Here is a 137142-nt window from a genome sequence, read left to right as displayed (position 1 = left end):
AGTGTCCAACGAAGATTCCCGGTTCACTCTGCTGCGTCCCAGTCTATTCCTGGCTCTGTGAGCTAGAAGAGTCCCTGCTCTGTACCCAGTGTCACGGAAGAGACTCGGGTCTGTAACTTACCTTCAAGTGGAGTCTCGGCTGTGTGTCTTGTATCGAAGAACTGTCCCCTATCTGTGTCCTGTGTCCATCGAAGAGTCCTGGCACTGTCTCCTGTTCACAGGAAGAGTTCTGGTTCGGTGTCCTCTGTTCAGGAATATTCTCGTTACTGTGTCCAGTGTCTAATGAAGAGTCCCGGCTCAGACTTCAGTCCCAAGAAGAGCCCTGTCTCTGTGTCCCGTGTGCAGGAAGAGATCCGGCTCAATCTGCTGTCCCAAGAAGCGTCTTTCCTCTGTGTCCTGTGTCCAGGAAGAGTACTTGCTCTGTGTCCCGTATTCAAGAAAGATTCCCGTCTTGGTGTGCTGCATTCAGGAAGATTCCCGGCTCTGTGACCTGTGTAGAAGAACAGTCTCGGCTCTGTGTCCAGTATCCAACGAAGAGTCCCAGCTCTGTGTCCTTGCCCAAGAGGAATCCAGGTTCTGTGCTTTGTGAGCAAGAAGAGTCCCTGCTCTGTGCCCAGTGTCAAGGAAGAGTCTCGGGTCTGTGACTTACCTTCAAGTGGAGTCCCGGCTGTGTGTCCTGTATCAAAGAAGATTCCCAGCTATGTGTCCTGCGTCCAAGGATGAGTCCAGGTTCTGTGTCTAGTATCCAACGAAGAGTCCCGGCTCAATCTGCTGTCCCAGGAAGAGCCCTGTCTCTGTGTCCTGTGCCCAGGAAGAGGACTTGCTCTGTGTCCCATATTCAAGAAATATTCCCGTCTTGGTGTGCTACATCCAGGAAGATTCCCGGCTCTGAGTCCTGAGACCAAGAAGTTTCATGGCTCTGTGACTTGTGTACAAGAAGAGTCCCTGCTCTGTACCCATTGTCAAAGAATAGATCCGGTTCTGTGACTTACCTTCAAGTGGAGTCCCGGCTGTGTGTCCTGTATCAAAAAAGAGTCCCAGCTCTGTCTCCTGTTCCCAAGAACGTCCCTGGTTCGGTGTCCTGTGTCCAGTAAGATTGCGGGTTCTGTGTCCAGTGTCCAACGACGAGTCCCGGCTCAGTCTGCTGTCCCAAGAAGAGTCCTGTCACTGTGTCCTGTGTCCAGGAAGATTCCCGGCTCTGTGTCCAGAGTCCAAGGAAGTGTACTTGCTCCTTGTCCCGTATTCAAGAAATATTCCCGGCTCGGTGCGCTGCATCCAAGAAAATTAGCGGTTCTGTGTCCTGGGTTCAAGAGGAGTCTCGGCTCTGTGTCTTGTGTCCAACAAGAGTCCCTGCTCTGTACCCATTGTCAAAGAAGAGGGTCGGGTCTGTGACTTATCTGCAAGTGGAGTCCCGGCTATGTGTCCTGTGTCGAAGAAGAGTCCCAGCTATGTGACCTGCGTCCAAGGAACAGACCAGGCTCTGTCTCCTGTTCCCAAGAAGCGTCCTGGTTCAGTGTCCTGTGTCCAGGAGGATTCTGGCTCTCTGTCCTGTGTCTATTGAAGAATCCCGGCTCTGACTGCTGTCCCATGAAGAGCCCTGTCTCTGTGAACTGTGCGCAGAAAGTTTCCCGGTTCTGTTTCCAGAGTCCATCGAAGAGTCCTGGCTCAATCTGCTGTCCGAAGAAGCATCCTTCCTCTGTGTTTTGGGTCCAGGAAGATTCCAGGTTCTGTGTCTAGTTTCCAACGAAGAGTCCCAGCTCAATCTGCTGTCCCAAGAGGAGTCCTGACTCTGTGTCCTCTGTTCAGGAAGATTCCCGGTTCTGTGTCCAGAGTCCAACGAAGATTCCCAGTTCGGTCTCCTGCATCCAAGACGATTCCTGGCTCTGTGCCCAGTGTCTAAGAAGAGACCCCGGTCTGTGACTTACCTTCAAGTGGAGTCCCGGCTGTGTGTCCTGTATCGAAGAACTGTCCCAGCTCAGTGTCTTGCGTCCAACGATGAGGCCTGGCACTGTCTCCTGTTCACAAGAAGAGTCCTGGTTCAGTGTGCTGTGTCCGGGAAGATTCTGGCTCTGTGTCTTGTGTCCAACGAAGAGTCCCGACTCTGACTGCTGTCCAAAGAAGAGTCCTGTCTCTGTATCCTCTGTTCAGGAAGATACTCGTTTCTCTGTCCAGTGTCCAACAAAAAGTCCCGGCTCAGTCTGCCGTCCCAAGAAGATTCCTGTCTCTGTGTGCTGTGTCCAGGAAGATTCTAGTTTCTGTGTCCAGTGTCCAACGAAGAGTCCTGGCTCTATCTGCTGTCCCAAGAAGAGTCCTGCCTCTGTGTCCTGTGTGCAAAAAGATTCCCGGTTCTGTTTTCAGTGTCCAATGAAGCGTCCCCGCGCAGTCTGCTTTCCCAAGATGAATCCTGTCTCGGTGTCCTGTGTCCAGGAAGATTCCTGGTTCTGTGTCCAGTGTCCAGTGAAGAATCGCTGCTCAGTTTGCTGTCCCAAGAAGATTCCCGTCGCTGCGTGCTGTGTCCAGGAAGATTCCTGGTTCTGTGTCCAGTCTCCCAGGAAGAGTACTTGCTTTGTGTCCCGTCATCAAAGAAGATTCCCGGCTCAGTGTGCTGCGTCCAAGAAGATTCCGGGCTGTGTGTCCTGTATCGAAGAAGAGTCCCAGCTCTGGGTGCTGCGTCCAAGGAAGAGTCCTGGTTCGGTGTCACGTGTCCACTGTTCAGGAAGATTCTCGGTTCTGTGTCCAGTGTCCAACGACGAGTCCCGGCTCAGTCTGCTGTCCCAAGAAGAGTCCTGTCTCTGTGTCCAATGTCCGGGAAGATTCTCGGTTCTGTGTCCAGTGTCCAACGACGAGTCCCGGCTCAGTTTGCTGTCCCAAGAAGAGTCCTGTCACTGTGTCCTGTGTCCAGAAAGATTCCCGGTTCTGTGTTCAGAGTCCAAGGAAGTGTACTTGCTCTGTGTCCCGTATTAAAGAAAGATTCCCGCCTCGGTGCACTACGTCCAAGAAGATTAGCGGCTCTGTGTCCTGGGTCCAAGAGGAGTCTCGGCTCTGTGTCTTGTGTCCAACAAGAGTCCCTGCTCTGTACCCATTGTCGAAGATGAGGCCCAGCTCTGTGTCCTGTGTCCAAGGAACAGTCCAGGCTCTGTCTCCTGTTCCCAAGAAGCATCCTGGTTCAGTGTCCTGTGTCCAGGAGGATTCTGGCTCTCTGTCCTGTGTCCATCAAAGAGTCCCGGGTCTGACTGCTGTCCCATGAAGAGCCCTGTCTCTGTCAACTGTGCGCAGAAAGTTTCCCGGTTCTGTCTCCAGTGTCCATCGAAGGGTCCTGGCTCAATCTGCTGTCCGAAGAAGTATCCTTCCTCTGTGTCCTGGGTCCAGGAAGATTCCAGGTTCTGTGTCTAGTGTCCAATGAAGAGTCCCGGCTCAATCTGCTGTCCCAAGAAGAGTCCTGACTCTGTGTCCTCTGTTCAGGAAGATTCTCGTTTCTGTGTCCTGTGTCCAGGAAGATTCCCTGCTCTGTGCCCACTGTCAAAGAAGAGACCCGGGTTTGTGACTGACCTTCAAGTGGAGTCCCAGCTGTGTCTCCTGTATCGAAGAAGAGTCCCAGATCTGTGTGCTGCGTCCAAGGAAGAGTCCTGGTTCGGTGTCATGTGTCCACTGTTCAAGAAGATTCTTGGTTCTGTGTCCAGTGTCCAACGATGAGTCCCGGCTCAGTCTGCTGTCCGAAGAAGAGACCTGTCTCTGTGTCCTCTGTTCAGGAAGATACTCGTTTCTCTGTCCAGTGTCCAACGAAAAGTTCCGGCTCAGTCTGCTGTCCCAAGAAGATTTCTGTCTCTGTGTGCTGTGTCCAGGAAGATTCTCATTTCTGTGTCTAGTATCCAATGGAGAGTCCCAGCTCTGTGTCCTGTGCCCAAGAAGAATCCAGGCTCTGGACCTGTGAGCAAGAAGAGTTCCTGCTCTGTGTCCAGTGTCAAAGAAGAGACCTGGGTCTGTGACTTACCTTCAAGTGGAGTCCTGGCTGTGTGTCCTGTATCGAAGAACTGTCCCAGCTCTGTGTCCTGCGTCCAACGAAGACTCCTGGCACTGTCTCCTGTTTATAAGAAGATTCCCTGTTCTGTGTCCAGTGTCCAAGGAAGAGTCCCGGCTCAGTCTGCTGCCCCAAGAAGATTCTTGTCTCTGTGTCCTGTGTCCAGAAAGATTCTCGGTTCTGTGTCCAGTGACCAAGGAAGTGTACTTGCTCTGTGTCCCGTATTCAAGAAAGATTCCCGGCTTTGTGTGCTGAGTCCAAGAAGAGTCACGGCTTTGTTTCCTGGGTCCAAGAGGAGTCTCGGCTCGGTCACCTGAATCCAAGAAGTTTCACGGCTATGTGTCTTGTGTCCAACAAGAGTCTCTGCTCTGTACCCATTGTCAAAGAACAGAGTCGGGTCTGTGACTTACCTTCCAGTGGAGTCCCGGCTGTGTGTCCTGTAACGAAGAAGAGTCCCAGCTATGTGTCCTACGTCCAAGGAAGAGTCCAGGCTCTGTCTCATGTTTACAAGTAGAGTGCGTCTCTGTGTCCTGTGTCCAGGAAGGTTCCTGGTTCTGTGTACAGTGTCCAACGAAGATTCCCTGCTTGGTGTGCTACGTCCAAAAAGATTCCCGGCTCTGTGACCTGTGTACAAGAACAGTCTCGACTCTGTGTCCAGCATCCGACGAAGAGTCCCAGCTCTGCGTCCTGCGTCCAATGAAGACTCCTGGCACTGTCTCCTGTTTACAAGAAGAGCCCTGGCTCTGTATCCTGTGTCCATCGAAGAGTCCCGGCTCAGTCTGCTGTCCCAAGAAGATTACTGTCTCTGTGTGCTGTGTCCAGGAAGATTCCCGGTTCTGTGTCCAGTGTCCAGGAAGATTCCCGGTTCTGTGTCCAGTGTCCAACGTAGATTCCCGGTTCGCTCTGCTGCGTCCAAGACGATTCCCGGCTCTGTGAGCAAGAAGAGTCCCTGCTCTGTACCCAGTGTCAAAGAAGAGACCTCGGACTGTGACATACCTTCAAGTGGAGTCCCGGCTGTGTGTCCTGTATCGAAGAACTGTCCCCGATCTGTGTCCTGTGTCCATCGAAGAGTCCTGGCACTGTCTCCTGTTCACAGGAAGAGTCCTGGTTCGGTGTCCTCTTTTCAGAATGATTCTCGTTACTGTGTCCAGTGTTTAATGAAGAGACCCGGCTCAGACTGCAGTCCCAAGAAGAGCCCTGTCTCTGTGTCCCGTATGCAGGAAGAGAACCAGCACAGTCTGCTGTCCCAAGAAGATTCTTGTCTCTGTGTGCTGTGTCCAGGAAGATTCCCGGTTCTGTGTCCAGTGTCCAACGAAGATTCCCGGTTCACTCTGCTGCGTCCCAGTCTATTCCTGGCTCTGTGAGCTAGAAGAGTCCCTGCTCTGTACCCAGTGTCACGGAAGAGACTCGGGTCTGTAACTTACATTCAAGTGGACACCCGGCTGTGTGACCTCTATCGAAGAACTGTCTCAGCCCTGTGTCCTGCGTCCACCGAAGAGCCCTGGCACTGTCTCCTGTTCACAAGAAAAGTCCAGGTTCGGTGTCCTGTGTCCAGGAAGATTCCTGGTTCTGTGTCCAGTGTCGAACGAAGAGACCCGGCTCAGTCTGCTGTCCCAAGAAGATTCCTGTCTCTGTGTGCTGTGTCCAGGAACATTCCCGGTTCTGTGTCCAGTGTCCAGGAAGATTCCCGGTTCTCTGTCCAGTGTCCAACGAAGATTCCCGGTTCGCTCTGCTGCGTCCAAGACGATTCCTGGCTCTGTGAGCAAGAAGAGTCCCTGCTCTGTACCCAGTGTCAAAGAAGAGACCTCGGTCTGTGACTTACCTTCAAGTGGAGTCTCGGCTGTGTGACCTCTATTGAAGAACTGTCTCAGCGCTGCGTCCTGCGTCCACCGAAGAGTCCTGGCACTGTCTCCTGTTCACAAGAAGAGTCCAGGTTCGGTGTCCTGTGTCCAGGAAGATTCCTGGTTCTGTGTCCAGTGTCCAATGAAGAGACCCGGCTCAGTCTGCTGTCCCAAGAAGATTACTGTCTCTGTGTGCTGTGTCCAGGAAGATTCCCGGTTCTGTGTCCAGTGTACAACGAAGAGTCCCGGCTCAGTCTGCTGTCCCAAGAAGATTCCTGTCTCTGTGTGCTGTGTCCAGGAAGATACCCGGTTCTGTGTCTAGTGTCCAACGAAGATTCCCGGTTCACTCTGCTGCGTCCAAGACGATTCCTGGCTCTGTGAGCAAGAAGAGTCCCTGCTCTGTACCCAGTGTCATAGAAGAGACCTGGGTCTGTGACTTACCTTCAAGTGGAGTCCTGGCTGTGTGTCCTGTATCGAAGAACTGTCCCAGCTCTGTGTCCTGCGTCCAACGAAGACTCCTGGCACTGTCTCCTGTTTATAAGAAGATTCCCTGTTCTGTGTCCAGTGTCCAAGGAAGAGTCCCGGCTCAGTCTGCTGCCCCAAGAAGATTCTTGTCTCTGTGTCCTGTGTCCAGAAAGATTCTCGGTTCTGTGTCCAGTGACCAAGGAAGTGTACTTGCTCTGTGTCCCGTATTCAAGAAAGATTCCCGGCTTTGTGTGCTGAGTCCAAGAAGAGTCACGGCTTTGTTTCCTGGGTCCAAGAGGAGTCTCGGCTCGGTCACCTGAATCCAAGAAGTTTCACGGCTATGTGTCTTGTGTCCAACAAGAGTCTCTGCTCTGTACCCATTGTCAAAGAACAGAGTCGGGTCTGTGACTTACCTTCCAGTGGAGTCCCGGCTGTGTGTCCTGTAACGAAGAAGAGTCCCAGCTATGTGTCCTACGTCCAAGGAAGAGTCCAGGCTCTGTCTCATGTTTACAAGTAGAGTGCGTCTCTGTGTCCTGTGTCCAGGAAGGTTCCTGGTTCTGTGTACAGTGTCCAACGAAGATTCCCTGCTTGGTGTGCTACGTCCAAAAAGATTCCCGGCTCTGTGACCTGTGTACAAGAACAGTCTCGACTCTGTGTCCAGCATCCGACGAAGAGTCCCAGCTCTGCGTCCTGCGTCCAATGAAGACTCCTGGCACTGTCTCCTGTTTACAAGAAGAGCCCTGGCTCTGTATCCTGTGTCCATCGAAGAGTCCCGGCTCAGTCTGCTGTCCCAAGAAGATTACTGTCTCTGTGTGCTGTGTCCAGGAAGATTCCCGGTTCTGTGTCCAGTGTCCAGGAAGATTCCCGGTTCTGTGTCCAGTGTCCAACGTAGATTCCCGGTTCGCTCTGCTGCGTCCAAGACGATTCCCGGCTCTGTGAGCAAGAAGAGTCCCTGCTCTGTACCCAGTGTCAAAGAAGAGACCTCGGACTGTGACATACCTTCAAGTGGAGTCCCGGCTGTGTGTCCTGTATCGAAGAACTGTCCCCGATCTGTGTCCTGTGTCCATCGAAGAGTCCTGGCACTGTCTCCTGTTCACAGGAAGAGTCCTGGTTCGGTGTCCTCTTTTCAGAATGATTCTCGTTACTGTGTCCAGTGTTTAATGAAGAGACCCGGCTCAGACTGCAGTCCCAAGAAGAGCCCTGTCTCTGTGTCCCGTATGCAGGAAGAGAACCAGCACAGTCTGCTGTCCCAAGAAGATTCTTGTCTCTGTGTGCTGTGTCCAGGAAGATTCCCGGTTCTGTGTCCAGTGTCCAACGAAGATTCCCGGTTCACTCTGCTGCGTCCCAGTCTATTCCTGGCTCTGTGAGCTAGAAGAGTCCCTGCTCTGTACCCAGTGTCACGGAAGAGACTCGGGTCTGTAACTTACATTCAAGTGGACACCCGGCTGTGTGACCTCTATCGAAGAACTGTCTCAGCCCTGTGTCCTGCGTCCACCGAAGAGCCCTGGCACTGTCTCCTGTTCACAAGAAAAGTCCAGGTTCGGTGTCCTGTGTCCAGGAAGATTCCTGGTTCTGTGTCCAGTGTCGAACGAAGAGACCCGGCTCAGTCTGCTGTCCCAAGAAGATTCCTGTCTCTGTGTGCTGTGTCCAGGAACATTCCCGGTTCTGTGTCCAGTGTCCAGGAAGATTCCCGGTTCTCTGTCCAGTGTCCAACGAAGATTCCCGGTTCGCTCTGCTGCGTCCAAGACGATTCCTGGCTCTGTGAGCAAGAAGAGTCCCTGCTCTGTACCCAGTGTCAAAGAAGAGACCTCGGTCTGTGACTTACCTTCAAGTGGAGTCTCGGCTGTGTGACCTCTATTGAAGAACTGTCTCAGCGCTGCGTCCTGCGTCCACCGAAGAGTCCTGGCACTGTCTCCTGTTCACAAGAAGAGTCCAGGTTCGGTGTCCTGTGTCCAGGAAGATTCCTGGTTCTGTGTCCAGTGTCCAATGAAGAGACCCGGCTCAGTCTGCTGTCCCAAGAAGATTACTGTCTCTGTGTGCTGTGTCCAGGAAGATTCCCGGTTCTGTGTCCAGTGTACAACGAAGAGTCCCGGCTCAGTCTGCTGTCCCAAGAAGATTCCTGTCTCTGTGTGCTGTGTCCAGGAAGATACCCGGTTCTGTGTCTAGTGTCCAACGAAGATTCCCGGTTCACTCTGCTGCGTCCAAGACGATTCCTGGCTCTGTGAGCAAGAAGAGTCCCTGCTCTGTACCCAGTGTCATAGAAGAGACCTCGGTCTGTGACTTACCTTCAAGTGGAGTCTCGGCTGTGTGTCCTGTATCGAAGAACTGTCCCCTATCGGTGTCCTGTGTCCATCGAAGAGTCCTGGCACTGTCTCCTGTTCACAGGAAGAGTACTGGTTCGGTGTCCTCTGTTCAGGAATATTCTCGTTACTGTGTCCAGTGTCTAATGAAGAGTCCCGGCTCAGACTGCAGTCCCAAGAAGAGCCCTGTCTCTGTGTCCCGTGTGCAGGAAGAGACCCGGCTCAGTCTGCTGTCCCAAGAAGAGCCCTGTGTCGGTGTCCTGTGTGCAGGAACAGTCCCGGCTCAGTCTGCTGTCCCAAGAAGATTCCTGTCTCTGTGTGCTGTGTCCAGGAAGATTCCTGGTTCTGTGTCCAGTGTCCAACGAAGATTCCCGGTTCACTCTGCTGCGTCCAAGTCTATTCCCGGCTCTGTGAGCAAGAAGAGTCCCTGCTCTGTACCCAGTGTCAAAGAAGAGACCTCGGTCTGTGACTTACCTTCAAGTGGAGTCCCGGCTGTGTGTCCTGTATCGAAGAACTGTCCCCGATCTGTGTCCTGTGTCCATCGAAGAGTCCTGGCACTGCCTCCTGTTCACAGGAAGAGTCCTGGTTTGGTGTCCTCTGTTCAGGAAGATTCTCGTTACTGTGTCCAGTGTCTAATGAAGAGTCCCGGCTCAGACTGCAGTCCCATGAAGAGCCCTGTCTCTGTGTCCTGTGTGCAGGAAGATTCCCGGTTCACTCTGCTGCGTCCAAGTCTATTCCCGGCTCTGTGAGCAAGAAGAGTCCCTGCTCTGTACCCAGTGTCACGGTAGAGACCCGGGTCTGTAACTTACCTTCAAGTGGACACCCGGCTGTGTGACCTCTATTGAAGAACTGTCTCAGCGCTGTGTCCTGCGTCCACCGAAGAGCCCTGGCACTGTCTCCTGTTCACAGGAAGAGTCCTGGTTCGGTGTCTTCTGTTCAGGAATATTCTCGTTACTGTGTGCAGTGTCTAATGAAGAGTCCCGGCTCAGACTGCAGTCCCAAGAAGAGCCCTGTCTCTGTGTCCCGTGTGCAGGAAGAGACCCGGCTCAGTCTGCTGTCCCAAGAAGAGCCCTGTGTCGGTGTCCTGTGTGCAGGAAGAGACCCGGCTCAGTCTGCTGTCCCAAGAAGATTCCTGTCTCTGTGTGCTGTGTCCAGGAAGATTCCCGGTTCTGAGTCCAGTGTCCAGGAAGATTCCCGGTTCTGTGTCCAGTGTCCAACGAAGATTCCCGGTTCGCTCTGCTGCGTCCAAGATGATTCCCGGCTCTGTGAGCAAGAAGAGTCCCTGCTCTGTACCCAGTGTCAAAGAAGAGACCTCGGTCTGTGACTTACCTTCAAGTGGAGTCTCGGCTGTGTGTCCTGTATCGAAGAACAGTCCCCTATCTGTGTCCTGTGTCCATCGAAGAGTCCTGGTACTGTCTCCTGTTCACAGGAAGAGTCCTGGTTCGGTGTCCTCTGTTCAGGAATATTCTCGTTACTGTGTCCAGTGTCTAATGAAGAGTCCCGGCTCAGACTGCAGTCCCATGAAGAGCCCTGTGTCTGTGTCCTGTGTGCAGGAGGATTCCCGGTTCTGTGTCCAGTGTCCAACGAAGATTCCCGGTTCACTCTGCTGCGTCCAAGTCTATTCCCGGCTCTGTGAGCAAGAAGAGTCCCTGCTCTGTACCCAGTGTCATGGAAGAGACCCGGGTCTGTAACTTACCTTCAAGTGGACACCCGGCTGTGTGACCTCAATTGAAGAACTGTCTCAGCGCTGTGTCCTGCGTCCACCGAAGAGTCCTGGCACTGTCTCCTGTTCACAAGAAAAGTCCAGGTTCGGTGTCCTGTGTCCAGGAAGATTCCTGGTTCTGTGTCCAGTGTCGAACGAAGAGACCCGGCTCAGTCTGCTGTCCCAAGAAGATTACTGTCTCTGTGTGCTGTGTCCAGGAAGATTCCCGGTTCTGTGTCCAGTGTCCAGGAAGATTCCCGGTTCTGTGTCCAGTGTCCAACGAAGATTCCCGGTTCACTCTGCTGCGTCCAAGTCTATTCCCGGCTCTGTGAGCAAGAAGAGTCCCTGCTCTGTACCCAGTGTCACGGAAGAGACTCAGGTCTGTAACTTACCTTCAAGTGGACACCCGGCTGTGTGACCTCTATCGAAGAACTGTCTCAGCTCTGTGTCCTGCGTCCACCGAAGAGTCCTGGCACTGTCTCCTGTTCACAAGAAGAGTCCAGGTTCGGTGTCCTGTGTCCAGGAAGATTCCTGGTTCTGTGTCCAGTGTCCAACGAAGAGACCTGGCTCAGTCTGCCGTCCCAAGAAGATTACTGTCTCTGTTTGCTGTGTCTAGGAAGATTCCCGGTACTGTGTCCAGTGTCCAACGAAGAGTCCCGGCTCAGTCTGCTGTCCCAAGAAGATTCCTGTCTCTGTGTGCTGTTTCCAGGAAGATTCCCGGTTCTGTGTTTAGTGTCCACCGAAGATTCCCGGAACACTCTGCTGCGTCCAAGTCTATTCCCGGCTCTGTGAGCAAGAAGATTCCCTGCTCTGTACCCAGTGTCACGGAAGAGATTCGGGTCTGTAACTTACCTTCAAGTGGACACCCGGCTGTGTGACCTCTATCGAAGAACTGTCTCAGCTCTGTGTCCTGTATCCACCGAAGAGCCCTGGCACTGTCTCCTGTTCACAAGAAGAGTCCAGGTTCGGTGTCCTGTGTCCAGGAAGATTCCTGGTTCTGTGTCCAGTGTCGAACGAAGAGACCCGGCTCAGTCTGCAGTCCCAAGAAGATTCCTGTCTCTGTGTGCTGTGTCCAGGAAGATTCCCGGTTCTGTGTCCAGTGTCCAGGAAGATTCCCGGTTCTGTGTCCAGTGTCCAACGTAGATTCCCGGTTCACTCTGCTGCGTCCAAGACGATTCCCGGCCCTGTGTGCAAGAAGAGTCCCTGCTCTGTACCCAGTGTCAAAGAAGAGACCTCGGACTGTGACTTACCTTCAAGTGGAGTCCCGGCTGTGTGTCCTGTATCGAAGAACTGTCCCCGATCTGTGTACTGTGTCCGTCGACGAGTCCTGGCACTGTCTCCTGTTCACAGGAAGAGTCCTGGTTCAGTGTCCTGTGTCCAGAATGATTCTCGTTACTGTGTCCAGTGTCTAATGAAGAGACCCGGCTCAGACTGCAGTCCCAAGAAGAGCCCTGTCTCTGTGTCCAGTGTGCAGGAAGAGACCCAGCTCAGTCTGCTGTCCCAAGAAGATTCTTGTCTCTGTGTGCTGTGTCCAGGAAGATTCCCGGTTCTGTGTCCAGTGTCCAACGAAGATTCCCGGTTCACTCTGCTGCGTCCCAGTCTATTCCTGGCTCTGTGAGCTAGAAGAGTCCCTGCTCTGTACCCAGTGTCACGGAAGAGACTCGGGTCTGTAACTTACATTCAAGTGGACACCCGGCTGTGTGACCTCTATCGAAGAACTGTCTCAGCTCTGTGTCATGCGTCCACCGAAGAGTCCTGGCACTGTCTCCTGTTCACAAGAAGAGTCCAGGTTCGGTGTCCTGTGTCCAGGAAGATTCCTGGTTCTGTGTCCAGTGTCCAACGAAGAGACCCGGCTCAGTCTGCTGTCCCAAGAAGATTACTGTCTCTGTGTGCTGTGTCCAGGAAGATTCCCGGTTCTGTGTCCAGTGTCCAGGAAGATTCCCGGTTCTGTGTCCAGTGTCCAACGTAGATTCCCGGTTCGCTCTGCTGCGTCCAAGACGATTCCCGGCTCTGTGAGCAAGAAGAGTCCCTGCTCTGTACCCAGTGTCAAAGAAGAGACCTCGGACTGTGACATACCTTCAAGTGGAGTCCCGGCTGTGTGTCCTGTATCGAAGAACTGTCCCCGATCTGTGTCCTGTGTCCATCGAAGAGTCCTGGCACTGTCTCCTGTTCACAGGAAGAGTCCTGGTTCGGTGTCCTCTTTTCAGAATGATTCTCGTTACTGTGTCCAGTGTCTAATGAAGAGACCCGGCTCAGACTGCAGTCCCAAGAAGAGCCCTGTCTCTGTGTCCCGTATGCAGGAAGAGAACCAGCTCAGTCTGCTGTCCCAAGAAGATTCTTGTCTCTGTGTGCTGTGTCCAGGAAGATTCCCGGTTCTCTGTCCAGTGTCCAACGAAGATTCCCGGTTCACTCTGCTGCGTCCCAGTCTATTCCTGGCTCTGTGAGCTAGAAGAGTCCCTGCTCTGTACCCAGTGTCACGGAAGAGACTCGGGTCTGTAACTTACATTCAAGTGGACACCCGGCTGTGTGACCTCTATCGAAGAACTGTCTCAGCCCTGTGTCCTGCGTCCACCGAAGAGCCCTGGCACTGTCTCCTGTTCACAAGAAAAGTCCAGGTTCGGTGTCCTGTGTCCAGGAAGATTCCTGGTTCTGTGTCCAGTGTCGAACCAAGAGACCCGGCTCAGTCTGCTGTCCCAAGAAGATTACTGTCTCTGTGTGCTGTGTCCAGGAAGATTCCCGGTTCTGTGTCCAGTGTCCAGGAAGATTCCCGGTTCTGTGTCCAGTGTCCAACGTAGATTCCCGGATCGCTCTGCTGCGTCCAAGACGATTCCCGGCTCTGTGAGCAAGAAGAGTCCCTGCTCTGTACCCAGTGTCAAAGAAGAGACCTCGGACTGTGACTTACCTTCGAGTGGAGTCCCGGCTGTGTGTCCTGTATCGAAGAACTGTCCCCGATCTGTGTCCTGTGTCCATCGAAGAGTCCTGGCACTGTCTCCTGTTCACAGGAAGAGTCCTGGTTCGGTGTCCTCTGTTCAGGAATATTCTCGTTACTGTGTCCAGTGTCTAATGAAGAGTCCCGGCTCAGACTGCAGTCCCAAGAAGAGCCCTGTCTCTGTGTCCCGTGTGCAGGAAGAGACCCGGCTCAGTCTGCTGTCCCAAGAAGAGCCCTGTGTCGGTGTCCTGTGTGCAGGAACAGTCCCGGCTCAGTCTGCTGTCCCAAGAAGATTCCTGTCTCTGTGTGCTGTGTCCAGGAAGATTCCTGGTTCTGTGTCCAGTGTCCAACGAAGATTCCCGGTTCACTCTGCTGCGTCCAAGTCTATTCCCGGCTCTGTGAGCAAGAAGAGTCCCTGCTCTGTACCCAGTGTCAAAGAAGAGACCTCGGTCTGTGACTTACCTTCAAGTGGAGTCCCGGCTGGGTGTCCTGTATCGAAGAACTGTCCCCGATCTGTGTCCTGTGTCCATCGAAGAGTCCTGGCACTGCCTCCTGTTCACAGGAAGAGTCCTGGTTTGGTGTCCTCTGTTCAGGAAGATTCTCGTTACTGTGTCCAGTGTCTAATGAAGAGTCCCGGCTCAGACTGCAGTCCCATGAAGAGCCCTGTCTCTGTGTCCTGTGTGCAGGAAGATTCCCGGTTCACTCTGCTGCGTCCAAGTCTATTCCCGGCTCTGTGAGCAAGAAGAGTCCCTGCTCTGTACCCAGTGTCACGGAAGAGACCCGGGTCTGTAACTTACCTTCAAGTGGACACCCGGCTGTGTGACCTCTATTGAAGAACTGTCTCAGCGCTGTGTCCTGCGTCCACCGAAGAGCCCTGGCACTGTCTCCTGTTCACAAGAAGAGTCCAGGTTCGGTGTCCTGTGTCCAGGAAGATTCCTAGTTCTGTGTCCAGTGTCGAACGAAGAGAATCGGCTCAGTCTGCTGTCCCAAGAAGATTCCTGTCTCTGTGTGCTGTGTCCAGGAAGATTCCCGGTTCTGTGTCCAGTGTCCAGGAAGATTCCCGGTTCTGTGTCCAGTGTCCAACGAAGATTCCCGGTTCGCTCTGCTGCGTCCAAGATGATTCCCGGCTCTGTGAGCAAGAAGAGTCCCTGCTCTGTACCCAGTGTCAAAGAAGAGACCTCGGTCTGTGACTTACCTTCAAGTGGAGTCTCGGCTGTGTGTCCTGTATCGAAGAACAGTCCCCTATCTGTGTCCTGTGTCCATCGAAGAGTCCTGGCACTGTCTCCTGTTCACAGTAAGAGTCCTGGTTCGGTGTCCTCTGTTCTGGAATATTCTCGTTACTGTGTGCAGTGTCTAATGAAGAGTCCCGGCTCAGACTGCAGTCCCAAGAAGAGCCCTGTCTCTGTGTCCCGTGTGCAGGAAGAGACCCGGCTCAGTCTGCTGTCCCAAGAAGACCCCTGTGTCGGTGTCCTGTGTGCAGGAAGAGACCCGGCTCAGTCTGCTGTCCCAAGAAGATTCTTGTCTCTGTGTGCTGTGTCCAGGAAGATTCCCGGTTCTGTGTCTAGTGTCCAACGAAGATTCCCGGTTCACTCTGCTGCGTCCAAGTCTATTCCCGGCTCTGTGAGCAAGAAGAGTCCCTGCTCTGTACCCAGTGTCACGGAAGAGACTCTGGTCTGTAACTTACCTTCAAGTGGACACCCGGCTGTGTGACCTCTATCGAAGAACTGTCTCAGCTCTGTGTCCTGCGTCCACCGAAGAGTCCTGGCACTGTCTCCTGTTCACAAGAAGAGTCCAGGTTCGGTGTCCTGTGTCCAGGAAGATTCCTGGTTCTGTGTCCAGTGTCCAACGAAGAGACCTGGCTCAGTCCGCCGTCCCAAGAAGATTACTGTCTCTGTGTTCTGTGTCTAGGAAGATTCCCGGTACTGTGTCCAGTGTCCAACGAAGAGTCCCGGTTCTGTGTCCAGTGTCCAACGTAGATTCCCGGTTCGCTCTGCTGCGTCCAAGACGATTACCGGCTCTGTGAGCAAGAAGAGTCCCTGCTCTGTACCCAGTGTCAAAGAAGAGACCTCGGACTGTGACTTACCTTCAAGTGGAGTCCCGGCTGTGTGTCCTGTATCGAAGAACTGTCCCCGATCTGTGTCCTGTGTCCATCAAAGAGTCCTGGCACTGTCTCCTGTTCACAGGAAGAGTCCTGGTTTGGTGTCCTCTGTTCAGGATGATTCTCGTTACTGTGTCCAGTGTCTAATGAAGAGACCCAGCTCAGACTGCAGTCCCAAGAAGAGCCCTGTCTCTGTGTCCCGTGTGCAGGAAGAGACCCAGCTCAGTCTGCTGTCCGAAGAAGATTCCTGTCTCTGTGTCCAGTGTCCAGGAAGATTCCCGGTTCTGTGTCCAGTGTCCAATGAAGATTCCCGGTTCGCTCTGCTGCGTCCAAGACGATTCAGGGCTCTGTGAGCAAGAAGAGTCCCTGCTCTGTACCCAGTGTCAAAGAAGAGACCTCGGTCTGTGACTTACCTTCAAGTGGAGTCTCGGCTGTGTGTCCTGTATCGAAGAACTGTCCCCTATCTGTGTCCTGTGTCCATCGAAGAGTCCTGGCACTGTCTCCTGTTCACAGGAAGAGTCCTGGTTCGGTGTCCTCTGTTCAGGAATATTCTCGTTACTGTGTCCAGTGTCTAATGAAGAGTCCCGGCTCAGACTGCAGTCCCAAGAAGAGCCCTGTCTCTGTGTCCCGTGTGCAGGAAGAGACCCGGCTCAGTCTGCTGTCCCAAGAAGATTACTGTCTCTGTGTGCTGTGTCCAGGAAGATTCCCGGTTCTGTGTCCAGTGTCCAACAAAGATTCACGGTTCGCTCTGCTGCGTCCCAGTCTATTCCCGGCTCTGTGAGCTAGAAGAGTCCCTGCTCTGTACCCAGTGTCACGGAAGAGACTCGGGTCTGTAACTTACCTTCAAGTGGACACCCGGCTGTGTGACCTCTATCGAAGAACTGTCTCAGCCCTGTGTCCTGCGTCCACCGAAGAGCCCTGGCACTGTCTCCTATTCACAAGAAAAGTCCAGGTTCGGTGTCCTGTGTCCAGGAAGATTCCTGGTTCTGTGTCCAGTGTCGAACCAAGAGACCCGGCTCAGTCTGCTGTCCCAAGAAGATTCCTGTCTCTGTGTGTTGTGTCCAGGAACATTCCCGGTTCTGTGTCCAGTGTCCAGGAAGATTCCTGGTTCTGTGTCCAGTGTCCAACGCAGATTCCCGGTTCGCTCTGCTGCGTCCAAGACGATTCCCGGCTCTGTTAGCAAGAAGAGTCCCTGCTCTGTACCCAGTGTCAAAGAAGAGACTTGGGACTGTGACTTACCTTCAAGTGGAGTCCCGGCTGTGTGTCCTGTATCGAAGAACTGTCCCCGATCTGTGTCCTGTGTCCATCGAAGAGTCCTGGCACTGTCTCCTGTTCACAGGAAGAGTCCTGGTTCGGTGTCCTCTGTTCAGGAATATTCTCGTTACTGTGTCCAGTGTCTAATGAAGAGTCCCGGCTCAGACTGCAGTCCCAAGAAGAGCCCTGTCTCTGTGTCCCGTGTGCAGGAAGAGACCCGGCTCAGTCTGCTGTCCCAAGAAGAGCCCTGTGTCGGTGTCCTGTGTGCAGGAACAGTCCCGGCTCAGTCTGCTGTCCCAAGAAGATTCCTGTCTCTGTGTGCTGTGTCCAGGAAGATTCCTGGTTCTGTGTCCAGTGTCCAACGAAGATTCCCGGTTCACTCTGCTGCGTCCAAGTCTATTCCCGGCTCTGTGAGCAAGAAGAGTACCTGCTCTGTACCCAGTGTCAAAGAAGAGACCTCGGTCTGTGACTTACCTTCAAGTGGAGTCCCGGCTGTGTGTCCTGTATCGAAGAACTGTCCCCGATCTGTGTCCGATGTCCATCGAAAAGTCCTGGCACTGCCTCCTGTTCACAGGAAGAGTCCTGGTTTGGTGTCCTCTGTTCAGGAAGATTCTCGTTACTGTGTCCAGTGTCTAATGAAGAGTCCCGGCTCAGACTGCAGTCCCATGAAGAGCCCTGTCTCTGTGTCCTGTGTGCAGGAAGATTCCCGGTTCACTCTGCTGCGTCCAAGTCTATTCCCGGCTCTGTGAGCAAGAAGAGTCCCTGCTCTGTACCCAGTGTCACGGAAGAGACCCGGGTCTGTAACTTACCTTCAAGTGGACACCCGGCTGTGTGACCTCTATTGAAGAACTGTCCCCGATCTGTGTCCTGTGTCCTTCGAAGAGTCCTGGCACTGTCTCCTGTTCACAGGAAGAGTCCTGGTTCGGTGTCCTCTGTTCAGGAATATTCTCGTTACTGTGTCCAGTGTCTAATGAAGATTCCCGGCTCAGACTGCAGTCCCAAGAAGAGTCCTGTCTCTGTGTCCCGTGTGCAGGAAGAGACCCGGCTCAGTCTGCTGTCCCAAGAAGAGCCCTGTGTCGGTGTCCTGTGTGCAAGAGACCCGGCTCAGTCTGCTGTCCCAAGAAGATTCTTGTCTCTGTGTGCTGTGTCCAGGAAGATTCCCGGTTCTGTGTCTAGTGTCCAACGAAGATTCCCGGTTCACTCTGCTGCGTCCAAGTCTATTCCCGGCTCTGTGAGCAAGAAGAGTCCCTGCTCTATACCCAGTGTCACGGAAGAGACTCAGGTCTGTAACTTACCTTCAAGTGGACACCCGGCTGTGTGACCTCTATCGAAGAACTGTCTCAGCTCTGTGTCCTGCGTCCAACGAAGAGTCCTGGCACTGTCTCCTGTTCACAAGAAGAGTCCAGGTTCGGTGTCCTGTGTCCAGGAAGATTCCTGGTTCTGTGTCCAGTGTCCAACGAAGAGACCTGGCTCAGTCTGCCGTCCCAAGAAGATTACTGTCTCTGTGTGCTGTGTCTAGGAAGATTCCCGGTACTGTGTCCAGTGTCCAACGAAGAGTCCCGGTTCTGTGTCCAGTGTCCAACGTAGATTCCCGGTTCACTCTGCTGCGTCCCAGTCTTTTCCTGGCTCTGTGAGCTAGAAGAGTCCCTGCTCTGTACCCAGTGTCACGGAAGAGACTCGGGTCTGTAACTTACATTCAAGTGGACACCCGGCTGTGTGACCTCTATCGAAGAACTGTCTCAGCTCTGTGTCCTGCGTCCACCGAAGAGCCCTGGCACTGTCTCCTGTTCACAAGAAAAGTCCAGGTTCGGTGTCCTGTGTCCAGGAAGACTCCTGGTTCTGTGTCCAGTGTCGAACGAGGAGACCCGGCTCAGTCTGCTGTCCCAAGAAGATTCCTGTCTCTGTGTCCAGTGTCCAGGAAGATTCCCGGTTCTGTGTCCAGTGTCCAACGAAGATTCCCGGTTCGCTCTGCTGCGTCCAAGACGATTCCTGGCTCTGTGAGCAAGAAGAGTCCCTGCTCTGTACCCAGTGTCAAAGAAGAGACCTCGGTCTGTGACTTACCTTCAAGTGGAGTCTCGGCTGTGTGTCCTGTATCGAAGAACTGTCCCCTATCTGTGTCCTGTGTCCATCGAAGAGTCCTGGCACTGTCTCCTGTTCACAGGAAGAGTCCTGGTTCGGTGTCCTCTGTTCAGGAATATTCTCGTTACTGTGTGCAGTGTCTAATGAAGAGTCCCGGCTCAGACTGCAGTCCCAAGAAGAGCCCTGTCTCTGTGTCCCGTGTGCAGGAATAGACCCGGCTCAGTCTGCTGTCCCAGGAAGAGCCCTGTGTCGGTGTCCTGTGTGCAGGAAGAGACCCGGCTCAGTCTGCTGTCCCAAGAAGATTACTGTCTCTGTGTGCTGTGTCCAGGAAGATTCCCGGTTCTGTGTCCAGTGTCCAACAAAGATTCACGGTTCACTCTGCTGCGTCCCTGTCTATTCCCGGCTCTGTGAGCTAGAAGAGTCCCTGCTCTGTACCCAGTGTCACGGAAGAGACTCGGGTCTGTAACTTACCTTCAAGTGGACACCCGGCTGTGTGACCTCTATCGAAGAACTGTCTCAGCTCTGTGTCCTGCGTCCACCGCAGAGCCCTGGCACTGTCTCCTGTTCACAAGAAGAGTCCAGGTTCGGTGTCCTGTGTCCAGGATGATTCCTGGTTCTGTGTCCAGTGTCCAACGAAGAGACCTGGCTCAGTCTGCTGTCCCAAGAAGATTCCTCTCTCTGTGTGCTGTGTCCAGGAAGATTCCAGGTTCTGTGTGCAGTGTCCAGGAGGATTCCCGGTTTGTGTCCAGTGTCCAATGAAGATTCCCGGTTCCCTCTGCTGCGTCCAAGACGATTCCCGGCTCTGTGAGCAAGAAGAGTCCCTGCTCTGTACCCAGTGTCAAAGAAGAGACCTCGTTCTGTGACTTACCTTCAAGTGGAGTCTCGGCTGTGTATCCTGTATCGAAGAACTGTCCCCTATCTGTGTCCTGTGTCCATCGAAGAGTCCTGGCACTGTCTCCTGTTCACAGGAAGAGTCCTGGTTCGGTGTCCTCTGTTCAGGAATATTCTCGTTACTGTGTGCAGTGTCTAATGAAGAGTCGCGGCTCAGACTGCAGTCCCAAGAAGAGCCCTGTCTCTGTGTCCCGTGTGCAGGAAGAGACCCAGCTCAGTCTGCTGTCCCAAGAAGATTCTTGTCTCTGTGTGTGGTGTCCAGGAAGATTCCCGGTTCTGTGTCCAGTGTCCAACGAAGATTCCCGGTTCACTCTGCTGCGTCCCAGTCTATTCCTGGCTCTGTGAGCTAGAAGAGTCCCTGCTCTGTACCCAGTGTCACGGAAGAGACTCGGGTCTGTAAGTTACATTCAAGTGGACACCCGGCTGTGTGACCTCTATCGAAGAACTGTCTCAGCTCTGTGTCCTGCGTCCACCGAAGAGCCCTGGCACTGTCTCCTGTTCACAAGAAGAGTCCAGGTTCGGTGTCCTGTGTCCAGGATGATTCCTGGTTCTGTGTCCAGTGTCCAACGAAGAGACCTGGCTCAGTCTGCTGTCCCAAGAAGATTACTCTCTCTGTGTGCTGTGTCCAGGAAGATTCCAGGTTCTGTGTGCAGTGTCCAGGAGCATTCCCGGTTTGTGTCCACTGTCCAACAAAGAGACCCGGCTCAGTCTGCCGTCCCAAGAAGATTACTGTCTCTGTGTGCTGTGTCTAGGAAGATTCCTGGTTCTGCGTCCAGTGTCCAACAAAGAGACCCGGCTCAGTCTGCTGTCCCAAGAAGATTCCTGTCTCTGTGTGCTGTGTCCAGGAAGATTCCCGGTTCTGTGTCCAGTGTCCAGTGTCCAGGAACATTCTCGGTTCTGTGTCCAGTGTCCAACGAAGATTCCCGGTTCGCTCTGCTGCGTCCAAGACGATTCCTGGCTCTGTGAGCAAGAAGAGTCCCTGCTCTGTACCCAGTGTCAAAGAAGAGACCTCGGTCTGTGACTTACCTTCAAGTGGAGTCTCGGCTGTGTGTCCTGTATTGAAGAACAGTCCCCTATCTGTGTACTGTGTCCGTCGACGAGTCCTGGCACTGCCTCCTGTTCACAGGAAGAGTCCTGGTTCGGTGTCCTCTGTTCAGGAAGATTCTCGTTACTGTGTCCAGTGTCTAATGAAGTGTCCCGTCTCAGACTGCAGTCCCATGAAGAGCCCTGTCTCTGTGTCCTGTGTGCAGGAAGATTCCCGGTTCTCTGTCCAGTGTCCAACGAATATTCCCGGTTCACTCTGCTGCGTCCAAGTCTATTCCCGGCTCTGTGAGCTAGAAGAGTCCCTGCTCTGTACCCAGTGTCACGGAAGAGACTCGGGTCTGTAACTTACCTTCAAGTGGACCCCCGGCTGTGTGACCTCTATCGAAGAACTGTCTCAGCTCTGTGTCCTGCGTCCACCGAAGAGACCTGGCACTGTCTCCTGTTAACAAGAAGTGTCCAGGTTCGGTGTCCTGTGTCCAGGAAGATTCCTGGTTCTGTGTCCAGTGTCCAACGAAGATTCCCGGTTCACTCTGCTGCGTCCAAGTCTATTCCCGGCTCTGTGAGCAGGAAGAGTCCCTGCTCTGTGCCCAGTTTCACGGAAGAGACTCGGTTCTGTAACTTACCTTCAAGTGGAGTCCCGGCTGTTTGTCCTGTATCGAAGAACTGTCCCGGCTCTGTGACCTGCGTCCAACGAAGACTCCTGGCATTGTCTCCTGTTCACAAGAAGAGTCCAGGTTCGGTGTCCTGTGTCCAGGAAGATTCCTGGTTATGTGTCCAGTGTCGAACAAAGAGACCCGGCTCAGTCTGTTGTCCCAAGAAGATTCCTGTCTCTGTGTGCTGTGTCCAGGAAGATTCCCGGTTCTGTGTCCAGTGTCCAGGAAGATTCCCAGTTCTGTGTCCAATGTCTAACGAAGATTCCCGGTTCGCTCTGCTGCGTCCAAGATGATTCCCGGCTGTGTGAGCAAGAAGAGTCCCTGCTCTGTACCCAGTGTCAAAGAAGAGACCTCGGTCTGTGACTTACCTTCAAGTGGAGTCCCGGCTGTGTGTCCTGTATCGAAGAACTGTCCCCGATCTGTGTCCTGTGTCCGTCGAGGAGTCCTGGCACTGTCTCCTGTTCACAGGAAGAGTCCTGGATCGGTGTCCTCTGTTCAGGATGATTCTCGTTACTGTGTCCAGTGTCTAATGAAGAGTCCCGGCTCAGACTGCAGTCCCAAGAAGATTCTTGTCTCTGTGTGCTGTGTCCAGGAAGATTCCCGGTTCTGTGTCATGTGTCCAACGAAGAGTCCCGGCTCAGTCTGCTGTCCCAAGAAGATTCCTGTCTCTGTGTGCTGTGTCCAGGAAGATTCCTGGTTCTGTATCCAGTGTCCAGGAAGATACCCGGTTCTGTGTCCAGTGTCCAACGAAGATTCCCGGTTCGCTCTGCTGCGTCCAAGATGATTCCCGGCTCTGTGAGCAAGAAGAGTCCCTGCTCTGTACCCAGTGTCAAAGAAGAGACCCGGGTCTGTGACTTACCTTCAAGTGGAGTCCTGGCTGTGTGTCCTGTATCGCAGAACTGTCCCAGCTCTGTGTCCTGCGTCCAATGAAGACTCCTGGCACTGTCTCCTGATTATAAGAAGATTCCCTGTTCTGTGTCCGGTGTCCAAGGAAGAGTCCCGGCTCAGTCTGCTGCCCGAAGAAGATTCCTGTCTTTTATCCTGTGTCCAGGAACATTCCCGATTCTGTGCCTGTGTCCAAGGAAGTGTACTTGCTCTGTGTCCTGTATTCAAGAAAGATTCCCGGCTCGGTGTGCTACGTCCAAGTAGATTCGCGGCTCTGTGTCCTGGGTCGAAGAGTAGTCTCGGCTCTGTCACCTGAGTCCAAGAAGTTTTATGGCTCTGTGTCTTGTGTCCAACAAGAGTCCCTGCTCTGTACCCATTGTCAAAGAAGAGACTTTGTTCTGTGACATACCTTCAGGTGGAGTCCCGGCTGTGTGTCCTGTATCGAAGAAGAGTCCCAGCTATGATTCATGCGTCCAAGGAAGAGTCCATGCTCTGTGTCCTGTTCCCAAGAAGAGTCCTGGTTTGGTGTCCTGTGTCCAGGAAGATTCTGGCTCTGTGTCATGTGTCCAACGAAGAGTCGTGGCTCTGACTGCTGTCCCAAGAAGAGCACTGTCTCTGTGTCGTCTATCCAGGAAGTTTTTCGGTTCTGTGTCCAGTGTCCAACGAAGAGTCCCGTCTCACTCTGCTACACAAGAAGATTCCTGTCTCTGTGTCCCGTGTGCAGGAAGAGACCCGGCTCAGTCTGCTGTCCCAAGAAGATTACTGCCTCTGTGTGCTGTGTCCAGGAAGATTCCCGGTTCTGTGTCCAGTGTCCAACGAAGAGACCCAGCTTTGTCTGCTGTCCCAAGAAGATTCCTGTCTCTGTGTGCTGTGTCCAAGAAGATTCCCGGTTCTGTGTACAGTGTCCAACGAAGAGTCCCGGCTCAGTCTGCTACCCAAGAAGATTCTTGTCTCTGTGTCGTCTATCCAGGAAGTTTTTCGGTTCTGTGTCCAGTGTCCAACGAAGAGTCCCGTCTCACTCTGCTACACAAGAAGATTCCTGTCTCTGTGTCCCGTGTGCAGGAAGAGACCCGGCTCAGTCTGCTGTCCCAAGAAGATTACTGCCTCTGTGTGCTGTGTCCAGGAAGATTCCCGGTTCTGTGTCCAGTGTCCAACGAAGAGACCCAGCTTTGTCTGCTGTCCCAAGAAGATTCCTGTCTCTGTGTGCTGTGTCCAAGAAGATTCCCGGTTCTGTGTACAGTGTCCAACGAAGAGTCCCGGCTCAGTCTGCTACCCAAGAAGATTCTTGTCTCTGTGTCCTGTGTCCAGAAAGATTCCCGGTTCTGTGTCCAGTGACCAAGGAAGTGTACTTGCTCTGTGTCCCGTATTCAAGAAAGATTCCCGGCTTGGTGTGCTGAGTCCAAGAAGAGTCGCGGCTCTGTGTCCTGGGTCCAAGAAGATTCACGGCTCTGTGTCTTGTGTCCAACAACAGTCTCTGCTCTGTACCCATTGTCAAAGAACAGAGTCGGGTCTGTGATTTACTTTCCAGTGGAGTCCCGGCTGTGTGTCCTGTAACGAAGAAGAGTCCCAGATAGGTGTCCTACGTCCAAGGAAGAGTCCAGGCTCTGTCTCATGTTCACAAGTAGAGTGCTGTCTCTGTGTCCTGTGTCCAGGAAGGTTCCTGGTTCTGTGTACAGTGTCCAACGAAGATTCCCTGCTTGGTGTGCTACGTCCAAAAAGATTCCCGGCTCTGTGACCTGTGTACAAGAACAGTCTCGGCTCTGTGTCCAGCATCCGACGAAGAGTCCCAGCTCTGCGTCCTGCGTCCAATGAAGACTGTTTACAAGAAGAGCCCTGTCTCTGTGTCCTGTGTCCAGGAAGATTCCAGCTCTGTGTCCTGTGTCCATCGAAGAATCCCGGCTCTGACTGCTGTCCCAAGAAGAGCCCTGTCTGTGTGTTCTGTGTCCAGGAAGGTTCCTGGTTCTGTGTACAGTGTCAAACGAAGATTCCCGGCTCGGTGTGCTGCATCCAAGAAGATTCCCGGCTCTGTGTCCTGTGAACAAGAAGAGTCCCTGCTCTGTGCCCAGTGTCAAAGAAGAGACCTGGGTCTGTGACTTACCTTCAACTGGAGACCCGGCTGTTTGTCCTGTATCGAAGAACTGTCCTGGTTCTGTGACCTGCGTCCAACGAAGACTCCTGGCACTGTCTCCTGTTCACAAGAAGAGTCCAGGTTCAGTGTCCTGTGTCCAGGAAGATTCCTGGTTCTGTGTCCAGTGTCCAACGAAGAGACCTGGCTCAGTCTGCTGTCCCAAGAAGATTACTCTCTCTGTGTGCTGTGTCCAGGAAGATTCCCGGTTCTGTGTCCAGTGTCCAACGAAGAGTCCCGGCTGAGTCTGCTGTCCCAAGAAGATTCCTGTCTCTGTGTCCCATGTACAGGAAGAGACCCGGCTCAGTCTGCTGTCCCAAGAAAATTCTTGTCTCTGTGTGCTGTGTCCAGGAAGATTCCTGGTTCTGTGTCCAGTGTCCGGGAAGATTCCCGGTTCTGTGTCCAGTGTCCAACGAAGATTCCCGGTTCGCTCTGCTGCGTCCAAGACGATTCCCGGCTCTGTGAGCAAGAAGAGTCCCTGCTCTGTGTCCAGTGTCCAACGAAGAGACCCAGCTTAGTCTGCTGTCCCAAGAAGATTCCTGTCTCTGTGTGCTGTGTCCAAGAAGATTCCCGGTTCTGTGTCCAGTGTCCAGGAAGAGTCCCGGCTCAGACTGCAGTCCCAAGAAGAGCCCTGTCTCTGTGTCCCGTGTGCAGGAAGAGACCCGGCTCAGTCTGCTGTCCCAAGAAGATTACTGTCTCTGTGTGCTGTGTCCAGGAAGATTCCCGGTTCTGTGTCCAGTGTCCAACGAAGATTCCCGGTTCACTCTGCTGCGTCCAAGTCTATTCCCGGCTCTGTGAGCAAGAAGTGTCCCTGCTCTGTACCCAGTGTCAAAGTTGAGACCTCGGTCTGTGACTTACCTTCAAGTGGAGTGCCGGCTGTGTGTCCTGTATCGAAGAACTGTCCCCGATCTGTGTACTGTGTCCATCGAAGAGTCCTGGCACTGTCTCCTGTTCACAGGAAGAGTCCTGGTTCGGTGTCCTCTGTTCAGGAAGATTCTCGTTACTTTGTCCAGTGTCTAATGAAGAGTCCCGGCTCAGACCGCAGTCCCAAGAAGAGCCCTGTCTCTGTGTCCCGTGTGCAGGAAGAGACCCGGCGCAGTCTGCTGTCCCAATAAGATTATTGTCTCTGTGTGCTGTGTCCAGGAAGATTCCCGGTTCTGTGTCCAGTGTCCAGGAAGATTCCCGGTTCTGTGTCCAGTGTCCAACGATGATTCCCGGTTCGCTCTGCTGCGTCCAAGTCTATTCCCGGCTCTGTGTGCAAGAAGAGTCCCTGCTCTATACCCAGTGTCACGAAAGAGACTCGGGTCTGTAACCTACCTTCAAGTGGAGTCCCGGCTGTTTGTCCTGTATCGAAGAACTGTCCCGGCTCTGTGACCTGCGTCCAACGAAGACTCCTGGCACTGTCTCCTGTTCACAAGTAGAGTCGAGGTTCGGTGTCCTGTGTCCAGGAAGATTCCTGGTTATGTGTCCAATGTCCAACGAAGAGACCCGGCTCAGTCTGCTGTCCCAAGAAGATTCCTGTCTCTGTGTGCTGTGTCCAAGAAGATTCCCAGTTCTGTGTCCGGTGTCCAGGAAGACTCCCTGTTCTGTGTCCAGTGTCCAACGAAGATTCCTGGTTCGCTCAGCTGCGTCCAAGACGATTCCCGGCTCTGTGTGCAAGAAGAGTCCCTGCTCCGTTCCCAGTGTCACGGAAGAGACTCGGGTCTGTAACTTACCTTCAAGTGGACTCCCAGCTGTTTGTCCTGTATCAAAGAACTGTCCAGGCTCTGTAACCTGCGTCCAACGAAGACTCCTGGCACTGTCTCCTGTTCACAAGAAGAGTCGAGGTTCGGTGTCCTGTGTCCAGGAAGATTCCTAGTTCTGTGTCCAGTGAATAATGAAGAGACCCGGCTCAGTCTGCTGTCCCAAGAAGATTCTTGTCTCTGTGTGCTGTGTCCAGGAAGATTCCCGGTTCTGTGTCCAGTGTCCGACGAAGAGTCCCGGCTCAGTCTGCTGTCCCAAGAAGATTCCTGTCTCTGTGCGCTATGTCCAGGAAGATTCCCGGATTTGTGTCTAGTGTCCAACGAAGATTCCCGGTTCACTCTGCTGCGTCCAAGTCTATTCCCGGCTCTGTGAGCAAGAAGAGTCCCTGCTCTATACCCAGTGTCACGGAAGAGACTCGGGACTGTAACTTACCTTCAAGTGGAGTCCCGGCTGGTTGACCTGTATCGAAGAACTGTCCCGGCTCTGTGACCTGCATCCAACGAAGACTCCTGGCAGTGTCTCCTGTTCACAAGAAGAGTCCAGGTTCGGTGTTCTGTGTCCAGGAAGATTCCCGGTTCTGTGTCCAGGGTCCAACGAAGAGACCTGGCTCAGTCTGCTGTCCCAAGAAGATTCCTGTCTCTGTCTGCTGTGTCCAGGAAGATTCCCGGTTCTGTGTCCAGTGTCCAACGAAGATTCCCGGTTCACTCTGCTGCGTCCAGATTTATTCCCGGCTCAGTGAGCAAGAAGAGTCCCTGCTCTGCACACAGTGTCACGGAAGAGACTCGGGTCTGTAACTTACCTTCAAGTGGAGTCCCGGCTGTTTGTCCTGTATCGGAGAACTGTCCCGGCTCTGTGACATGCGTCCAGCGAAGACTCCTGGCACTGACTGTTGTTCACAAGAAGAGTCGAGGTTCGGTGTCCTGTGTCCAGGAAGATTCCTGCTTCTGTGTCCAGTGTCCAACGAAGTGATCCGGCTCAGTCTGCTGTCCCAAGAAGATTCCTGTCTCTGTGTGCTGAGTCTAAGAAGATTCCCGGTTCTGTGTCCAGTGTCCAACGAAGAGACCTGGCTCAGTCTGCTGTCCCAAGAAGATTCCTGTCTCTGTGTGTTGTGTCCAGGAAGATTCCCGGTTCTGTGTCCAGTGTCCAAAGAAGATTCCCGGTTCACTCTGCTGCGTGCAAGTCTATTCCCGGCTCTGTGAGCAAGAAGAGTCCCTGCTCTGTACCCAGTGTCACGGAAGAGACTCGGGTCTGTAACTTACCTTCAAATGGACACCCGGCTGTGTGACCTGTATCGAAGAACTGTCCCCTATCTGTGTCCTGTGTCCATCGAAGAGTCCTGGCACTGTCTCCTGTTCACAGGAAGAGTCCTGGTTCGGTGTCCTCTGTTCAGGAATATTCTCGTTACTGTGTCCAGTGTCTAATGAAGAGTCCCGGCTCAGACTGCAGTCCCAAGAAGAGCCCTGTCTCTGTGTCCCGTGTGCAGGAATAGACCCGGCTCAGTCTGCTGTCCCAAGAAGAGCCCTGTGTCGGTATCCTGTGTGCAGGAAGAGACCCGGCTCAGTCTGCTGTCCCAAGAAGATTCTTGTCTCTGTGTGCTGTGTCCAGGAAGATTCCTGGTTCCGTGTCCAGTGTCCAACGAAGATTCCCGGTTCACTCTGCTGCGTCCAAGTCTATTCCCGGCTCTGTGAGCAAGAAGAGTCCCTGCTCTGTGCCCAGTTTCACGGAACAGACTCGGTTCTGTAACTTACCTTCAAGTGGAGTCCCGGCTGTTTGTCCTGTATCGAAGAACTGTCCCGGCTCTGTGACCTGCGTCCAACGAAGACTCCTGGCATTGTCTCCTGTTCACAAGAAGAGTCCAGGTTCGGTGTCCTGTGTCCAGGAAGATTCCTGGTTCTGTGTCCAGTGTCCAACGAAGAGTCCCGGCTCAGTCTGCTATCCCAAGAAGATTCCTGTCTCTGTGTGCTGTGTCCAGGAAGATTCCCTGTTCTGTGTCTAGTGTCCAACGAAGATTCCCGGTTCACTCTGCTGCGTCCAAGTCTGTTCCCGGCTCTGTGAGCAAGAAGAGTCCCTGCTCTGTGCCCAGTTTCACGGAAGAGACTCGGTTCTGTAACTTACCTTCAAGTGGAGTCCCGGCTGTTTGTCCTGTATCGAAGAACTGTCCCGGCTCTGTGACCTGCGTCCAACGAAGACTCCTGGCATTGTCTCCTGTTCACAAGAAGAGTCCAGGTTCGGTGTCCTGTGTCCAGGAAGATTCCTGGTTCTGTGTCCAGTGTCCAACGAAGAGACCCGGCTCAGTCTGCTGTCCCAAGAAGATTCCTGTCTCTGTGTCCAGTGTCCAGGAAGATTCCCGGTTCTGTGTCCAGTGTCCAACGAAGATTCCCGGTTCGCTCTGCTGCGTCCAAGACGATTCCTGGCTCTGTGAGCAAGAAGAGTCCCTGCTCTGTACCCAGTGTCAAAGAAGAGACCTCGGTCTGTGACTTACCTTCAAGTGGAGTCTCGGCTGTGTGTCCTGTATCGAAGAACTGTCCCCTATCTGTGTCCTGTGTCCATCGAAGAGTCCTGGCACTGTCTCCTGTTCACAGGAAGAGTCCTGGTTCGGTGTCCTCTGTTCAGGAATATTCTCGTTACTGTGTCCAGTGTCTAATGAAGAGTCCCGGCTCAGACTGCAGTCCCAAGAAGAGCCCTGTCTCTGTGTCCCGTGTGCAGGAATAGACCCGGCTCAGTCTGCTGTCCCAAGAAGAGCCCTGTGTCGGTGTCCTGTGTGCAGGAAGAGACCCGGCTCAGTCTGCTGTCCCAAGAAGATTCTTGTCTCTGTGTGCTGTGTCCAGGAAGATTCCTGGTTCTGTGTCCAGTGACCAACGAAGATTCCCGGTTCACTCTGCTGCGTCCAAGTCTATTCCCAGCTCTGTGAGCAAGAAGAGTCCCTGCTCCGTACACAGTGTCACGGAAGAGACTCGGGTCTGTAACTTACCTTCAAGTGGAGTCCCGGCTGTTTGTCCTGTATCGAAGAACTGTCCCGGCTCTGTGACCTGCATCCAACGAAGACTCCTGGCACTGTCTCCTGTTCACAAGAAGAGTCCAGGTTCGGTGTTCTGTGTCCAGGAAGATTCCCGGTTCTGTGTCCAGTGTCCAACGAAGAGACCTGGCTCAGTCTGCTGTCCCAAGAAGATTCCTGTCTCTGTGTGCTGTGTCCAGGAAGATTCCCGGTTCTGTGTCCAGTGTCCAACGAAGATTCCCGGTTCACTCTGCTGCGTCCAGATTTATTCCCGGCTCAGTGAGCAAGAAGCGTCCCTGCTCCGTACACAGTGTCACGGAAGAGACTCTGGTCTGTAATTTACCTTCAAGTGGAGTCCCGGCTGTTTGTCCTGTATCGAAGAACTGTCCCGGCTCTGTGACTTGCGTCCAGCGAAGACTCCTGGCACTGACTCCTGTTCACAAGAAGAGTCGAGGTTCGGTGTCCTGTGTCCAGGAAGATTCCCGGTTCTGTGTCCAGTGTCCAACGAAGAGACCCGGCTCAGTCTGCTGTCCCAAGAAGATTCCTGTCTCTGTGTGTTGTGTCCAGGAAGATTCCCTGTTCTGTGTCCAGTGTCCAAAGAAGATTCCCGGTTCACTCTGCTGCGTGCAAGTCTATTCCCGGCTCTGTGAGCAAGAAGAGTCCCTGCTCTGTACCCAGTGTCACGGAAGAGACTCGGGTCTGTAACTTACCTTCAAATGGACACCCGGCTGTGTGACCTGTATCGAAGAACTGTCCCCGATCTTTGTCCTGTGTCCATCGAAGAGACCTGGCACTGTCTCCTGTTGACAGGAAGAGTCCTGGTTCGGTGTCCTCTGTTCAGGAAGATTCTCGTTACTGTGTCCAGTGTCTAATGAAGAGTCCCGGCTACGTCTGCTGTCCCAAGAAGATTCCTGTCTCTGTGTGCTGTGTCCAAGAAGATTCCCGGTTCTGTGTCCTGTGTCCAGGAAGATTCCTGGTTCTCTGTCCAATGTCCAACGAAGAGACCTGGCTCAGTCTGCCGTCCCAAGAAGATTACTGTCTCTGTGTGCTGTGTCTAGGAAGATTCCCGGTACTGTATCCAGTGTCCAACGAAGAGTCCCGGCTCAGTTTGCTGTCTCAAGAAGATTCCTGTCTCTGTGTGCTGTTTCCAGGAAGATTCCCGGTTCTGTGTTTAGTGTCCACCGAAGATTCCCGGAACACTCTGCTGCGTCCAAGTCTATTCCCGGCTCTGTGAGCAAGAAGATTCCCTGCTCTGTACCCAGTGTCACGGAAGATACTCGGGTCTGTAACTTACCTTCAAGTGGACACCCGGCTGTGTGACCTCTATCGAAGAACTGTCTCAGCTCTGTGTCCTGCGTCCACCGAAGAGCCCTGGCACTGTCTCCTGTTCACAAGAAGAGTCCAGGTTCGGTGTCCTGTGTCCAGGAAGATTCCTGGTTCTCTGTCCAGTGTCGAACGAAGAGACCCGGCTCAGTCTGCTGTCCCAAGAAGATTCCTGTCTCTGTGTGCTGTGTCCAGGAAGATTCCCGGTTCTGTGTCCAGTGTCCAGGAAGATTCCCGGTTCTATGTCCAGTGTCCAACGTAGATTCCCGGTTCGCTCTGCTGCGTCCAAGACGATTCCCGGCTCTGTGAGCAAGAAGAGTCCCTGCTCTGTACCCAGTGTCAAAGAAGAGACCTCGGACTGTGACTTACCTTCAAGTGGAGTCCCGGCTGTGTGTCCTGTATCGAAGAACTGTCCCCGATCTGTGTCCTGTGTATATCAAAGAGTCCTGGCACTGTCTCCTGTTCACAGGAAGAGTCCTGGTTTGGTGTCCTCTGTTCAGGATGATTCTCGTTACTGTGTCCAGTGTCTAATGAAGAGACCCGGCTCAGACTGCAGTCCCAAGAAGATTCTTGTCTCTGTGTGTGGTGTCCAGGAAGATTCCCGGTTCTGTGTCCAGTGTCCAACGAAGATTCCCGGTTCACTCTGCTGCGTCCCAGTCTATTCCTGGCTCTGTGAGCTAGAAGAGTCCCTGCTCTGTACCCAGTGTCACGGAAGAGACTCGGGTCTGTAACTTACATTCAAGTGGACACCCGGCTGTGTGACCTCTATCTAAGAACTGTCTCAGCTCTGTGTCCTGCGTCCACCGAAGAGCCCTGGCACTGTCTCCTGTTCACAAGAAAAGTCCAGGTTCGGTGTCCTGTGTCCAGGAAGATTCCTGGTTCTGTGTCCAGTGTCGAACGAGGAGACCCGGCTCAGTCTGCTGTCCCAAGAAGATTCCTGTCTCTGTGTCCAGTGTCCAGGAAGATTCCCGGTTCTGTGTCCAGTGTCCAACGAAGATTCCCGGTTCGCTCTGCTGCGTCCAAGACGATTCCTGGCTCTGTGAGCAAGAAGAGTCCCTGCTCTGTACCCAGTGTCAAAGAAGAGACCTCGGTCTGTGACTTACCTTCAAGTGGAGTCTCGGCTGTGTGTCCTGTATCGAAGAACTGTCCCCTATCTGTGTCCTGTGTCCATCGAAGAGTCCTGGCACTGTCTCCTGTTCACAGGAAGAGTCCTGGTTCGGTGTCCTCTGTTCAGGAATATTCTCGTTACTGTGTCCAGTGTCTAATGAAGAGTCCCGGCTCAGACTGCAGTCCCAAGAAGAGCCCTGTCTCTGTGTCCCGTGTGCAGGAATAGACCCGGCTCAGTCTGCTGTCCCAAGAAGAGCCCTGTGTCGGTGTCCTGTGTGCAGGAAGAGACCCGGCTCAGTCTGCTGTCCCAAGAAGATTCTTGTCTCTGTGTGCTGTGTCCAGGAAGATTCCTGGTTCTGTGTCCAGTGTCCAACGAAGATTCCCGGTTCACTCTGCTGCGTCCAAGTCTATTCCCGGCTCTGTGAGCAAGAAGAGTCCCTGCTCTGTGCCCAGTTTCACGGAAGAGACTCGGTTCTGTAACTTACCTTCAAGTGGAGTCCCGGCTGTTTGTCCTGTATCGAAGAACTGTCCCGGCTCTGTGACCTGCGTCCAACGAAGACTCCTGGCATTGTCTCCTGTTCACAAGAAGAGTCCAGGTTCGGTGTCCTGTGTCCAGGAAGATTCCTGGTTCTGTGTCCAGTGTCCAACGAAGAGTCCCGGCTCAGTCTGCTATCCCAAGAAGATTCCTGTCTCTGTGTGCTGTGTCCAGGAAGATTCCCTGTTCTGTGTCTAGTGTCCAACGAAGATTCCCGGTTCACTCTGCTGCGTCCAAGTCTGTTCCCGGCTCTGTGAGCAAGAAGAGTCCCTGCTCTGTGCCCAGTTTCACGGAAGAGACTCGGTTCTGTAACTTACCTTCAAGTGGAGTCCCGGCTGTTTGTACTGTATCGAAGAACTGTCCCGGCTCTGTGACCTGCGTCCAACGAAGACTCCTGGCATTGTCTCCTGTTCACAAGAAGAGTCCAGGTTCGGTGTCCTGTGTCCAGGAAGATTCCTGGTTCTGTGTCCAGTGTCCAACGAAGAGTCCCGGCTCAGTCTGCTATCCCAAGAAGATTCCTGTCTCTGTGTGCTGTGTCCAGGAAGATTCCCTGTTCTGTGTCTAGTGTCCAACGAAGATTCCCGGTTCGCTCTGCTGCGTCCAAGATGATTCCCGGCTCTGTGAGCAAGAAGAGTCCCTGCTCTGTACCCAGTGTCAAAGAAGAGACCTCGGTCTGTGACTTACCTTCAAGTGGAGTCCCGGCTGTGTGTCCTGTATCGAAGAACTGTCCCCGATCTGTGTCCTGTGTCCATCGAGGAGTCCTGGCACTGTCTCCTGTTCACAGGAAGAGTCCTGGATCGGTGTCCTCTGTTCAGGATGATTCTCGTTACTGTGTCCAGTGTCTAATGAAGAGTCCCGGCTCAGACTGCAGTCCCAAGAAGATCCTTGTCTCTGTGTGCTGTGTCCAGGAAGATTCCCGGTTCTGTGTCTAGTGTCCAACGAAGAGTCCCGGCTCAGTCTGCTGTCCCAAGAAGATTCCTGTCTCTGTGTGCTGTGTCCAGGAAGATTCCCGGTTCTGTGTCCAGTGTCCAGGAAGATTCCCGGTTCTGTGTCCAGTGTCCAACGATGATTCCCGGTTCGCTCTGCTGCGTCCAAGTCTATTCCCGGCTCTGTGTGCAAGAAGAGTCCCTGCTCTATACCCAGTGTCACGGAAGAGACTCGGGTCTGTAACTTACCTTCAAGTGGAGTCCCGGCTGTTTGTCCTGTATCGAAGAACTGTCCCGGCTCTGTGACCTGCGTCCAACGAAGACTCCTGGCACTGTCTCCTGTTCACAAGTAGAGTCGAGGTTCGGTGTCCTGTGTCCAGGAAGATTCCTGGTTCTGTGTCCAGTGTCCAACGAAGAGACCCGGCTCAGTCTGCTGTCCCAAGAAGATTCCTGTCTCTGTGTGCTGTGTCCAAGAAGATTCCCAGTTCTGTGTCCAGTGTCCAGGAAGACGCCCGGTTCTGTGTCCAGTGTCCAACGAAGATTCCTGGTTCGCTCAGCTGCGTCCAAGACGATTCCCGGCTCTGTGTGCAAGAAGAGTCCCTGCTCCGTTCCCAGTGTCACGGAAGAGACTCGGGTCTGTAACTTACCTTCAAGTGGACTCCCAGCTGTTTTTCCTGTATCAAAGAACTGTCCAGGCTCTGTAACCTGCGTCCAACGAAGACTCCTGGTACTGTCTCCTGTTCACAAGAAGAGTCGAGGTTCGGTGTCCTGTGTCCAGGAAGATTCCCGGTTCTGTGTCCAGTGTCCGACGAAGAGTCCCGGCTCAGTCTGCTGTCCCAAGAAGATTCTTGTCTCTGTGCGCTATGTCCAGGAAGATTCCCGGATCTGTGTCTAGTGTCCAACGAAGATTCCCGGTTCACTCTGCTGCGTCCAAGTCTATTCCCGGCTCTGTGAGCAAGAAGAGTCCCTGCTCTATACCCAGTGTCACGGAAGAGACTCGGGTCTGTAACTTACCTTCAAGTGGAATCCCGGCTGTTTGACCTGTATCGAAGAACTGTCCCGGCTCTGTGACCTGCATCCAACGAAGACTCCTGGCAGTGTCTCCTGTTCACAAGAAGAGTCCAGGTTCGGTGTTCTGTGTCCAGGAAGATTCCCGGTTCTGTGTCCAGGGTCCAACGAAGAGACCTGGCTCAGTCTGCTGTCCCAAGAAGATTCCTGTCTCTGTCTGCTGTGTCCAGGAAGATTCCCGGTTCTGTGTCCAGTGTCCAACGAAGATTCCCCGTTCACTCTGCTGCGTCCAGATTTATTCCCGGCTCAGTGAGCAAGAAGAGTCCCTGCTCCGTACACAGTGTCACGGAAGAGACTCGGGTCTGTAACTTACCTTCAAGTGGAGTCCCGGCTGTTTGTCCTGTATCGAAGAACTGTCCCGGATCTGTGACATGCGTCCAGCGAAGACTCCTGGCACTGACTCTTGTTCACAAGAAGAGTCGAGGTTCGGTGTCCTGTGTCCAGGAAGATTCCTGCTTCTGTGTCCAGTGTCCAACGAAGAGACCCGGCTCAGTCTGCTGTCCCAAGAAAATTCCTGTCTCTGTGTGTTGTGTCCAGGAAGATTCCCGGTTCTGTGTCCAGTGTCCAAAGAAGATTCCCGGTTCACTCTGCTGCGTCCAAGTCTATTCCCGGCTCTGTGAGCAAGAAGAGTCCCTGCTCTGTACCCAATGTCACGGAAGAGACTCGGGTCTGTAACTTACCTTCAAATGGACACCCGGCTGTGTGACCTGTATCGAAGAACTGTCCCCGATCTTTGTCCTGTGTCCATCGAAGAGACCTGGCACTGTCTCCTGTTCACAGGAAGAGTCCTGGTTCGGTGTCCTCTGTTCAGGAAGATTCTCGTTACTGTGTCCAGTGTCTAATGACGAGTCCCGGCTAAGTCTGCTGTCCCAAGAAGATTCCTGTCTCTGTGTGCTGTGTCCAAGAAGATTCCCGGTTCTGTTTCCAGTGTCCAGGAAGATTCCCGGTTCTGTGTCCAGTGTCCAACAAAGATTCCCGGTTCGCTCTGCTGCGTCCAAGATGATTCCCGGTTCTGTGAGCAAGAAGAGTCCCTGCTCCATTCCCAGTGTCACGGAAGAGACTCGGGTCTGTAACTTACCTTCAAGTGGAGTCCCAGCTTTTTGTCCTGTATCAAAGAACTGTCCCGGCTCTGTGACCTGCATCCAACGAAGACTCCTGGCACTGTCTAATGTTCACAAGAAGAGTCGAGATTCGGTGTCCTGTGTCCAGGAAGATTCCTAGTACTGTGTCCAGTGCCTAACGAAGATACCCGACTCAGTCTGCTGTCCCAAGAAGATTCCTGTCTCTGTGTGCTGTGTCCAGGAAGATTCCCGGTTCTGTGTACAGTGTCCGACGAAGAGTCCCGGCTCAGTCTGCTGTCCCAAGAAGAATCCTGTCTCTGTGTGCTATGTCCAGGAAGATTCCCGGTTCTGTGTGTAGTGTCCAACGAAGATTCCCGGTTCACTCTGCTGCGTCCAAGTCTATTCCCGGCTCTGTGAGCAAGAAGATTCCCTGCTCTGTACCCAGTGTCACGGAAGAGACTCGGGACTGTAACTTACCTTCAAGTGGACACCCGGCTGTGTGACCTCTATCGAAGAACTGTCTCAGCTCTGTGTCCTGCGTCCACCGAAGAGCCCTGGCACTGTCTCCTGTTCACAAGAAGCATCCAGGTTCGGTGTCCTGTGTCCAGGAAGATTCCTGGTTCTGTGTCCAGTGTCTAATGAAGAGACCCGGCTCAGACTGCAGTCCCAAGAAGAGCCCTGTCTCTGCGTCCCGTGTGCAGGAAGAGACCCAGCTCAGTCTGCTGTCCCAAGAAGATTCTTGTCTCTGTGTGTGGTGTCCAGGAAGATTCCCGGTTCTGTGTCCAGTGTCCAACGAAGATTCCCGGTTCACTCTGCTGCGTCCCAGTCTATTCCTGGCTCTGTGAGCTAGAAGAGTCCCTGCTCTGTACCCAGTGTCACGGAAGAGACTCGGGTCTGTAACTTACCTTCAAGTGGACACCCGGCTGTGTGACCTCTATCGAAGAACTGTCTCAGCACTGTGTCCTGCGTCCACCGAAGAGTCCTGGTACTGTCTCCTGTTCACAAGAAAAGTCCAGGTTCGGTGTCCTGTGTCCAGGAAGATTCCTGGTTCTGTGTCCAGTGTCGAACGAGGAGACTCGGCTCAGTCTGCTGTCCCAAGAAGATTCCTGTCTCTGTGTCCAGTGTCTAGGAAGATTCCTGGTTCTGCGTCCAGTGTCCAACAAAGAGACCTGGCTCAGTCTGCTGTCCCAAGAAGATTCCTGTCTCTGTGTGCTGTGTCCAGGAAGATTCCCGGTTCTGTGTCCAGTGTCCAGTGTCCAGGAACATTCACGGTTCTGTGTCCAGTGTCCAACGAAGATTCCCGGTTCGCTCTGCTGCGTCCAAGACGATTCCCGGCTCTGTGAACAAGAAGAGTCCCTGCTCTGTACCCAGTGTCAAAGAAGAGACCTCGGTCTGTGACTTACCTTCAAGTGGAGTCTCGGCTGTGTGTCCTGTATTGAAGAACTGTCCCCTATCTGTGTACTGTGTCCGTCGACGAGTCCTGGCACTGCCTCCTGTTCACAGGAAGAGTCCTGGTTCGGTGTCCTCTGTTCAGGAAGATTCTCGTTACTGTGTCCAGTGTCTAATGAAGTGTCCCGTCTCAGACTGCAGTCCCATGAAGAGCCCTGTCTCTGTGTCCTGTGTGCAGGAAGATTCCCGGTTCTCTGTCCAGTGTCCAACGAATAATCCCGGTTCACTCTGCTGCGTCCAAGTCTATTCCCGGCTCTGTGAGCTAGAAGAGTCCCTGCTCTGTACCCAGTGTCACGGAAGAGACTCGGGTCTGTAACTTACCTTCAAGTGGACCCCCGGCTGTGTGACCTCTATCGAAGAACTGTCTCAGCTCTGTGTCCTGCGTCCACCGAAGAGCCCTGGCACTGTCTCCTGTTAACAAGAAGTGTCCAGGTTCGGTGTCCTATGTCCAGGAAGATTCCTGGTTCTGTGTCCAGTGTCCAACGAAGAGTCCCGGCTCAGTCTGCTATCCCAAGAAGATTCCTGTCTCTGTGTGCTGTGTCCAGGAAGATTCCCTGCTCTGTGTCTAGTGTCCAACGAAGATTCCCGGTTCACTCTGCTGCGTCCAAGTCTATTCCCGGCTCTGTGAGCAAGAAGAGTCCCTGCTCTGTGCCCAGTTTCACGGAAGAGGCTCGGTTCTGTAACTTACCTTCAAGTGGAGTCCCGGCTGTTTGTCCTGTATCGAAGAACTGTCCCGGCTCTGTGACCTGCGTCCAACGAAGACTCCTGGCATTGTCTCCTGTTCACAAGAAGAGTCCAGGTTCGGTGTCCTGTGTCCAGGAAGATTCCCGGTTCTGTGTCCAGTGTCCAGGAAGATTCCCGGTTCTGTGTCCAATGTCCAACGAAGATTCCCGGTTCGCTCTGCTGCGTCCAAGATGATTCCCGGCTGTGTGAGCAAGAAGAGTCCCTGCTCTGTACCCAGTGTCAAAGAAGAGACCTCGGTCTGTGACTTACCTTCAAGTGGAGTCCCGGCTGTGTGTCCTGTATCGAAGAACCCTCCCCGATCTGTGTCCTGTGTCCATCGAGGAGTCCTGGCACTGTCTCCTGTTCAGAGGAAGAGTCCTGGATCGGTGTCCTCTGTTCAGGATGATTCTCGTTACTGTGTCCAGTGTCTAATGAAGAGTCCCGGCTCAGACTGCAGTCCCAAGAAGATTCTTGTCTCTGTGTGCTGTGTCCAGGAAGATTCCCGGTTCTGTGTCCAGTGTCCAACGAAGAGTCCCGGCTCAGACTGCAGTCCCAAGAAGAGCCCTGTCTCTGTGTCCCGTGTGCAGGAAGAGACCCGGCTCAGTCTGCTGTCCCAAGAAGACCCCTGTGTCGGAGTCCTGTGTGCAGGAAGAGACCCGGCTCAGTCTGCTGTCCCAAGAAGATTACTGTCTCTGTGTGCTGTGTCCAGGAAGATTCCCGGTTCTGTGTCCAGTGTCCAACGAAGAGACCCAGCTTAGTCTGCTGTCCCAAGAAGATTCCTGTCTCTGTGTGCTGTGTCCAAGAAGATTCCCGGTTCTGTGTACAGTGTCCAACGAAGAGTCCCGGCTCAGTCTGCTACCCAAGAAGATTCTTGTCTCTGTGTCCTGTGTCCAGAAAGATTCCCGGTTCTGTGTCCAGTGACCAAGGAAGTGTACTTGCTCTGTGTCCCGTATTCAAGAAAGATTCCCGGCTTGGTGTGCTGAGTCCAAGAAGAGTCGCGGCTCTGTGTCCTGGGTCCAAGAGGAGTCTCGGCTCGGTCACCTGAGTCCAAGAAGATTCACGGCTCTGTGTCTTGTGTCCAACAAGAGTCTCTGCTCTGTACCCATTGTCAAAGAACAGAGTCGGGTCTGTGATTTACTTTCCAGTGGAGTCCCGGCTGTGTGTCCTGTAACGAAGAAGAGTCCCAGCTAGGTGTCCTACATCCAAGGAAGAGTCCAGGCTCTGTCTTCTGTTCACAAGTAGAGTGCTGTCTCTGTGTCCTGTGTCCAGGAAGGTTCCTGGTTCTGTGTACAGTGTCCAACGAAGATTCCCTGCTTGGTGTGCTACGTCCAAAAAGATTCCCGGCTCTGTGACCTGTGTACAAGAACAGTCTCGGCTCTGTGTCCAGCATCCGACGAAGAGTCCCAGCTCTGCGTCCTGCGTCCAATGAAGACTGTTTACAAGAAGAGCCCTGTCTCTGTGTCCTGTGTCCTGTGTCCAGGAAGATTCCAGCTCTGTGTCCTGTGTCCATCGAAGAATCCCGGCTCTGACTGCTGTCCCAAGAAGAGCCCTGTCTGTGTGTTCTGTGTGCAGGAAGGTTCCTGGTTCTGTGTACAGTGTCAAACGAAGATTCCCGGCTCGGTGTGCTGCGTCCAAGAAGATTCCCGGCTCTGTGTCCTGTGAACAAGAAGAGTCCCTGCTCTGTGCCCAGTGTCAAAGAAGAGACCTGGGTCTGTGACTTACCTTCAACTGGAGTCCCGGCTGTTTGTCCTGTATCGAAGAACTGTCCTGGTTCTGTGACCTGCGTCCAACGAAGACTCCTGGCACTGTTTCCTGTTCACAAGAAGAGTCCAGGTTCAGTGTCCTGTGTCCAGGAAGATTCCTGGTTCTGTGTCCAGTGTCCAACGAAGAGACCTGGCTCAGTCTGCTGTCCCAAGGAGATTACTCTCTCTGTGTGCTGTGTCCAGGAAGATTCCCGGTTCTGTGTCCAGTGTCCAACGAAGAGTCCCGGCTGAGTCTGCTGTCCCAAGAAGATTCCTGTCTCTGTGTCCCATGTACAGGAAGAGACCCGGCTCAGTCTGCTGTCCCAAGAAGATTCTTGTCTCTGTGTGCTGTGTCCAGGAAGATTCCTGGTTCTGTGTCCAGTGTCCGGGAAGATTCCCGGTTCTGTGTCCTGTGTCCAACGAAGATTCCCGGTTCGCTCTGCTGCGTCCAAGACGATTCCCGGCTCTGTGAGCAAGAAGAGTCCCTGCTCTGTACCCAGTGTCAAAGAAGAGACCCGGGTCTGTGACTTACCTTCAAGTGGAGTCCCGTCTGTGTGTCCTCTATCGAAGAACTGTCTCAGCTCAGTGTCGTGTGTCCAACAAAGAGTCCTCGCACTGTCTCCTGATCACAAGAAGAGTCCAGGTTCGGTGTGCTGTGTCCAGGAAAATTCTGGCTCTGTGTCCTGTGAGCAAGAAGAGTCCCTGCTCTGTTCCCAGTGTCAAAGAAGAGACCTGGGTCTGTGACTTACCTTCAAGTGGAGTCCTGGCTGTGTGTCCTGTATCGCAGAACTGTCCCAGCTCTGTGTCCTGCGTCCAATGAAGACTCCTGGCACTGTCTCCTGATTATAAGAAGATTCCCTGTTCTGTGTCCGGTGTCCAAGGAAGAGTCCCGGCTCAGTCTGCTGCCCGAAGAAGATTCCTGTCTTTTATCCTGTGTCCAGGAAAATTCCCGATTCTGTGCCTGTGTCCAAGGAAGTGTACTTGCTCTGTGTCCTGTATTCAAGAAAGATTCCCGGCTCGGTGTGCTACGTCTAAGTAGATTCGCGGCTCTGTGTCCTGGGTCGAAGAGTAGTCTCGGCTCTGTCACCTGAGACCAAGAAGTTTTATGGCTCTGTGTCTTGTGTCCAACAAGAGTCCCTGCTCTGTACCCATTGTCAAAGAAGAGACTTTGTTCTGTGACATACCTTCAGGTGGAGTCCCGGCTGTGTGTCCTGTATCGAAGAAGAGTCCCAGCTATGTTTCATGCGTCCAAGGATAAGTCCATGCTCTGTGTCCTGTTCCCAAGAAGAGTCCTGGTTTGGTGTCCTGTGTCCAGGAAGATTCTGGCTCTGTGTCATGTGTCCAACGAAGAGTCGTGGCTCTGACTGCTGTCCCAAGAAGAGCACTGTCTCTGTGTCGTCTATCCAGGAAGTTTTTCGGTTCTGTGTCCAGTGTCCAACGAAGAGACCTGGCTCAGTCTGCTGACCCAAGAAGATTCCTGACTCTGTGTGCTGTGTACAGGAAGATTCCCTGTTCTGTGTCCAGTGTCCAACGAAGATTCCCTGTTCACTCTGCTGCGTCCAGGTTTATTCCCGGCTCTGTGAGCAAGAAGAGTCCCTGTTCCGTACACTGTGTCACGGAAGAGACTCGGGTCTGTAACTTACCTTCAAGTGGAGTCCCGGCTGTTTGTCCTGTATCGAAGAACTGTAACGGCTCTGTGTCCTGCGTCCAACGAAGACTCCTGGCACTGTCTCCTGTTCACAAGAAGAGTCCAGGTTCGGTGTCCTGTGTCCAGGAAGATTCCTGGTTCTGTGTCCAGTGTCCAACGAAGAGACCCGGCTCAGTCTGCTGTCCCAAGAAGATTCCTGTCTCTGTGTGCTGTGTCCAAGAAGATTCCCGGTTCTGTGTCCAGTGTCCAGGAAGATTCCCGGTTCTGTGTCCAGTGTCTAACGAAGATTCCCGGTTCGCTCTGCTGCGTCCAAGACGATTCCTGGCTCTGTGAGCAAGAAGTGTCCCTGCTCCGTTCCCAGTGTCACGGAAGAGACTCGGGTCTGTAACTTACCTTCAAGTGGAGTCCCAGCTGTTTGTCCTGTATCAAAGAACTATCCCGGCTCTGTGACCTGCATCCAACGAAGACTCCTGGCACTGTCTCCTGTTCACAAGAAGAGTCGAGATTCGGTGTCCTGTGTCCAGGAAGATTCCTAGTACTGTGTCCAGTGACTAACGAAGAGACCCGACTCAGTCTCCTGTCCCAAGAAGATTCCTGTCTCTGTGTGCTGTGTCCAGGAAGATTCCCGGTTCTGTGTACAGTGTCCGACGAAGAGTCCCGGCTCAGTCTGCTGTCCCAAGAAGATTCCTGTCTCTGTGTGCTATGTCCAGGAAGATTCCCGGTTCTGTGTGTAGTGTGCAACGAAGATTCCCGGTTCACTCTGCTGCGTCCAAGTCTATTCCCGGCTCTGTGAGCAAGAAGAGTCCCTGCTTTATACCCAGTGTCACGGAAGAGACTCGGGTCTGTAACTTACCTTCAAGTGGAGTCCCGGCTGTTTGTCCTGTATCGATGAACTGTCCCGGCTCTGTGACGTGCGTCCAACGAAGACTCCAGGCACTGTCTCCTGTTCACAAGAAGAGTCGAGGTTCGGTGTCCTGTGTCCAGGAAGATTCCTGCTTCTGTGTCCAGTGTCCAACGAAGAGACCCGGCTCAGTCTGCTGTCCCAAGAAGATTCCTGTCTCTGTGTGCTGAGTCTAAGAAGATTCCCGGTTCTGTGTCCAGTGTCCAACGAAGAGTCCCGACTCAGTCTGCTGTCCCAGGAAGATTCCTGTCTCTGTGTGCTGTGTCCAGGAAGATTCCCGGTTCTGTGTCCAGTGTCCAACGAAGAGACCTGGCTCAGTCTGCTGTCCCAAGAAGATTCCTGTCTCTGTGTGATGTGTCCAGGAAGATTCCAGGTTCTGTGTCCAGTGTCCAAAGAAGATTCCCGGTTCACTCTGCTGCGTCCAAGTCTATTCCCGGCTCAGTGAGCAAGAAGAGTCCCTGCTCTTTACCCAGTGTCACGGAAGAGACTCGGGTCTGTAACTTACCTTCAAATGGACACCCGGCTGTGTGACCTGTATCGAAGAACTGTCCCCGATCTTTGTCCTGTGTCCATCGAAGAGACCTGGCACTGTCTCCTGTTCACAGGAAGAGTCCTGGTTCGGTGTCCTCTGTTCAGGAAGATACTCGTTACTGTGTCCAGTGTCTAATGAAGAGTCCCGGCTAAGTCTGCTGTCCGAAGAAGATTCCTGTCTCTGTGTGCTATGTCCAGGAAGATTCCCGGTTCTGTGTGTAGTGTGCAACGAAGATTCCCGGTTCACTCTGCTGCGTCCAAGTCTATTCCCGGCTCTGTGAGCAAGAAGAGTCCCTGCTTTATACCCAGTGTCACGGAAGAGACTCGGGTCTGTAACTTACCTTCAAGTGGAGTCCCGGCTGTTTGTCCTGTATCGATGAACTGTCCCGGCTCTGTGACGTGCGTCCAACGAAGACTCCAGGCACTGTCTCCTGTTCACAAGAAGAGTCGAGGTTCGGTGTCCTGTGTCCAGGAAGATTCCTGCTTCTGTGTCCAGTGTCCAACGAAGAGACCCGGCTCAGTCTGCTGTCCCAAGAAGATTCCTGTCTCTGTGTGCTGAGTCTAAGAAGATTTTCGGTTCTGTGTCCAGTGTCCAACGAAGATTCCCGGTTCCCTCTGCTGCGTCCAAGACGATTCCCAGCTCTGTGTGCAAGAAGAGTCCCTGCTTTATACCCAGTGTCACGGAAGAGACTCGGGTCTGTAACTTACCTTCAAGTGGAGTCCCAGCTGTTTGTCCTGTATCAAAAAACTGTCCCGGCTCTGTGTCCTGCGTCCAACGAAGACTCCTGGCACTGTATCCTGTTCACAAGAAGAGTCCAGGTTCGGTGTTCTGTGTCCAGGAAGAATCCTGGTTCTGTGTCCAGTGTCCAACGAAGAGACCCGGCTCAGTCTGCTGTCCCAAGAAGATTCCTGTGTCTGTGTGCTGTGTCCAAGAAGATTCCTAGTTCTGTGTCCAGTGTCCAGGAAGATTCCTAGTTCTGTGTCCAGTGTCCGACGAAGAGTCCCGGCTCAGTCTGCTGTCCCAAGAAGATTCCTGTCTCTGTGCGCTATGTCCAGTAACATTCCCGGTTCTGTGTCTAGTGTCCAACGAAGATTCCCGGTTCACTCTGCTGCGTCCAAGTCTATTCCTGGCTCTGTGAGCAAGAAGAGTCCCTGCTCTATACCCAGTGTCACGGAAGAGACTCGGGTCTGTAACTTACCTTCAAATGGACACCCGGCTGTGTGACCTGTATCGAAGAACTGTCCCCGATCTTTGTCCTGTGTCCATCGAAGAGACCTGGCACTGTCTCCTGTTCACAGGAAGAGTCCTGGTTCGGTGTCCTCTGTTCAGGAAGATTCTCGTTACTGTGTCCAGCGTCCAATGAAGAGTCCCGGCTAAGTCTGCTGTCCCAAGAAGATTCCTGTCTCTGTGTGCTGTGTCCAAGAAGATTCCCGGTTCTGTGTCCAGTGTCCAGGAAGATTCCCGGTTCTGTGTCCAGTGTCCAACGAAGATTCCCGGTTCGCTCTGCTGCGTCCAAGATGTTTCCCAGCTCTGTGTGCAAGAAGAGTCCCTGCTCCGTTCCCAGTGTCACGGAAGAGACTCGGGTCTGTAACTTACCTTCAAGTGGAGTCCCAGCTGTTCGTCCTGTATCAAAAAACTGTCCCGGCTCTGTGTCCTGCGTCCAACAAAGACTCCTGGCACTGTATCCTGTTCACAAGAAGAGTCCAGGTTCGGTGTCCTGTGTCCAGGAAGAATCCTGGTTCTGTGTACAGTGGCCGACGAAGAGTCCCGGCTCAGTCTGCTGTCCCTAAAAATTCCTGTCTCTGTGTGCTATGTCCAGGAAGATTCCCGGTTCTGTGTGTAGTGTCCAACGAAGATTCCCGGTTCACTCTGCTGCGTCCAAGTCTATTCCCGGCACTATGAGCAAGAAGAGTCCCTGCTTTATACCCAGTGTCACGGAAGAGACTCGGGTCTGTAACTTACCTTCAAGTGGAGTCCCGGCTGTTTGTCCCGTATCGATGAACTGTCCCGGCTCTGTGACGTGCATCCAACGAAGACTCCTGGCACTGTCTCCTGTTCACAAGAAGAGTCGAGTTTCAGTGTCCTGTGTCCAGGAAGATTCCTGGTTTTGTGTCCAGTGTCCTACGAAGAGACCCGGCTCAGTCTGCTGTCCCAAGAAGATTACTGTCTCTGTGTGCTGTGTCCAGGAAGATTCCCGGTTCTGTGTCCAGTGTCCAACGAAGAGACCTGGCTCAGTCCGCTGACCCAAGGAGATTCCTGTCTCTATGTGCTGTGTACAGGAAGATTCCCTGTTCTGTGTCCGGTGTCCAACGAAGATTCCCGGTTCACTCTGCTGCGTCCAGGTTTATTCCCGGCTCTGTGAGCAAGAAGAGTCCCTGCTCCGTACACAGTGTCACGGAAGAGACTCGGGTCTCTAACTTACCTTCAAGTGGAGTCCCGGCTGTTTGTCTTGTATCGAAGAACTGTAACGGCTCTGTGACCTGCGTCCAGCGAAGACTCCTGGCACTGACTCCTGTTCACAAGAAGAGTCGAGGTTCGGTGTCCTGTGTCCAGGAAGATTCCTGCTTCTGTGTCCAGTGTCCAACGAAGAGAACCGGCTCAGTCTGCTGTCCCAAGAAGATTCCTGTCTCTGTGTGCTGAGTCTAAGAAGATTCCCGGTTCTCTGTCCAGTGTCCAACGAAGAGACCTGTCTCAGTCTGCTGTCCCAAGATTACTGTCTCTGTGTCCTCTGTTCAGGAAGATTCTCGTTACTGTGTCCAGTGTCTAATGAAGAGTCCCGGCTAAGTCTGCTGTCCCAAGAAGATTCCTGTCTCTGTGTGCTGTGTCCAAGAAGATTCCCGGTTCTGTGTCCAGTGTCCAGGAAGATTCCCGGTTCTGTGTCCAGTGTCCAACGAAGATTCCCGGTTCGCTCTGCTGCGTCCAAGATGATTCCCAGCTCTGTGTGCAAGAAGAGTCCCTGCTCCGTTCCCAGTGTCAAAGGAGAGACCTCGGTCTGTGACTTACCTTCAAGTGGAGTCCCGACTGTGTGTCCTGTATCGAAGAACTGTCCCCGATCTGTGTACTGTGTCCATCGAATAGTCCTGGCACTGTCTCCTGTTCACAGGAAAAGTCCTGGTTCGGTGTCCTCTGTTCAGGAAGATTCCCGGTTCTGTGTCCAGTGTCCAACGAAGAGTCCCGGCTCAGTCTGCTGTCCCAAGAAGATTCCTGTCTCTGTGTGCTGTGTCCAAGAAGATTCCCGGTTCTGTGTCCAGTGTCCAGGAAGATTCCCGGTTCTGTGTCCAGTGTCCAACGAAGATTCCCAGTTCGCTCTGCTGCGTCCAAGACGATTCCCGGCTCCGTGAGCAAGAAGAGTCCCTGCTCCGTTCCCAGTGTCACGGAAGAGACTCGGGTCTGTAACTTACCTTCAAGTGGAGTCCCAGCTGTTTGTCCTGTATCGATGAACTGTCCCGGCTCTGTGACATGCGTCCAACAAAGACTCCTGGCACTGTCTCCTGTTCACAAGAAGAGTCGAGATTCGGTGTCCTGTGTCCAGGAAGATTCCTAGTACTGTGTCCAGTGCCTAACGAAGAGACCCGACTCAGTCTGCTGTCCCAAGAAGATTCCTGTCTCTGTGTGCTATGTCCAGGAAGATTCCCGGTTCTGTGTGTAGTGTCCAACGGAGATTCCCGGTTCACTCTGCTGCGTCCAAGTCTATTCCCGGCTCTATGAGCAAGAAGAGTCCCTGCTTTATACCCAGTGTCACGGAAGAGACTCGGGTCTGTAACTTACCTTCAAGTGGAGTCCCGGCTGTTTGTCCCGTATCGATGAACTGTCCCGGCTCTGTGACGTGTATCCAACGAAGACTCCTGGCACTGTCTCCTGTTCACAAGAAGAGTCGAGGTTCGGTGTCCTGTATCCAGGAAGATTCCTGGTTTTGTGTCCAGTGTCCAATGAAGAGACCCGGCTCAGTCTGCTGTCCCAAGAAGATTACTGTCTCTGTGTGCTGTGTCCAGGAAGATTCCCTGTTCTGTGTCCAGTGTCCAACGAAGATTCCCGGTTCACTCTGCTGCGTCCAGGTTTATTCCCGGCTCTGTGAGCAAGAAGAGTCCCTGCTCCGTACACAGTGTCACGGAAGAGACTCGGGTCTCTAACTTACCTTCAAATGGAGTCCCGGCTGTTTGTTCTGTATCGAAGAACTGTAACGGCTCTGTGACCTGCGTCCAGCGAAGACTCTTGGCACTGTCTCCTGTTCACAAGAAGAGTCGAGGTTCGGAGTCCTGTGTCCAGGAAGATTCCTGTTTCTGTGTCCAGTGTCCAACGAAGAGACCCGGCTCAGTCTGCTGTCCCAAGAAGATTCCTTTCTCTGTGTGCTGTGTCCAGGAAGATTCCCGGTTCTGTGACAAGTGTCCAACGAAGATTCCCGGTTCACTCTGCTGCGTCCAAGTCTATTCCCGGTTCTGTGAGCAAGAGGAGTCCCTGCTCTGTACCCAGTGTCAAAGGAGAGACCTCGGTCTGTGACTTACCTTCAAGTGGAGTCCCGACTGTGTGTCCTGTATCGAAGAACTGTCCCCGATCTGTGTACTGTGTCCATCGAATAGTCCTGGCACTGTCTCCTATTCACAGGAAAAGTCCTGGTTCGGTGTCCTCTGTTCAGGAAGATTCCCGGTTCTGTGTCCAGTGTCCAACGAAGAGTCCCGGCTCAGTCTGCTGTCCCAAGAAGATTCCTGTCTCTGTGTGCTGTGTTCAAGAAGATTCCCGGTTCTGTGTCCAGTGTCCAGGAAGATTCCCGGTTCTGTGTCCAGTGTCCAACGAAGATTCCCAGTTCGCTCTGCTGCGTCCAAGACGATTCCCGGCTCCGTGAGCAAGAAGAGTCCCTGCTCCGTTCCCAGTGTCACGGAAGAGACTGGGGTCTGTAACTTACCTTCAAGTGGAGTCCCAGCTGTTTGTCCTGTATCAAAGAACTGTCCCGGCTCTGTGACCTGCATCCAACGAAGACTCCTGGCACTGTCTCCTGTTCACAAGAAGAGTCGAGATTCGGTGTCCTGTGTCCAGGAAGATTCCTCGTACTGTGTCCAGTGCCTAACGAAGAGACCCGACTCAGTCTGCTGTCCCAAGAAGATTCCTGTCTCTGTGTACTATGTCCAGGAAGATTCCTGGTTCTGTTGTAGTGTCCAACGAAGATTCCTGGTTCACTGTGCTGCGTCCAAGTCTATTCCCGGCTCTGTGAGCAAGAAGAGTCCCTGCTTTATACCCAGTGTCACGGAAGAGACTCGGGTCTGTAACTTACCTTCAAGTGGAGTCCCGGCTGTTTGTCCTGTATCGATGAACTGTCCCGGCTCTGTGACATGCGTCCAACAAAGACTCCTGGCACTGTCTCCTGTTCACAAGAAGAGTCGAGGTTCGGTGTCCTGTGTCCAGGAAGATTCCTGGTTTTGTGTCCAGTGTCCAACGAAGAGACCCGGCTCAGTCTGCTGTCGCAATAAGATTACTGTCTCTGTGTGCTGTGTCCAGGAAGATTCCCGGTTCTGTGTACAGTGTCCGACGAAGAGTCCCGGCTCAGTTTGCTGTCCCAAGAAGATTCCTGTCTCTGTGTGCTATGTCCAGGAAGATTCCTGGTTCTGTGTGTAGTGTCCAACGAAGATTCCTGGTTCACTCTGCTGCGTCCAAGTCTATTCCCGGCTCTGTGAGTAAGAAGAGTCCCTGCTCCGTACACAGTGTCACGGAAGAGACTCGGGTCTCTAACTTACCTTCAAGTGGAGTCCCGGCTGTTTGTCCTGTATCGAAGAACTGTAACGGCTCTGTGACCTGCGTCCAGTGAAGACTCTTGGCACTGTCTCCTGTTCACAAGAAGAGTCGAGGTTTGGAGTCCTGTGTCCAGGAAGATTCCTGTTTCTGTGTCCAGTGTCCAACGAAGAGACCCGGCTCAGTCTGCTGTCCCGAAAAGATTCCTGTCTCTGTGTGCTGTGTCCAAGAAGCTTCCCGGTTATGTGTCCAGTGTCCAGGAAGATTCCCGGTTCTGTGTCCAGTGTACAACGAAGATTCCCGGTTCGCTCTGCTGCGTCCAAGACGATTCCCGGCTCTGTGAGCAAGAAGAGACCCTGCTCCGTTCCCAGTGTCACAGAAGAGACTCGGGTCTGTAACTTACCTTCAAGTGGAGTCCCGGCTGTTTGTCCCGTATCGATGAACTGTCCCGGCTCTGTGACGTGTATCCAACGAAGACTCCTGGCACTGTCTCCTGTTCACAAGAAGAGTCGAGGTTCGGTGTCCTGTATCCAGGAAGATTCCTGGTTTTGTGTCCAGTGTCCAACGAAGAGACCCGGCTCAGTCTGCTGTCCCAAGAAGATTACTATCTCTGTGTGCTGTGTCGAGGAAGATTCCCGGTTCTGTGTCCAGTGTCCAACGAAGAGACCTGGCTCAGTCCGCTGACCCAAGAAGATTCCTGTCTCTGTGCGCTGTGTACAGGAAGATTCCCTGTTCTGTGTCCAGTGTCCAACGAAGATTCCCGGTTCACTCTGCTGCGTCCAGGTTTATTCCCGGCTCTGTGAGCAAGAAGAGTCCCTGCTCCGTACACAGTGTCACGGAAGAGACTCGGGTCTCTAACTTACCTTCAAGTGGAGTCCCGGCTGTTTGTTCTGTATCGAAGAACTGTAACGGCTCTGTGACCTGCGTCCAGCGAAGACTCTTGGCACTGTCTCCTGTTCACAAGAAGAGTCGAGGTTCGGAGTCCTGTGTCCAGGAAGATTCCTGTTTCTGTGTCCAGTGTCCAACGAAGAGACCCGGCTCAGTCTGCTGTCCCAAGAAGATTCCTTTCTCTGTGTGCTGTGTCCAGGAAGATTCCCGGTTCTGTGTCAAGTGTCCAACGAAGATTCCCGGTTCACTCTGCTGCGTCCAAGTCTATTCCCGGCTCTGTGAGCAAGAAGTGTCCCTGCTCCGTTCCCAGTGTCACGGAAGGGACTCGGGTCTGTAACTTACCTTCAAGTGGAGTCCCAGCTGTTTGTCCTGTATCAAAGAACTGTCCCGGCTCTGTGACCTGCATCCAACGAAGACTCCTGGCTCTGTCTCCTGTTCACAAGAAGAGTCGAGGTTCGGTGTCCTGTGTCCAGGAAGATTCCTAGTACTGTGTCCAGTGCCTAACGAAGAGACCTGGCTCAGTCTGCTGTCCCAAGAAGATTCCTGTCTCTGTGTGTTGTGTCCAGGAAGATTCCCGGTTCTGTGTCCAGTGTCCAAAGAAGATTCCCGGTTCACTCTGCTGCATCCAAGTCTATTCCCGGCTCTGTGAGCAAGAAGAGTCCCTGCTCTGTACCCAGTGTCACGGAAGAGACTCAGGTCTGTAACTTACCTTCAAATGGACACCCGGCTGTGTGACCTGTATCGAAGAACTGTCCCCGATCTTTGTCCTGTGTCCATCGAAGAGACCTGGCACTGTCTCCTGTTCACAGGAAGAGTCCTGGTTCGGTGTCCTCTGTTCAGGAAGATTCTCGTTACTGTGTCCAGTGTCTAATGAAGAGTCCCGGCTAAGTCTGCTGTCCCAAGAAGATTCCTGTCTCTGTGTGCTGTGTCCAAGAAGATTCCTGGTTCTGTGTCCAGTGTCCAGGAAGATTCCCGGTTCTGTGTCCAGTGTCCAACGAAGATTCCCGGTTCGCTCTGCTGCGTCCAAGATGATTCCCAACTCTGTGTGCAAGAAGAGTCCCTGCTCCGTTCCCAGTGTCACGGAAGAGACTCGGGTCTGTAACTTACCTTCAAGTGGAGTCCCACCTGTTTGTCCTGTATCAAAAAACTGTCCCGGCTCTGTGTCCTGCGTCCAACAAAGACTCCTGGCACTGTATCCTGTTCACAAGAAGTGTCCAGGTTCGGTGTCCTGTGTCCAGGAAGAATCCTGGTTCTGTGTCCAGTGTCCAACGAAGAGACTCGGCTCAGTCTGCTGTCCCAAGAAGATTCCTGTCTCTGTGTGCTGTGTACAGGAAGATTCCCTGTTCTGTGTCCAGTGTCCAACGAAGATTCCCGGTTCACTCTGCTGCGTCCAGGTTTATTCCCGGCTCTGTGAGCAAGAAGAGTCCCTGCTCCGTACACAGTGTCACGGAAGAGACTCGGGTCTCTAACTTACCTTCAAGTGGAGTCCCGGCTGTTTGTCCTGTATCGAAGAACTGTAACGGCTCTGTGACCTGCGTCCAGCGAAGACTCCTGGCACTGACTCCTGTTCACAAGAAGAGTCGAGGTTCGGTGTCCTGTGTCCAGGAAGATTCCTGCTTCTGTGTCCAGGAAGATTCCTGCTTCTGTGTCCAGTGTCCAACGAAGAGACCCGACTCAGTCTGCTGTCCCAAGAAGATTCCTGTCTCTGTGTGCTGAGTCTAAGAAGATTCCCGGTTCTCTGTCCAGTGTCCAACGAAGAGACCTGGCTCAGTCTGCTGTCCCAAGAAGATTACTGTCTCTGTGTGCTGTGTCCAGGAAGATTCCCAGTTCTGTGTCCAGTGTCCAACGAAGAGACCTGGCTCAGTCTGCTGTCCCAAGAAGATTCCTGTCTCTGTGTGTTGTGTCCAGGAAGATTCCCGGTTCTGTGTCCAGTGTCCAACGAAGATTCCCGGTTCGCTCTGCTGCGTCCAAGATGATTCCCAGCTCTGTGTGCAAGAAGAGTCCCTGCTCCGTTCCCAGTGTCACGGAAGAGACTCGGGTCTGTAACTTAACTTCAAGTGGAGTCCCAGCTGTTTGTCCTGTATCAAAAAACTGTCCCGGCTCTGTGTCCTGCGTCCAACAAAGACTCCTGGCACTGTCTCCTGTTCACAAGAAGAGTCCAGGTTCGGTGTCCTGTGTCCAGGAAGATTCCTGGTTCTGTGTCCAGTGTCCAACGAAGAGACCCGGCTCAGTCTGCTGTCCCAAGAAGATTCCTGTCTCTGTGTGCTGTGTCCAAGAAGATTCCCGGTTCTGTGTCCAGTGTCCAGGAAGATTCCCGGTTCTGTGTCCAGTGTACAACGAAGATTCCCGGTTCGCTCTGCTGCGTCCAAGACGATTCCCGGCTCTGTGAGCAAGAAGAGTCCCTGCTCCGTTCCCAGTGTCACGGAAGAGACTCGGGTCTGTAACTTACCTTCAAGTGGAGTCCCAGCTGTTTGTCCTGTATCAAAGAACTGTCCCGGCTCTGTGACCTGCATCCAACGAAGACTCCTGGCACTGTCTCCTGTTCACAAGAAGAGTCGAGATTCGGTGTCCTGTGTCCAGGAAGATTCCTAGTACTGTGTCCAGTGCCTAACGAAGAGACCTTGCTCAGTCTGCTCTCCCAAGAAGATTCCTGTCTCTGTGTGTTGTGTCCAGGAAGATTCCCGGTTCTGTGTCCAGTGTCCAAAGAAGATTCCCGGTTCACTCTGCTGCGTCCAAGTCTATTCCCGGCTCTGTGAGCAAGAAGAGTCCCTGCTCTGTACCCAGTGTCACGGAAGAGACTCGGGTCTGTAACTTACCTTCAAATGGACACCCGGCTGTGTGACCTGTATCGAAGAACTGTCCCCGATCTTTGTCCTGTGTCCATCGAAGAGACCTGGCACTGTCTCCTGTTCACAGGAAGAGTCCTGGTTCGGTGTCCTCTGTTCAGGAAGATTCTCGTTACTGTGTCCAGTGTCTAATGAAGAGTCCCGGCTAAGTCTGCTGTCCCAAGAAGATTCCTGTCTCTGTGTGCTGTGTCCAAGAAGATTCCCGGTTCTGTGTCCAGTGTCCAGGAAGATTCCCGGTTCTGTGTCCAGTGTCCAACGAAGATTCCCGGTTCGCTCTGCTGCGTCCAAGATGATTCCCAGCTCTGTGTGCAAGAAGAGTCCCTGCTCCGTTCCCAGTGTCACGGAAGAGACTCGGGTCTGTAACTTTCCTTCAAGTGGAGTCCCACCTGTTTGTCCTGTATCAAAAAACTGTCCCGGCTCTGTGTCCTGCGTCCAACAAAGACTCCTGGCACTGTATCCTGTTCACAAGAAGAGTCCAGGTTCGGTGTCCTGTGTCCAGGAAGAATCCTGGTTCTGTGTCCAGTGTCCAACTAAGAGACTCGGCTCAGTCTGCTGTCCCAAGAAGATTCCTGTCTCTGTGTGCTGTGTCCAGGAAGATTCCCGGTTCTGTGTACAGTGTCCGACGAAGAGTCCCGGCTCAGTCTGCTGTCCCTAATAATTCCTGTCTCTGTGTGCTATGTCCAGGAAGATTCCCGGCTCTGTGTCCTGCGTCCAACGAAGACTCCTGGCACTGTATCCTGTTCACAAGAAGAGTCCAGGTTCGGTGTCCTGTGTCCAGGAAGAATCCTGGTTCTGTGTCCAGTGTCCAACGAAGAGACCCGGCTCAGTCTGCTGTCCCAAGAAGATTCCTGTCTCTGTGTGCTGTGTCCAAGAAGATTCCCGGTTCTGTGTCCAGTGTCCAGGAAGATTCCCGGTTCTGTGTCCAGTGTCCAACGAAGATTCCCGGTTCGCTCTGCTGCGTCCAAGACGATTCCCGGCTCTGTGAGCAAGAAGTGTCCCTGCTCCGTTCCCAGTGTCACGGAAGAGACTCGGGTCTGTAACTTACCTTCAAGTGGAGTCCCAGCTGTTTGTCCTGTATCAAAGAACTGTCCCGGCTCTGTGACCTGCATCCAACGAAGACTCCTGGCACTGTCTCCTGTTCACAAGAAGAGTCGAGATTCGGTGTCCTGTGTCCAGGAAGATTCCTAGTACTGTGTCCAGTGCCTAACGAAGAGACCCGACTCAGTCTGCTGTCCCAAGAAGAATCCTGTCTCTGTGTGCTGTGTCCAGGAAGATTCCCTGTTCTGTGTACAGTGTCCGACGAAGAGTCCCGGCTCAGTCTGCTGTCCCAAGAAGATTCCTGTCTCTGTGTGCTATGTCCAGGAAGATTCCCGGTTCTGTGTGTAGTGTCCAACGAAGATTCCCGGTTCACTCTGCTGCGTCCAAGTCTATTCCCGGCTCTGTGAGCAAGAAGAGTCCCTGCTTTATACCCAGTGTCACGGAAGAGTCTCGGGTCTGTAACTTACCTTCAAGTGGAGTCCCGGCTGTTTGTCCTGTATCGATGAACTGTCCCGGCTCTGTGACGTGCGTCCAACGAAGACTCCTGGCACTGTCTCCTGTTCACAAGAAGAGTCGAGGTTCGGTGTCCTGTGTCCAGGAAGATTCCTGCTTCTGTGTCCAGTGTCCAACGAAGAGACCCGGCTCAGTCTGCTGTCCCAAGAAGATTCCTGTCTCTGTGTGCTGAGTCTAAGAAGATTCCCGGTTCTCTGTCCAGTGTCCAACGAAGAGACCTGGCTCAGTCTGCTGTCCCAAGAAGATTACTGTCTCTGTGTGCTGTGTCCAGGAAGATTCCCAGTTCTGTGTCCAGTGTCCAACGAAGAGACCTGGCTCAGTCTGCTGTCCCAAGAAGATTCGTGTCTCTGTGTGTTGTGTCCAGGAAGATTCCCGGTTCTGTGTCCAGTGTCCAAAGAAGATTCCCGGTTCACTCTGCTGCGTCCAAGTCTATTCCCGGCTCTGTGAGCAAGAAGAGTCCCTGCTCTGTACCCAGTGTCACGGAAGAGACTCGGTTCTGTAACTTACCTTCAAATGGACACCCGGCTGTGTGACCTGTATCGAAGAACTGTCCCCGATCTTTGTCCTGTGTCCATCGAAGAGACCTGGCACTGTCTCCTTTTCACAGGAAGAGTCCTGGTTCGGTGTCCTCTGTTCAGGAAGATTCTCGTTACTGTGTCCAGTGTCTAATGAAGAGTCCCGGCTAAGTCTGCTGTCCCAAGAAGATTCCTGTCTCTGTGTGCTGTGTCCAAGAAGATTCCCGGTTCTGTGTCCAGTGTCCAGGAAGATTCCCGGTTCTGTGTCCAGTGTCCAACGAAGATTCCCGGTTCGCTCTGCTGCGTCCAAGATGATTCCCAGCTCTGTGTGCAAGAAGAGTCCCTGCTCCGTTCCCAGTGTCACGGAAGAGACTCGGGTCTGTAACTTACCTTCAAGTGGAGTCCCAGCTGTTTGTCCTGTATCAAAAAACTGTCCCGGCTCTGTGTCCTGCGTCCAACGAAGACTCCTGGCACTGTCTCCTGTTCACAAGAAGAGTCCAGGTTCGGTGTCCTGTGTCCAGGAAGATTCCTGGTTCTGTGTCCAGTGTCCAACGAAGATTCCCGGTTCACTCTGCTGCGTCCAGGTTTATTCCCGGCTCTGTAAGCAAGAAGAGTCCCTGCTCCGTACACAGTGTCACGGAAGAGACTCGGGTCTCTAACTTACCTTCAAGTGGAGTCCCGGCTGTTTGTCCTGTATCGAAGAACTGTAACGGCTCTGTGACCTGCGTCCAGCGAAGACTCTTGGCACTGTCTCCTGTTCACAAGAAGAGTCGAGGTTCGGAGTCCTGTGTCCAGGAAGATTCCTGTTTCTGTGTCCAGTGTCCAACGAAGAGACCCGGCTCAGTCTGCTGTCCCAAGAAGATTCCTGTCTCTGTGTGCTGTGTCCAAGAAGATTCCCGGTTCTGTGTCCAGTGTCCAGGAAGATTCCCGGTTCTGTGTCCAGTGTGCAACGAAGATTCCCGGTTCGCTCTGCTGCGTCCAAGTCTATTCCCGGCTCTATGAGCAAGAAGAGTCCCTGCTTTATACCCAGTGTCACGGAAGAGACTCGGGTCTGTAACTTACCTTCAAGTGGAGTCCCGGCTGTTTGTCCCGTATCGATGAACTGTCCCGGCTCTGTGACGTGCATCCAACGAAGACTCCTGGCACTGTCTCCTGTTCACAAGAAGAGTCGAGGTTCGGTGTCCTGTATCCAGGAAGATTCCTGGTTTTGTGTCCAGTGTCCAACGAAGAGACCCGGCTCAGTCTGCTGTCCCAAGAAGATTACTGTCTCTGTGTGCTGTGTCCAGGAAGATTCCCGGTTCTGTGTCCAGTGTCCAACGAAGAGACCTGGCTCAGTCCGCTGACCCAAGAAGATTCCTGTCTCTGTGCGCTGTGTACAGGAAGATTCCCTGTTCTGTGTCCAGTGTCCAACGAAGATTCCCGGTTCACTCTGCTGCGTCCAGGTTTATTCCCGGCTCTGTGAGCAAGAAGAGTCCCTGCTCCGTACACAGTGTCACGGAAGAGACTCTGGTCTCTAACTTACCTTCAAGTGGAGTCCCGGCTGTTTGTCCTGTATCGAAGAACTGTAACGGCTCTGTGACCTGCGTCCAGCGAAGTCTCTTGGCACTGTCTCCTGTTCACAAGTAGAGTCGAGGTTCGGAGTCCTGTGTCCAGGAAGATTCCTGTTTCTGTGTCCAGTGTCCAACGAAGAGACCCGGCTCAGTCTGCTGTCCCAAGAAGATTCCTTTCTCTGTGTGCTGTGTCCAGAAAGATTCCCGGTTCTGTGACAAGTGTCCAACGAAGATTCCCGGTTCACTCTGCTGCGTCCAAGTCTATTCCCGGTTCTGTGAGCAAGAGGAGTCCCTGCTCTGTACCCAGTGTCAAAGGAGAGACCTCGGTCTGTGACTTACCTTCAAGTAGAGTCCCGACTGTGTGTCCTGTATCGTAGAACTGTCCCCGATCTGTGTACTGTGTCCATCGAATAGTCCTGGCACTGTCTCCTGTTCACAGGAAAAGTCCTGGTTCGGTGTCCTCTGTTCAGGAAGATTCCCGGTTCTGTGTCCAGTGTCCAACGAAGAGTCCTGGCTCAGTCTGCTGTCCCAAGAAGATTCCTGTCTCTGTGTGCTGTGTCCAAGAAGATTCCCGGTTCTGTGTCCAGTGTCCAGGAAGATTCCCGGTTCTGTGTCCAGTGTCCAACGAAGATTCCCAGTTCGCTCTGCTGCGTCCAAGACGATTCCCGGCTCCGTGAGCAAGAAGAGTCCCTGCTCCGTTCCCAGTGTCACGGAAGAGACTCGGGTCTGTAACTTACCTTCAAGTGGAGTCCCAGCTGTTTGTCCTGTATCAAAGAACTGTCCCGGCTCTGTGACCTGCATCCATTGAAGACTCCTGGCACTGTCTCCTGTTCACAAGAAGAGTCGAGATTTGGTGTCCTGTGTCCAGGAAGATTCCTAGTACTGTGTCCAGTGCCTAACGAAGAGACCCGACTCAGTCTGCTGTCCCAAGAGGATTCCTGTCTCTGTGTGCTATGTCCAGGAAGATTCCTGGTTCTGTGTGTAGTGTCCAACGAAGATTCCTGGTTCACTCTGCTGCGTCCAAGTCTATTCCCGGCTCTGTGAGCAAGAAGAGTCCCTGCTTTATACCCATTGTCACGGAAGAGACTCGGGTCTGTAACTTACCTTCAAGTGGAGTCCCGGCTGTTTGTCCTGTATCGATGAACTGTCCCGGCTCTGTGACATGCGTCCAACAAAGACTCCTGGCACTGTCTCCTGTTCACAAGAAGAGTCGAGGTTCGGTGTCCTGTGTCCAGGAAGATTCCTGGTTTTGTGTCCAGTGTCCAACGAAGAGACCCGGCTCAGTCTGCTGTCGCAATAAGATTACTGTCTCTGTGTGCTGTGTCCAGGAAGATTCCCGGTTCTGTGTACAGTGTCCGACGAAGAGTCCCGGCTCAGTCTGCTGTCCCAAGAAGATTCCTGTCTCTGTGTGCTATGTCCAGGAAGATTCCTGGTTCTGTGTGTAGTGTCCAATGAAGATTCCTGGTTCACTCTGCTGCGTCCAAGTCTATTCCCGGCTCTGTGAGCAAGAAGAGTCCCTGCTTTATACCCAGTGTCACGGAAGAGACTCGGGTCTGTAACTTACCTTCAAGTGGAGTCCCGGCTGTTTGTCCTGTATCGATGAACTGTCCCGGCTCTGTGACATGCGTCCAACAAAGACTCCTGGCACTGTCTCCTGTTCACAAGAAGAGTCGAGGTTCGGTGTCCTGTGTCCAGGAAGATTCCTGGTTTTGTGTCCAGTGTCCAACGAAGAGACCCGGCTCAGTCAGCTGTCCCAAGAAGATTACTGTCTCTGTGTGCTGTGTCCAGGAAGATTCCCGGTACTGTGTCCAGTGTCCAACGAAGAGACCTGGCTCAGTCTGCTGACCCAAGAAGATTCCTGTCTCTGTGTGCTGTGTACAGGAAAATTCCCTGTTCTGTGTCCAGTGTCCAACGAAGATTCCCGGTTCACTCTGCTGCGTCCAGGTTTATTCCCGGCTCTGTGAGCAAGAAGAGTCCCTGCTCCGTACACTGTGTCACGGAAGAGACTCGGGTCTGTAACTTACCTTCAAGTGGAGTCCCGGCTGTTTGTCCTGTATCGAAGAACTGTAACGGCTCTGTGTCCTGCATCCAACGAAGACTCCTGGCACTGTCTCCTGTTCACAAGAAGAGTCCAGGTTCGGTGTCCTGTGTCCAGGAAGATTCCTGGTTCTGTGTCCAGTGTCCAACGAAGAGACCCGGCTCAGTCTGCTGTCCCAAGAAGATTCCTGTCTCTGTGTGCTGTGTCCAGGAAGATTCCCGGTTCTGTGTACAGTGTCCGACGAAGAGTCCCGGCTCAGTCTGCTGTCCCAAGAAGATTCCTGTCTCTGTGTGCTATGTCCAGGAAGATTCCCGGTTCTGTGTTTAGTGTCCAACGAAGATTCCCGGTTCACTCTGCTGCGTCCAAGTCTATTCCCGGCTCTGTGAGCAAGAAGAGTCCCTGCTTTATACCCATTGTCACGGAAGAGACTCGGGTCTGTAACTTACCTTCAAGTGGAGTCCCGGCTGTTTGTCCTGTATCGATGAACTGTCCCGGCTCTGTGACATGCGTCCAACAAAGACTCCTGGCACTGTCTCCTGTTCACAAGAAGAGTCGAGGTTCGGTGTCCTGTGTCCAGGAAGATTCCTGGTTTTGTGTCCAGTGTCCAACGAAGAGACCCGGCTCAGTCTGCTGTCGCAATAAGATTACTGTCTCTGTGTGCTGTGTCCAGGAAGATTCCCGGTTCTGTGTACAGTGTCCGACGAAGAGTCCCGGCTCAGTCTGCTGTCCCAAGAAGATTCCTGTCTCTGTGTGCTGTGTACAGGAAAATTCCCTGTTCTGTGTCCAGTGTCCAACGAAGATTCCCGGTTCACTCTGCTGCGTCCAGGTTTATTCCCGGCTCTGTGAGCAAGAAGAGTCCCTGCTCCGTTCACTGTGTCACGGAAGAGACTCGGGTCTGTAACTTACCTTCAAGTGGAGTCCCGGCTGTTTGTCCTGTATCGAAGAACTGTAACGGCTCTGTGTCCTGCGTCCAACGAAGACTCCTGGCACTGTCTCCTGTTCACAAGAAGAGTCCAGGTTCGGTGTCCTGTGTCCAGGAAGATTCCTGGTTCTGTGTCCAGTGTCCAACGAAGAGACCCGGCTCAGTCTGCTGTCCCAAGAAGATTCCTGTCTCTGTGTGCTGTGTCCAAGAAGATTCCCGGTTCTGTGTCCAGTGTCCAGGAAGATTCCCGGTTCTGTGTCCAGTGTCCAACGAAGAGACCTGGCTCAGTCTGCTGTCCCAAGAAGATTCCTGTCTCTGTGTGTTGTGTCCAGGAAGATTCCCGGTTCTGTGTCCAGTGTCCAAAGAAGATTCCCGGTTCACTCTGCTGCGTCCAAGTCTATTCCCGGCTCTGTGAGCAAGAAGCGTCCCTGCTCTGTACACAGTGTCACGGAAGAGACTCGGGTCTGTAACTTACCTTCAAATGGACACCCGGCTGTGTGACCTGTATCGAAGAACTGTCCCCGATCTTTGTCCTGTGTCCATAGAAGAGACCTGGCACTGTCTCCTGTTCACAGGAAGAGTCCTGGTTCGGTGTCCTCTGTTCAGGAAGATTCTCGTTACTGTGTCCAGTGTCTAATGAAGAGTCCCGGCTAAGTCTGCTGTCCCAAGAAGATTCCTGTCTCTGTGTGCTGTGTCCAAGAAGATTCCTGGTTCTGTGTCCAGTGTCCAGGAAGATTCCCGGTTCTGTGTCCAGTGTCCAACGAAGATTCCCGGTTCGCTCTGCTGCGTCCAAGATGATTCCCAGCTCTGTGTGCAAGAAGAGTCCCTGCTCCGTTCCCAGAGTCACGGAAGAGACTCGGGTCTGTAACTTACCTTCAAGTGGAGTCCCACCTGTTTGTCCTGTATCAAAAAACTGTCCCGGCTCTGTGTCCTGCGTCCAACGAAGACTCCTGGCACTGTCTCCTGTTCACAAGAAGAGTCCAGGTTCGGTGTCCTGTGTCCAGGAAGAATCCTGGTTCTGTGTCCAGTGTCCAACGAAGAGACCCGGCTCAGTCTGCTGTCCCAAGAAGATTCCTGTCTCTGTGTGCTGTGTCCAGGAAGATTCCCGGTTCTGTGTCCAGTGTCCAACGAAGAGACCTTGCTCAGTCCGCTGACCCAAGAAGATTCCTGTCTCTGTGTGCTGTGTACAGGAAGATTCCCTGTTCTGTGTCCAGTGTCCAACGAAGATTCCCAGTTCACTCTGCTGCGTCCAGGTTTATTCCCGGCTCTGTGAGCAAGAAGAGTCCCTGCTCCGTACACAGTGTCAAAGGAGAGACCTCGGTCTGTGACTTACCTTCAAGTGGAGTCCCGACTGTGTGTCCTGTATTTAAGAACTGTAACGGCTCTGTGACCTGCGTCCAGCGAAGACTCTTGGCACTGTCTCCTGTTCACAAGAAGAGTCGAGGTTCGGAGTCCTGTGTCCAGGAAGATTCCTGTTTCTGTGTCCAGTGTCCAACGAAGAGACCCGGCTCAGTCTGCTGTCCCAAGAAGATTCCTTTCTCTGTGTGCTGTGTCCAGGAAGATTCCCGGTTCTGTGACAAGTGTCCAACGAAGATTCCCGGTTCACTCTGCTGCGTCCAAGTCTATTCCCGGTTCTGTGAGCAAGAGGAGTCCCTGCTCTGTACCCAGTGTCAAAGGAGAGACCTCGGTCTGTGACTTACCTTCAAGTGGAGTCCCGACTGTGTGTCCTGTATCGAAGAACTGTCCCCGATCTGTGTACTGTGTCCATCGAATAGTCCTGGCACTGTCTCCTGTTCACAGGAAAAGTCCTGGTTCGGTGTCCTCTGTTCAGGAAGATTCCCGGTTCTGTGTCCAGTGTCCAACGAAGAGACCCGGCTCAGTCTGCTGTCCCAAGAAGATTCCTGTCTCTGTGTGCTGTGTCCAAGAAGATTCCCGGTTCTGTGTCCAGTGTCCAGGAAGATTCCCGGTTCTGTGTCCAGTGTACAACGAAGATTCCCGGTTCGCTCTGCTGCGTCCAAGACGATTCCCGGCTCTGTGAGCAAGAAGAGTCCCTGCTCCGTTCCCAGTGTCACGGAAGAGACTCGGGTCTGTAACTTACCTTCAAGTGGAGTCCCAGCTGTTTGTCCTGTATCAAAGAACTGTCCCGGCTCTGTGACCTGCATCCAACGAAGACTCCTGGCACTGTCTCCTGTTCACAAGAAGAGTCGAGATTCGGTGTCCTGTGTCCAGGAAGATTCCTAGTACTGTGTCCAGTGCCTAACGAAGAGACCTTGCTCAGTCTGCTCTCCCAAGAAGATTCCTGTCTCTGTGTGTTGTGTCCAGGAAGATTCCCGGTTCTGTGTCCAGTGTCCAAAGAAGATTCCCGGTTCACTCTGCTGCGTCCAAGTCTATTCCCGGCTCTGTGAGCAAGAAGAGTCCCTGCTCTGTACCCAGTGTCACGGAAGAGACTCGGGTCTGTAACTTACCTTCAAATGGACACCCGGCTGTGTGACCTGTATCGAAGAACTGTCCCCGATCTTTGTCCTGTGTCCATCGAAGAGACCTGGCACTGTCTCCTGTTCACAGGAAGAGTCCTGGTTCGGTGTCCTCTGTTCAGGAAGATTCTCGTTACTGTGTCCAGTGTCTAATGAAGAGTCCCGGCTAAGTCTGCTGTCCCAAGAAGATTCCTGTCTCTGTGTGCTGTGTCCAAGAAGATTCCCGGTTCTGTGTCCAGTGTCCAGGAAGATTCCCGGTTCTGTGTCCAGTGTCCAACGAAGATTCCCGGTTCGCTCTGCTGCGTCCAAGATGATTCCCAGCTCTGTGTGCAAGAAGAGTCCCTGCTCCGTTCCCAGTGTCACGGAAGAGACTCGGGTCTGTAACTTTCCTTCAAGTGGAGTCCCACCTGTTTGTCCTGTATCAAAAAACTGTCCCGGCTCTGTGTCCTGCGTCCAACAAAGACTCCTGGCACTGTATCCTGTTCACAAGAAGAGTCCAGGTTCGGTGTCCTGTGTCCAGGAAGAATCCTGGTTCTGTGTCCAGTGTCCAACTAAGAGACTCGGCTCAGTCTGCTGTCCCAAGAAGATTCCTGTCTCTGTGTGCTGTGTCCAGGAAGATTCCCGGTTCTGTGTACAGTGTCCGACGAAGAGTCCCGGCTCAGTCTGCTGTCCCTAATAATTCCTGTCTCTGTGTGCTATGTCCAGGAAGATTCCCGGCTCTGTGTCCTGCGTCCAACGAAGACTCCTGGCACTGTATCCTGTTCACAAGAAGAGTCCAGGTTCGGTGTCCTGTGTCCAGGAAGAATCCTGGTTCTGTGTCCAGTGTCCAACGAAGAGACCCGGCTCAGTCTGCTGTCCCAAGAAGATTCCTGTCTCTGTGTGCTGTGTCCAAGAAGATTCCCGGTTCTGTGTCCAGTGTCCAGGAAGATTCCCGGTTCTGTGTCCAGTGTCCAACGAAGATTCCCGGTTCGCTCTGCTGCGTCCAAGACGATTCCCGGCTCTGTGAGCAAGAAGTGTCCCTGCTCCGTTCCCAGTGTCACGGAAGAGACTCGGGTCTGTAACTTACCTTCAAGTGGAGTCCCAGCTGTTTGTCCTGTATCAAAGAACTGTCCCGGCTCTGTGACCTGCATCCAACGAAGACTCCTGGCACTGTCTCCTGTTCACAAGAAGAGTCGAGATTCGGTGTCCTGTGTCCAGGAAGATTCCTAGTACTGTGTCCAGTGCCTAACGAAGAGACCCGACTCAGTCTGCTGTCCCAAGAAGAATCCTGTCTCTGTGTGCTGTGTCCAGGAAGATTCCCTGTTCTGTGTACAGTGTCCGACGAAGAGTCCCGGCTCAGTCTGCTGTCCCAAGAAGATTCCTGTCTCTGTGTGCTATGTCCAGGAAGATTCCCGGTTCTGTGTGTAGTGTCCAACGAAGATTCCCGGTTCACTCTGCTGCGTCCAAGTCTATTCCCGGCTCTGTGAGCAAGAAGAGTCCCTGCTTTATACCCAGTGTCACGGAAGAGTCTCGGGTCTGTAACTTACCTTCAAGTGGAGTCCCGGCTGTTTGTCCTGTATCGATGAACTGTCCCGGCTCTGTGACGTGCGTCCAACGAAGACTCCTGGCACTGTCTCCTGTTCACAAGAAGAGTCGAGGTTCGGTGTCCTGTGTCCAGGAAGATTCCTGCTTCTGTGTCCAGTGTCCAACGAAGAGACCCGGCTCAGTCTGCTGTCCCAAGAAGATTCCTGTCTCTGTGTGCTGAGTCTAAGAAGATTCCCGGTTCTCTGTCCAGTGTCCAACGAAGAGACCTGGCTCAGTCTGCTGTCCCAAGAAGATTACTGTCTCTGTGTGCTGTGTCCAGGAAGATTCCCAGTTCTGTGTCCAGTGTCCAACGAAGAGACCTGGCTCAGTCTGCTGTCCCAAGAAGATTCGTGTCTCTGTGTGTTGTGTCCAGGAAGATTCCCGGTTCTGTGTCCAGTGTCCAAAGAAGATTCCCGGTTCACTCTGCTGCGTCCAAGTCTATTCCCGGCTCTGTGAGCAAGAAGAGTCCCTGCTCTGTACCCAGTGTCACGGAAGAGACTCGGTTCTGTAACTTACCTTCAAATGGACACCCGGCTGTGTGACCTGTATCGAAGAACTGTCCCCGATCTTTGTCCTGTGTCCATCGAAGAGACCTGGCACTGTCTCCTTTTCACAGGAAGAGTCCTGGTTCGGTGTCCTCTGTTCAGGAAGATTCTCGTTACTGTGTCCAGTGTCTAATGAAGAGTCCCGGCTAAGTCTGCTGTCCCAAGAAGATTCCTGTCTCTGTGTGCTGTGTCCAAGAAGATTCCCGGTTCTGTGTCCAGTGTCCAGGAAGATTCCCGGTTCTGTGTCCAGTGTCCAACGAAGATTCCCGGTTCGCTCTGCTGCGTCCAAGATGATTCCCAGCTCTGTGTGCAAGAAGAGTCCCTGCTCCGTTCCCAGTGTCACGGAAGAGACTCGGGTCTGTAACTTACCTTCAAGTGGAGTCCCAGCTGTTTGTCCTGTATCAAAAAACTGTCCCGGCTCTGTGTCCTGCGTCCAACGAAGACTCCTGGCACTGTCTCCTGTTCACAAGAAGAGTCCAGGTTCGGTGTCCTGTGTCCAGGAAGATTCCTGGTTCTGTGTCCAGTGTCCAACGAAGATTCCCGGTTCACTCTGCTGCGTCCAGGTTTATTCCCGGCTCTGTGAGCAAGAAGAGTCCCTGCTCCGTACACAGTGTCACGGAAGAGACTCGGGTCTCTAACTTACCTTCAAGTGGAGTCCCGGCTGTTTGTCCTGTATCGAAGAACTGTAACGGCTCTGTGACCTGCGTCCAGCGAAGACTCTTGGCACTGTCTCCTGTTCACAAGAAGAGTCGAGGTTCGGAGTCCTGTGTCCAGGAAGATTCCTGTTTCTGTGTCCAGTGTCCAATGAAGAGACCCGGCTCAGTCTGCTGTCCCAAGAAGATTCCTGTCTCTGTGTGCTGTGTCCAAGAAGATTCCCGGTTCTGTGTCCAGTGTCCAGGAAGATTCCCGGTTCTGTGTCCAGTGTGCAACGAAGATTCCCGGTTCGCTCTGCTGCGTCCAAGTCTATTCCCGGCTCTATGAGCAAGAAGAGTCCCTGCTTTATACCCAGTGTCACGGAAGAGACTCGGGTCTGTAACTTACCTTCAAGTGGAGTCCCGGCTGTTTGTCCCGTATCGATGAACTGTCCCGGCTCTGTGACGTGCATCCAACGAAGACTCCTGGCACTGTCTCCTGTTCACAAGAAGAGTCGAGGTTCGGTGTCCTGTATCCAGGAAGATTCCTGGTTTTGTGTCCAGTGTCCAACGAAGAGACCCGGCTCAGTCTGCTGTCCCAAGAAGATTCCTGTCTCTGTGCGCTGTGTACAGGAAGATTCCCTGTTCTGTGTCCAGTGTCCAACGAAGATTCCCGGTTCACTCTGCTGCGTCCAGGTTTATTCCCGGCTCTGTGAGCAAGAAGAGTCCCTGCTCCGTACACAGTGTCACGGAAGAGACTCTGGTCTCTAACTTACCTTCAAGTGGAGTCCCGGCTGTTTGTCCTGTATCGAAGAACTGTAACGGCTCTGTGACCTGCGTCCAGCGAAGTCTCTTGGCACTGTCTCCTGTTCACAAGTAGAGTCGAGGTTCGGAGTCCTGTGTCCAGGAAGATTCCTGTTTCTGTGTCCAGTGTCCAACGAAGAGACCCGGCTCAGTCTGCTGTCCCAAGAAGATTCCTTTCTCTGTGTGCTGTGTCCAGAAAGATTCCCGGTTCTGTGACAAGTGTCCAACGAAGATTCCCGGTTCACTCTGCTGCGTCCAAGTCTATTCCCGGTTCTGTGAGCAAGAGGAGTCCCTGCTCTGTACCCAGTGTCAAAGGAGAGACCTCGGTCTGTGACTTACCTTCAAGTAGAGTCCCGACTGTGTGTCCTGTATCGTAGAACTGTCCCCGATCTGTGTACTGTGTCCATCGAATAGTCCTGGCACTGTCTCCTGTTCACAGGAAAAGTCCTGGTTCGGTGTCCTCTGTTCAGGAAGATTCCCGGTTCTGTGTCCAGTGTCCAACGAAGAGTCCTGGCTCAGTCTGCTGTCCCAAGAAGATTCCTGTCTCTGTGTGCTGTGTCCAAGAAGATTCCCGGTTCTGTGTCCAGTGTCCAGGAAGATTCCCGGTTCTGTGTCCAGTGTCCAACGAAGATTCCCAGTTCGCTCTGCTGCGTCCAAGACGATTCCCGGCTCCGTGAGCAAGAAGAGTCCCTGCTCCGTTCCCAGTGTCACGGAAGAGACTCGGGTCTGTAACTTACCTTCAAGTGGAGTCCCAGCTGTTTGTCCTGTATCAAAGAACTGTCCCGGCTCTGTGACCTGCATCCAATGAAGACTCCTGGCACTGTCTCCTGTTCACAAGAAGAGTCGAGATTTGGTGTCCTGTGTCCAGGAAGATTCCTAGTACTGTGTCCAGTGCCTAACGAAGAGACCCGACTCAGTCTGCTGTCCCAAGAGGATTCCTGTCTCTGTGTGCTATGTCCAGGAAGATTCCTGGTTCTGTGTGTAGTGTCTAACGAAGATTCCTGGTTCACTCTGCTGCGTCCAAGTCTATTCCCGGCTCTGTGAGCAAGAAGAGTCCCTGCTTTATACCCATTGTCACGGAAGAGACTCGGGTCTGTAACTTACCTTCAAGTGGAGTCCCGGCTGTTTGTCCTGTATCGATGAACTGTCCCGGCTCTGTGACATGCGTCCAACAAAGACTCCTGGCACTGTCTCCTGTTCACAAGAAGAGTCGAGGTTCGGTGTCCTGTGTCCAGGAAGATTCCTGGTTTTGTGTCCAGTGTCCAACGAAGAGACCCGGCTCAGTCTGCTGTCGCAATAAGATTACTGTCTCTGTGTGCTGTGTCCAGGAAGATTCCCGGTTCTGTGTACAGTGTCCGACGAAGAGTCCCGGCTCAGTCTGCTGTCCCAAGAAGATTCCTGTCTCTGTGTGCTATGTCCAGGAAGATTCCTGGTTCTGTGTGTAGTGTCCAATGAAGATTCCTGGTTCACTCTGCTGCGTCCAAGTCTATTCCCGGCTCTGTGAGCAAGAAGAGTCCCTGCTTTATACCCAGTGTCACGGAAGAGACTCGGGTCTGTAACTTACCTTCAAGTGGAGTCCCGGCTGTTTGTCCTGTATCGATGAACTGTCCCGGCTCTGTGACATGCGTCCAACAAAGACTCCTGGCACTGTCTCCTGTTCACAAGAAGAGTCGAGGTTCGGTGTCCTGTGTCCAGGAAGATTCCTGGTTTTGTGTCCAGTGTCCAACGAAGAGACCCGGCTCAGTCAGCTGTCCCAAGAAGATTACTGTCTCTGTGTGCTGTGTCCAGGAAGATTCCCGGTACTGTGTCCAGTGTCCAACGAAGAGACCTGGCTCAGTCTGCTGACCCAAGAAGATTCCTGTCTCTGTGTGCTGTGTACAGGAAAATTCCCTGTTCTGTGTCCAGTGTCCAACGAAGATTCCCGGTTCACTCTGCTGCGACCAGGTTTATTCCCGGCTCTGTGAGCAAGAAGAGTCCCTGCTCCGTACACTGTGTCACGGAAGAGACTCGGGTCTGTAACTTACCTTCAAATGGACACCCGGCTGTGTGACCTGTATCGAAGAACTGTCCCCGATCTTTGTCCTGTGTCCATAGAAGAGACCTGGCACTGTCTCCTGTTCACAGGAAGAGTCCTGGTTCGGTGTCCTCTGTTCAGGAAGATTCTCGTTACTGTGTCCAGTGTCTAATGAAGAGTCCCGGCTAAGTCGGCTGTCCCAAGAAGATTCCTGTCTCTGTGTGCTGTGTACAGGAAGATTCCCTGTTCTGTGTCCAGTGTCCAACGAAGATTCCCAGTTCACTCTGCTGCGTCCAGGTTTATTCCCGGCTCTGTGAGCAAGAAGAGTCCCTGCTCCGTACACAGTGTCAAAGGAGAGACCTCGGTCTGTGACTTACCTTCAAGTGGAGTCCCGACTGTGTGTCCTGTATTTAAGAACTGTAACGGCTCTGTGACCTGCGTCCAGCGAAGACTCTTGGCACTGTCTCCTGTTCACAAGAAGAGTCGAGGTTCGGAGTCCTGTGTCCAGGAAGATTCCTGTTTCTGTGTCCAGTGTCCAACGAAGAGACCCGGCTCAGTCTGCTGTCCCAAGAAGATTCCTTTCTCTGTGTGCTGTGTCCAGGAAGATTCCCGGTTCTGTGACAAGTGTCCAACGAAGATTCCCGGTTCACTCTGCTGCGTCCAAGTCTATTCCCGGTTCTGTGAGCAAGAGGAGTCCCTGCTCTGTACCCAGTGTCAAAGGAGAGACCTCGGTCTGTGACTTACCTTCAAGTGGATTCCCGACTGTGTGTCCTGTATCGAAGAACTGTCCCCGATCTGTGTACTGTGTCCATCGAATAGTCCTGGCACTGTCTCCTGTTCACAGGAAAAGTCCTGGTTCGGTGTCCTCTGTTCAGGAAGATTCCCGGTTCTGTGTCCAGTGTCCAACGAAGAGTCCCGGCTCAGTCTGCTGTCCCAAGAAGATTCCTGTCTCTGTGTGCTGTGTCCAGGAAGATTCCCGGTTCTGTGTCCACTGTCCAGGAAGATTCCCGGTTCAGTGTCCAGTGTCCAACGAAGATTCCCGGTTCACTCTGCTGCGTCCAAGTCTATTCCCGGCTCTGTGTGCAAGAAGAGTCCCTGCTCTATACCCAGTGTCACGGAAGAGACTCGGGTCTGTAACTTACCTTCAAGTGGAGTCCCGGCTGTTTGTCCTGTATCGACGAACTGTCCCGGCTCTGTGACCTGCGTCCAGCGAAGACTCCTGGCACTGTCTCCTGTTCACAAGAAGAGTCGAGGTTCGGTGTCCTGTGTTCAGGAAGATTCCTGGTTCTGTGTCCAGTGTCCAACGAAGAGACCCGGCTCAGTCTGCTGTCCCAAGAAGATTCCTGTCTCTGTGTGCTGTGTCCAAGAAGATTCCCAGTTCTGTGTCCAGTGTCCAGGAAGATTCCCGGTTCTGTGTCCAGTGTCCAATGAAGATTCCCGGTTCACTCTGCAGCGTCCAGATTTATTCCCGGCTCAGTGAGCAAGAAGAGTCCCTGCTCCGTACACAGTGTCACGGAAGAGACTCGGGACTGTAACTTACCTTCAAGGGGAGTCCCGACTGTTTGTCCTGTATCGAAGAACTGTCCCGGCTCTGTGACTTGCGTCCAGCGAAGACTCCTGGCACTGACTCCTGTTCACAAGAAGAGTCGAGGTTAGGTGTCCTGTGTCCAGGAAGATTCCTGCTTCTGTGTCCAGTGTCCAACGAAGAGACCCGGCTCAGTCTGCTGTCCCAAGAAGATTCCTGTCTCTGTGTGCTGAGTCTAAGAAGATTCCCGGTTCTCTGTCCAGTGTCCAACGAAGAGACCTGGCTCAGTCTGCTGTCCCAAGAAGATTACTGTCTCTGTGTGCTGTGTCCAGGAAGATTCCCGGTTCTGTGTCCAGTGTCCAACGAAGAGACCTGGCTCAGTCTGCTGTCCCAAGAAGATTCCTGTCTCTGTGTGTTGTGTCCAGGAAGATTCCCGGTTCTGTGTCCAGTGTCCAAAGAAGATTCCCGGTTCACTCTGCTGCGTCCAAGTCTATTCCCGGCTCTGTGAGCAAGAAGAGTCCCTGCTCTGTACCCAGTGTCACGGAAGAGACTCGGGTCTGTAACTTACCTTCAAATGGACACCCGGCTGTGTGACCTGTATCGAAGAACTGTCCCCGATCTTTGTCCTGTGTCCATCGAAGAGACCTGGCACTGTCTCCTGTTCACAGGAAGAGTCCTGGTTCGGAGTCCTCTGTTCAGGAAGATTCTCGTTACTGTGTCCAGTGTCTAATGAAGAGTCCCGGCTAAGTCTGCTGTCCCAAGAAGATTCCTGTCTCTGTGTGCTGTGTCCAAGAAGATTCCCGGTTCTGTGTCCAGTGTCCAGGAAGATTCCCGGTTCTGTGTCCAGTGTCCAACGACGATTCCCAGTTCGCTCTGCTGTCCCAAGAAGATTCCTGTCTCTGTGTGCTGTGTCCAAGAAGAGTCCCGGTTCTGTGTCCACTGTCCAACGAAGAGACCTGGCTCAGTCTGCTGTCCCAAGAAGATTCCTTTCTCTGTGTGCTGTGTCCAGGAAGATTCCCGGTTCTGTGTCCAGTGTCCAACGAAGATTCCCGGTTCACTCTGCTGCGTCCAAGTCTATTCCCGGTTCTGTGAGCAAGAGGAGTCCCTGCTCTGTACCCAGTGTCAAAGAAGAGACCTCGGTCTGTGACTTACCTTCAAGTGGAGTCCCGACTGTGTGTCCTGTATCGAAGAACTGTCCCCGATCTGTGTACTGTGTCCATCGAATAGTCCTGGCACTGTCTCCTGTTCACAGGAAGAGTCCTGGTTCGGTGTCCTCTGTTCAGGAAGATTCCCTGTTCTGTGTCCAGTGTCCAACGAAGATTCCCGGTTCACTCTGCTGCGTCCAGGTTTATTCCCGGCTCTGTGAGCAAGAAGAGTCCCTGCTCCGTACACAGTGTCACGGAAGAGACTCGGGTCTCTAACTTACCTTCAAGTGGAGTCCCGGCTGTTTGTCTTGTATCTAAGAACTGTAACGGCTCTGTGACCTGCGTCCAGCGAAGACTCCTGGCACTGACTCCTGTTCACAAGAAGAGTCGAGGTTCGGTGTCCTGTGTCCAGGAAGATTCCTGCTTCTGTGTCCAGTGTCCAACGAAGAGACCCAGCTCAGTCTGCTGTCCCAAGAAGATTCCTGTCTCTGTGTGCTGAGTCTAAGAAGATTCCCGGTTCTCTGTCCAGGTTCCAACGAAGAGACCTGGCTCAGTCTGCTGTCCCAAGAAGATTACTGTCTCTGTGTGCTGTGTCCAGGAAGATTCCCAGTTCTGTGTCCAGTGTCCAACGAAGAGACCTGGCTCAGTCTGCTGTCCCAAGAAGATTCCTGTCTCTGTGTGTTGTGTCCAGGAAGATTCCCGGTTCTGTGTCCAGTGTCCAAAGAAGATTCCTGGTTCACTCTTCTGCGTCCAAGTCTATTCCCGGCTCTGTGAGCAAGAAGAGTCCGTGCTCTGTACCCAGTGTCACGGAAGAGACTCGGTTCTGTAACTTACCTTCAAATGGACACCCGGCTGTGTGACCTGTATCGAAGAACTGTCCCAGATCTTTGTCCTGTGTCCATCGAAGAGACCTGGCACTGTCTCCTGTTCACAGGAAGAGTCCTGGTTCGGTGAACTCTGTTCAGGAAGATTCTCGTTACTGTGTCCACTGTCTAATGAAGAGTCCCGGCTAAGTCTGCTGTCCCAAGAAGATTCCTGTCTCTGTGTGCTGTGTCCAAGAAGATTCCCGGTTCTGGTTCCAGTGTCCAGGAAGATTCCCGGTTCTGTGTCCAGTGTCCAACCAAGATTCCCGGTTCGCTCTGCTGCGTCCAAGATGATTCCCAGCTCTGTGTGCAAGAAGAGTCCCTGCTCCGTTCCCAGTGTCACGGAAGAGACTCGGGTCTGTAACCTACCTTCAAGTGGAGTCCCAGCTGTTTGTCCTGTATCAAAAAACTGTCCCGGCTCTGTGTCCTGCGTCCAACGAAGACTCCTGGCACTGTCTCCTGTTCACAAGAAGAGTCCAGGTTCGGTGTCCTGTGTCCAGGAAGATTCCTGGTTCTGTGTTCAGTGTCCAACGAAGAGACCCGGCTCAGTCTGCTGTCCCAAGAAGATTCCTGTCTCTGTGTGCTGTGTCCAAGAAGATTCCCGGTTCTGTGTCCAGTGTCCAGGAAGATTCCCGGTGCTGTGTCCAGTGTACAACGAAGATTCCCGGTTCCCTCTGCTGCGTCCAAGACGATTCCCGGCTCTGTGAGCAAGAAGAGTCCCTGCTCCGTTCCCAGTGTCACGGAAGAGACTCGGGTCTGTAACTTACCTTCAGTTGGAGTCCCAGCTGTTTGTCCTGTATCAAAAAACTGTCCCGGCTCTGTGTCCTGCGTCCAACGAAGACTCCTGGCACTGTCTCCTGTTCACAAGAAGAGTCCAGGTTCGGTGTCCTGTGTCCAGGAAGATTCCTGGTTCTGTGTCCAGTGTCCAACGAAGAGACCCGGCTCAGTCTGCTGTCCCAAGAAGATTCCTGTCTCTGTGTGCTATGTCCAGGAAGATTCCCGGTTCTGTGTGTAGTGTCCAACGAAGATTCCCGGTACACTCTGCTGCGTCCAAGTCTATTCCCGGCTCTATGAGCAAGAAGAGTCCCTGCTTTATACCCAGTGTCAAAGGAGAGACCTCGGTCTGTGACTTACCTTCAAGTGGAGTCCCGACTGTGTGTCCTGTATTTAAGAACTGTAACGGCTCTGTGACCTGCGTCCAGCGAAGACTCTTGGCACTGTCTCCTGTTCACAAGAAGAGTCGAGGTTCGGAGTCCTGTGTCCAGGAAGATTCCTGTTTCTGTGTCCAGTGTCCAACGAAGAGACCCGGCTCAGTCTGCTGTCCCAAGAAGATTCCTTTCTCTGTGTGCTGTGTCCAGGAAGATTCCCGGTTCTGTGACAAGTGTCCAACGAAGATTCCCGGTTCACTCTGCTGCGTCCAAGTCTATTCCCGGTTCTGTGAGCAAGAGGAGTCCCTGCTCTGTACCCAGTGTCAAAGGAGAGACCTCGGTCTGTGACTTACCTTCAAGTGGAGTCCCGACTGTGTGTCCTGTATCGAAGAACTGTCCCCGATCTGTGTACTGTGTCCATCGAATAGTCCTGGCACTGTCTCCTGTTCACAGGAAAAGTCCTGGTTCGGTGTCCTCTGTTCAGGAAGATTCCCGGTTCTGTGTCCAGTGTCCAACGAAGAGTCCCGGCTCAGTCTGCTGTCCCAAGAAGATTCCTGTCTCTGTGTGCTGTGTCCAGGAAGATTCCCGGTTCTGTGTCCACTGTCCAGGAAGATTCCCGGTTCAGTGTCCAGTGTCCAACGAAGATTCCCGGTTCACTCTGCTGCGTCCAAGTCTATTCCCGGCTCTGTGTGCAAGAAGAGTCCCTGCTCTATACCCAGTGTCACGGAAGAGACTCGGGTCTGTAACTTACCTTCAAGTGGAGTCCCGGCTGTTTGTCCTGTATCGACGAACTGTCCCGGCTCTGTGACCTGCGTCCAGCGAAGACTCCTGGCACTGTCTCCTGTTCACAAGAAGAGTCGAGGTTCGGTGTCCTGTGTTCAGGAAGATTCCTGGTTCTGTGTCCAGTGTCCAACGAAGAGACCCGGCTCAGTCTGCTGTCCCAAGAAGATTCCTGTCTCTGTGTGCTGTGTCCAAGAAGATTCCCAGTTCTGTGTCCAGTGTCCAGGAAGATTCCCGGTTCTGTGTCCAGTGTCCAATGAAGATTCCCGGTTCACTCTGCAGCGTCCAGATTTATTCCCGGCTCAGTGAGCAAGAAGAGTCCCTGCTCCGTACACAGTGTCACGGAAGAGACTCGGGACTGTAACTTACCTTCAAGGGGAGTCCCGGCTGTTTGTCCTGTATCGAAGAACTGTCCCGGCTCTGTGAGTTGCGTCCAGCGAAGACTCCTGGCACTGACTCCTGTTCACAAGAAGAGTCGAGGTTCGGTGTCCTGTGTCCAGGAAGATTCCTGCTTCTGTGTCCAGTGTCCAACGAAGAGACCCGGCTCAGTCTGCTGTCCCAAGAAGATTCCTGTCTCTGTGTGCTGAGTCTAAGAAGATTCCCGGTTCTGTGTCCAGTGTCCAACGAAGAGACCTGGCTCAGTCTGCTGTCCCAAGAAGATTACTGTCTCTGTGTGCTGTGTCCAGGAAGATTCCCGGTTCTGTGTCCAGTGTCCAACGAAGAGACCTGGCTCAGTCTGCTGTCCCAAGAAGATTCCTGTCTCTGTGTCTTGTGTCCAGGAAGATTCCCGGTTCTGTGTCCAGTGTCCAAAGAAGATTCCCGGTTCACTCTGCTGCGTCCAAGTCTATTCCCGGCTCTGTGAGCAAGAAGAGTCCCTGCTCTGTACCCAGTGTCACGGAAGAGACTCGGGTCTGTAACTTACCTTCAAATGGACACCCGGCTGTGTGACCTGTATCGAAGAACTGTCCCCGATCTTTGTCCTGTGTCCATCGAAGAGACCTGGCACTGTCTCCTGTTCACAGGAAGAGTCCTGGTTCGGAGTCCTCTGTTCAGGAAGATTCTCGTTACTGTGTCCAGTGTCTAATGAAGAGTCCCGGCTAAGTCTGCTGTCCCAAGAAGATTCCTGTCTCTGTGTGCTGTGTCCAAGAAGATTCCCGGTTCTGTGTCCAGTGTCCAGGAAGATTCCCGGTTCTGTGTCCAGTGTCCAACGAAGAGTCCCGGTTCGCTCTGCTGTCCCAAGAAGATTCCTGTCTCTGTGTGCTGTGTCCAGGAAGAATCCCGGTTCTGTGTCCAGTGTCCAACGAAGAGACCTGGCTCAGTCTGCTGTCCCAAGAAGATTCCTGTCTCTGTGTCTTGTGTCCAGGAAGATTCCCGGTTCTGTGTCCAGTGTCCAGGAAGATTCCCGGTTCTGTGTCCAGTGTCCAATGAAGATTCCCGGTTCACTCTGCTGCGTCCAAGTCTATTCCCGGCTCTATGAGCAAGAAGAGTCCCTGCTTTATACCCAGTGTCACGGAAGAGACTCGGGTCTCTAACTTACCTACAAGTGGAGTCCCGGCTGTTTGTCCCGTATCGATGAACTGTCCCGGCTCTGTGACGTGCATCCAACGAAGACTCCTGGCACTGTCTCCTGTTCACAAGAAGAGTCCAGGTTCGGTGTCCTGTGTCCAGGAAGATTCCTGGTTCTGTGTCCAGTGTCCAACGAAGAGACCCGGCTCAGTCTGCTGTCCCAAGAAGATTCCTGTCTCTGTGTGCTGTGTCCAGGAAGATTCCCGGTTCTGTGTACAGTGTCCGACGAAGAGTCCCGGCTCAGTCCGCTGACCCAAGAAGATTCCTGTCTCTGTGTGCTGTGTACAGGAAGATTCCCTGTTCTGTGTCCAGTGTCCAACGAAGATTCCCGGTTCACTCTGCTGCGTCCAGGTTTATTCCCGGCTCTGTGAGCAAGAAGCGTCCCTGCTCCATACACAGTGTCACTGAAGAGACTCGGGTCTCTAACTTACCTTCAAGTGGAGTCCCGGCTGTTTGTCTTGTATCGAAGAACTGTAACGGCTCTGTGACCTGCGTCCAGCGAAGACTCCTGGCACTGACTCCTGTTCACAAGAAGAGTCGAGGTTCGGTGTCCTGTGTCCAGGAAGATTCCTGGTTCTGTGTCCAGTGTCCAACGAAGAGACCCGGCTCAGTCTGCTGTCCCAAGAAGATTCCTGTCTCTGTGTGCTGTGTCCAAGAAGATTCCCGGTTCTGTGTCCAGTGTCCAGGAAGATTCCCGGTTCTGTGTCCAGTGTCCAACGAAGAGACCCAGCTCAGTCTGCTGTCCCAAGAAGATTCCTTTCTCTGTGTGCTGTGTCCAGGAAGATTCCCGGTTCTGTGTCCAGTGTCCAACGAAGATTCCCGGTTCACTCTGCTGCGTCCAAGTCTACTCCCGGTTCTGTGAGCAAGAGGAGTCCCTGCTCTGTACCCAGTGTCAAAGAAGAGACCTCGGTCTGTGAGTTACCTTCAAGTGGAGTCCCGACTGTGTGTCCTGTATCGAAGAACTGTCCCCGATCTGTGTACTGTGTCCATCGAAGAGACCTGGCACTGTCTCCTGTTCACAGGAAGAGTCCTCGTTCGGTGTCCTCTGTTCAGGAAGATTCTCGTTACTGTGTCCAGTGTCTAATGAAGAGTCCCGGCTAAGTCTGCTGTCCCAAGAAGATTCCTGTCTCTGTGTGCTGTGTCCAAGAAGATTCCCGGTTCTGTGTCCAGTGTCCAGGAAGATTCCCGGTTCTGTGTCCAGTGTCCAACGAAGATTCCCGGTTCGCTCTGCTGCGTCCAAGATGATTCCCAGCTCTGTGTGCAAGAAGAGTCCCTGCTCCGTTCCCAGTGTCACGGAATAGACTCGGGTCTGTAACTTACCTTCAAGTGGAGTCCCAGCTGTTTGTCCTGTATCAAAAAACTGTCCCGGCTCTGTGTCCTGCGTCCAACGAAGACTCCTGGCACTGTCTCCTGTTCACAAGAAGAGACCAGGTTCGGTGTCCTGTGTCCAGGAAGATTCCTGGTTCTGTGTCCAGTGTCCAACGAAGAGACCCGGCTCAGTCTGCTGTCCCAAGAAGATTCCTGTCTCTGTGTGCTGTGTCCAAGAAGATTCCCGGTTCTGTGTCCAGTGTCCAGGAAGATTCCCGGTTCTGTGTCCAGTGTACAACGAAGATTCCCGGTTCCCTCTGCTGCGTCCAAGACGATTCCCGGCTCTGTGAGCAAGAAGAGTCCCTGCTCCGTTCCCAGTGTCACGGAAGAGACTCGGGTCTGTAACTTACCTTCAAGTAGAGTCCCAGCTGTTTGTCCTGTATCAAAAAACTGTCCCGGCTCTTGGTCCTGCGTCCAACGAAGACTCCTGGCACTGTCTCCTGTTCACAAGAAGAGTCCAGGTTCGGTGTCCTGTGTCCAGGAAGATTCCTGGTTCTGTGTCCAGTGTCCAACGAAGAGACCCGGCTCAGTCTGCTGTCCCAAGAAGATTCCTGTCTCTGTGTGCTGTGTCCAGGAAGATTCCCGGTTCTGTGTACAGTGTCCGACGAAGAGTCCCGGCTCAGTCTGCTGTCCCAAGAAGATTCCTGTCTCTGTGTGCTATGTCCAGGAAGATTCCCGGTTCTGTGTCCAGTATCCAAACAAGATTCCTGGTTCGCTCAGCTGCGTCCAAGACGATTCACGGCTCTGTGTGCAAGAAGAGTCCCTGCTCCGTTCCCAGTGTCACGGAAGAGACTCGGGTCTGTAACTTACCTTCAAGTGAACTCCCAGCTGTTTGTCCTGTATCAAAGAACTGTCCCGGCTCTGTAACCTGCGTCCAACGAAGACTCCTGGCACTGTCTCCTGTTCACAAGAAGAGTCGAGGGTCGGTGTCCTGTGTCCAGGAAGATTCCTAGTTCTGTGTCCAGTGTCTAATGAAGAGACCCGGCTCAGTCTGCTGTCCCAAGAAGATTCCTGTCTCTGTGTGTTGTGTCCAAGAAGATTCCCGGTTCTGTGTCCAGTGTCCAAAGAAGATTCTCGGTTCACTCTGCTGCGTCCAAGTCTATTCCCAGCTCTGTGAGCAAGAAGAGTCCCTGCTCTGTACCCAGTGTCACGGAAGAGACTCGGGTCTGTAACTGACCTTCAAATGGACACCCGGCTGTGTGACCTGTATCGAAGAACTGTCCCCGATCTTTGACCTGTGTCCATCGAAGAGACCTGGCACTGTCTCCTGTTCACAGGAAGAGTCCTCGTTCGGTGTCCTCTGTTCAGGAAGATTCTCGTTACTGTGTCCAGTGTCTAATGAAGAGTCCCGGCTAAGTCTGCTGTCCCAAGAAGATTCCTGTCTCTGTGTGCTGTGTCCAAGAAGATTCCCGGTTCTGTGTCCAGTGTCCAGGAAGATTCCCGGTTCTGTGTCCAGTGTCCAACGAAGATTCCCGGTTCGCTCTGCTGCGTCCAAGATGATTCCCAGCTCTGTGTGCAAGAAGAGTCCCTGCTCCGTTCCCAGTGTCACGGAAGAGACTCGGGTCTGTAACTTACCTTCAAGTGGAGTCCCAGCTGTTTGTCCTGTATCAAAAAACTGTCCCGGCTCTGTGTCCTGCGTCCAACGAAGACTCCTGGCACTGTCTCCTGTTCACAAGAAGGGACCAGGTTCGGTGTCCTGTGTCCAGGAAGATTCCTGGTTCTGTGTCCAGTGTCCAACGAAGAGACCCGGCTCAGTCTGCTGTCCCAAGAAGATTCCTGTCTCTGTGTGCTGTGTCCAAGAATATTCCCGGTTCTGTGTCCAGTGTCCAGGAAGATTCCCGGTTCTGTGTCCAGTGTACAATGAAGATTCCCCGTTCGCTCTGCTGCGTCCAAGACGATTCCCGGCTCTGTGAGCAAAAAGAGTCCCTGCTCCGTTCCCAGTGTCACGGAAGAGACTCGGGTCTGTAACTTACCTTCAAGTGGAGTCCCAGCTGTTTGTCCTGTATCAAAAAACTGTCCCGGCTCTGTGTCCTGCGTCCAACGAAGACTCCTGGCACTGTCTCCTGTTCACAAGAAGAGTCCAGGTTCGGTGTCCTGTGTCCAGGAAGATTCCTGGTTCTGTGTCCAGTGTCCAACGAAGAGACCCGGCTCAGTCTGCTGTCCCAAGAAGATTCCTGTCTCTGTGTGCTGTGTCCAGGAAGCTTCCCGGTTCTGTGTACAGTGTCCAACGAAGAGTCCCGGCTCAGTCTGCTGTCCCAAGAAGATTCCTGTCTCTGTGTGCTATGTCCAGGAAGATTCCCGGTTCTGTGTGTAGTGTCCAACGAAGATTCCCGGTTCACTCTGCTGCGTCCAAGTCTATTCCCGGCTCTATGAGCAAGAAGAGTCCCTGCTTTATACCCAGTGTCTCGGAAGAGACTCGGGTCTGTAACTTACCTTCAAGTGGAGTCCCGGCTGTTTGTCCCATATCGATGAACTGTCCCGGCTCTGTGACGTGCATCCAACGAAGACTCCTGGCACTGTCTCCAGTTCACAAGAAGAGTCGAGGTTCGGTGTCCTGTGTCCAGGAAGATTCCTGGTTTTGTGTCCAGTGTCCTACGAAGAGACCCGGCTCAGTCTGCTGTCCCAAGAAGATTACTGTCTCTGTGTGCTGTGTCCAGGAAGATTCCCGGTTCTGTGTCCAGTGTCCAACGAAGAGACCTGGCTCAGTCCGCTGACCCAAGAAGATTCCTGTCTCTGTGTGCTGTGTACAGGAAGATTCCCTGTTCTGTGTCCAGTGTCCATCGAAGATTCCCGGTTCACTCTGCTGCGTCCAGGTTTATTCCCGGCTCTGTGAGCAAGAAGCGTCCCTGCTCCGTACACAGTGTCACGGAAGAGACTCGGGTCTCTAACTTACCTTCAAGTGGAGTCCCGGCTGTTTGTCTTGTATCGAAGAACTGTAACGGCTCTGTGACCTGCGTCCAGCGAAGACTCCTGGCACTGACTCCTGTTCACAAGAAGAGTCGAGGTTCGGTGTCCTGTGTCCAGGAAGATTCCTGCTTCTGTGTCCAGTGTCCAACCAAGAGACCCGGCTCAGTCTGCTGTCCCAAGAAGATTCCTGTCTCTGTGTGCTGTGTCCAGGAAGATTCCCAGTTCTGTGTCCAGTGTCCAACGAAGAGACCTGGCTCAGTCTGCTGTCCCAAGAAGATTCCTGTCTCTGTGTGCTGTGTCCAGGAAGATTCCCAGTTCTGTGTCCAGTGTCCAACGAAGAGACCTGGCTCAGTCTGCTGTCCCAAGAAGATTCCTGTCTCTGTGTTTTGTGTCCAGGAAGATTCCCGGTTCTGTGTCCAGTGTCCAAAGAAGATTCCCGGTTCACTCTGCTGCGTCCAAGTCTATTCCCGGCTCTGTGAGCAAGAGGAGTCCCTGCTCTGTACCCAGTGTCAAAGAAGAGACCTCGGTCTGTGAGTTACCTTCAAGTGGAGTCCCGACTGTGTGTCCTGTATCGAAGAACTGTCCCCGATCTGTGTACTGTGTCCATCGAATAGTCCTGGCACTGTCTCCTGTTCACAGGAAGAGTCCTGGTTCGGTGTCCTCTGTTCAGGAAGATTCTCATTACTGTGTCCAGTGTCTAAGGAAGAGTCCCGGCTCAGACTGCAGTCCCAAGAAGATTCTTGTCTCTGTGTGCTGTGTCCAGGAAGATTCCCGGTTCTGTGTCCAGTGTCCAACGAAGAGTCCCGGCTCAGTCTGCTGTCCCAAGAAGATTCCTGTCTCTGTGTGCTGTGTCCAGGAAGATTCCCGGTTCTGTGTCCAGTGTCCAACGAAGATTCCCGGTTCACTCTGCTGCGTCCAAGTCTATTCCCGTCTCTGTGTGCAAGAAGAGTCCCTGCTCTATACCCAGTGTCACCGAAGAGACTCGGGTCTGTAACTTACCTTCAAGTGGAGTCCCGGCTGTTTGTCCTGTATCGAAGAACTGTCCCGGCTCTGTGACCTGCGTCCAGCGAAGACTCCTGGCACTGACTCCTGTTCACAAGAAGAGTCGAGGTTCGGTGTCCTGTGTCCTGGAAGATTCCTGGTTCTGTGTCCAGTATCCAACGAAGAGACCCGGCTCAGTCTGCTGTCCCAAGAAGATTCCTGTCTCTGTGTGCTGTGTCCAAGAAGATTCCCAGTTCTGTGTCCAGTGTCCAGGATGATTCCTGGTTCTGTGTCCAGTGTCCAAACAAGATTCCTGGTTCGCTCATCTGCGTCCAAGATGATTCCCGGCTCTGTGTGCAAGAAGAGTCCCTGCTCCGTTCCCAGTGTCACGGAAGAGACTCGGGTCTGTAACTTACCTTCAAGTGAACTCCCAGCTGTTTGTCCTGTATCAAAAAACTGTCCCGGCTCTGTAACCTGCGTCCAACGAAGACTCCTGGCACTGTCTCCTGTTCACAAGAAGAGTCGAGGGTCGGTGTCCTGTGTCCAGGAAGATTCCTAGTTCTGTGTCCAGTGTCTAATGAAGAGACCCGGCTCAGTCTGCTGTCCCAAGAAGATTCCTGTCTCTGTGTGTTGTGTCCAGGAAGATTCCCGGTTCTGTGTCCAGTGTCCAAAGAAGATTCCCGGTTCACTCTGCTGCGTCCAAGTCTATTCCCGGCTCTGTGAGCAAGAAGAGTCCCTGCTCTGTACCCAGTGTCACGGAAGAGACTCGGGTCTGTAACTGACCTTCAAATGGACACCCGGCTGTGTGACCTGTATCGAAGAACTGTCCCCGATCTTTGACCTGTGTCCATCGAAGAGACCTGGCACTGTCTCCTGTTCACAGGAAGAGTCCTCGTTCGGTGTCCTCTGTTCAGGAAGATTCTCGTTACTGTGTCCAGTGTCTAATGAAGAGACCCGGCTCAGTCTGCTGCGTCCAAGTCTATTCCCGGCTCTGTGTGCAAGAAGAGTCCCTGCTCTATACCGAGTGTCACCGAAGAGACTCGGGTCTGTAACTTACCTTCAAGTGGAGTCCCGGCTGTTTGTCCTGTATCGAAGAACTGTCCCGGCTCTGTGACCTGCGTCCAGCGAAGACTCCTGGCACTGACTCCTGTTCACAAGAAGAGACCAGGTTCGGTGTCCTGTGTCCAGGAAGATTCCTGGTTCTGTGTCCAGTGTCCAACGAAGAGACCCGGCTCAGTCTGCTGTCCCAAGAAGATTCCTGTCTCTGTGTGCTGTGTCCAAGAAGATTCCCGGTTCTGTGTCCAGTGTCCAGGAAGATTCCCGGTTCTATGTCCAGTGTACAACGAAGATTCCCGGTTCGCTCTGCTGCGTCCAAGACGATTCCCGGCTCTGTGAGCAAGAAGAGTCCCTGCTCCGTTCCCAGTGTCACGGAAGAGACTCGGGTCTGTAACTTACCTTCAAGTGGAGTCCCAGCTGTTTGTCCTGTATCAAAAAACTGTCCCGGCTCTGTGTCCTGAGTCCAACGAAGACTCCTGGCACTGTCTCCTGTTCACAAGAAGAGTCCAGGTTCGGTGTCCTGTGTCCAGGAAGATTCCTGGTTCTGTGTCCAGTGTCCAACGAAGAGACCCGGCTCAGTCTGCTGTCCCAAGAAGATTCCTGTCTCTGTGTGCTGTGTCCAGGAAGATTCCCGGTTCTGTGTACAGTGTCCGACGAAGAGTCCCGGCTCAGTCTGCTGTCCCAAGAAGATTCCTCTCTCTGTGTGCTATGTCCAGGAAGATTCCCGGTTCTGTGTGTAGTGTCCAACGAAGATTCCCGGTTCACTCTGCTGCGTCCAAGTCTATTCCCGGCTCTATGAGCAAGAAGAGTCCCTGCTTTATACCCAGTGTCTCGGAAGAGACTCGGGTCTGTAACTTACCTTCAAGTGGAGTCCCGGCTGTTTGTCCCATATCGATGAACTGTCCCGGCTCTGTGACGTGCATCCAACGAAGACTCCTGGCACTGTCTCCTGTTCACAAGAAGAGTCGAGGTTCGGTGTCCTGTGTCCAGGAAGATTCCTGGTTTTGTGTCCAGTGTCCTACGAAGAGACCCGGCTCAGTCTGCTGTCCCAAGAAGATTACTGTCTCTGTGTGCTGTGTCCAGGAAGATTCCCGGTTCTGTGTCCAGTGTCCAACGAAGAGACCTGGCTCAGTCCGCTGACCCAAGAAGATTCCTGTCTCTGTGTGCTGTGTACAGGAAGATTCCCTGTTCTGTGTCCAGTGTCCAACGAAGATTCCCGGTTCACTCTGCTGCGTCCAGGTTTATTCCCGGCTCTGTGAGCAAGAAGCGTCCCTGCTCCGTACACAGTGTCACGGAAGAGACTCGGGTCTCTAACTTACCTTCAAGTGGAGTCCCGGCTGTTTGTCTTGTATCGAAGAACTGTAACGGCTCTGTGACCTGCGTCCAGCGAAGACTCCTGGCACTGACTCCTGTTCACAAGAGGAGTCGAGGTTCGGTGTCCTGTGTCCAGGAAGATTCCTGGTTTTGTGTCCAGTGTCCAACGAAGAGACCCGGCTCAGTCTGCTGTCCCAAGAAGATTCCTGTCTCTGTATGCTGAGTCTAAGAAGATTCCCTGTTCTGTGTCCAGTGTCCAACGAAGAGACCTGGCTCAGTCTGCTGTCCCAAGAAGATTACTGTCTCTGTGTGCTGTGTCCAGGAAGATTGCCAGTTCTGTGTCCAGTGTCCAACGAAGAGACCTGGCTCAGTCTGCTGTCCCAAGAAGATTCCTGTCTCTGTGTGTTGTGTCCAGGAAGATTCCCGGTTCTGTGTCCAGTGTCCAAAGAAGATTCCCGGTTCACTCTGCTGCGTCCAAGTCTATTCCCGGCTCTGTGAGCAAGAGGAGTCCCTGCTCTGTACCCAGTGTCAAAGAAGAGACCTCGGTCTGTGAGTTACCTTCAAGTGGAGTCCCGACTGTGTGTCCTGTATCGAAGAACTGTCCCCGATCTGTGTACTGTGTCCATCGAATAGTCCTGGCACTGTCTCCTGTTCACAGGAAGAGTCCTGGTTCGGTGTCCTCTGTTCAGGAAGATTCTCATTACTGTGTCCAGTGTCTAAGGAAGAGTCCCGGCTCAGACTGCAGTCCCAAGAAGATTCTTGTCTCTGTGTGCTGTGTCCAGGAAGATTCCCGGTTCAGTGTCCAGTGTCCAACGAAGAGTCCCGGCTCAGTCTGCTGTCCCAAGAAGATTCCTGTCTCTGTGTGCTGTGTCCAAGAAGATTCCCAGTTCTGTGTCCAGTGTCCAGGAAGATTCTTGTTTCTGTGTCCAGTGTCCAAACAAGATTCCTGGTTCTGTGTCCAGTGTCCAAACAAGATTCCTGGTTTGCTCAGCTGCGTCCAAGACGATTCCCGGCTCTGTGTGCAAGAAGAGTCCCTGCTCCGTTCCCAGTGTCACGGAAGAGACTCGTGTCTGTAACTTACCTTCAAGTGAAATCCCAGCTGTTTGTCCTGTATCAAAGAACTGTCCCGGCTCTGTAACCTGCGTCCAACGAAGACTCCTGGCACTGTCTCCTGTTCACAAGAAGAGTCGAGGGTCGGTGTCCTGTGTCCAGGAAGATTCCTAGTTCTGTGTCCAGTGTCTAATGAAGAGACCCGGCTCAGTCTGCTGTCCCAAGAAGATTCTTGTCTCTGTGTGCTGTGTCCAGGAAGATTCCCGGTTCTGTGTCCAGTGTCCGACGAAGAGTCCCGGCTCAGTCTGCTGTCCCAAGAAGATTCCTGTCTCTGTGCGCTATGTCCATAAAGATTCCCGGTTCTGTGTCTAGTGTCCAACGAAGATTCCCGGTTCACTCTGCTGCGTCCAAGTCTATTCCTGGCTCTGTGAGCAAGAAGAGTCCCTGCTCTATACCCAGTGTCACGGAAGAGACTCGGGTCTGTAACTTAACTTCAAGTGGAGTCCCGGCTGTTTGTCCTGTATCGAAGAACTGTCCCGGCTCTGTGACCTGCATCCAACGAAGACTCCTGGCACTGTCTCCTGTTCACAAGAAGAGTCCAGGTTCGGTGTTCTGTATCCAGGAAGATTCCCGGTTCTGTGTCCAGTGTCCAACGAAGAGACCTGGCTCAGTCTGCTGTCCCAAGAAGTTTCCTGTCTCTGTGTGTTGTGTCCAGGAAGATTCCCGGTTCTGTGTCCAGTGTCCAAAGAAGATTCCCGGTTCACTCTGCTGCATCCAAGTCTATTCCCGGCTCTGTGAGCAAGAAGAGTCCCTGCTCTGTACCCAGTGTCACGGAAGAGACTCGGGTCTGTAACTTACCTTCAAATGGACACCCGGCTGTGTGACCTGTATAGAAGAACTGTCCCCCATCTTTGTCCTGTGTCCATCGAAGAGACCTGGCACTGTCTCCTGTTCACAGGAAGAGTCCTGGTTCGGTGTCCAGTATCCAACGAAGAGACCCGGCTCAGTCTGCTGTCCCAAGAAGATTCCTGTCTCTGTGTGCTGTGTCCAAGAAGATTCCCAGTTCTGTGTCCAGTGTCCAGGAAGATTCTTGTTTCTGTGTCCAGTGTCCAAACAAGATTCCTGGTTCTGTGTCCAGTGTCCAAACAAGATTCCTGGTTTGCTCAGCTGCGTCCAAGACGATTCCCGGCTCTGTGTGCAAGAAGAGTCCCTGCTCCGTTCCCAGTGTCACGGAAGAGACTCGGGTCTGTAACTTACCTTCAAGTGAAATCCCAGCTGTTTGTCCTGTATCAAAGAACTGTCCCGGCTCTGTAACCTGCGTCTAACGAAGACTCCTGGCACTGTCTCCTGTTCACAAGAAGAGTCGAGGGTCGGTGTCCTGTGTCCAGGAAGATTCCTAGTTCTGTGTCCAGTGTCTAATGAAGAGACCCGGCTCAGTCTGCTGTCCCAAGAAGATTCTTGTCTCTGTGTGCTGTGTCCAGGAAGATTCCCGGTTCTGTGTCCAGTGTCCGACGAAGAGTCCCGGCTCAGTCTGCTGTCCCAAGAAGATTCCTGTCTCTGTGCGCTATGTCCAGAAAGATTCCCGGTTCTGTGTCTAGTGTCCAACGAAGATTCCCGGTTCACTCTGCTGCGTCCAAGTCTATTCCTGGCTCTGTGAGCAAGAAGAGTCCCTGCTCTATACCCAGTGTCACGGAAGAGACTCGGGTCTGTAACTTAACTTCAAGTGGAGTCCCGGCTGTTTGTCCTGTATCGAAGAACTGTCCCGGCTCTGTGACCTGCATCCAACGAAGACTCCTGGCACTGTCTCCTGTTCACAAGAAGAGTCCAGGTTCGGTGTTCTGTATCCAGGAAGATTCCCGGTTCTGTGTCCAGTGTCCAACGAAGAGACCTGGCTCAGTCTGCTGTCCCAAGAAGTTTCCTGTCTCTGTGTGTTGTGTCCAGGAAGATTCCCGGTTCTGTGTCCAGTGTCCAAAGAAGATTCCCGGTTCACTCTGCTGCATCCAAGTCTATTCCCGGCTCTGTGAGCAAGAAGAGTCCCTGCTCTGTACCCAGTGTCACGGAAGAGACTCGGGTCTGTAACTTACCTTCAAATGGACACCCGGCTGTGTGACCTGTATAGAAGAACTGTCCCCGATCTTTGTCCTGTGTCCATCGAAGAGACCTGGCACTGTCTCCTGTTCACAGGAAGAGTCCTGGTTCGGTGTCCTCTGTTCAGGAAGATTCTCGTTACTGTGTCCAGTGTCTAATGAAGAGTCCCGGCTAAGTCTGCTGTCCCAAGAAGATTCCTGTCTCTGTGTGCTGTGTCCAAGAAGATTCCCGGTTCTGTGTCCAGTGTCCAGGAAGATTCCCGGTTCTGTGTCCAGTGTCCAACGAAGATTCCCGGTTCGCTCTGCTGCGTCCAAGATGATTCCCAGCTCTGTGTGCAAGAAGAGTCCCTGCTCCGTTACCAGTGTCACGGAAGAGACTCGGGTCTGTAACTTACCTTCAAATGGACACCCGGCTGTGTGACCTGTATAGAAGAACTGTCCCCCATCTTTGTCCTGTGTCCATCGAAGAGACCTGGCACTGTCTCCTGTTCACAGGAAGAGTCCTGGTTCGGTGTCCAGTATCCAACGAAGAGACCCGGCTCAGTCTGCTGTCCCAAGAAGATTCCTGTCTCTGTGTGCTGTGTCCAAGAAGATTCCCAGTTCTGTGTCCAGTGTCCAGGAAGATTCTTGTTTCTGTGTCCAGTGTCCAAACAAGATTCCTGGTTCTGTGTCCAGTGTCCAAACAAGATTCCTGGTTTGCTCAGCTGCGTCCAAGACGATTCCCGGCTCTGTGTGCAAGAAGAGTCCCTGCTCCGTTCCCAGTGTCACGGAAGAGACTCGGGTCTGTAACTTACCTTCAAGTGAAATCCCAGCTGTTTGTCCTGTATCAAAGAACTGTCCCGGCTCTGTAACCTGCGTCTAACGAAGACTCCTGGCACTGTCTCCTGTTCACAAGAAGAGTCGAGGGTCGGTGTCCTGTGTCCAGGAAGATTCCTAGTTCTGTGTCCAGTGTCTAATGAAGAGACCCGGCTCAGTCTGCTGTCCCAAGAAGATTCTTGTCTCTGTGTGCTGTGTCCAGGAAGATTCCCGGTTCTGTGTCCAGTGTCCGACGAAGAGTCCCGGCTCAGTCTGCTGTCCCAAGAAGATTCCTGTCTCTGTGCGCTATGTCCAGAAAGATTCCCGGTTCTGTGTCTAGTGTCCAACGAAGATTCCCGGTTCACTCTGCTGCGTCCAAGTCTATTCCTGGCTCTGTGAGCAAGAAGAGTCCCTGCTCTATACCCAGTGTCACGGAAGAGACTCGGGTCTGTAACTTAACTTCAAGTGGAGTCCCGGCTGTTTGTCCTGTATCGAAGAACTGTCCCGGCTCTGTGACCTGCATCCAACGAAGACTCCTGGCACTGTCTCCTGTTCACAAGAAGAGTCCAGGTTCGGTGTTCTGTATCCAGGAAGATTCCCGGTTCTGTGTCCAGTGTCCAACGAAGAGACCTGGCTCAGTCTGCTGTCCCAAGAAGTTTCCTGTCTCTGTGTGTTGTGTCCAGGAAGATTCCCGGTTCTGTGTCCAGTGTCCAAAGAAGATTCCCGGTTCACTCTGCTGCATCCAAGTCTATTCCCGGCTCTGTGAGCAAGAAGAGTCCCTGCTCTGTACCCAGTGTCACGGAAGAGACTCGGGTCTGTAACTTACCTTCAAATGGACACCCGGCTGTGTGACCTGTATAGAAGAACTGTCCCCGATCTTTGTCCTGTGTCCATCGAAGAGACCTGGCACTGTCTCCTGTTCACAGGAAGAGTCCTGGTTCGGTGTCCTCTGTTCAGGAAGATTCTCGTTACTGTGTCCAGTGTCTAATGAAGAGTCCCGGCTAAGTCTGCTGTCCCAAGAAGATTCCTGTCTCTGTGTGCTGTGTCCAAGAAGATTCCCGGTTCTGTGTCCAGTGTCCAGGAAGATTCCCGGTTCTGTGTCCAGTGTCCAACGAAGATTCCCGGTTCGCTCTGCTGCGTCCAAGATGATTCCCAGCTCTGTGTGCAAGAAGAGTCCCTGCTCCGTTACCAGTGTCACGGAAGAGACTCGGGTCTGTAACTTACCTTCAAGTGAAATCCCAGCTGTTTGTCCTGTATCAAAGAACTGTCCCGGCTCTGTAACCTGCGTCCAACGAAGACTCCTGGCACTGTCTCCTGTTCACAAGAAGAGTCGAGGGTCGGTGTCCTGTGTCCAGGAAGATTCCTAGTTCTGTGTCCAGTGTCTAATGAAGAGACCCGGCTCAGTCTGCTGTCCCAAGAAGATTCTTGTCTCTGTGTGCTGTGTCCAGGAAGATTCCCGGTTCTGTGTCCAGTGTCCGACGAAGAGTCCCGGCTCAGTCTGCTGTCCCAAGAAGATTCCTGTCTCTGTGCGCTATGTCCAGAAAGATTCCCGGTTCTGTGTCTAGTGTCCAACGAAGATTCCCGGTTCACTCTGCTGCGTCCAAGTCTATTCCTGGCTCTGTGAGCAAGAAGAGTCCCTGCTCTATACCCAGTGTCACGGAAGAGACTCGGGTCTGTAACTTAACTTCAAGTGGAGTCCCGGCTGTTTGTCCTGTATCGAAGAACTGTCCCGGCTCTGTGACCTGCATCCAACGAAGACTCCTGGCACTGTCTCCTGTTCACAAGAAGAGTCCAGGTTCGGTGTTCTGTATCCAGGAAGATTCCCGGTTCTGTGTCCAGTGTCCAACGAAGAGACCTGGCTCAGTCTGCTGTCCCAAGAAGTTTCCTGTCTCTGTGTGTTGTGTCCAGGAAGATTCCCTGTTCTGTGTCCAGTGTCCAATGAAGAGACCCGGCTCAGTCTGCTGTCCCAAGAAGATTCCTGTCTCTGTGTGCTGAGTCTAAGAAGATTCCCTGTTCTGTTTCCAGTGTCCAACGAAGAGACCTGGCTCAGTCTGCTGTCCCAAGAAGATTACTGTCTCTGTGTGCTGTGTCCAGGAAGATTGCCAGTTCTGTGTCCAGTGTCCAACGAAGAGACCTGGCTCAGTCTGCTGTCCCAAGAAGATTCCTGTCTCTGTGTGTTGTGTCCAGGAAGATTCCCGGTTCTGTGTCCAGTGTCCAAAGAAGATTCCCGGTTCACTCTGCTGCGTCCAAGTCTATTCCCGGCTCTGTGAGCAAGAGGAGTCCCTGCTCTGTACCCAGTGTCAAAGAAGAGACCTCGGTCTGTGAGTTACCTTCAAGTGGAGTCCCGACTGTGTGTCCTGTATCGAAGAACTGTCCCCGATCTGTGTACTGTGTCCATCGAATAGTCCTGGCACTGTCTCCTGTTCACAGGAAGAGTCCTGGTTCGGTGTCCTCTGTTCAGGAAGATTCTCATTACTGTGTCCAGTGTCTAAGGAAGAGTCCCGGCTCAGTCTGCCGTCCCAAGAAGATTCCTGTCTCTGTGTGCTGTGTCCAGGAAGATTCCCGGTTCTGTGTCCAGTGTCCAGGAAGATTCCCGGTTCTGTGTCCAGTGTCCAACGAAGATTCCCGGTTCACTCTGCTGCGTCCAAGTCTATTCCCGGCTCTGTGTGCAAGAAGAGTCCCTGCTCTATACCCAGTGTCACGGAAGAGACTCGGGTCTGTAACTTACCTTCAAGTGGAGTCCCGGCTGTTTGTCCTGTATCGAAAAACTGTCCCGGCTCTGTGACCTGCGTCCAGCGAAGACTCCTGGCACTGACTCCTGTTCACAAGAAGAGTCGAGGTTCGGTGTCCTGTGTCCTGGAAGATTCCTGGTTCTGTGTCCAGTATCCAACGAAGAGACCCGGCTCAGTCTGCTGTCCCAAGAAGATTCCTGTCTCTCTGTGCTGTGTCCAAGAAGATTCCCAGTTCTGTGTCCAGTGTCCAGGAAGATTCTTGTTTCTGTGTCCAGTGTCCAAACAAGATTCCTGGTTCTGTGTCCAGTGTCCAAACAAGATTCCTGGTTTGCTCAGCTGCGTCCAAGACGATTCCCGGCTCTGTGTGCAAGAAGAGTCCCTGCTCCGTTCCCAGTGTCACGGAAGAGACTCGGGTCTGTAACTTACCTTCAAGTGAAATCCCAGCTGTTTGTCCTATATCAAAGAACTGTCCCGGCTCTGTGTCCTGCGTCCAACGAAGACTCCTGGCACTGTCTCCTGTTCACAAGAAGAGACGAGGTTCGGTGTCCTGTGTCCAGGAAGATTCCTGGTTCTGTGTCCAGTGTCCAACGAAGAGACCCGGCTCAGTCTGCTGTCCCAAGAAGATTCCTGTCTCTGTGTGCTGTGTCCAAGAAGATTCCCGGTTCTGTGTCCAGTGTCCAGGAAGATTCCCGGTTCTGTGTCCAGTGTCCAACGAAGATTCCCGGTTCGCTCTGCTGCGTCCAAGATGATTCCCAGCTCTGTGTGCAAGAAGAGTCCCTGCTCCGTTACCAGTGTCACGGAAGAGACTCGGGTCTGTAACTTACCTTCAAGTGGAGTCCCAGCTATTTGTCCTGTATCAAAAAACTGTCCCGGCTCTGTGTCCTGCGTACAACGAAGACTCCTGGCACTGTCTCCTGTTCACAAGAAGAGATGAGGTTCGGTGTCCTGTGTCCAGGAAGATTCCTGGTTCTGTGTCCAGTGTCCAACGAAGAGACCCGGCTCAGTCTGCTGTCTCAAGAAGATTCCTGTCTCTGTGTGCTGTGTCCAAGAAGATTCCCGGTTCTGTGTCCAGTGTCCAGGAAGATTCCCGGTTCTGTGTCCAGTGTCCAACGAAGATTCCCGGTTCGCTCTGCTGCGTCCAAGATGATTCCCAGCTCTGTGTGCATGAAGAGTCCCTGCTCCGTTACCAGTGTCACGGAAGAGACTCGGGTCTGTAACTTACCTTCAAGTGGAGTCCCAGCTGTTTGTCCTGTATCAAAAAACTGTCCCGGCTCTGTGTCCTGCGTCCAACGAAGACTCCTGGCACTGTCTCCTGTTCACAAGAAGAGTCGAGGGTCGGTGTCCTGTGTCCAGGAAGATTCCTAGTTCTGTGTCCAGTGTCTAATGAAGAGACCCGGCTCAGTCTGCTGTCCCAAGAAGATTCCTGTCTCTGTGTGTTGTGTCCAGGAAGATTCCCGGTTCTGTGTCCAGTGTCCAAAGAAGATTCCCGGTTCACTCTGCTGCGTCCAAGTCTATTCCCGGCTCTGTGAGCAAGAAGAGTCCCTGCTCTGTACCCAGTGTCACGGAAGAGACTCGGGTCAGTAACTGACCTTCAAATGGACACCCGGCTGTGTGACCTGTATCGAAGAACTGTCCCCGATCTTTGACCTGTGTCCATCGAAGAGACCTGGCACTGTCTCCTGTTCACAGGAAGAGTCCACGTTCGGTGTCCTCTGTTCAGGAAGATTCTCGTTACTGTGTCCAGTGTCTAATGAAGAGACCCGGCTCAGTCTGCTGCGTCCAAGTCTATTCCCGGCTCTGTGTGCAAGAAGAGTCCCTGCTCTATACCCAGTGTCACCAAAGAGACTCGGGTCTGTAACTTACCTTCAAGTGGAGTCCCGGCTGTTTGTCCTGTATCGAAGAACTGTCCCGGCTCTGTGACCTGCGTCCAGCGAAGACTCCTGGCACTGACTCCTGTTCACAAGAAGAGACCAGGTTCGGTGTCCTGTGTCCAGGAAGATTCCTGGTTCTGTGTCCAGTGTCCAACGAAGAGACCCGGCTCAGTCTGCTGTCCCAAGAAGATTCCTGTCTCTGTGTGCTGTGTCCAAGAAGATTCCCGGTTCTGTGTCCAGTGTCCAGGAAGATTCCCGGTTCTGTGTCCAGTGTACAACGAATATTCCCGGTTCGCTCTGCTGCGTCCAAGACGATTCCCGGCTCTGTGAGCAAGAAGAGTCCCTACTCCGTTCCCAGTGTCACGGAAGAGACTCGGGTCTGTAACTTACCTTCAAGTGGAGTCCCAGCTGTTTGTCCTGTATCAAAAAACTGTCCCGGCTCTGTGTCCTGAGTCCAACGAAGACTCCTGGCACTGTCTCCTGTTCACAAGAAGAGTCCAGGTTCGGTGTTCTGTATCCAGGAAGATTCCCGGTTCTGTGTCCAGTGTCCAACGAAGAGACCTGGCTCAGTCTGCTGTCCCAAGAAGTTTCCTGTCTCTGTGTGTTGTGTCCAGGAAGATTCCCTGTTCTGTGTCCAGTGTCCAATGAAGAGACCCGGCTCAGTCTGCTGTCCCAAGAAGATTCCTGTCTCTGTGTGCTGAGTCTAAGAAGATTCCCTGTTCTGTTTCCAGTGTCCAACGAAGAGACCTGGCTCAGTCTGCTGTCCCAAGAAGATTACTGTCTCTGTGTGCTGTGTCCAGGAAGATTGCCAGTTCTGTGTCCAGTGTCCAACGAAGAGACCTGGCTCAGTCTGCTGTCCCAAGAAGATTCCTGTCTCTGTGTGTTGTGTCCAGGAAGATTCCCGGTTCTGTGTCCAGTGTCCAAAGAAGATTCCCGGTTCACTCTGCTGCGTCCAAGTCTATTCCCGGCTCTGTGAGCAAGAGGAGTCCCTGCTCTGTACCCAGTGTCAAAGAAGAGACCTCGGTCTGTGAGTTACCTTCAAGTGGAGTCCCGACTGTGTGTCCTGTATCGAAGAACTGTCCCCGATCTGTGTACTGTGTCCATCGAATAGTCCTGGCACTGTCTCCTGTTCACAGGAAGAGTCCTGGTTCGGTGTCCTCTGTTCAGGAAGATTCTCATTACTGTGTCCAGTGTCTAAGGAAGAGTCCCGGCTCAGTCTGCCGTCCCAAGAAGATTCCTGTCTCTGTGTGCTGTGTCCAGGAAGATTCCCGGTTCTGTGTCCAGTGTCCAGGAAGATTCCCGGTTCTGTGTCCAGTGTCCAACGAAGATTCCCGGTTCACTCTGCTGCGTCCAAGTCTATTCCCGGCTCTGTGTGCAAGAAGAGTCCCTGCTCTATACCCAGTGTCACGGAAGAGACTCGGGTCTGTAACTTACCTTCAAGTGGAGTCCCGGCTGTTTGTCCTGTATCGAAAAACTGTCCCGGCTCTGTGACCTGCGTCCAGCGAAGACTCCTGGCACTGACTCCTGTTCACAAGAAGAGTCGAGGTTCGGTGTCCTGTGTCCTGGAAGATTCCTGGTTCTGTGTCCAGTATCCAACGAAGAGACCCGGCTCAGTCTGCTGTCCCAAGAAGATTCCTGTCTCTCTGTGCTGTGTCCAAGAAGATTCCCAGTTCTGTGTCCAGTGTCCAGGAAGATTCTTGTTTCTGTGTCCAGTGTCCAAACAAGATTCCTGGTTCTGTGTCCAGTGTCCAAACAAGATTCCTGGTTTGCTCAGCTGCGTCCAAGACGATTCCCGGCTCTGTGTGCAAGAAGAGTCCCTGCTCCGTTCCCAGTGTCACGGAAGAGACTCGGGTCTGTAACTTACCTTCAAGTGAAATCCCAGCTGTTTGTCCTATATCAAAGAACTGTCCCGGCTCTGTGTCCTGCGTCCAACGAAGACTCCTGGCACTGTCTCCTGTTCACAAGAAGAGACGAGGTTCGGTGTCCTGTGTCCAGGAAGATTCCTGGTTCTGTGTCCAGTGTCCAACGAAGAGACCCGGCTCAGTCTGCTGTCCCAAGAAGATTCCTGTCTCTGTGTGCTGTGTCCAAGAAGATTCCCGGTTCTGTGTCCAGTGTCCAGGAAGATTCCCGGTTCTGTGTCCAGTGTCCAACGAAGATTCCCGGTTCGCTCTGCTGCGTCCAAGATGATTCCCAGCTCTGTGTGCAAGAAGAGTCCCTGCTCCGTTACCAGTGTCACGGAAGAGACTCGGGTCTGTAACTTACCTTCAAGTGGAGTCCCAGCTATTTGTCCTGTATCAAAAAACTGTCCCGGCTCTGTGTCCTGCGTACAACGAAGACTCCTGGCACTGTCTCCTGTTCACAAGAAGAGATGAGGTTCGGTGTCCTGTGTCCAGGAAGATTCCTGGTTCTGTGTCCAGTGTCCAACGAAGAGACCCGGCTCAGTCTGCTGTCTCAAGAAGATTCCTGTCTCTGTGTACTGTGTCCAAGAAGATTCCCGGTTCTGTGTCCAGTGTCCAGGAAGATTCCCGGTTCTGTGTCCAGTGTCCAACGAAGATTCCCGGTTCGCTCTGCTGCGTCCAAGATGATTCCCAGCTCTGTGTGCATGAAGAGTCCCTGCTCCGTTACCAGTGTCACGGAAGAGACTCGGGTCTGTAACTTACCTTCAAGTGGAGTCCCAGCTGTTTGTCCTGTATCAAAAAACTGTCCCGGCTCTGTGTCCTGCGTCCAACGAAGACTCCTGGCACTGTCTCCTGTTCACAAGAAGAGTCGAGGGTCGGTGTCCTGTGTCCAGGAAGATTCCTAGTTCTGTGTCCAGTGTCTAATGAAGAGACCCGGCTCAGTCTGCTGTCCCAAGAAGATTCCTGTCTCTGTGTGTTGTGTCCAGGAAGATTCCCGGTTCTGTGTCCAGTGTCCAAAGAAGATTCCCGGTTCACTCTGCTGCGTCCAAGTCTATTCCCGGCTCTGTGAGCAAGAAGAGTCCCTGCTCTGTACCCAGTGTCACGGAAGAGACTCGGGTCAGTAACTGACCTTCAAATGGACACCCGGCTGTGTGACCTGTATCGAAGAACTGTCCCCGATCTTTGACCTGTGTCCATCGAAGAGACCTGGCACTGTCTCCTGTTCACAGGAAGAGTCCACGTTCGGTGTCCTCTGTTCAGGAAGATTCTCGTTACTGTGTCCAGTGTCTAATGAAGAGACCCGGCTCAGTCTGCTGCGTCCAAGTCTATTCCCGGCTCTGTGTGCAAGAAGAGTCCCTGCTCTATACCCAGTGTCACCAAAGAGACTCGGGTCTGTAACTTACCTTCAAGTGGAGTCCCGGCTGTTTGTCCTGTATCGAAGAACTGTCCCGGCTCTGTGACCTGCGTCCAGCGAAGACTCCTGGCACTGACTCCTGTTCACAAGAAGAGACCAGGTTCGGTGTCCTGTGTCCAGGAAGATTCCTGGTTCTGTGTCCAGTGTCCAACGAAGAGACCCGGCTCAGTCTGCTGTCCCAAGAAGATTCCTGTCTCTGTGTGCTGTGTCCAAGAAGATTCCCGGTTCTGTGTCCAGTGTCCAGGAAGATTCCCGGTTCTGTGTCCAGTGTACAACGAATATTCCCGGTTCGCTCTGCTGCGTCCAAGACGATTCCCGGCTCTGTGAGCAAGAAGAGTCCCTACTCCGTTCCCAGTGTCACGGAAGAGACTCGGGTCTGTAACTTACCTTCAAGTGGAGTCCCAGCTGTTTGTCCTGTATCAAAAAACTGTCCCGGCTCTGTGTCCTGAGTCCAACGAAGACTCCTGGCACTGTCTCCTGTTCACAAGAAGAGTCCAGGTTCGGTGTCCTGTGTCCAGGAAGATTCCTGGTTCTGTGTCCAGTGTCCAACGAAGAGACCCGGCTCAGTCTGCTGTCCCAAGAAGATTGCTGTCTCTGTGTGCTGTGTCCAGGAAGATTCCCGGTTCTGAGTACAGTGTCCGACGAAGAGTCCCGGCTCAGTCTGCTGTCCCAAGAAGATTCCTGTCTCTGTGTGCTATGTCCAGGAAGATTCCAGGTTCTGTGTGTAGTGTCCAACGAAGATTCCCGGTTCACTCTGCTGCGTCCAAGTCTATTCCCGGCTCTATGAGCAAGAAGAGTCCCTGCTTTATACCCAGTGTCTCGGAAGAGACTCGGGTCTGTAACTTACCTTCAAGTGGAGTCCCGGCTGTTTGTCCCATATCGATGAACTGTCCCGGCTCTGTGACGTGCATCCAACGAAGACTCCTGGCACTGTCTCCTGTTCACAAGAAGAGTCGAGGTTCGGTGTCCTGTGTCCAGGAAGATTCCTGGTTTTGTGTCCAGTGTCCTACGAAGAGACCCGGCTCAGTCTGCTGTCCCAAGAAGATTACTGTCTCTGTGTGCTGTGTCCAGGAAGATTCCCGGTTCTGTGTCCAGTGTCCAAACAAGATTCCTGGTTTGCTCAGCTGCGTCCAAGACGATTCCCGGCTCTGTGTGCAGGAAGAGTCCCTGCTCCGTTCCCAGTGTCACGGAAGAGACTCGGGTCTGTAACTTACCTTCAAGTGAAATCCCAGCTGTTTGTCCTGTATCAAAGAACTGTCCCGGCTCTGTAACCTGCGTCCAACGAAGACTCCTGGCACTGTCTCCTGTTCACAAGAAGAGTCGAGGGTCGGTGTCCTGTGTCCAGGAAGATTCCTAGTTCTGTGTCCAGTGTCTAATGAAGAGACCCGGCTCAGTCTGCTGTCCCAAGAAGATTCTTGTCTCTGTGTGCTGTGTCCAGGAAGATTCCCGGTTCTGTTTCCAGTGTCCGACGAAGAGTCCCGGCTCAGTCTGCTGTCCCAAGAAGATTCCTGTCTCTGTGCGCTATGTCCAGAAAGATTCCCGGTTCTGTGTCTAGTGTCCAACGAAGATTCCCGGTTCACTCTGCTGCGTCCAAGTCTATTCCTGGCTCTGTGAGCAAGAAGAGTCCCTGCTCTATACCCAGTGTCACGGAAGAGACTCGGGTCTGTAACTTAACTTCAAGTGGAGTCCCGGCTGTTTGTCCTGTATCGAAGAACTGTCCCGGCTCTGTGACCTGCATCCAACGAAGACTCCTGGCACTGTCTCCTGTTCACAAGAAGAGTCCAGTTTCTGTGTCCAGTGTCCAGGAAGATTCCCGGTTCTGTGTCCAGTGTACAACGAAGATTCCCGGTTCGCTCTGCTGCGTCCAAGATGATTCACGGATCTGTGAGCAAGAAGAGTCCCTGCTCCGTTCCCAGTGTCACGGAAGAGACTCGGGTCTGTAACTTACCTTCAAGTGGAGTCCCAGCTGTTTGTCCTGTATCAAAAAACTGTCCCGGCTCTGTGTCCTGCGTCCAACGAAGACTCCTGGCACTGTCTCCTGTTCACAAGAAGAGTCCAGGTTCGGTGTCCTGTGTCCAGGAAGATTCCTGGTTCTGTGTCCAGTGTCCAACGAAGAGACCCGGCTCAGTCTGCTGTCCCAAGAAGATTCCTGTCTCTGTGTGCTGTGTCCAGGAAGATTCCCAGTTCTGTGTACAGTGTCCGACGAAGAGTCCCGGCTCAGTCTGCTGTCCCAAGAAGATTCCTGTCTCTGTGTGCTATGTCCAGGAAGATTCCCGGTTCTGTGTGTAGTGTCCAACGAAGATTCCCGGTTCTCTCTGCTGCGTCCAAGTCTATTCCCGGCTCTATGAGCAAGAAGAGTCCCTGCTTTATACCCAGTGTCTCGGAAGAGACTCGGGTCTGTAACTTACCTTCAAGTGGAGTCCCGGCTGTTTGTCCCATATCGATGAACTGTCCCGGCTCTGTGACGTGCATCCAACGAAGACTCCTGGCACTGTCTCCTGTTCACAAGAAGAGTCGAGGTTCGGTGTCCTGTGTCCAGGAAGATTCCTGGTTTTGTGTCCAGTGTCCTACGAAGAGACCCGGCTCAGTCTGCTGTCCCAAGAAGATTACTGTCTCTGTGTGCTGTGTCCAGGAAGATTCCCGGTTCTGTGTCCAGTGTCCAACGAAGAGACCTGGCTCAGTCCGCTGACCCAAGAAGATTCCTGTCTCTGTGTGCTGTGTACAGGAAGATTCCCTGTTCTGTGTCCAGTGTCCAATGAAGATTCCCGGTTCACTCTGCTGCGTCCAGGTTTATTCCCGGCTCTGTGAGCAAGAAGCGTCCCTGCTCCGTACACAGTGTCACGGAAGAGACTCGGGTCTCTAACTTACCTTCAAGTGGAGTCCCGGCTGTTTGTCTTGTATCGAAGAACTGTAACGGCTCTGTGACCTGCGTCCAGCGAAGACTCCTGGCACTGACTCCTGTTCACAAGAAGAGTCGAGGTTCGGTGTCCTGTGTCCAGGAAGATTCCTGCTTCTGTGTCCAGTGTCCAACCAAGAGACCCGGCTCAGTCTGCTGTCCCAAGAAGATTCCTGTCTCTGTGTGCTGTGTCCAGGAAGATTCCCAGTTCTGTGTCCAGTGTCCAACGAAGAGACCTGGCTCAGTCTGCTGTCCCAAGAAGATTCCTGTCTCTGTGTGCTGTGTCCAGGAAGATTCGCAGTTCTGTGTCCAGTGTCCAACGAAGAGACCTGGCTCAGTCTGCTGTCCCAAGAAGATTCCTGTCTCTGTGTGTTGTGTCCAGGAAGATTCCCGGTTCTGTGTCCAGTGTCCAAAGAAGATTCCCGGTTCACTCTGCTGCGTCCAAGTCTATTCCCGGCTCTGTGAGCAAGAGGAGTCCCTGCTCTGTACCCAGTGTCAAAGAAGAGACCTCGGTCTGTGAGTTACCTTCAAGTGGAGTCCCGACTGTGTGTCCTGTATCGAAGAACTGTCCCCGATCTGTGTACTGTGTCCATCGAATAGTCCTGGCACTGTCTCCTGTTCACAGGAAGAGTCCTGGTTCGGTGTCCTCTGTTCAGGAAGATTCTCATTACTGTGTCCAGTGTCTAAGGAAGAGTCCCGGCTCAGACTGCAGTCCCAAGAAGATTCTTGTCTCTGTGTGCTGTGTCCAGGAAGATTCCCGGTTCAGTGTACAGTGTCCAACGAAGAGTCCCGGCTCAGTCTGCTGTCCCAAGAAGATTCCTGTCTCTGTGTGCTGTGTCCAGGAAGATTCCCGGTTCTGTGTCCAGTGTCCAACGAAGATTCCCGGTTCACTCTGCTGCGTCCAAGTCTATTCCCGGCTCTGTGTGCAAGAAGAGTCCCTGCTCTATACCCAGTGTCACCAAAGAGACTCGGGTCTCTAACTTACCTTCAAGTGGAGTCCCGGCTGTTTGTCTTGTATCGAAGAACTGTAACGGCTCTGTGACCTGCGTCCAGCGAAGACTCCTGGCACTGACTCCTGTTTACAAGAAGAGTCGAGGTTCGGTGTCCTGTGTCCAGGAAGATTCCTGCTTCTGTGTCCAGTGTCCAACCAAGAGACCCGGCTCAGTCTGCTGTCCCAAGAAGATTCCTGTCTCTGTGTGCTGTGTCCAGGAAGATTCCCAGTTCTGTGTCCAGTGTCCAACGAAGAGACCTGGCTCAGTCTGCTGTCCCAAGAAGATTCCTGTCTCTGTGTGCTGTGTCCAGGAAGATTCGCAGTTCTGTGTCCAGTGTCCAACGAAGAGACCTGGCTCAGTCTGCTGTCCCAAGAAGATTCCTGTCTCTGTGTGTTGTGTCCAGGAAGATTCCCGGTTCTGTGTCCAGTGTCCAAAGAAGATTCCCGGTTCACTCTGCTGCGTCCAAGTCTATTCCCGGCTCTGTGAGCAAGAGGAGTCCCTGCTCTGTACCCAGTGTCAAAGAAGAGACCTCGGTCTGTGAGTTACCTTCAAGTGGAGTCCCGACTGTGTGTCCTGTATCGAAGAACTGTCCCCGATCTGTGTACTGTGCCCATCGAATAGTCCTGGCACTGTCTCCTGTTCACAGGAAGAGTCCTGGTTCGGTGTCCTCTGTTCAGGAAGATTCTCATTACTGTGTCCAGTGTCTAAGGAAGAGTCCCGGCTCAGACTGCAGTCCCAAGAAGATTCCTGTCTCTGTGTGCAGTGTCCAAGAAGATTCCCAGTTCTGTGTCCAGTGTCCAGGAAGATTCCTGGTTCTTTGTCCAGTGTCCAAACAAGATTCCTGGTTCGCTCATCTGCGTCCAAGACGATTCCCGGCTCTTTGTGCAAGAAGAGTCCCTGCTCCGTTCCCAGTGTCACGGAAGAGACTCGGGTCTGTAACTTACCTTCAAGTGAACTCCCAGCTGTTTGTCCTGTATCAAAAAACTGTCCCGGCTCTGTAACCTGCGTCCAACGAAGACTCCTGGCACTGTCTCCTGTTCACAAGAAGAGTCGAGGGTCGGTGTCCTGTGTCCAGGAAGATTCCTAGTTCTGTGTCCAGTGTCTAATGAAGAGACCCGGCTCAGTCTGCTGTCCCAAGAAGATTCCTGTCTCTGTGTGTTGTGTCCAGGAAGATTCCCGGTTCTGTGTCCAGTGTCCAAAGAAGATTCCCGGTTCACTCTGCTGCGTCCAAGTCTATTCCCGGTTCTGTGAGCAAGAAGAGTCCCTGCTCTGTACCCAGTGTCACGGAAGAGACTCGGGTCTGTAACTGACCTTCAAATGGACACCCGGCTGTGTGACCTGTATCGAAGAACTGTTCCCGATCTTTGACCTCTGTCCATCGAAGAGACCTGGCACTGTCTCCTGTTCACAGGAAGAGTCCTCGTTCGGTGTCCTCTGTTCAGGAAGATTTTCGTTACTGTGTCCAGTGTCTAATGAAGAGACCCGGCTCAGTCTGCTGCGTCCAAGTCTATTCCCGGCTCTGTGTGCAAGAAGAGTCCCTGCTCTATACCCAGTGTCACGGAAGAGACTCGGGTCTGTAACTTACCTTCAAGTGGAGTCCCAGCTGTTTGTCCTGTATCAAAAAACTGTCCCGGCTCTGTGTCCTGAGTCCAACGAAGACTCCTGGCACTGTCTCCTGTTCACAAGAAGAGTCCAGGTTCGGTGTCCTGTGTCCAGGAAGATTCCTGGTTCTGTGTCCAGTGTCCAACGAAGAGACCCGGCTCAGTCTGCTGTCCCAAGAAGATTCCTGTCTCTGTGTGCTGTGTCCAGGAAGATTCCCGGTTCTGTGTAAAGTGTCCGACGAAGAGTCCCGGCTCAGTCTGCTGTCCCAAGAAGATTCCTGTCTCTGTGTGCTATGTCCAGGAAGATTCCCGGTTCTGTGTGTAGTGTCCAACGAAGATTCCCGGTTCACTCTGCTGCGTCCAAGTCTATTCCCGGCTCTATGAGCAAGAAGAGTCCCTGCTTTATACCCAGTGTCTCGGAAGAGACTCTGGTCTGTAACTTACCTTCAAGTGGAGTCCCGGCTGTTTGTCCCATATCGATGAACTGTCCCGGCTCTGTGACGTGCATCCAACGAAGACTCCTGGCACTGTCTCCTGTTCACAAGAAGAGTCGAGGTTCGGTGTCCTGTGTCCAGGAAGATTCCTGGTTTTGTGTCCAGTGTCCTACGAAGAGACCCGGCTCAGTCTGCTGTCCCAAGAAGATTACTGTCTCTGTGTGCTGTGTCCAGGAAGATTCCCGGTTCTGTGTCCAGTGTCCAACGAAGAGACCTGGCTCAGTCCGCTGACCCAAGAAGATTCCTGTCTCTGTGTGCTGTGTACAGGAAGATTCCCTGTTCTGTGTCCAGTGTCCAACGAAGATTCCCGGTTCACTCTGCTGCGTCCAGGTTTATTCCCGGCTCTGTGAGCAGAAGCGTCCCTGCTCCGTACACAGTGTCACGGAAGAGACTCGGGTCTCTAACTTACCTGCAAGTGGAGTCCCGGCTGTTTGTCTTGTATCGAATAACTGTAACGGCTCTGTGACCTGCGTCCAGCGAAGACTCCTGGCACTGACTCCTGTTCACAAGAAGAGTCGAGGTTCGGTGTCCTGTGTCCAGGAAGATTCCTGCTTCTGTGTCCAGTGTCCAACGAAGAGACCCGGCTCAGTCTGCTGTCCCAAGAAGATTCCTGTCTCTGTGTGCTGAGTCTAAGAAGATTCCCTGTTCTGTGTCCAGTGTCCAACGAAGAGACCTGGCTCAGTCTGCTGTCCCAAGAAGATTCGTGTCTCTGTGTGTTGTGTCCAGGAAGATTCCCGGTTCTGTGTCCAGTGTCCAAAGAAGATTCCCGGTTCACTCTGCTGCGTCCAAGTCTATTCCCGGCTCTGTGAGCAAGAAGAGTCCCTGCTCTGTACCCAGTGTCACGGAAGAGACTCGGGTCTGTAACTTACCTTCAAATGGACACCCGGCTGTGTGACCTGTATCGAAGAACTGTCCCCGATCTTTGTCCTGTGTCCATCGAAGAGACCTGGCACTGTCTCCTGTTCACAGGAAGAGTCCTGGTTCGGTGTCCTCTGTTCAGGAAGATTCTCGTTACTGTGTCCAGTGTCCAACGAAGAGACCCGGCTCAGTCTGCTGTCCCAAGAAGATTCCTGTCTCTGTGTGCTGTGTCCAAGAAGATTCCCGGTTCTGTGTCCAGTGTCCAGGAAGATTCCCGGTTCTGTGTCCAGTGTACAACGAAGATTCCCGGTTCGCTCTGCTGCGTCCAAGACGATTCCCGGCTCTGTGAGCAAGAAGAGTCCCTGCTCCGTTCCCAGTGTCACGGAAGAGACTCGGGTCTGTAACTTACCTTCAAGTGGAGTCCCAGCTGTTTGTCCTGTATCAAAAAACTGTCCTGGCTCTGTGTCCTGAGTCCAACGAAGACTCCTGGCACTGTCTCCTGTTCACAAGAAGAGTCCAGGTTCGGTGTCCTGTGTCCAGGAAGATTCCTGGTTCTGTGTCCAGTGTCCAACGAAGAGACCCGGCTCAGTCTGCTGTCCCAAGAAGATTCCTGTCTCTGTGTGCTGTGTCCAGGAAGATTCCCGGTTCTGTGTAAAGTGTCCGACGAAGAGTCCCGGCTCAGTCTGCTGTCCCAAGAAGATTCCTGTCTCTGTGTGCTATGTCCAGGAAGATTCCCGGTTCTGTGTGTAGTGTCCAACGAAGATTCCCGGTTCACTCTGCTGCGTCCAAGTCTATTCCCGGCTCTATGAGCAAGAAGAGTCCCTGCTTTATACCCAGTGTCTCGGAAGAGACTCGGGTCTGTAACTTACCTTCAAGTGGAGTCCCGGCTGTTTGTCCCATATCGATGAACTGTCCCGGCTCTGTGTCCTGTGTCCAACGAAGACTCCTGGCACTGTCTCCTGTTCACAAGAAGAGTCGAGGTTCGGTGTCCTGTGTCCTGGAAGTTTCCTGGTTCTGTGTCCAGTGTCCAACGAAGAGACCCGGCTCAGTCTGCTGTCCCAAGAAGATTCCTGTCTCTGTGTGCTGAGTCTAAGAAGATTCCCTGTTCTGTGTCCAGTGTCCAACGAAGAGACCTGGCTCAGTCTGCTGTCCCAAGAAGATTACTGTCTCTGTGTGCTGTGTCCAGGAAGATTCCCAGTTCTGTGTCCAGTGTCCAACGAAGAGACCTGGCTCAGTCTGCTGTCCCAAGAAGATTCCTGTCTCTGTGTGTTGTGTCCAGGAAGATTCCCAGTTCTGTGTCCAGTGTCCAAAGAAGATTCCCGGTTCACTCTGCTGCGTCCAAGTCTATTCCCGGCTCTGTGAGCAAGAGGAGTCCCTGCTCTGTACCCAGTGTCAAAGAAGAGACCTCGGTCTGTGAGTTACCTTCAAGTGGAGTCCCGACTGTGTGTCCTGTATCGAAGAACTGTCCCCGATCTGTGTACTGTGTCCATCGAATAGTCCTGGCACTGTCTCCTGTTCACAGGAAGAGTCCTGGTTCGGTGTCCTCTGTTCAGGAAGATTCTCATTACTGTGTCCAGTGTCTAAGGAAGAGTCCCGGCTCAGACTGCAGTCCCAAGAAGATTCTTGTCTCTGTGTGCTGTGTCCAGGAAGATTCCCGGTTCTGTGTCCAGTGTCCAACGAAGAGTCCCGGCTCAGTCTGCTGTCCCAAGAAGATTCCTGTCTCTGTGTGCTGTGTCCAGGAAGATTCCCGGTTCTGTGTCCAGTGTCCAGGAAGATTCCCGGTTCTGTGTCCAGTGTCCAACGAAGATTCCCGGTTCACTCTGCTGCGTCCAAGTCTATTCCCGGCTCTGTGTGCATGAAGAGTCCCTGCTCTATACCCAGTGTCACCGAAGAGACTCGGGTCTGTAACTTACCTTCAAGTGGAGTCCCGGCTGTTTGTCCTGTATCGAAGAACTGTCCCGGCTCTGTGACCTGCGTCCAGCGAAGACTCCTGGCACTGACTCCTGTTCACAAGAAGAGTCGAGGTTCGGTGTCCTGTGTCCTGGAAGTTTCCTGGTTCTGTGTCCAGTATCCAACGAAGAGACCCGGCTCAGTCTGCTGTCCCAAGAAGATTCCTGTCTCTGTGTGCTGTGTCCAAGAAGATTCCCAGTTCTGTGTCCAGTGTCCAAACAAGATTCCTGATTCGCTCATGTGCGTCCAAGACGATTCCCGGCTCTGTGTGCAAGAAGAGTCCCTGCTCCGTTCCCAGTGTCACGGAAGAAACTCGGTTCTGTAACTTACCTTCAAGTGAACTCCCAGCTGTTTGTCCTGTATCAAAAAACTGTCCCGGCTCTGTAACCTGCGTCCAACGAAGACTCCTGGCACTGTCTCCTGTTCACAAGAAGAGTCGAGGGTCGGTGTCCTGTGTCCAGGAAGATTCCTAGTTCTGTGTCCAGTGTCTAATGAAGAGACCCGGCTCAGTCTGCTGTCCCAAGAAGATTCCTGTCTCTGTGTGTTGTGTCCAGGAAGATTCCCGGTTCTGTGTCCAGTGTCCAAAGAAGATTCCCGGTTCTGTGTCCAGTGTCCGACGAAGAGTCCCGGCTCAGTCTGCTGTCCCAAGAAGTTTCCTGTCTCTGTGTGCTATGTCCAGGAAGATTCCCGGTTTTGTGTGTAGTGTCCAACGAAGATTCCTGGTTCACTCTGCTGCGTCCAAGTCTATTCCCGGCTCTATGAGCAAGAAGAGTCCCTGCTTTATACCCAGTGTCTCGGAAGAGACTCGGGTCTGTAACTTACCTTCAAGTGGAGTCCCGGCTGTTTGTCCCATATCGATGAACTGTCCCGGCTCTGTGACGTGCATCCAACGAAGACTCCTGGCACTGTCTCCTGTTCACAAGAAGAGTCGAGGTTCGTTGTCCTGTGTCCAGGAAGATTCCTGGTTTTGTGTCCAGTGTCCTACGAAGAGACCCGGCTCAGTCTGCTGTCCCAAGAAGATTACTGTCTCTGTGTGCTGTGTCCAGGAAGATTCCCGGTTCTGTGTCCAGTGTCCAACGAAGAGACCTGGCTCAGTCTGCTGACCCAAGATGATTCCTGTCTCTGTGTGCTGTGTACAGGAAGATTCCCTGTTCTGTGTCCAGTGTCCAACGAAGATTCCCGGTTCACTCTGCTGCGTCCAGGTTTATTCCCGGCTCTGTGAGCAAGAAGCGTCCCTGCTCCGTACACAGTGTCACGGAAGAGACTCGGGTCTCTAACTTACCTTCAAGTGGAGTCCCGGCTGTTTGTCTTGTATCGAAGAACTGTAACGGCTCTGTGACCTGCGTCCAGCGAAGACTCCTGGCACTGACTCCTGTTCACAAGAAGAGTCGAGGTTCGGTGTCCTGTGTCCAGGAAGATTCCTGCTTCTGTGTCCAGTGTCCAACGAAGAGACCCGGCTCAGTCTGCTGTCCCAAGAAGATTCCTGTCTCTGTGTGCTGAGTCTAAGAAGATTCCCTGTTCTGTGTCCAGTGTCCAACGAAGAGACCTGGCTCAGTCTGCTGTCCCAAGAAGATTACTGTCTCTGTGTGCTGTGTCCAGGAAGATTCCCAGTTCTGTGTCCAGTGTCCAACGAAGAGACCTGGCTCAGTCTGCTGTCCCAAGAAGATTCCTGTCTCTGTGTGTTGTGTCCAGGAAGATTCCCGGTTCTGGGTCCAGTGTACAACGAAGATTCCCGGTTCGCTCTGCTGCGTCCAAGACGATTCCCGGCTCTGTGAGCAAGAAGAGTCCCTCCTCCGTTCCCAGTGTCACGGAAGAGACTCGGGTCTGTAACTTACCTTCAAGTGGAGTCCCAGCTGTTTGTCCTGTATCGAAGAACTGTCCCGGCTCTGTGACCTGCGTCCAGCGAAGACTCCTGGCACTGACTCCTGTTCACAAGAAGAGTCGAGGTTCGGTGTCCTGTGTCCTGGAAGTTTCCTGGTTCTGTGTCCAGTATCCAACGAAGAGACCCGGCTCAGTCTGCTGTCCCAAGAAGATTCCTGTCTCTGTGTGCTGTGTCCAAGAAGATTCCCAGTTCTGTGTCCAGTGTCCAAACAAGATTCCTGATTCGCTCATGTGCGTCCAAGACGATTCCCGGCTCTGTGTGCAAGAAGAGTCCCTGCTCCGTTCCCAGTGTCACGGAAGAGACTCGGTTCTGTAACTTACCTTCAAGTGAACTCCCAGCTGTTTGTCCTGTATCAAAAAACTGTCCCGGCTCTGTAACCTGCGTCCAACGAAGACTCCTGGCACTGTCTCCTGTTCACAAGAAGAGTCGAGGGTCGGTGTCCTGTGTCCAGGAAGATTCCTAGTTCTGTGTCCAGTGTCTAATGAAGAGACCCGGCTCAGTCTGCTGTCCCAAGAAGATTCCTGTCTCTGTGTGTTGTGTCCAGGAAGATTCCCGGTTCTGTGTCCAGTGTCCAAAGAAGATTCCCGGTTCTGTGTCCAGTGTCCGACGAAGAGTCCCGGCTCAGTCTGCTGTCCCAAGAAGTTTCCTGTCTCTGTGTGCTATGTCCAGGAAGATTCCCGGTTTTGTGTGTAGTGTCCAACGAAGATTCCTGGTTCACTCTGCTGCGTCCAAGTCTATTCCCGGCTCTATGAGCAAGAAGAGTCCCTGCTTTATACCCAGTGTCTCGGAAGAGACTCGGGTCTGTAACTTACCTTCAAGTGGAGTCCCGGCTGTTTGTCCCATATCGATGAACTGTCCCGGCTCTGTGACGTGCATCCAACGAAGACTCCTGGCACTGTCTCCTGTTCACAAGAAGAGTCGAGGTTCGTTGTCCTGTGTCCAGGAAGATTCCTGGTTTTGTGTCCAGTGTCCTACGAAGAGACCCGGCTCAGTCTGCTGTCCCAAGAAGATTACTGTCTCTGTGTGCTGTGTCCAGGAAGATTCCCGGTTCTGTGTCCAGTGTCCAACGAAGAGACCTGGCTCAGTCTGCTGACCCAAGATGATTCCTGTCTCTGTGTGCTGTGTACAGGAAGATTCCCTGTTCTGTGTCCAGTGTCCAACGAAGATTCCCGGTTCACTCTGCTGCGTCCAGGTTTATTCCCGGCTCTGTGAGCAAGAAGCGTCCCTGCTCCGTACACAGTGTCACGGAAGAGACTCGGGTCTCTAACTTACCTTCAAGTGGAGTCCCGGCTGTTTGTCTTGTATCGAAGAACTGTAACGGCTCTGTGACCTGCGTCCAGCGAAGACTCCTGGCACTGACTCCTGTTCACAAGAAGAGTCGAGGTTCGGTGTCCTGTGTCCAGGAAGATTCCTGCTTCTGTGTCCAGTGTCCAACGAAGAGACCCGGCTCAGTCTGCTGTCCCAAGAAGATTCCTGTCTCTGTGTGCTGAGTCTAAGAAGATTCCCTGTTCTGTGTCCAGTGTCCAACGAAGAGACCTGGCTCAGTCTGCTGTCCCAAGAAGATTACTGTCTCTGTGTGCTGTGTCCAGGAAGATTCCCAGTTCTGTGTCCAGTGTCCAACGAAGAGACCTGGCTCAGTCTGCTGTCCCAAGAAGATTCCTGTCTCTGTGTGTTGTGTCCAGGAAGATTCCCGGTTCTGGGTCCAGTGTACAACGAAGATTCCCGGTTCGCTCTGCTGCGTCCAAGACGATTCCCGGCTCTGTGAGCAAGAAGAGTCCCTCCTCCGTTCCCAGTGTCACGGAAGAGACTCGGGTCTGTAACTTACCTTCAAGTGGAGTCCCAGCTGTTTGTCCTGTATCAAAAAACTGTCCCGGCTCTGTGTCCTGCGTCCAACGAAGACTCCTGGCACTGTCTCCTGTTCACAAGAAGAGACCAGATTCGGTGTCCTGTGTCCAGGAAGATTCCTGGTTCTGTGTCCAGTGTCCAACGAAGATACCCGGCTCAGTCTGCTGTCCCAAGAAGATTCCTGTCTCTGTGTGCTGTGTCCAAGAAGATTCCCGGTTCTGTGTCCAGTGTCCAGGAAGATTCCCGGTTCTGTGTCCAGTGTACAACGAAGATTCCTGGTTCGCTCTGCTGTGTCCAAGACGATTCCCGGCTCTGTGAGCAAGAAGAGTCCCTGCTCCGTTCCCAGTGTCACGGAAGAGACTCGGGTCTGTAACTTACCTTCAAGTGGAGTCCCAGCTGTTTGTCCTGTATCAAAAAACTGTCCCGGCTCTGTGTCCTGTGTCCAACGAAGACTCCTGGCACTGTCTCCTGTTCACAAGAAGAGTCCAGGTTCGGTGTCCTGTGTCCAGGAAGATTCCTGGTTCTGTGTCCAGTGTCCAACGAAGAGACCCGGCTCAGTCTGCTGTCCCAAGAAGATTCCTGTCTCTGTGTGCTGTGTCCAGGAAGATTCCCGGTTCTGTGTACAGTGTCCGACGAAGAGTCCCGGCTCAGTCTGCTGTCCCAAGAAGATTCCTGTCTCTGTGTGCTATGACCAGGAAGATTCCCGGTTCTGTGTGTAGTGTCCAACGAAGATTCCCGGTACACTCTGCTGCGTCCAAGTCTATTCCCGGCTCTGTGAGCAAGAAGAGTCCCTGCTCCGTACACAGTGTCACGGAAGAGACTCGGGTCTCTAACTTACCTTCAAGTGGAGTCCCGGCTGTTTGTCCTGTATCGAAGAACTGTAACGGCTCTGTGACCTGCGTCCAGCGAAGACTCTTGGCACTGTCTCCTGTTCACAAGAAGAGTCGAGGTTCGGAGTCCTGTGTCCAGGAAGATTCCTGTTTCTGTGTCCAGTGTCCAACGAAGAGACCAGGCTCAGTCTGCTGTCCCAAGAAGATTCCTGTCTCTGTGTGCTGTGTCCAAGAAGATTCCCGGTTCTGTGTCCAGTGTCCAGGAAGATTTCCGGTTCTGTGTCCAGTGTACAACGAAGATTCCCGGTTCGCTCTGCTGCGTCCAAGACGATTCCCGGCTCTGTGAGCAAGAAGAGTCCCTGCTCCGTTCCCAGTGTCACGGAAGAGACTCGGGTCTGTAACTTACCTTCAAGTGGAGTCCCAGCTGTTTGTCCTGTATCAAAGAACTGTCCCGGCTCTGTGACCTGCATCAAACGAAGACTCCTGGCACTGTCTCCTGTTCACAAGAAGAGTCGAGATTCGGTGTCCTGTGTCCAGGAAGATTCCTAGTACTGTGTCCAGTGCCTAACGAAGAGACACGACTCAGTCTGCTGTCCCAAGAAGATTCCTGTCTCTGTGTGCTGTGTCCAGGAAGATTCCCGGTTCTGTGTACAGAGTCCGACGAAGGGTCCCGGCTCAGTCTGCTGTCCCAAGAAGATTCCTGTCTCTGTGTGCTATGTCCAGGAAGATTCCCGGTTCTGTGTGTAGTGTCCAACGAAGATTCCCGGTTCACTCTGCTGCGTTCAAGTCTATTCCCGGCTCTATTAGCAAGAAGAGTCCCAGCTTTATACCCAGTGTCACGGAAGAGACTCGGGTCTGTAACTTACCTTCAAGTGGAGTCCCGGCTGTTTGTCCCGTATCGATGAACTGTCGCGGCTCTGTGACGTGCATCCAACGAAGACTCCTGGCACTGTCTCCTGTTCACAAGAAGAGTCGAGGTTCGGTGTCCTGTGTCCAGGAAGATTCCTGGTTTTGTGTCCAGTGTCCAACGAAGAGACCCGGCTCAGTCTGCTGTCCCAAGAAGATTACTGTCTCTGTGTGCTGTGTCCAGGAAGATTCCCGGTTCTGTGTCCAGTGTCCAACGAAGAGACCTGGCTCAGTCCGCTGACCCAAGAAGATTCCTGTCTCTGTGTGCTGTGTACAGGAAGATTCCCTGTTCTGTGTCCAGTGTCCAACGAAGATTCCCGGTTCACTCTGCTGCGTCCAGGTTTATTCCCGGCTCTGTGAGCAAGAAGAGTCCCTGCTCGGTACACAGTGTCACGGAAGAGACTCGGGTCTCTAACTTACCTTCAAGTGGAGTCCCGGCTGTTTGTCCTGTATCGAAGAACTGTAACGGCTCTGTGATCTGCGTCCAGCGAAGACTCTTGGCACTGTCTCCTGTTCACAAGAAGAGTCGAGGTTCGGAGTCCTGTGTCCAGGAAGATTCCTGTTTCTGTGTCCAGTGTCCAACGAAGAGACCCGGCTCAGTCTGCTGTCCCAAGAAGATTCCTTTCTCTGTGTGCTGTGTCCAGGAAGATTCCCGGTTCTGTGACAAGTGTCCAACGAAGATTCCCGGTTCACTCTGCTGCGTCCAAGTCTATTCCCGGTTCTGTGAGCAAGAGGAGTCCCTGCTCTGTACCCAGTGTCAAAGAAGAGACCTCGGTCTGTGACTTACCTTCAAGTGGAGTCCCGACTGTGTGTCCTGTATCGAAGAACTGTCCCCGATCTGTGTACTGTGTCCATCGAATAGTCCAGGCACTGTCTCCTGTTCACAGGAAAAGTCCTGGTTCAGTGTCCTCTGTTCAGGAAGATTCCTGGTTCTGTGTCCAGTGTCCAACGAAGAGTCCCGGCTCAGTCTGCTGTCCCAAGAAGATTCCTGTCTCTGTGTGCTGTGTCCAGGAAGATTCCCGGTTCTGTGTCCACTGTCCAGGAAGATTCCCGGTTCTGTGTCCAGTGTCCAACGAAGATTCCCGGTTCACTCTGCTGCGTCCAAGTCTATTCCCGGCTCTGTGTGCAAGAAGAGTCCCTGCTCTATACCCAGTGTCACGGAAGAGACTCGGGTCTGTAACTTACCTTCAAGTGGAGTCCCGGCTGTTTGTCCTGTATCGACGAACTGTCCCGGCTTGTGACCTGCGTCCAGCGAAGACTCCTGGCACTGTCTCCTGTTCACAAGAAGAGTCGAGGTTCGGTGTCCTGTGTTCAGGAAGATTCCTGGTTCTGTGTCCAGTGTCCAACGAAGAGACCCGGCTCAGTCTGCTGTCCCAAGAAGATTACTGTCTCTGTGTGCTGTGTCCAGGAAGATTCCCGGTTCTGTGTCCAGTGTCCAGGAAGAGTCCCGGCTCAGACTGCAGTCCCAAGAAGAGCCCTGTCTCTGTGTCCCGTGTGCAGGAAGAGACCCGGCTCAGTCTGCTGTCCCAAGAAGATTCCTGTCTCTGTGTGCTGTGTCCAGGAAGATTCCCGGTTCTGTGTCCAGTGTCCAGGAAGATTCCCGGTTCTGTGTCCAGTGTCCAACGAAGATTCCCGGTTCGCTCTGCCCCGTCCAAGTCGATTCCCGGCTCTGTGAGCAAGAAGAGTCCCTGCTCTGTACCCAGTGTCAAAGAAGAGACCCGGGTCTGTGACTTACCTTCAAGTGGAGTCCCGTCTGTGTGTCCTCTATCGAAGAACTGTCTCAGCTCAGTGTCCTGTGTCCAACAAAGAGTCCTGGCACTGTCTCCTGATCACAAGAAGAGTCCAGGATTGGTGTGCTGTGTCCAGGAAAATTCTGGCTCTGTGTCCTGTGAGCAAGAAGAGTCCCTGCTCTGTTCCCAGTGTCAAAGAAGAGACCTGGGTCTGTGACTTACCTTCAAGTGGAGTCCTGGCTGTGTGTCCTGTATCGCAGAACTGTCCCAGCTCTGTGTCCTGCGTCCAATGAAGACTCGTGGCACTGTCTCCTGATTATAAGAAGATTCCCTGTTCTGTGTCCGGTGTCCAAGGAAGAGTCCCGGCTCAGTCTGCTGCCCGAAGAAGATTCCTGTCTTTTATCCTGTGTCTAGGAAGATTCCCGATTCTCTGCCTGTGTCCAAGGAAGTGTACTTGCTCTGTGTCCTGTATTCAAGAAAGATTCCCGGCTCGGTGTGCTACGTCCAAGTAGATTCGCGGCTCTGTGTCCTGGGTCGAAGAGTAGTCTCGGCTCTGTCACCTGAGTCCAAGAAGTTTTATGGCTCTGTGTCTTGTGTCCAACAAGAGTCCCTGCTCTGTACCCATTGTTAAAGAAGAGACTTTGTTCTGTGACATACCTTCAGGTGGAGTCCCGGCTGTGTGTCCTGTATCGAAGAAGAGTCCCAGCTATGTTTCATGCGTCCAAGGAAGAGTCCATGCTCTGTGTCCTGTTCCCAAGAAGAGTCCTGGTTTGGTGTCCTGTGTCCAGGAAGATTCTGGCTCTGTGTCATGTGTCCAACGAAGAGTCGTGGCTCTGACTGCTGTCCCAAGAAGAGCACTGTCTCTGTGTCGTCTATCCAGGAAGTTTTTCGTTTCTGTGTCCAGTGTCCAACGAAGAGTCCCGGCTCACTCTGCTACCCAAGAAGATTCCTGTCTCTGTGTCCCGTGTGCAGGAAGAGACCCGGCTCAGTATGCTGTCCCAAGAAGATTACTGTCTCTGTGTGCTGTGTCCAGGAAGATTCCCGGTTCTGTGTCCAGTGTCCAACGAAGAGTCCCGGCTCAGTCTGCTACCCAAGAAGATTCTTGTCTCTGTGTCCTGTGTCCAGAAAGATTCCCGGTTCTGTGTCCAGTGACCAAGGAAGTGTACTTGCTCTGTGTCCCGTATTCAAGAAAGATTCCCGGCTTGGTGTGCTGAGTCCAAGAAGAGTCGCGGCTCTGTGTCCTGGGTCCAAGAGGAGTCTCGGCTCGGTCACCTGAGTCCAAGAAGATTCACGGCTCTGTGTCTTGTGTCCAACAAGAGTCTCTGCTCTGTACCCATTGTCAAAGAACAGAGTCGGGTCTGTGATTTACCTTCCAGTGGAGTCCCGACTGTGTGTCCTGTAACGAAGAAGAGTCCCAGCTAGGTGTCCTACGTCCAAGGAAGAGTCCAGGCTCTGTCTTCTGTTCACAAGTAGAGTGCTGTCTCTGTGTCCTGTGTCCAGGAAGGTTCCTGGTTCTGTGTACAGTGTCCAACGAAGATTCCCTGCTTGGTGTGCTACGTCCAAAAAGATTCCCGGCTCTGTGACCTGTGTACAAGAACAGTCTCGGCTCTGTGTCCAGCATCCGACGAAAAGTCCCAGCTCTGCGTCCTGCGTCCAATGAAGACTGTTTACAAGAAGAGCCCTGTCTCTGTGTGTCCTGTGTCCAAGAAGATTCCCTGCTCTGTGTCCTGTGAACAAGAAGAGTCCCTGCTCTGTGCCCAGTGTCAAAGAAGAGACCTGGGTCTGTGACTTACCTTCAACTGGAGACCCGGCTGTTTGTCCTGTATCGAAGAACTGTCCTGGTTCTGTGACCTGCGTCCAACGAAGACTCCTGGCACTGTCTCCTGTTCACAAGAAGAGTCCAGGTTCAGTGTCCTGTGTCCAGGAAGATTCCTGGTTCTGTGTCCAGTGTCCAACGAAGAGACCTGGCTCAGTATGCTGTCCCAAGAAGATTACTCTCTCTGTGTGCTGTGTCCAGGAAGATTCCCGGTTCTGTGTCCAGTGTCCAACAAAGAGACCCGGCTCAGTCTGCTGTCCCAAGAAGATTTTTGTCTCTGTGTGCTGTGTCCAGGAAGATTCCCGGTTCTGTGTCCAGTGTCCAACGAAGATTCCAGGTTCACTCTGCTGCGTCCAAGTCTATTCCCGGCTCTGTGAGCAAGAAGAGTCCCTGCTCTATACCCAGTGTCACGGAAGAGACTCGGGTCTGTAACTTACCTTCAAGTGGACACCCGGCTGTGTGACCTCTATCGAAGAACTGTCTCAGCTCTGTGTTCTGCGTCCACAGAAGAGTCCTGGCACTGTCTCCTGTTCACAAGAAGAGTCCAGCTTCGGTGTCCTGTGTCCAGGAAGATTCCTGCTTCTGTGTCCAGTGTCCAACAAAGAGACCCGGCTCAGTCTGCTGTCCCAAGAAGATTCCTGTCTCTGTGTGCTGTGTCCAGGAAGATTCCCGGTTCTGAGTCCACTGTCCAACGAAGATTCCCGGTTCACTCTGCTGCGTCCAAGTCTATTCCCAGCTCTGTGAGCAAGAAGAGTCCCTGCTCTGTACCCAGTGTCAAAGAAGAGACCTCGGTCTGTGACTTACCTTCAAGTGGAGTCCCGGCTGTGTGTCCTGTATCGAAGAACTGTCCCCGATCTGTGTCCTGTGTCCATCGAAGAGTCCTGGCACTGTCTCCTGTTCACAGGAAGTGTCCTGGTTCGGTGTCCTCTCTTCAGGAAGATTCTCGTTACTGTGTCCAGTGTCTAATGAAGAGTCCCGGCTCAGACTGCAGTCCCAAGAAGAGCCCTGTCTCTGTGTCCCGTGTGCAGGAAGAGACCCGGCTCAGTCTGCTGTCCCAAGAAGATTTTTGTCTCTGTGTGCTGTGTCCAGGAAGATTCCCGGTTCTGTGTCCAGTGTCCAACGAAGATTCCCGGTTCACTCTGCTGCGTCCAAGGCTATTCCCGGCTCTGTGAGCTAGAAGAGTCCCAGCTCTGTACCCAGTGTTACGGAAGAGACTCGGGTCTGTAACTTACCTTCAAGTGGACAGCCGGCTGTGTGACCTCTATCGAAGAACTGTCTCAGCTCTGTGTCCTGCGTCCACCGAAGAGCCCTGGCACTGTCTCCTGTTCACAAGAAGAGTCCAGGTTCGGTGTCCTGTGTCCAGGAAGATTCCTGGTTCTGTGTCCAGTGTCCAACGAAGAGACCCGGCTCAGTCTGCTGTCCCAAGAAGATTCCTGTCTCTGTGTGCTGTGTCCAGGAAGATTCCCGGTTCTGTGTACAGTGTCCGACGAAGAGTCCCGGCTCAATCTGCTGTCCCAAGAAGATTCCTGTCTCTGTGTGCTATGTCCAGGAAGATTCCCGGTTCTGTGTGTAGTGTCCAACGAAGATTCCCGGTACACTCTGCTGCGTCCAAGTCTATTCCCGGCTCTATGAGCAAGAAGAGTCCCTGCTTTATACCCAGTGTCACGGAAGAGACTCGGGTCTGTAACTTACCTTCAAGTGGAGTCCTGGCTGTTTGTCCCGTATCGATGAACTGTCCCGGCTCTGTGACGTGCATCCAACGAAGACTCCTGGCAATGTCTCCTGTTCACAAGAAGAGTCGAGGTTCGGTGTCCTGTGTCCAGGAAGACTCCCGGTTCTGTGTCCAGTGTCCAACGAAGAGACCTGGGTCAGTCCGCTGACCCAAGAAGATTCCTGTCTCTGTGTGCTGTGTACAGGAAGATTCCCTGTTCTGTGTCCAGTGTCCAACGAAGATTCCCGGTTCACTCTGCTGCGTCCAGGTTTATTCCCGGCTCTGTGAGCAAGAAGAGTCCCTGCTCCGTACACAGTGTCACGGAAGAGACTCGGGTCTCTAACTTACCTTCAAGTGGAGTCCCGGCTGTTTGTCCTGTATCGAAGAACTGTAACGGCTCTGTGACCTGCGTCCAGCGAAGACTCTTGGCACTGTCTCCTGTTCACAAGAAGAGTCGAGGTTCGGAGTCCTGTGTCCAGGAAGATTCCTGTTTCTGTGTCCAGTGTCCAACGAAGAGACCAGGCTCAGTCTGCTGTCCCAAGAAGATTCCTGTCTCTGTGTGCTGTGTCCAAGAAGATTCCCGGTTCTGTGTCCAGTGTCCAGGAAGATTTCCGGTTCTGTGTCCAGTGTACAACGAAGATTCCCGGTTCGCTCTGCTGCGTCCAAGACGATTCCCGGCTCTGTGAGCAAGAAGAGTCCCTGCTCCGTTCCCAGTGTCACGGAAGAGACTCGGGTCTGTAACTTACCTTCAAGTGGAGTCCCAGCTGTTTGTCCTGTATCAAAGAACTGTCCCGGCTCTGTGACCTGCATCAAACGAAGACTCCTGGCACTGTCTCCTGTTCACAAGAAGAGTCGAGATTCGGTGTCCTGTGTCCAGGAAGATTCCTAGTACTGTGTCCAGTGCCTAACGAAGAGACCCGACTCAGTCTGCTGTCCCAAGAAGATTCCTGTCTCTGTGTGCTGTGTCCAGGAAGATTCCCGGTTCTGTGTACAGAGTCCGACGAAGGGTCCCGGCTCAGTCTGCTGTCCCAAGAAGATTCCTGTCTCTGTGTGCTATGTCCAGGAAGATTCCCGGTTCTGTGTGTAGTGTCCAACGAAGATTCCCGGTTCACTCTGCTGCGTCCAAGTCTATTCCCGGCTCTATTAGCAAGAAGAGTCCCAGCTTTATACCCAGTGTCACGGAAGAGACTCGGGTCTGTAACTTACCTTCAAGTGGAGTCCCGGCTGTTTGTCCCGTATCGATGAACTGTCCCGGCTCTGTGACGTGCATCCAACGAAGACTCCTGGCACTGTCTCCTGTTCACAAGAAGAGTCGAGGTTCGGTGTCCTGTGTCCAGGAAGATTCCTGGTTCAGTCTGCTGTCCCAAGAAGATTACTGTCTCTGTGTGCTGTGTCCAGGAAGATTCCCGGTTCTGTGTCCAGTGTCCAACGAAGAGACCTGGCTCAGTCCGCTGACCCAAGAAGATTCCTGTCTCTGTGTGCTGTGTACAGGAAGATTCCCTGTTCTGTGTCCAGTGTCCAACGAAGATTCCCGGTTCACTCTGCTGCGTCCAGGTTTATACCCGGCTCTGTGAGCAAGAAGAGTCCCTGCTCCGTACACAGTGTCACGGAAGAGACTCGGGTCTCTAACTTACCTTCAAGTGGAGTCCCGGCTGTTTGTCCTGTATCGAAGAACTGTAACGGCTCTGTGACCTGCGTCCAGCGAAGACTCTTGGCACTGTCTCCTGTTCACAAGAAGAGTCGAGGTTCGGAGTCCTGTGTCCAGGAAGATTCCTGTTTCTGTGTCCAGTGTCCAACGAAGAGACCCGGCTCAGTCTGCTGTCCCAAGAAGATTCCTTTCTCTGTGTGCTGTGTCCAGGAAGATTCCCGGTTCTGTGTCCAGTGTCTAATGAAGAGTCCCGGCTCAGTCTGCTGTCCCAAGAAGATTCTTGTCTCTGTGTGCTGTGTCCAGGAAGATTCCCGGTTCTATGTCCAGTGTCCGACGAAGAGTCCCGGCTCAGTCTGCTGTCCCAAGAAGATTCCTGTCTCTGTGCGCTATGTCCAGGAAAATTCCCGGTTCTGTGTCCAGTGTCCAACGAAGAGACCTGGCTCAGTCTGCTGTCCCAAGAAGATTCCTGTCTCTGTGTGCTGTGTCCAGGAAGATTCCCGGTTCTGTGTCCAGTGTCCAAAGAAGATTCCCGGTTCACTCTGCTGCGTCCAAGTCTATTCCCGGCTCTGTGAGCAAGAAGAGTCCCTGCTCTGTACCCAGTGTCACGGAAGAGGCTCGGGTCTGTAACTTACCTTCAAATGGACACCCGGCTGTATGACCTGTATCGAAGAACTGTCCCCGATCTTTGTCCTGTGTCCATCGAAGAGACCTGGCACTGTCTCCTGTTCACAGGAAGAGTCCTGGTTCGGTGTCCTCTGTTCAGGAAGATTCTCGTTACTGTGTCCAGTGTCTAATGAAGAGTCCCGGCTAAGTCTGCTGTCCCAAGAAGATTCCTGTCTCTGTGTGCTGTGTCCAGGAAGATTCCCGGTTCTGTGTCCAGTGTCCAACGACGATTCCCGGTTCGCTCTGCTGTGTCAAAGACGATTGCCAGCTCTGTGTGCAAGAAGAGTCCCTGCTCCGTTCCCAGTGTCACGGAAGAGACTCGGGTCTGTAACTTACCTTCAAGTGGAGTCCCAGCTGTTTGTCCTGTATCAAAGAACTGTCCCGGCTCTGTGACCTGCATCCAACGAAGACTCCTGGCACTGTCTCCTGTTCACAAGAAGAGTCGAGATTCGGTGTCCTGTGTCCAGGAAGATTCCTAGTACTGTGTCCAGTGCCTAACGAAGAGACCCGACTCAGTCTGCTGTCCCAAGAAGATTACTGTCTCTGTGTGCTGTGTCCAGGAAGATTCCCGGTTCTGTGTACAGTGTCCGACGAAGAGTCCCGGCTCAGTCTGCTGTCCCAAGAAGATTCCTGTCTCTGTGTGCTATGTCCAGGAAGATTCCCGGTTCTGTGTGTAGTGTCCAACGAAGATTCCCGGTTCACTCTGCTGCGTCCAAGTCTATTCCCGGCTCTATTAGCAAGAAGAGTCCCAGCTTTATACCCAGTGTCACGGAAGAGACTCGGGTCTGTAACTTACCTTCAAGTGGAGTCCCGGCTGTTTGTCCCGTATCGATGAACTGTCCCGGCTCTGTGACGTGCATCCAACGAAGACTCCTGGCACTGTCTCCTGTTCACAAGAAGAGTCGAGGTTCGGTGTCCTGTGTCCAGGAAGATTCCTGGTTCAGTCTGCTGTCCCAAGAAGATTACTGTCTCTGTGTGCTGTGTCCAGGAAGATTCCCGGTTCTGTGTCCAGTGTCCAACGAAGAGACCTGGCTCAGTCCGCTGACCCAAGAAGATTCCTGTCTCTGTGTGCTGTGTACAGGAAGATTCCCTGTTCTGTGTCCAGTGTCCAACGAAGATTCCCGGTTCACTCTGCTGCGTCCAGGTTTATACCCGGCTCTGTGAGCAAGAAGAGTCCCTGCTCCGTACACAGTGTCACGGAAGAGACTCGGGTCTCTAACTTACCTTCAAGTGGAGTCCCGGCTGTTTGTCCTGTATCGAAGAACTGTAACGGCTCTGTGACCTGCGTCCAGCGAAGACTCTTGGCACTGTCTCCTGTTCACAAGAAGAGTCGAGGTTCGGAGTCCTGTGTCCAGGAAGATTCCTGTTTCTGTGTCCAGTGTCCAACGAAGAGACCCGGCTCAGTCTGCTGTCCCAAGAAGATTCCTTTCTCTGTGTGCTGTGTCCAGGAAGATTCCCGGTTCTGTGACAAGTGTCCAACGAAGATTCCCGGTTCACTCTGCTGCATCCAAGTCTATTCCCGGTTCTGTGAGCAAGAGGAGTCCCTGCTCTGTACCCAGTGTCAAAGAAGAGACCTCGGTCTGTGACTTACCTTCAAGTGGAGCCCCGACTGTGTGTCCTGTATCGAAGAACTGTCCCCGATCTGTGTACTGTGTCCATCGAATAGTCCAGGCACTGTCTCCTGTTCACAGGAAAAGTCCTGGTTCAGTGTCCTCTGTTCAGGAAGATTCCTGGTTCTGTGTCCAGTGTCCAACGAAGAGTCCCGGCTCAGTCTGCTGTCCCAAGAAGATTCTTGTCTCTGTGTGCTGTGTCCAGGAAGATTCCCGGTTCTGTGTCCACTGTCCAGGAAGATTCCCGGTTCTATGTCCAGTGTCCAACGAAGATTCCCGGTTCACTCTGCTGCGTCCAAGTCTATTCCCGGCTCTGTGTGCAAGAAGAGTCCCTGCTCTATACCCAGTGTCAAGGAAGAGACTCGGGTCTGTAACTTACCTTCAAGTGGAGTCCCGGCTGTTTGTCCTGTATCGACGAACTGTCCCGGCTCTGTGACCTGCGTCCAGCGAAGACTCCTGGCACTGTCTCCTGTTCACAAGAAGAGTCGAGGTTCGGTGTCCTGTGTTCAGGAAGATTCCTGGTTCTGTGTCCAGTGTCCAATGAAGAGACCCGGCTCAGTCTGCTGTCCCAAGAAGATTCCTGTCTCTGTGTGCTGTGTCCAAGAAGATTCCCAGTTCTGTGTCCAGTTTCCAGGAAGATTCCCGGTTCTGTGTCCAGTGTCCAACGAAGATTCCTGGTTCGCTCAGCTGCGTCCAAGACGATTCCCGGCTCTGTGTGCAAGAAGAGTCCCTGCTCCGTTCCCAGTGTCACGGAAGAGACTCGGGTCTGTAACTTACCTTCAAGTGGATTCCCAGCTGTTTGTCCTGTATCAAAAAACTGTCCCGGCTCTGTAACCTGCGTCCAACGAAGACTCCTGGCACTGTCTCCTGTTCACAAGAAGAGTCGAGGTTCGGTGTCCTGTGTCCAGGAAGATTCCTAGTTCTGTGTCCAGTGTCTAATGAAGAGTCCCGGCTCAGTCTGCTGTCCCAAGAAGATTCTTGTCTCTGTGTGCTGTGTCCAGGAAGATTCCCGGTTCTATGTCCAGTGTCCGACGAAGAGTCCCGGCTCAGTCTGCTGTCCCAAGAAGATTCCTGTCTCTGTGCGCTATGTCCAGGAAAATTCCCGGTTCTGTGTCCAGTGTCCAACGAAGAGACCTGGCTCAGTCTGCTGTCCCAAGAAGATTCCTGTCTCTGTGTGCTGTGTCCAGGAAGATTCCCGGTTCTGTGTCCAGTGTCCAAAGAAGATTCCCGGTTCACTCTGCTGCGTCCAAGTCTATTCCCGGCTCTGTGAGCAAGAAGAGTCCCTGCTCTGTACCCAGTGTCACGGAAGAGGCTCGGGTCTGTAACTTACCTTCAAATGGACACCCGGCTGTATGACCTGTATCGAAGAACTGTCCCCGATCTTTGTCCTGTGTCCATCGAAGAGACCTGGCACTGTCTCCTGTTCACAGGAAGAGTCCTGGTTCGGTGTCCTCTGTTCAGGAAGATTCTCGTTACTGTGTCCAGTGTCTAATGAAGAGTCCCGGCTAAGTCTGCTGTCCCAAGAAGATTCCTGTCTCTGTGTGCTGTGTCCCGGAAGATTCCCGGTTCTGTGTCCAGTGTCCAACGACGATTCCCGGTTCGCTCTGCTGTGTCAAAGACGATTGCCAGCTCTGTGTGCAAGAAGAGTCCCTGCTCCGTTCCCAGTGTCACGGAAGAGACTCGGGTCTGTAACTTACCTTCAAGTGGAGTCCCAGCTGTTTGTCCTGTATCAAAGAACTGTCCCGGCTCTGTGACCTGCATCCAACGAAGACTCCTGGCACTGTCTCCTGTTCACAAGAAGAGTCGAGATTCGGTGTCCTGTGTCCAGGAAGATTCCTAGTACTGTGTCCAGTGCCTAACGAAGAGACCCGACTCAGTCTGCGGTCCCAAGAAGATTCCTGTCTCTGTGTGCTGTGTCCAGGAAGATTCCCGGTTCTGTGTACAGTGTCCGACGAAGAGTCCCGGCTCAGTCTGCTGTCCCAAGAAGATTCCTGTCTCTGTGTGCTATGTCCAGGAAGATTCCCGGTTCTGTGTGTAGTGTCCAACGAAGATTCCCGGTTCACTCTGCTGCGTCCAAGTCTATTCCCGGCTCTGTGAGCAAGAAGAGTCCCTGCTTTATACCCAGTGTCACGGAAGAGACCCGGGTCTGTAACTTACCTTCAAGTGGAGTCCCGGCTGTTTGTCCCGTATCGATGAACTGTCCCGGCTCTGTGACGTGCATCCAACGAAGACTCCTGGCACTGTCTCCTGTTCACAAGAAGAGTCGAGGTTCGGTGTCCTGTGTCCAGGAAGATTCCTGGTTTTGTGTCCAGTGTCCAACGAAGAGACCCGGCTCAGTCTGCTGTTCCAAGAAGATTACTGTCTCTGTGTGCTGTGTCCAGGAAGATTCCCGGTTCTGTGTCCACTGTCCAACGAAGAGACCTGGCTCAGTCTGCTGTCCCAAGAAGATTCCTTTCTCTGTGTGCTGTGTCCAGGAAGATTCCCGGTTCTGTGTCCAGTGTCCAACGAAGATTCCCGGTTCACTCTGCTGCGTCCAAGTCTATTCCCGGTTCTGTGAGCAAGAGCAGTCCCTGCTCTGTACCCAGTGTCAAAGAAGAGACCTCGGTCTGTGATTTACCTTCAAGTGTAGTCCCGACTGTGTGTCCTGTATCGAAGAACTGTCCCCGATCTGTGTACTGTGTCCATCGAATAGTCCTGGCACTGTCTCCTGTTCACAGGAAGAGTCCTGGTTCGGTGTCCTCTGTTCAGGAAGATTCTCGTTACTGTGTCCAGTGTCTAATGAAGACTCCCGGCTCAGACTGCAGTCCCAAGAAGATTCTTGTCTCTGTGTGCTGTGTCCAGGAAGATTCCCGGTTCTGTGTCTAGTGTCCAACGAAGAGTCCCGGCTCAGTCTGCTGTCCCAAGAAGATTCCTGTCTCTGTGTGCTGTGTCCAGGAAGATTCCCGGTTCTGTGTCCAGTGTCCAGGAAGATTCCAGTTTCTGTGTCCAGTGTCCAACGAAGATTCCTGGTTCGCTCAGCTGCGTCTAAGACGATTCCCGGCTCTGTGTGCAAGAAGAGTCCCTGCTCCGTTCCCAGTGTCACGGAAGAGACTCGGGTCTGTAACTTACCTTCAAGTGGAGTCCCAGCTGTTTGTCCTGTATCAAAAAACTGTCCCGGCGCTGTAACCTGCGTCCAACGAAGACTCCTGGCACTGTCTCCTGTTCACAAGAAAAGTCGAGGTTCGGTGTCCTGTGTCCAGGAAGATTCCTAGTTCTGTGTCCAGTGTCTAATGAAGAGACCCGGCTCAGTCTGCTGTCCCAAGAAGATTCTTGTCTCTGTGTGCTGTGTCCAGGAAGATTCCCGGTTCTATGTCCAGTGTCCTACGAAGAGTCCCGGCTCAGTCTGCTGTCCCAAGAAGATTCCTGTCTCTGTGCGCTATGTCCAGGAAAATTCCCGGTTCTGTGTCCAGTGTCTAATGAAGAGACCCGGCTCAGTCTGCTGTCCCAAGAAGATTCTTGTCTCTGTGTGCTGTGTCCAGGAAGATTCCCGGTTCTATGTCCAGTGTCCGACGAAGAGTCCCGGCTCAGTCTGCTGTCCCATGAAGAGCCCTGTCTCTGTGTCCTGTGTGCAGGAAGATTCCCAGTTCACTCTGCTGCGTCCAAGTCTATTCCCGGCTCTGTGAGCAAGAAGAGTCCCTGCTCTGTACCCAGTGTCACGGAAGAGGCTCGGGTCTGTAACTTACCTTCAAATGGACACCCGGCTGTGTGACCTGTATCGAAGAACTGTCCCCGATCTTTGTCCTGTGTCCATCGAAGAGACCTGGCACTGTCTCCTGTTCACAGGAAGAGTCCTGGTTCGGTGTCCTCTGTTCAGGAAGATTCTCGTTACTGTGTCCAGTGTCTAATGAAGATTCCCGGCTAAGTCTGCTGTCCCAAGAAGATTCCTGTCTCTGTGTGCTGTGTCCATGAAGATTCCCGGTTCTGTGTCCAGTGTCCAACGACGATTCCCGGTTCGCTCTGCTGTGTCAAAGACGATTGCCAGCTCTGTGTGCAAGAAGAGTCCCTGCTCCGTTCCCAGTGTCACGGAAGAGACTCGGGTCTGTAACTTACCTTCAAGTGGAGTCCCAGCTGTTTGTCCTGTATCAAAGAACTGTCCCGGATCTGTGACCTGCATCCAACGAAGACTCCTGGCACTGTCTCCTGTTCACAAGAAGAGTCGAGATTCGGTGTCCTGTGTCCAGGAAGATTCCTAGTACTGTGTCCAGTGCCTAACGAAGAGACCCGACTCAGTCTGCTGTCCCAAGAAGATTCCTGTCTCTGTGTGCTGTGTCCAGGAAGATTCCCGGTTCTGTGTACAGTGTCCGACGAAGAGTCCCGGCTCAGTCTGCTGTCCCAAGAAGATTCCTGTCTCTGTGTGCTATGTCCAGGAAGATTCCCGGTTCTGTGTGTAGTGTCCAACGAAGATTCCCGGTTCACTCTGCTGCGTCCAAGTCTATTCCCGGCTCTGTGAGCAAGAAGAGTCCCTGCTTTATACCCAGTGTCACGGAAGAGACTCGGGTCTGTAACTTACCTTCAAGTGGAGTCCCGGCTGTTTGTCCCGTATCGATGAACTGTCCCGGCTCTGTGACGTGCATCCAACGAAGACTCCTGGCACTGTCTCCTGTTCACAAGAAGAGTCGAGGTTCGGTGTCCTGTGTCCAGGAAGATTCCTGGTTTTGTGTCCAGTGTCCAACGAAGAGACCCGGCTCAGTCTGCTGTCCCAAGAAGATTACTGTCTCTGTGTGCTGTGTCCAGGAAGATTCCCGGTTCTGTGTCCACTGTCCAACGAAGAGACCTGGCTCAGTCTGCTGTCCCAAGAAGATTCCTTTCTCTGTGTGCTGTGTCCAGGAAGATTCCCGGTTCTGTGTCCAGTGTCCAACGAAGATTCCCGGTTCACTCTGCTGCGTCCAAGTCTATTCCCGGTTCTGTGAGCAAGAGGAGTCCCTGCTCTGTACCCAGTGTCAAAGAAGAGACCTCGGTCTGTGACTTACCTTCAAGTGGAGTCCCGACTGTGTGTCCTGTATCGAAGAACTGTCCCCGATCTGTGTACTGTGTCCATCGAATAGTCCTGGCACTGTCTCCTGTTCACAGGAAGAGTCCTGGTTCGGTGTCCTCTGTTCAGGAAGATTCTCGTTACTGTGTCCAGTGTCTAATGAAGAGACCCGGCTCAGTCTGCAGTCCCAAAAAGATTCTTGTCTCTGTGTGCTGTGTCCAGGAAGATTCCCGGTTCTGTGTCCAGTGTCCAACGAAGAGTCCCGGCTCACTCTGCTACCCAAGAAGATTCCTGTCTCTGTGTCCCGTGTGCAGGAAGAGACCCGGCTCAGTCTGCTGTCCCAAGAAGATTACTGTCTCTGTGTGCTGTGTCCAGGAAGATTCCCGGTTCTGTGTCCAGTGTCCAGGAAGAGTCCCGGCTCAGACTGCAGTCCCAAGAAGAGCCCTGTCTCTGTGTCCCGTGTGCAGGAAGAGACCCGGCTCAGTCTGCTGTCCCAAGAAGATTCCTGTCTCTGTGTGCTGTGTCCAGGAAGATTCCCGGTTCTGTGTCCAGTGTCCAGGAAGATTCCCGGTTCTGTGTCCAGTGTCCAACGAAGATTCCCGGTTCGCTCTGCCCCGTCCAAGTCGATTCCCGGCTCTGTGAGCAAGAAGAGTCCCTGCTCTGTACCCAGTGTCAAAGAAGAGACCCGGGTCTGTGACTTACCTTCAAGTGGAGTCCCGTCTGTGTGTCCTCTATCGAAGAACTGTCTCAGCTCAGTGTCCTGTGTCCAACAAAGAGTCCTGGCACTGTCTCCTGATCACAAGAAGAGTCCAGGTTTGGTGTGCTGTGTCCAGGAAAATTCTGGCTCTGTGTCCTGTGAGCAAGAAGAGTCCCTGCTCTGTTCCCAGTGTCAAAGAAGAGACCTGGGTCTGTGACTTACCTTCAAGTGGAGTCCTGGCTGTGTGTCCTGTATCGCAGAACTGTCCCAGCTCTGTGTCCTGCGTCCAATGAAGACTCGTGGCACTGTCTCCTGATTATAAGAAGATTCCCTGTTCTGTGTCCGGTGTCCAAGGAAGAGCCCCGGCTCAGTCTGCTGCCCGAAGAAGATTCCTGTCTTTTATCCTGTGTCCAGGAAGATTCCCGATTCTGTGCCTGTGTCCAAGGAAGTGTACTTGCTCTGTGTCCTGTATTCAAGAAAGATTCCCGGCTCGGTGTGCTACGTCCAAGTAGATTCGCGGCTCTGTGTCCTGGGTCGAAGAGTAGTCTCGGCTCTGTCACCTGAGTCCAAGAAGTTTTATGGCTCTGTGTCTTGTGTCCAACAAGAGTCCCTGCTCTGTACCCATTGTTAAAGAAGAGACTTTGTTCTGTGACATACCTTCAGGTGGAGTCCCGGCTGTGTGTCCTGTATCGAAGAAGAGTCCCAGCTATGTTTCATGCGTCCAAGGAAGAGTCCATGCTCTGTGTCCTGTTCCCAAGAAGAGTCCTGGTTTGGTGTCCTGTGTCCAGGAAGATTCTGGCTCTGTGTCATGTGTCCAACGAAGAGTCGTGGCTCTGACTGCTGTCCCAAGAAGAGCACTGTCTCTGTGTCGTCTATCCAGGAAGTTTTTCGGTTCTGTGTCCAGTGTCCAACGAAGAGTCCCGGCTCACTCTGCTACCCAAGAAGATTCCTGTCTCTGTGTCCCGTGTGCAGGAAGAGACCCGGCTCAGTCTGCTGTCCCAAGAAGATTACTGTCTCTGTGTCCTGTGTCCAGAAAGATTCCCGGTTCTGTGTCCAGTGACCAAGGAAGTGTACTTGCTCTGTGTCCCGTATTCAAGAAAGATTCCCGGCTTGGTGTGCTGAGTCCAAGAAGAGTCGCGGCTCTGTGTCCTGGGTCCAAGAGGAGTCTCGGCTCGGTCACCTGAGTCCAAGAAGATTCACGGCTCTGTGTCTTGTGTCCAACAAGAGTCTCTGCTCTGTACCCATTGTCAAAGAACAGAGTCGGGTCTGTGATTTACCTTCCAGTGGAGTCCCGACTGTGTGTCCTGTAACGAAGAAGAGTCCCAGCTAGGTGTCCTACGTCCAAGGAAGAGTCCAGGCTCTGTCTTCTGTTCACAAGTAGAGTGCTGTCTCTGTGTCCTGTGTCCAGGAAGGTTCCTGGTTCTGTGTACAGTGTCCAACGAAGATTCCCTGCTTGGTGTGCTACGTCCAAAAAGATTCCCGGCTCTGTGACCTGTGTACAAGAACAGTCTCGGCTCTGTGTCCAGCATCCGACGAAGAGTCCCAGCTCTGCGTCCTGCGTCCAATGAAGACTGTTTACAAGAAGAGCCCTGTCTCTGTGTCCTGTGTCCAAGAAGATTCCGGCTCTGTGTCCTGTGTCCATCGAAGAATCCCGGCTCTGACTGCTGTCCCAAGAAGAGCCCTGTCTGTGTGTTCTGTGTCCAGGAAGGTTCCTGGTTCTGTGTACAATGTCAAACGAAGATTCCCGGCTCGGTGTGCTGCATCCAAGAAGATTCCCGGCTCTGTATCCTGTGAACAAGAAGAGTCCCTGCTCTGTGCCCAGTGTCAAAGAAGAGACCTGGGTCTGTGACTTACCTTCAACTGGAGTCCCGGCTGTTTGTCCTGTATCGAAGAACTGTCCTGGTTCTGTGACCTGCGTCCAACGAAGACTCCTGGCACTGTCTCCTGTTCACAAGAAGAGTCCAGGTTCAGTGTCCTGTGTCCAGGAAGATTCCTGGTTCTGTGTCCAGTGTCCAACGAAGAGACCTGGCTCAGTATGCTGTCCCAAGAAGATTACTCTCTCTGTGTGCTGTGTCCAGGAAGATTCCCGGTTCTGTGTCCAGTGTCCAACGAAGAGTCCCGGCTGAGTCTGCTGTCCCAAGAAGATTCCTGTCTCTGTGTCCCATGTACAGGAAGAGACCCGGCTCAGTCTGCTGTCCCAAGAAGATTTTTGTCTCTGTGTGCTGTGTCCAGGAAGATTCCCGGTTCTGTGTCCAGTGTCCAACGAAGATTCCAGGTTCACTCTGCTGCGTCCAAGTCTATTCCCGGCTCTGTGAGCAAGAAGAGTCCCTGCTCTATACCCAGTGTCACGGAAGAGACTCGGGTCTGTAACTTACCTTCAAGTGGACACCCGGCTGTGTGACCTCTATCGAAGAACTGTCTCAGCTCTGTGTTCTGCGTCCACAGAAGAGTCCTGGCACTGTCTCCTGTTCACAAGAAGAGTCCAGCTTCGGTGTCCTGTGTCCAGGAAGATTCCTGCTTCTGTGTCCAGTGTCCAACAAAGAGACCCGGCTCAGTCTGCTGTCCCAAGAAGATTCCTGTCTCTGTGTGCTGTGTCCAGGAAGATTCCCGGTTCTGAGTCCACTGTCCAACGAAGATTCCCGGTTCACTCTGCTGCGTCCAAGTCTATTCCCAGCTCTGTGAGCAAGAAGAGTCCCTGCTCTGTACCCAGTGTCAAAGAAGAGACCTCGGTCTGTGACTTACCTTCAAGTGGAGTCCCGGCTGTGTGTCCTGTATCGAAGAACTGTCCCCGATCTGTGTCCTGTGTCCATCGAAGAGTCCTGGCACTGTCTCCTGTTCACAGGAAGTGTCCTGGTTCGGTGTCCTCTCTTCAGGAAGATTCTCGTTACTGTGTCCAGTGTCTAATGAAGAGTCCCGGCTCAGACTGCAGTCCCAAGAAGAGCCCTGTCTCTGTGTCCCGTGTGCAGGAAGAGACCCGGCTCAGTCTGCTGTCCCAAGAAGATTTTTGTCTCTGTGTGCTGTGTCCAGGAAGATTCCCGGTTCTGTGTCCAGTGTCCAACGAAGATTCCCGGTTCACTCTGCTGCGTCCAAGGCTATTCCCGGCTCTGTGAGCTAGAAGAGTCCCAGCTCTGTACCCAGTGTTACGGAAGAGACTCGGGTCTGTAACTTACCTTCAAGTGGACAGCCGGCTGTGTGACCTCTATCGAAGAACTGTCTCAGCTCTGTGTCCTGCGTCCACCGAAGAGCCCTGGCACTGTCTCCTGTTCACAAGAAGAGTCCAGGTTCGGTGTCCTGTGTCCAGGAAGATTCCTGGTTCTGTGTCCAGTGTCCAACGAAGAGACCCGGCTCAGTCTGCTGTCCCAAGAAGATTCCTGTCTCTGTGTGCTGTGTCCAGGAAGATTCCCGGTTCTGTGTACAGTGTCCGACGAAGAGTCCCGGCTCAGTCTGCTGTCCCAAGAAGATTCCTGTCTCTGTGTGCTATGTCCAGGAAGATTCCCGGTTCTGTGTGTAGTGTCCAACGAAGATTCCCGGTACACTCTGCTGCGTCCAAGTCTATTCCCGGCTCTATGAGCAAGAAGAGTCCCTGCTTTATACCCAGTGTCACGGAAGAGACTCGGGTCTGTAACTTACCTTCAAGTGGAGTCCTGGCTGTTTGTCCCGTATCGATGAACTGTCCCGGCTCTGTGACGTGCATCCAACGAAGACTCCTGGCAATGTCTCCTGTTCACAAGAAGAGTCGAGGTTCGGTGTCCTGTGTCCAGGAAGATTCCCGGTTCTGTGTCCAGTGTCCAACGAAGAGACCTGGGTCAGTCCGCTGACCCAAGAAGATTCCTGTCTCTGTGTGCTGTGTACAGGAAGATTCCCTGTTCTGTGTCCAGTGTCCAACGAAGATTCCCGGTTCACTCTGCTGCGTCCAGGTTTATACCCGGCTCTGTGAGCAAGAAGAGTCCCTGCTCCGTACACAGTGTCACGGAAGAGACTCGGGTCTCTAACTTACCTTCAAGTGGAGTCCCGGCTGTTTGTCCTGTATCGAAGAACTGTAACGGCTCTGTGACCTGCGTCCAGCGAAGACTCTTGGCACTGTCTCCTGTTCACAAGAAGAGTCGAGGTTCGGAGTCCTGTGTCCAGGAAGATTCCTGTTTCTGTGTCCAGTGTCCAACGAAGAGACCAGGCTCAGTCTGCTGTCCCAAGAAGATTCCTGTCTCTGTGTGCTGTGTCCAAGAAGATTCCCGGTTCTGTGTCCAGTGTCCAGGAAGATTTCCGGTTCTGTGTCCAGTGTACAACGAAGATTCCCGGTTCGCTCTGCTGCGTCCAAGACGATTCCCGGCTCTGTGAGCAAGAAGAGTCCCTGCTCCGTTCCCAGTGTCACGGAAGAGACTCGGGTCTGTAACTTACCTTCAAGTGGAGTCCCAGCTGTTTGTCCTGTATCAAAGAACTGTCCCGGCTCTGTGACCTGCATCAAACGATGACTCCTGGCACTGTCTCCTGTTCACAAGAAGAGTCGAGATTCGGTGTCCTGTGTCCAGGAAGATTCCTAGTACTGTGTCCAGTGCCTAACGAAGAGACCCGACTCAGTCTGCTGTCCCAAGAAGATTCCTGTCTCTGTGTGCTGTGTCCAGGAAGATTCCCGGTTCTGTGTACAGAGTCCGACGAAGGGTCCCGGCTCAGTCTGCTGTCCCAAGAAGATTCCTGTCTCTGTGTGCTATGTCCAGGAAGATTCCCGGTTCTGTGTGTAGTGTCCAACGAAGATTCCCGGTTCACTCTGCTGCGTCCAAGTCTATTCCCGGCTCTATTAGCAAGAAGAGTCCCAGCTTTATACCCAGTGTCACGGAAGAGACTCGGGTCTGTAACTTACCTTCAAGTGGAGTCCCGGCTGTTTGTCCCGTATCGATGAACTGTCCCGGCTCTGTGACGTGCATCCAACGAAGACTCCTGGCACTGTCTCCTGTTCACAAGAAGAGTCGAGGTTCGGTGTCCTGTGTCCAGGAAGATTCCTGGTTCAGTCTGCTGTCCCAAGAAGATTACTGTCTCTGTGTGCTGTGTCCAGGAAGATTCCCGGTTCTGTGTCCAGTGTCCAACGAAGAGACCTGGCTCAGTCCGCTGACCCAAGAAGATTCCTGTCTCTGTGTGCTGTGTACAGGAAGATTCCCTGTTCTGTGTCCAGTGTCCAACGAAGATTCCCGGTTCACTCTGCTGCGTCCAGGTTTATACCCGGCTCTGTGAGCAAGAAGAGTCCCTGCTCCGTACACAGTGTCACGGAAGAGACTCGGGTCTCTAACTTACCTTCAAGTGGAGTCCCGGCTGTTTGTCCTGTATCGAAGAACTGTAACGGCTCTGTGACCTGCGTCCAGCGAAGACTCTTGGCACTGTCTCCTGTTCACAAGAAGAGTCGAGGTTCGGAGTCCTGTGTCCAGGAAGATTCCTGTTTCTGTGTCCAGTGTCCAACGAAGAGACCCGGCTCAGTCTGCTGTCCCAAGAAGATTCCTTTCTCTGTGTGCTGTGTCCAGGAAGATTCCCGGTTCTGTGACAAGTGTCCAACGAAGATTCCTGGTTCACTCTGCTGCATCCAAGTCTATTCCCGGCTCTGTGTGCAAGAAGAGTCCCTGCTCCGTTCCCAGTGTCACGGAAGAGACTCGGGTCTGTAACTTACCTTCAAGTGGAGTCCCAGCTGTTTGTCCTGTATCAAAAAACTGTCCCGGCTCTGTAACCTGCGTCCAACGAAGACTCCTGGCACTGTCTCCTGTTCACAAGAAGAGTCGAGGTTCGGTGTCCTGTGTCCAGGAAGATTCCTAGTTCTGTGTCCAGTGTCTAATGAAGAGTCCCGGCTCAGTCTGCTGTCCCAAGAAGATTCTTGTCTCTGTGTGCTGTGTCCAGGAAGATTCCCGGTTCTATGTCCAGTGTCCGACGAAGAGTCCCGGCTCAGTCTGCTGTCCCAAGAAGATTCCTGTCTCTGTGCGCTATGTCCAGGAAAATTCCCGGTTCTGTGTCCAGTGTCCAACGAAGAGACCTGGCTCAGTCTGCTGTCCCAAGAAGATTCCTGTCTCTGTGTGCTGTGTCCAGGAAGATTCCCGGTTCTGTGTCCAGTGTCCAAAGAAGATTCCCGGTTCACTCTGCTGCGTCCAAGTCTATTCCCGGCTCTGTGAGCAAGAAGAGTCCCTGCTCTGTACCCAGTGTCACGGAAGAGGCTCGGGTCTGTAACTTACCTTCAAATGGACACCCGGCTGTATGACCTGTATCGAAGAACTGTCCCCGATCTTTGTCCTGTGTCCATCGAAGAGACCTGGCACTGTCTCCTGTTCACAGGAAGAGTCCTGGTTCGGTTTCCTCTGTTCAGGAAGATTCTCGTTACTGTGTCCAGTGTCTAATGAAGAGTCCCGGCTAAGTCTGCTGTCCCAAGAAGATTCCTGTCTCTGTGTGCTGTGTCCAGGAAGATTCCCGGTTCTGTGTCCACTGTCCAGGAAGATTCCCGGTTCTGTGTCCAGTGTCCAACGAAGATTCCCGGTTCACTCTGCTGCGTCCAAGTCTATTCCCGGCTCTGTGTGCAAGAAGAGTCCCTGCTCTATACCCAGTGTCAAGGAAGAGACTCGGGTCTGTAACTTACCTTCAAGTGGAGTCCCGGCTGTTTGTCCTGTATCGACGAACTGTCCCGGCTCTGTGACCTGCGTCCAGCGAAGACTCCTGGCACTGTCTCCTGTTCACAAGAAGAGTCGAGGTTCGGTGTCCTGTGTTCAGGAAGATTCCTGGTTCTGTGTCCAGTGTCCAATGAAGAGACCCGGCTCAGTCTGCTGTCCCAAGAAGATTCCTGTCTCTGTGTGCTGTGTCCAAGAAGATTCCCAGTTCTGTGTCCAGTTTCCAGGAAGATTCCCGGTTCTGTGTCCAGTGTCCAACGAAGATTCCTGGTTCGCTCAGCTGCGTCCAAGACGATTCCCGGCTCTGTGTGCAAGAAGAGTCCCTGCTCCGTTCCCAGTGTCACGGAAGAGACTCGGGTCTGTAACTTACCTTCAAATGGACACCCGGCTGTGTGACCTGTATCGAAGAACTGTCCCCGATCTTTGTCCTGTGTCCATCGAAGAGACCTGGCACTGTCTCCTGTTCACAGGAAGAGTCCTGGTTCGGTGTCCTCTGTTCAGGAAGATTCTCGTTACTGTGTCCAGTGTCTAATGAAGATTCCCGGCTAAGTCTGCTGTCCCAAGAAGATTCCTGTCTCTGTGTGCTGTGTCCATGAAGATTCCCGGTTCTGTGTCCAGTGTCCAACGACGATTCCCGGTTCGCTCTGCTGTGTCAAAGACGATTGCCAGCTCTGTGTGCAAGAAGAGTCCCTGCTCCGTTCCCAGTGTCACGGAAGAGACTCGGGTCTGTAACTTACCTTCAAGTGGAGTCCCAGCTGTTTGTCCTGTATCAAAGAACTGTCCCGGATCTGTGACCTGCATCCAACGAAGACTCCTGGCACTGTCTCCTGTTCACAAGAAGAGTCGAGATTCGGTGTCCTGTGTCCAGGAAGATTCCTAGTACTGTGTCCAGTGCCTAACGAAGAGACCCGACTCAGTCTGCTGTCCCAAGAAGATTCCTGTCTCTGTGTGCTGTGTCCAGGAAGATTCCCGGTTCTGTGTACAGTGTCCGACGAAGAGTCCCGGCTCAGTCTGCTGTCCCAAGAAGATTCCTGTCTCTGTGTGCTATGTCCAGGAAGATTCCCGGTTCTGTGTGTAGTGTCCAACGAAGATTCCCGGTTCACTCTGCTGCGTCCAAGTCTATTCCCGGCTCTGTGAGCAAGAAGAGTCCCTGCTTTATACCCAGTGTCACGGAAGAGACTCGGGTCTGTAACTTACCTTCAAGTGGAGTCCCGGCTGTTTGTCCCGTATCGATGAACTGTCCCGGCTCTGTGACGTGCATCCAACGAAGACTCCTGGCACTGTCTCCTGTTCACAAGAAGAGTCGAGGTTCGGTGTCCTGTGTCCAGGAAGATTCCTGGTTTTGTGTCCAGTGTCCAACGAAGAGACCCGGCTCAGTCTGCTGTCCCAAGAAGATTACTGTCTCTGTGTGCTGTGTCCAGGAAGATTCCCGGTTCTGTGTCCACTGTCCAACGAAGAGACCTGGCTCAGTCTGCTGTCCCAAGAAGATTCCTTTCTCTGTGTGCTGTGTCCAGGAAGATTCCCGGTTCTGTGTCCAGTGTCCAACGAAGATTCCCGGTTCACTCTGCTGCGTCCAAGTCTATTCCCGGTTCTGTGAGCAAGAGGAGTCCCTGCTCTGTACCCAGTGTCAAAGAAGAGACCTCGGTCTGTGATTTACCTTCAAGTGGAGTCCCGACTGTGTGTCCTGTATCGAAGAACTGTCCCCGATCTGTGTACTGTGTCCATCGAATAGTCCTGGCACTGTCTCCTGTTCACAGGAAGAGTCCTGGTTCGGTGTCCTCTGTTCAGGAAGATTCTCGTTACTGTGTCCAGTGTCTAATGAAGAGACCCGGCTCAGTCTGCAGTCCCAAAAAGATTCTTGTCTCTGTGTGCTGTGTCCAGGAAGATTCCCGGTTCTGTGTCCAGTGTCCAACGAAGAGTCCCGGCTCACTCTGCTACCCAAGAAGATTCCTGTCTCTGTGTCCCGTGTGCAGGAAGAGACCCGGCTCAGTCTGCTGTCCCAAGAAGATTACTGTCTCTGTGTGCTGTGTCCAGGAAGATTCCCGGTTCTGTGTCCAGTGTCCAGGAAGAGTCCCGGCTCAGACTGCAGTCCCAAGAAGAGCCCTGTCTCTGTGTCCCGTGTGCAGGAAGAGACCCGGCTCAGTCTGCTGTCCCAAGAAGATTCCTGTCTCTGTGTGCTGTGTCCAGGAAGATTCCCGGTTCTGTGTCCAGTGTCCAGGAAGATTCCCGGTTCTGTGTCCAGTGTCCAACGAAGATTCCCGGTTCGCTCTGCCCCGTCCAAGTCGATTCCCGGCTCTGTGAGCAAGAAGAGTCCCTGCTCTGTACCCAGTGTCAAAGAAGAGACCCGGGTCTGTGACTTACCTTCAAGTGGAGTCCCGTCTGTGTGTCCTCTATCGAAGAACTGTCTCAGCTCAGTGTCCTGTGTCCAACAAAGAGTCCTGGCACTGTCTCCTGATCACAAGAAGAGTCCAGGTTTGGTGTGCTGTGTCCAGGAAAATTCTGGCTCTGTGTCCTGTGAGCAAGAAGAGTCCCTGCTCTGTTCCCAGTGTCAAAGAAGAGACCTGGGTCTGTGACTTACCTTCAAGTGGAGTCCTGGCTGTGTGTCCTGTATCGCAGAACTGTCCCAGCTCTGTGTCCTGCGTCCAATGAAGACTCGTGGCACTGTCTCCTGATTATAAGAAGATTCCCTGTTCTGTGTCCGGTGTCCAAGGAAGAGCCCCGGCTCAGTCTGCTGCCCGAAGAAGATTCCTGTCTTTTATCCTGTGTCCAGGAAGATTCCCGATTCTGTGCCTGTGTCCAAGGAAGTGTACTTGCTCTGTGTCCTGTATTCAAGAAAGATTCCCGGCTCGGTGTGCTACGTCCAAGTAGATTCGCGGCTCTGTGTCCTGGGTCGAAGAGTAGTCTCGGCTCTGTCACCTGAGTCCAAGAAGTTTTATGGCTCTGTGTCCTGTGTCCAACAAGAGTCCCTGCTCTGTACCCATTGTTAAAGAAGAGACTTTGTTCTGTGACATACCTTCAGGTGGAGTCCCGGCTGTGTGTCCTGTATCGAAGAAGAGTCCCAGCTATGTTTCATGCGTCCAAGGAAGAGTCCATGCTCTGTGTCCTGTTCCCAAGAAGAGTCCTGGTTTGGTGTCCTGTGTCCAGGAAGATTCTGGCTCTGTGTCATGTGTCCAACGAAGAGTCGTGGCTCTGACTGCTGTCCCAAGAAGAGCACTGTCTCTGTGTCGTCTATCCAGGAAGTTTTTCGGTTCTGTGTCCAGTGTCCAACGAAGAGTCCCGGCTCACTCTGCTACCCAAGAAGATTCCTGTCTCTGTGTCCCGTGTGCAGGAAGAGACCCGGCTCAGTCTGCTGTCCCAAGAAGATTACTGTCTCTGTGTGCTGTGTCCAGGAAGATTCCCGGTTCTGTGTCCAGTGTCCAACGAAGAGTCCCGGCTCAGTCTGCTACCCAAGAAGATTCTTGTCTCTGTGTCCTGTGTCCAGAAAGATTCCCGGTTCTGTGTCCAGTGACCAAGGAAGTGTACTTGCTCTGTGTCCCGTATTCAAGAAAGATTCCCGGCTTGGTGTGCTGAGTCCAAGAAGAGTCGCGGCTCTGTGTCCTGGGTCCAAGAGGAGTCTCGGCTCGGTCACCTGAGTCCAAGAAGATTCACGGCTCTGTGTCTTGTGTCCAACAAGAGTCTCTGCTCTGTACCCATTGTCAAAGAACAGAGTCGGGTCTGTGATTTACCTTCCAGTGGAGTCCCGACTGTGTGTCCTGTAACGAAGAAGAGTCCCAGCTAGGTGTCCTACGTCCAAGGAAGAGTCCAGGCTCTGTCTTCTGTTCACAAGTAGAGTGCTGTCTCTGTGTCCTGTGTCCAGGAAGGTTCCTGGTTCTGTGTACAGTGTCCAACGAAGATTCCCTGCTTGGTGTGCTACGTCCAAAAAGATTCCCGGCTCTGTGACCTGTGTACAAGAACAGTCTCGGCTCTGTGTCCAGCATCCGACGAAGAGTCCCAGCTCTGCGTCCTGCGTCCAATGAAGACTGTTTACAAGAAGAGCCCTGTCTCTGTGTCCTGTGTCCAAGAAGATTCCGGCTCTGTGTCCTGTGTCCATCGAAGAATCCCGGCTCTGACTGCTGTCCCAAGAAGAGCCCTGTCTGTGTGTTCTGTGTCCAGGAAGGTTCCTGGTTCTGTGTACAATGTCAAACGAAGATTCCCGGCTCGGTGTGCTGCATCCAAGAAGATTCCCGGCTCTGTATCCTGTGAACAAGAAGAGTCCCTGCTCTGTGCCCAGTGTCAAAGAAGAGACCTGGGTCTGTGACTTACCTTCAACTGGAGTCCCGGCTGTTTGTCCTGTATCGAAGAACTGTCCTGGTTCTGTGACCTGCGTCCAACGAAGACTCCTGGCACTGTCTCCTGTTCACAAGAAGAGTCCAGGTTCAGTGTCCTGTGTCCAGGAAGATTCCTGGTTCTGTGTCCAGTGTCCAACGAAGAGACCTGGCTCAGTATGCTGTCCCAAGAAGATTACTCTCTCTGTGTGCTGTGTCCAGGAAGATTCCCGGTTCTGTGTCCAGTGTCCAACGAAGAGTCCCGGCTGAGTCTGCTGTCCCAAGAAGATTCCTGTCTCTGTGTCCCATGTACAGGAAGAGACCCGGCTCAGTCTGCTGTCCCAAGAAGATTTTTGTCTCTGTGTGCTGTGTCCAGGAAGATTCCCGGTTCTGTGTCCAGTGTCCAACGAAGATTCCAGGTTCACTCTGCTGCGTCCAAGTCTATTCCCGGCTCTGTGAGCAAGAAGAGTCCCTGCTCTATACCCAGTGTCACGGAAGAGACTCGGGTCTGTAACTTACCTTCAAGTGGACACCCGGCTGTGTGACCTCTATCGAAGAACTGTCTCAGCTCTGTGTTCTGCGTCCACAGAAGAGTCCTGGCACTGTCTCCTGTTCACAAGAAGAGTCCAGCTTCGGTGTCCTGTGTCCGGGAAGATTCCTGCTTCTGTGTCCAGTGTCCAACAAAGAGACCCGGCTCAGTCTGCTGTCCCAAGAAGATTCCTGTCTCTGTGTGCTGTGTCCAGGAAGATTCCCGGTTCTGAGTCCAGTGTCCAACGAAGATTCCCGGTTCACTCTGCTGCGTCCAAGTCTATTCCCAGCTCTGTGAGCAAGAAGAGTCCCTGCTCTGTACCCAGTGTCAAAGAAGAGACCTCGGTCTGTGACTTACCTTCAAGTGGAGTCCCGGCTGTGTGTCCTGTATCGAAGAACTGTCCCCGATCTGTGTCCTGTGTCCATCGAAGAGTCCTGGCACTGTCTCCTGTTCACAGGAAGTGTCCTGGTTCGGTGTCCTCTCTTCAGGAAGATTCTCGTTACTGTGTCCAGTGTCTAATGAAGAGTCCCGGCTCTGACTGCTGTCCCAAGAAGAGCACTGTCTCTGTGTCGTCTATCCAGGAAGTTTTTCGGTTCTGTGTCCAGTGTCCAACGAAGAGTCCCGGCTCACTCTGCTACCCAAGAAGATTCCTGTCTCTGTGTCCCGTGTGCAGGAAGAGACCCGGCTCAGTCTGCTGTCCCAAGAAGATTACTGTCTCTGTGTGCTGTGTCCAGGAAGATTCCCGGTTCTGTGTCCAGTGTCCAACGAAGAGTCCCGGCTCAGTCTGCTACCCAAGAAGATTCTTGTCTCTGTGTCCTGTGTCCAGAAAGATTCCCGGTTCTGTGTCCAGTGACCAAGGAAGTGTACTTGCTCTGTGTCCCGTATTCAAGAAAGATTCCCGGCTTGGTGTGCTGAGTCCAAGAAGAGTCGCGGCTCTGTGTCCTGGGTCCAAGAGGAGTCTCGGCTCGGTCACCTGAGTCCAAGAAGATTCACGGCTCTGTGTCTTGTGTCCAACAAGAGTCTCTGCTCTGTACCCATTGTCAAAGAACAGAGTCGGGTCTGTGATTTACCTTCCAGTGGAGTCCCGACTGTGTGTCCTGTAACGAAGAAGAGTCCCAGCTAGGTGTCCTACGTCCAAGGAAGAGTCCAGGCTCTGTCTTCTGTTCACAAGTAGAGTGCTGTCTCTGTGTCCTGTGTCCAGGAAGGTTCCTGGTTCTGTGTACAGTGTCCAACGAAGATTCCCTGCTTGGTGTGCTACGTCCAAAAAGATTCCCGGCTCTGTGACCTGTGTACAAGAACAGTCTCGGCTCTGTGTCCAGCATCCGACGAAGAGTCCCAGCTCTGCGTCCTGCGTCCAATGAAGACTGTTTACAAGAAGAGCCCTGTCTCTGTGTCCTGTGTCCAAGAAGATTCCGGCTCTGTGTCCTGTGTCCATCGAAGAATCCCGGCTCTGACTGCTGTCCCAAGAAGAGCCCTGTCTGTGTGTTCTGTGTCCAGGAAGGTTCCTGGTTCTGTGTACAATGTCAAACGAAGATTCCCGGCTCGGTGTGCTGCATCCAAGAAGATTCCCGGCTCTGTATCCTGTGAACAAGAAGAGTCCCTGCTCTGTGCCCAGTGTCAAAGAAGAGACCTGGGTCTGTGACTTACCTTCAACTGGAGTCCCGGCTGTTTGTCCTGTATCGAAGAACTGTCCTGGTTCTGTGACCTGCGTCCAACGAAGACTCCTGGCACTGTCTCCTGTTCACAAGAAGAGTCCAGGTTCAGTGTCCTGTGTCCAGGAAGATTCCTGGTTCTGTGTCCAGTGTCCAACGAAGAGACCTGGCTCAGTATGCTGTCCCAAGAAGATTACTCTCTCTGTGTGCTGTGTCCAGGAAGATTCCCGGTTCTGTGTCCAGTGTCCAACGAAGAGTCCCGGCTGAGTCTGCTGTCCCAAGAAGATTCCTGTCTCTGTGTCCCATGTACAGGAAGAGACCCGGCTCAGTCTGCTGTCCCAAGAAGATTTTTGTCTCTGTGTGCTGTGTCCAGGAAGATTCCCGGTTCTGTGTCCAGTGTCCAACGAAGATTCCAGGTTCACTCTGCTGCGTCCAAGTCTATTCCCGGCTCTGTGAGCAAGAAGAGTCCCTGCTCTATACCCAGTGTCACGGAAGAGACTCGGGTCTGTAACTTACCTTCAAGTGGACACCCGGCTGTGTGACCTCTATCGAAGAACTGTCTCAGCTCTGTGTTCTGCGTCCACAGAAGAGTCCTGGCACTGTCTCCTGTTCACAAGAAGAGTCCAGCTTCGGTGTCCTGTGTCCAGGAAGATTCCTGCTTCTGTGTCCAGTGTCCAACAAAGAGACCCGGCTCAGTCTGCTGTCCCAAGAAGATTCCTGTCTCTGTGTGCTGTGTCCAGGAAGATTCCCGGTTCTGAGTCCACTGTCCAACGAAGATTCCCGGTTCACTCTGCTGCGTCCAAGTCTATTCCCAGCTCTGTGAGCAAGAAGAGTCCCTGCTCTGTACCCAGTGTCAAAGAAGAGACCTCGTTCTGTGACTTACCTTCAAGTGGAGTCCCGGCTGTGTGTCCTGTATCGAAGAACTGTCCCCGATCTGTGTCCTGTGTCCATCGAAGAGTCCTGGCACTGTCTCCTGTTCACAGGAAGTGTCCTGGTTCGGTGTCCTCTCTTCAGGAAGATTCTCGTTACTGTGTCCAGTGTCTAATGAAGAGTCCCGGCTCAGACTGCAGTCCCAAGAAGAGCCCTGTCTCTGTGTCCCGTGTGCAGGAAGAGACCCGGCTCAGTCTGCTGTCCCAAGAAGATTTTTGTCTCTGTGTGCTGTGTCCAGGAAGATTCCCGGTTCTGTGTCCAGTGTCCAACGAAGATTCCCGGTTCACTCTGCTGCGTCCAAGTCTATTCCCGGCTCTGTGAGCTAGAAGAGTCCCAGCTCTGTACCCAGTGTTACGGAAGAGACTCGGGTCTGTAACTTACCTTCAAGTGGACAGCCGGCTGTGTGACCTGTATCGAAGAACTGTCTCAGCTCTGTGTCCTGCGTCCACCGAAGAGCCCTGGCACTGTCTCCTGTTCACAAGAACAGTCCAGGTTCGGTGTCCTGTGTCCAGGAAGATTCCTGGTTCTGTGTCCAGTGTCCAACGAAGAGTCCCGGCTCAGTCTGCTGTCCCAAGAAGATTCCTGTCTCTGTGTGCTGTGTCCAGGAAGATTCCCGGTTCTGTGTCTAGTGTCCAACGAAGATTCCCGGTTCACTCTGCTGCGTCCAAGTCTATTCCCGGCTCTGTGAGCAAGAAGAGTCCCTGCTCTGTGCCCAGTGTCACGGAAGAGACTCGGTTCTATAACTTACCTTCAAGTGGAGTCCCGGCTGTTTCTCCTGTATCGAAGAACTGTCCCGGCTCTGTGACCTGCGTCCAACTAAGACTCCTGGCATTGTCTCCTGTTCACAAGAAGAGTCCAGGTTCGTTGTCCTGTGTCCATGAAGATTCCTAGTTCTGTGTCCAGTGTCTAACGAAGAGACCCGGCTCAGTCTGCTGTCCCAAGAAGATTCCTGTCTCTGTGTGCAGTGTCCAGGAAGATTCCCGGTTCTGTGTCCAGTGTTCAACGAAGAGTCCCGGCTCAGTCTGCTGTCCCAAGAAGATTCCTGTCTCTGTGTGCTGTGTCCAGGAAGATTCCCGGTTCTGTGTCTAGTGTCCAACGAAGATTCCCGGTTCACTCTGCTGCGTCCAAGTCTATTCCCGGCTCTGTGTGCAAGAAGAGTCCCTGCTCTATACCCAGTGTCATGGAAGAGACTCGGGTCTGTAACTTACCTTCAAGTGGAGTCCCGGCTGTTTATCCTGTATCGAAGAACTGTCCCGGCTCTGTGACCTGCGTCCAGCGAAGACTCCTGGCACTGTCTCCTGTTCACAAGAAGAGTCGAGGTTCGGTGTCCTGTGTCCAGGAAGATTCCTGGTTCTGTG

Source organism: Hemitrygon akajei, chromosome 1, assembly GCF_048418815.1.
Source record: "Hemitrygon akajei chromosome 1, sHemAka1.3, whole genome shotgun sequence".
NCBI classification, from domain to species: Eukaryota; Metazoa; Chordata; class Chondrichthyes; order Myliobatiformes; family Dasyatidae; genus Hemitrygon; species Hemitrygon akajei.
The sequence above is the reverse complement of the archived record's forward strand: the minus strand, read 5'-3'. Positions refer to the sequence as shown.